This window comes from Lemur catta, chromosome 10, assembly GCF_020740605.2.
Source record: "Lemur catta isolate mLemCat1 chromosome 10, mLemCat1.pri, whole genome shotgun sequence".
Taxonomy (NCBI): domain Eukaryota; kingdom Metazoa; phylum Chordata; class Mammalia; order Primates; family Lemuridae; genus Lemur; species Lemur catta.
Genome location: NC_059137.1, coordinates 83,205,917 through 83,350,095, shown reverse-complemented (window position 1 = coordinate 83,350,095; position 144,179 = coordinate 83,205,917). Strand labels below are relative to the sequence as shown.

General features: G+C 43.4%; 4 protein-coding genes, 2 non-coding genes and 2 pseudogenes across 6 annotated transcripts; 3 read left to right on the top strand and 5 right to left on the bottom strand.

Annotated features, from left to right (window-relative positions):
- Positions 1-10,344: 10,344 nt before the first annotated feature.
- Positions 10,345-10,742, bottom strand: LOC123645720 (annotated as a pseudogene).
- Positions 10,743-49,630: 38,888 nt separating this feature from the next.
- On the bottom strand, positions 49,631-78,563 carry LOC123645719. The gene is made up of 3 exons (XM_045562150.1): positions 77,926-78,563; positions 76,965-77,049; positions 49,631-50,342 (listed from the first exon to the last, which is right to left on the bottom strand). The coding sequence occupies exons 1-3, from the start codon at positions 78,561-78,563 to the stop codon at positions 50,328-50,330; spliced, it is 738 nt and encodes a 245-aa protein (XP_045418106.1). The 3' UTR covers positions 49,631-50,327.
- A 2,450-nt stretch (positions 78,564-81,013) lies between these two features.
- LOC123645718 (terminal uridylyltransferase 7-like) lies at positions 81,014-95,629 on the top strand. The gene is given in 15 exon segments (XM_045562149.1): positions 81,014-81,275; positions 81,781-82,112; positions 82,242-82,503; positions 82,506-82,896; positions 82,898-82,979; positions 83,385-83,535; positions 84,569-84,655; positions 85,609-85,709; positions 87,366-87,423; positions 92,904-93,007; positions 94,028-94,117; positions 94,500-94,613; positions 94,788-94,846; positions 94,848-94,863; positions 95,461-95,629. Coding segments are annotated over 15 exon segments (2,274 nt in total). The 3' UTR covers positions 95,626-95,629.
- A 4,308-nt stretch (positions 95,630-99,937) lies between these two features.
- Positions 99,938-100,529, bottom strand: LOC123646252 (annotated as a pseudogene).
- Positions 100,530-112,745: 12,216 nt separating this feature from the next.
- On the top strand, positions 112,746-127,997 carry LOC123646697 (iron-sulfur cluster assembly 1 homolog, mitochondrial). Its single transcript, XM_045563962.1, has 4 exons — positions 112,746-112,929; positions 120,313-120,366; positions 124,114-124,219; positions 127,710-127,997. Exons 1-4 carry the CDS (start codon positions 112,849-112,851, stop codon positions 127,856-127,858), a joined length of 390 nt encoding a protein of 129 aa, XP_045419918.1. The 5' UTR covers positions 112,746-112,848; the 3' UTR covers positions 127,859-127,997.
- LOC123646696 (protein CUSTOS-like) lies at positions 120,731-123,054 on the top strand. The gene has a single exon (XM_045563961.1). The coding sequence runs from the start codon at positions 121,418-121,420 to the stop codon at positions 122,309-122,311; it is 894 nt and encodes a 297-aa protein (XP_045419917.1). The 5' UTR covers positions 120,731-121,417; the 3' UTR covers positions 122,312-123,054.
- A 5,259-nt stretch (positions 127,998-133,256) lies between the features above and the next one.
- LOC123646739 lies at positions 133,257-133,366 on the bottom strand. The gene has a single exon (XR_006737999.1). It is a non-coding gene; the product is annotated as a U6 spliceosomal RNA (small nuclear RNA).
- Positions 133,367-135,539: 2,173 nt separating this feature from the next.
- Positions 135,540-135,645, bottom strand: LOC123646732. Its single transcript, XR_006737993.1, has one exon. It is a non-coding gene; the product is annotated as a U6 spliceosomal RNA (small nuclear RNA).
- Between the last annotated feature and the right edge of the window lie 8,534 nt (positions 135,646-144,179).

Sequence of the window (144,179 nt, the reverse complement as noted above, 5' to 3'; positions counted from 1 at the left end):
TGCACGGAGGAGGTGAGCATCAGGTGAACGAGCGAAGCCTCATCTGTATTTACAGCCGCTCCCCATCACTCACATCACTGTATGAGCTCTGCCTGCTGTCAGATCAACAGTGGCATTAGATTCTCAGAGGAGCGCAAATCCTACTGTGAACTGTACATGCCAGGGATCTACGTTGCACACTCCCTATGAGAATCTAATGCCTGATAACCTGAGGTAGAGCTGAGGCGGTGATGTTAGCACTGGGGAGTGGCTTTAAATACAGATTATCATTAGCAGAGAGGTTTGACTGCACGATAAATGTAATGCACTTGAATCATCTGAAATCTCCCCCCGACACTTCCATGGAAAAATTGTCTTCCATGATACCAGTCCCTGGTGCCAGAAAGGTTAGGGATCACTGCTATAGCTTGTTTGGGGCAGTGGTTATGCAGGTGTATATAATTTTAAAACCCATAGGACTAAAATACCGAAGATCTTTGCTTTTATTATATGTTAAATATACCTTGATTTTTTTAAAAGTCCACTGGAAGTAGACACAGCAGGAAATTTCCCTAGCTGAAATCATGATTTTTTTTTTTAAGTCTAGTCAAGTGAAGTCGTGAGAAGGTAGTAGAACAAGAAAAGCTTGACATGTGACCAACTGTGGACAATTAATTGAGATAACGCACCACATTCAGGCCAGCCTGAAATCACAATCATAAAGTGCTCCCAGGGTTTACTCTGAACAGGAAGTTAATAAATTCTCATAAGGCCCCCTTTACACTTACAAAACTGAGGTGTTGACAGACTGCACAGCCCAGGAATTCAGACAAAAATAAAGAAGATATTTTAATTTCAAAGTTCTTTTGGGCCTTGGTATAAATAAAAGTACCCCAGATGTAGCTGATTCTGCTTCTTGGTCACACTACAAGAGGTCTGATTTCTTTTGCAAAATTAGGCCTCTAGGTATTGTGAGATGCCAGAAGAAGGAACTGAAATTATTGTGCACAATAATTTAAAATTCTCTTTGTGAACGAAAGAAGCTGAGAAGTTTGTGCTTAATGAAAAAAAAAAAGTTTGCATTCCTTAATATAGATATGGGCTGTACCTTCCAGTAACAATGGTAGGGCACAAGAACAGTACACAAAATCAATAACTTCCTATCCACCAGCAATGACCAGGTAGAACTGTACTTGGGGGAAAGGCCCATTCACAGTTGCAGCCAAAATTATGCAATGCCTCTTGATAAACTTGTGATGGTTTACTTACTGAAAGACATAAAATTATGAGGACATAAATTAATAGAAAGACATACTTTTTCCCTAAAGAAATTCAGTATTTAAAGAAATCCCTATTAAAGAAATTCAATCTTGTAAATATTATCAATTTTCCCAGGTTTATCTAGAAATTGAGTGCTACTCCAAGCAAACTCACAGGGAGAATTTTAAAATATGTAAGAATATAGAAAAAAGTTTACTTTGATTATGAAAATTTCCAAACAGAAAAGTAGAAAAACAATGAAAGAACAAGTAGCCATTACTTGGATTCAACAGTTGATGCTTTGCAATAGTTGCTTCGTAGATAGGTAGGGAGGTAGGTAGATAGAGAGATAGGATAAGATGCAGGGTATGTATTTACCGAACCATTTCATAGCGTTCCACACTAATACTTTAACTTATGCATCTTCCTAGATGTATTAATCTGCTCAGGTTGCTATAACAAAATAGTATACAATGAGTGGGTTAAATAACAGACATTTATTTCTCAGTTCATTTACTTCACTTATTTCTGTTCTCCAAACAGTTTTGGAGGCTGGGAATTCCAAGATCGAGGTGCCACCTGATTCAGTTCCTGGGGTGGGCCCTCATCCTGGTTTATAGATGGTCACCTTCTTGCTGTGTCCTCACACGGCAGAGAGAGAGAATGTGATGTCTCTCTGTTCTTCTTACAAGGACACTAATCCCATCATGAGGGCCCCACCTTCATGACTGAATGTAATCATCTAATTACCTCCCAAAGACCCCATCTCCAAATACCATCACAATGAGGTTAGGGCTTCAACATAGGAATTTGGGGAGGACACAATTCAGCCCATAGCACTAGAATAGATCATTCACCTACATAACTACACCGAAAACACTTAACAATAGTTCCCTAATATCACCACCAAATGCCTAGTCCATGTTCACATGTCTCCAGTCAGCCAAAACATGTGTTTTACAGCTGGTTTGTTCAGACCTGGACCTTTTATAGCTTTTATAGACCGATTAGGGACTATGTTTTGCAGTTGGTTGTTACACCTCTTTTAATCTACCACAAATCACTCCCCACCACCCAGCCCCACCTGCCCACTTGACCTGTTTTTTTTTTCATAACATTTACTTGCTGAAGGGAGAGTTTGTAGAAAGTCCTACATCCAAGATTTGTCAGATTGTTTCCTTATGAGTCATTTAACTTGTTCCTCTACCCATCTGTGTTTCTTATAAAACTAAAATTAGATCTCAAGGCTTGATTAGATCTAGGGTAAACATGTTTGGCTACAATACTTTGTAGGTAATCCTGGGTCTATCATGTTGTATCACATCAGGAAGCACATAATATCCTCTTGGCTCACTCATTAATGAGGCAAAGTTTGATGTCTAGTTCAAGGTGGTGATAGCCATATTATAAGAATATTGTTGAAAAACTAAGGAGGAACTTATCCCACTGGACACCGAACCATATTATAAAGTTACTGTAATTTAAATAGTGTGCACAGACACAGGCATAGACAAAGAAAGTTCAATAAAAAAGAACAGAGACTAGAATCAGGCCACAGTACATATGAGAACTGTACATATAAAAGAGTACCATTACAAATTAATGTGGAAGGCCATGCATGATGGCTCATGCCTGTAATCCCAGCACTCTGGGAGGCCAAGGAGGGAGGATTGCTTGAGGCTAGGAGTTCAAGACCAGCCTAAGCAACATAGTGAGACTCCATCTCTACCAAAAAAAAAAAATTAAAAAATTAAACAATTTTTAAAATAACAAATTAATGGGGAAAATATATAATAAAGAGTACTGGGGTAAAAATAGATCCCTATCTTATCCTATATCCCAAAAATAAATTCAAGGTAGATTAAAGAGACAAATATAATAACAACCCTAAAAAAAAAAAGAGAGTAAATACCTTAAAAATATTGGGATGGGAAGAATAAGACACATTGCCTGAAAGCCTTAAAAAAAGATTGGTAAACTTTATTTAACATTAAAATACTTAAAACTTCTGCAAAGCAACATGAATAGAGTAGGCATCATCTGCAGGCATCATGATAATAGGCATCATCTGCAGAGGTTGGAGGGTTATATACTATGGATATCAATCCGTAATACATAAAAAGCTGCCACAAATCTAAATGAAAATGAAAATAATCAAATAGGAAAATAGGCAAAGGATATGAATAAGAAATACTTAGGAAAAATACTGCAAACATCTCATGAGACCTCAGCTTTACTAGTGATCAGGGAAATACAATGAAAATAACATTAAGATATTTTTTATTGTTGAACTTAAAAAGTACTGATATCCAGTGATTCTGAGGGTGTGGAGAAACAGGTACTCTTAAATATTGTTAGTATCAATGAAACTTTAAAAAGTGAATACCTATTCACTAAAGCTGCCTTGGAGCATGAATAGAATGTCATCCTTATGTCTCCTCTGATCCATTTTCTTTTAGAATTATGCCTTAAGAAAGACGACAACATCCGGAGACAACAGTATATGGGCGGGGGGTACATAGAATGGAAAAACAAACACGACATGTACTCACCATGAAATTGGTACTAATTGACCAAGACTTATGTGCACATACCAAAGTCATATTCATCAGGTGCCAGGTAGGTGGGAGGGGAAAGAAGGGAATGGGTAAAGTCACACCTAACGGGTGTGGTGCGGCTGTCTGGGGGATGGGCATGCTTGTAGCTCTGACTTGGGTGGTGTAAAGGCAATTTCTGTAACCAAAGCATTTGTACTCCCATAATATTCTGAAATAAAAACATTATAATACAAAACTCAAAAAACATCCAGAGAACTTCCAAAAAGAATCAAGTGGTCAGCATTTTTATTGAAAGGAAGTTACTTTTGCGTTTTCCCTTGTGTATATAAAAAAGTTTTAACACATCACATGGAGTGCCTATTATCTGTGCAGTATTTTGCATAGAGAATGCCTCCCACTTCTTAATGAGCATCTCATCTCTCTTTTTCCCTCTCCACCCGATATTATTGAGAACACTGACTGATAAAGCTTTGCTGTATTCATTGAGACAACTAAAGTGTTAATGCAAGTTTTACAGCCAGAATTTCGCTTTTCAGTTTTATCTACATTGCCAACATGCTCCAATCAAGAGAATTCTTTTCTGATTTATTTGCTTACATTTGTAAAAAGGATTCTTAATTTTTTTAGAAAAATTTACACGGTGGATTAAAAAATGATCACAAACTAAAGTGCTTCCAGACCACCCTGGGCAACATAGTGAGACCCTATTTCTACAAAAAAATAAAATAATTAGCTGGGCATGGTGGCATGGGCCTGTACTCCTAGCTACTTGGGAGGCAAAGGCAGGAGGATCCCTTGAGCCCAGGAGTTTGAGAATACAGTGAGCTATCATCAGGCCACTGTACTCCAGCCTGGGCAACAGAGTGAGATCCTATCTCAAAAAATATATAATAATAATAATAATAATAATAAACCAACAGTGGTTATCTATGAGGGTAAGTAGATAGCCATGTGAAAGTAAAGGAAAACTTTATATATTTTTTCTTCATTGCTTAAATTTAAAAAAAAATAATCATGTTTCATGTTTTATTTTGTCATTTGGGATAAGACTGAAGAGGAAAAAAGTTCCTTACTCAAAAATCTTTGAGGTAAAAAGATGCTATCAGAAAAGAAGACCTAGATTTGAGAAGCTGACAGTGAGGAGGCCGGCCAGTGAGGAGATGGCATTCAGTGTTGGTAGACATGTTCACTCCAGGAGAGCATGAATGTGCAGATCTTCATGGATCATTTTCCATTTCTCCCATATTATTAAATTCCACTCTATGGACATACTGACAGATAGGATGGCCTTGTTACTAAACTAATAAGGAAAAATAAATTATCTAACCTGCAGTCTCTAAGTAACAGCATGTACCTTAACTCCTGTCTTTAAGATTAATCACATGAGCTCTCTTGCTAATTGATCACCTGCAGAGATGTTTTTTATAGCAATTATAAGGAGCTGAGCAGACAAAAAGAAAGTGTAAATTCTCCTTTACATTCACCAGGCCCATCCCACAAGACTATGTTCCAAAGAAGTTGATAAGTAAGTCTCCAAAAGAAGGGGGGGAAAAAAAAGAGAAAAGGCTGCCAGCTGCCTCCAGTTACCAGTCTACAGCCAAGAAAAAACAAGAGAAATGGATGTCCTGACATCTTACAGCTGCCTCCTACTAATTAGTCCATAGCAATAAATTCTCTTTACCCCTTTACAAACCCCCAAATAAAAGCCCCAAGCTGCGTGGCTTCAGGGCCAGCACTCCCTCCTTTCTTTCTTGTGTTGTGCCCTTTTTCCCGTCTCTGGGAAAAAGTAAAATAAACCTTTACTTCTTTCTATCCTAATCTTTGTGTGAGAATTCTTTCTCCACCCTTGCCATGAGCTCCTACTGAGTTCCCCATCCTGACACGGATTACCTGACAGTATGTAGAATGCATGCCAGCATTTTTCAAAAGATAATGTGAGAGAAAGATTTGGTGTCACTCAGTCCCTTGAGGCCTTTCTGGCTTTTGGGGGAAGGCATCTTCAGTCACACTCTGATCACAAGCCTTAAAATAACCACAGTTCTCACCATTTTCTACTCCTGTCCCCTGGAATTTCATTATCATTATTTTTATTTTATTTACAGTCATGCATCCCATAAAGTTTCAGTCAATGATGGACCACATATACAAAGGTGGTCCCATAAGTTTATAATACTGTATTTTTACTATACCTTTTCTATATTTAGATATCTTTAGATTTACAAATACTTAACATTGTTACAACTGCCTACAGTATTCAGTGCAGTCACATACTGTACAGGTTTCTAGCCTAGGAGCAATAGGCTATACCATAGAACCTAGGTGTGTAGTACGCTATATCATCTAGGTTTTTGTAAGTCACTCTATGATGTTTATACAATGACAAAATCACATAAGGACAAATTTCTCAGAAATATCCCTGTTGTTAAAAGATACATGACTGTATTTATTTTTAGCAGGAGTGTATAACCAAAAAATAAGCTAACAGCAGAAATATTGTTTTAAAAATACATAATTTCAGGGTCTGATCTGAGGTCCCAAGAAGTTAATCCAAATCTCTGACATTTATACAACTATAGAGGTTCTTCAATTTCAGAAGCCCACCTGTAAGGTAAGATCCCTTCAGATTGCTCTCACCTGTGAAGGATGGTGCCAGCCCCTCCATACTCTGGAGCCACGTGTGTTTCTGTACCCCAGATTTCCAAACCAAACTCATTCAGTGACCTGGAACAACTGTTGTGACCTCTCAATGTGAGATTCCTCACTTATGAAATGAGAACAGTATCATCTCACAGGGCATTTGTGTGAAATCCCTAGCACAATGTCCTGCACGTGGTGGTAGCTCAACAAATATTCATTCCTTCCCTTTTTACAGTTCTAAAAGATTTTCAGACCCAGAGACAAGAACATGGGGAACTTCAGATGAAAGCTAGGATTACCAGAACACCAATGAAACAAAACCAACCCTTCTTAAATATGGTAGTGAAGATTTCAGTGTGTGCCCATTTTCCCATATGCTTGCCACATAAATCCTATAGATTTTATGAAAATTTCACCTTACCTAAATTATTTCTCTTCACATAATTAAAGCTGTAATTCACTGATCCTGAAATTTATTATTATTTGAAACGAACATCACATACCTCTCAACCAGTTGCTACTGATTTTAGTGTAAGATTTCAAATTTTGAGAATATGACTTATTTTAAATTCACATATAGGAAAATGTTCCATAATTGTTTTCCTTTGAGGGTGAATTTACCTAGGAAAGATAGGAATATTTTAGGGAACCTCTGCTTCCTTCATTTTGCTTTTCACTGTGCTGCCCGTAATGTTGAGAGCCACAACCAGATGCATCTGTTCTTTCAACTCAGACAGTTTGGGAAAAGACAATGCAGGGTCTGGAGAGAGTGCTTAGGTTCTCACCCTAGCTTGGCCCCTGCACCTTATTTGGGTCCTCAAGTCCTCACTCTGAAAGGATAGCCTTGGACCAAATATTGTCTAAAGTGCTTTCAAGCTCTAAAATTCCCTGATCAGTGGTGAAACAATGAGCACCAAACCAACTCACCAAGCAAGAAAACTAAAGTACATTTCTGTGGCCAAATTCTCAGAGCCTAGAGAGCAACTTATTGAAAAGGAGTGTTAGGTAGACAGCTAGGGACCTCCAGCCCTTCTTGGGGACAAGGAGGGTGACTGCCATACCTGGGGGAGTAAGGAACACCCTATGAATCTGCCAATCAGAACTTAGCACACCAACTGCAAAAGAATGCAGAGGACTCTCTAGCTCACGGGAAAAGCAGCATAGGTACAATAGAGTCTGGAAAGTGACCTAGAACAGCTGGCTTTCAGAGAGGCTCATGGGAGATCTGCACGCACAGTAAGACTCAGGTCATATAACTCCCAACTGTCCCATTAAAGAGGTTCCATGGTGACATCTGAGCCACCGGGAGGTCCCTATGCAGACACTATAATACAAGACCCAGACCATAACCAAGGCCTTTTTCTCACGACAAGGAATCCGCTCGTCGTCTGTGGTGACTATATCTTGCTCTCACTCTATAAACCTGTATCTTCCCTCTTGCTCTATAATCCTATCTTTCAGGGCTTTTATTTGGGGGTTGTAAAGAGGTAAGGAGAATTTATTGGTGTGCTCTCTAAGAGCCCACCAAGAACCGACATTTCAGACCCATAGAAGGAGTCTAACTGTTCAAGAGACTTGCCACACACACACAAAACAAGTATCAGCTAAGAAATAGCACTTTTCTGCCACTATCTAAACTTGACCCCAAAACAAAATATAAATAAGGTTTAAAACTTTAATGTATATACTTAGTACACAGGCTTCCCATTCCCAAGAATGGAAGATACTTCTGCATAATTACAAGATGTATTCCTATACTTAATGATATTATACAAACCATAAACTTATATATTTGCAAAACATGAAAACATTTAAATCGTATAATTGTCTGTATTTATGACACCTTTTTCTTTAAGTCATGTGAATTTTGTTAGCATTTCTAACCCAAACACTATTTGAAAGTGAGAGAAAACGAACTGATATAAGTGAACTTGGCAATTTAGTTTTAGTTAGACATTTAAATAAATTACTCTCAAAAAAACATGTCATGGGGTACTCGTGTATCTGTAATTCTAGGGAGCCAGGGGACAACTCCCTTGTAATAGCTATTCAAAACAAGACCTATTCTTGTAAAATCCCTGATAGTCGGGGAAACTGGGTGGCCTTTTTAACTTTGAGTCCCTAGGCCAGTCTGAAAGGCCTTCTCCCAGTCAAAACAGAGGACTATGACCACACAGTTTCTGCTTTCCAAGACTCATTAGCACAGCACTTCACAGCCTCCCAAGTCTCTTGCTTGTGCCCCTAGAGACAAACACATAAGATTTTTTAAAATTTTTATTTTAATTTTTTTTGAGACAGAGCCTTGCTCTGTCACCTTGGCTAGAATGCAGTGGCGTGATCATGACTCACTGCAACCTCAAACTCTTGGGCTCAAGAGATCCTGCTGCCTCAGCCTCCTGAGTAGCTGGGACTATAGGTGCCCACCATGATGCCCAGCTAATTTTTTCTACTTTTAGCAGAGACTGGGTCTCACTCGTGCTGGAATTCCTGAGCTTAAGCAATCCTCCCGCCTCGGCTTCCCAGAGTGGTAGGATTACTGGCGTGAGCCACCACACCCAGCCTCACATAGATCATTTTTAACTTAAAGCCTTCACTGATTTCCTGTGGGAAACAGGATAAGAATGAACATGAGTATTAACCTTTTACTTACAGAGATACTGATCTCTAGCTCCAGAGGGAGACCACCACACAGCCCCTTCCTTCTTTATTTAGGGGTGCTTAAGGTAAAAGTCCACAACAACATAAGTCAAGTAACCCCTCCCTGATGTTCTCCACGAAAATTTGCATTTCTGAGAGGCTTCCAGGGCGACTGACTCAAATTCATCTTTCTCTTCCCCAGGCTGGTGGTAAGTGCAGAACTGCTGGACGAAATATTAAAATGCTGGTGAAAAACAGGAGTAACTGCTTGCAGACCTTGTAGAATTTTGGGCCATGAACTGCAAAGACTGCTTTCTAATCTTCTCACTCTTTTAGATGCTACCATGGGCATTTATTTAAAGGCCCTCCAAAATGACAGTTTTAGTTGAGTTCCAGAAAAATCAGCAAATTATTTTAACCCAGTAGAAAAAGAAGGGGATGTGCCCCTACAGTTTGCAAGTTAAAAGTTCAAGAACTAAATTTGCCCCTTGCTTCCATACTCATAATACAATCGGATCTGTGGATGCCTCAGCTGCACACAGCAATGGGTGCATTCCGAGATGAAAAACTTGAGGTGCAAACCGTTATGCTATATAGTTTCCACTGCAGTTTTATCAACTCCTTAAGAAATCCTTGCCTGGTCTTTTTGAATGCTGGGCATAAGTCGGTAAATAGAGAGTAGATGATTTAAATAGTTCCTCTGTAGTTCTGAAATCAACTCTACCTTAAATCTACAGAGCTGTGGATAATATAATCACTCCTGTACTGTTTTCCTGGCCGGCAGCCATGGCAAGAGTCCCTTTCACTTGGCGCCAATTACAAAGAAAAGCAAGAAATACTTTAAAAAACATACATGCCAAAGACCTGGAGTTAAGTTACTAGAGTAGGGCTGTGTAAAGGTTTGGTGGCTCACTAAAAGAACTTGGGAACTGGGCTGTTGGCACTCAGAGGACACAGAAGCAGCAAAAGTTGCGGGGTGGCAGAGGGTCGTGAGCACACCTTACCCCTGATTCCGGAACCGCTCAGACTTTTCTTTACCGCGGGCCTTTTTTGTGAACAAAGCTCCACGGAACAGCCCTCCGGGGTCCCCGGGAGCCGCGGTCCGCGGTGCTCGGACGCCTCCACAGCAACGTCCGCGGCCGCAGTGGGCGCGCGCGGTTACCCCGGACAGCCCCAGCCGCCGGCGGGGGGCACCGTCGCCTCGGCCGCGCCACTGGGCTGCGGGCACCCGGGGGCGGGCTGGGGGCGCGGGCAGCGGCAGGAGGCGCTGTAGCTAGAGCTGCGGCGCGGGTCCCGTGGCGGCGGCGGCGGGAGGGAGCGCGGCAGGCGCCGTGGGCCGGGCCCCTCCTGCGCGGCCGCCTCCCGCCGGGCTCGGCCGGCGCCCGCCATCCCCGCAGCGCCGCTCTGCGTCCGCTGCCCCGAGCGCCCGCCCGCGGGGCTGGCGGAGGCCTCGGCGGGCGAGCGGGCGCGCGGGGCCATGGTCGTGGCCCCCTGACGGGCCGCCGCCGCCGCCTCCATGAAGCGGAAGAGCGAGCGGCGGCCGTGCTGGGCCGCCGCGCCCCCCTGCCCGCGGCGCTGCTCGTCGACCTCGGCGGGCGTGAAGAAGAGCCGCAGCTCCACGCCGCAGGAACCGCACTGCCCGGACCGGCAGGACGACCTGTACCTGGACATCACCGGTGAGCCGGCGAGCGAGCGCGTGCCGGGGCACCCCGCACAGCCGCACCCCGCGCCGGGGTCCTAGCCCACCCACCCAGGCTGCCCGGGCGCCTCCACCCCCACCCCCATAAAAGCCCCAGCCGCCACACCCCCTTTAGGATCCAGCCTCCCTGGGGGCGCCTCCCTACCCCGAGTTCCTAGCTGCGTTTGCTGCCAGCTGTAACTTTATCCGCTGTGCACTCTGCTCCGGGAAAATGGACCGAGGGTCACCTTTCTAAATTGCGGGCGTCAGCTGGGCGCCTGGAATGTACAGTTCCTCCCCTCGGGCTCCTTCTGAGTTCTTGTAGATACATCCTCCTGGGGTTGCGAGCTCGCTTGGCCCTCACGTGAGTCCGAACCTCTCAATCAGCCCCAGAGGATTCCCCGAGCGCGCCTGGCGCGGGAGCTGCCCCTTTTTGGCGTTGGCCAAATCCCTTCTGCTGTGTAGAGATGGAGACCCGCCTGGGGCAGCGTTCCCGGCCAGCCAGGCACCGAAGCCAGAGCCACTTTTCCTGGTTCTCACTGCGCTCTCCCTTCCCCAGCGCGCTCATACCCCAGCACACCTCGAGCCTCCTGGGGTTCATTGTCCTGGATGCATCAGGAAGGAAGGTGTCACGTTGATGGCATGTGAGCCAGTCTGCATGCTGAATGTCCAGAGTTGTCACTCTTGAGAACTCCCAGTCATCAGAGCAGGTAGAAAAGCAGCCCTTCGATAGCTATTTTATCAGTGCTGATTCTACCATTCTTGGAGACTAATAAATCCAATTTGGCAGCTGTTAGGTTTGCCGGGATTGACAGTGAAGCCGTGTGAAGGCACTAAATGTGATGACGTCTGTGGAAACGCTTTGTAAACAGCGTGTCTGTTACCATTTTAGGGAATTTGCAGTGCGTTTCCTGGGGTGGGGAATGTGTCAACCTCTGTGTGCGGTGTTTTTGGAAAACTTTCCCACCCTTATAACCTTTGATAAGCCAGGTAAGCTGGAGTGGCAGGAACATTAATTTAGAAGTGTTTATACAAACAGAAATTTAGGAGAAATTATATTCTAGGTTGATAGACAATCTGGAAACTAAGGTTCATTTTAAAGGAAGCTGAGAGTAGAGCAGGTGTCTCACCGCTGGAAGGGTGGTCTTAGGGAACCTAATTACTTGGGCATTCCAGCACCACACGTGGGCAAAAATTTAACAGTTTCAAATGTCACTCCTGAAATGGACATACAGTGTGGTTGGGCATAGAGATGAAGGGATCGTAGAATAATTGGGCTACAGAAATGGTACTGATGCCAGGGAGTTGCCCATCACTGCAAATTGTAATTGCTGTGTGCCTTTGAATGAGAATGAATTTTCCTAATTCCTGTTGGGGTTAGGGAGAGCTGGACTGAAACCACATTGTGGATTTTTAGGATGGAAGGAGGACAATGGTGCATGTAAATGATGCTTCTTGGAAAGTTTTGAGATAGTCTTTGGGAATCAGTAAATTGGTAGGACAGGTGTTTTGTTGTCTTTTGGAAAGAATTTCAGATGATGTAGAAATAACAGAACCCTCTAACTTCCCCCCAAAGAAGCCAAGGGCCAGAGATAAGTGATCTGGCCACATTGATGCAGTTTCTTTTTGGATCTCACTTTTGTAGGCTCCTCCCAAAAGGATACTTAGAATGAGTTGTTATAACTGTAACAGCTATTCTTGTTTTTTTTCCTAAGTTATTTAGTTCTTTCTAGGCATTTCTTTGCCTAATGGACAGATTTATATCTTACTTACTGAGTTTAACAAGTGGGAAATCTCATGAAATGGTAACTTGAACTTGGGGAACAGGGAAGTCCTTTTATATTCTTTTTTTTTAATTTAAAAAGTATTCTGATTTACTTAGATTTTCAAGTTCCTCAAATAACGGCAGTAAGTAAAAGAAAAAATCTGAGTGGCCTCATATATATCTTTATCCAATTAAAAAATTCTAACTTTATTCTTGGTCTTTTATACAGCTCTTTTAATTCTTAGTATCATCTACATTCTAGAGGAGCAATCCTCTTAGAGAATGCTTTATTCATCAGTCAGTTAAAAATTTGGTCCCATTGTCTTTGAGTCTGAAAAGCTGGATAAATTAATTCTAGTTGCATAATCTTGACTTCATTTCTCAGGTAGTTCACTTTTATAGCATTAAAATTTGGTTGGCAGTGTACTTTTTACAAAAGAAAAACATCTTATTCCCGATGTTGATGATATTTGTTGTTCCTTCAGGTTCTCATTTGAAAGTAAAATTACTTTCTTGGCACTGCTGTGCAATTTATGACATTGATCTTTTTATACCCAGTCCATAATGCTATAACATCATTACAGATTCTGAATTCTGCAAAGCCCTCTCTCTATTTTAGGACCATCTCAGCCAAATCATTCTCTGCATTTTGCTCATTTATAACTCATTTGTATTTGTATGAATAGTGCTATGGAATGAATTCATGTGTCCATTCAACAAGTATTTATTGTGCAACTGCTTTGAACAAGGAATTGAGCCAAGTGTTATAAAACAAGGGGGGAAGAAACGTGACTTTTGCCCCTTTTCTCTGAAGATTAAGAAGGAAAACACTCTTAAGTCATCATCTCAATGAAGACAGGTAATGAAGGAATCATTCATTACATAGTTTTGCTCCCTTCATTTAAACAGTGTCAGTTTGAGAGAATTTTGTGCTGGAAATGTCACTTGATAATTCTTATACAAAGTGAATCATTTTTCCAATATCTGGTGAAAATGATCTGTCTAATGGTGTCTCTTTTCTTGTGTGTAAGTGTGTGTGCATGTCTGTGTGTGCATGTTTTAACCTTTCAAAGAAATGAAGGAAAAGCTTCATTTTGGTATATAACTAATCATATGTATTATATATATGAATATTTATAGTTAATAACTTACTGAAAACCCTATCTCTACTAAAACAGATCCAAAGTAAAAGGTCTACATTTCAATTAATTCTTTATCTCTAATTTGAGTCTTGAACTATCCCAGAGGATATCATTTAAAGTGAGATTTTTTGTTTATTCTTGGTAAGATATAATTACAGACCACCTTTTAGGCTGAATGTTGCTTCTTAAATTGAAGGCACTAAAGGTAAAGATTCCTAAATATTTCAGGAACTAAATTTAGTTGTGTAACTGAAAAGCTTAGTTTGTGAGCTGAAAAGCATTCTGATTTTCACATTCTTTTATGGGTGCTGAGGAAGAAATGCTTTGACATAAATGTATAACAGAATTCAAATTACAGTCTTAAATTTTTGGGAACTTGTTCTCAATTTGCTCTTGGAATTTATTATTGTAATACTGTCATTAGGTAGCTTGTTGGCAGCACCTAATACATGAAACTGAAGCATGTTAATATGCATTTCTTTCCTTTTTGACAATGAACTGTCACAAATCCTTTGAATTTAGCTAGCAAACGTAACTGAGGCTCATATTTAACTCCACTATTACTAATAATATAGTCTACTTTTAAACCACTGTGACTAAAAGGCTTAATGCACAAATTCAATCAAGATACATTTGAGTGCACTTTATAGTCTCATCCTTGCAGTTGCTGCTGCAAGAGCTGCAATAGAGATTTCAGACCTGACCACTGATCTCTGAGGAGTGACACTAGCACACAAAACTGGGCAAGACAAGGTATAACCTGGTGTTGCCAACTGTATTGCATGGAGGAGCTTCTGTAAATGGCAGGGCTAGTTAAATAAGATGAATGCCTCTGAATGAATGGGATCCTTGGAAAGGAGGATTGAGCTGGGTTTTAAAGATTTTTCTTATTATCCCCTCCAGAACTATCAGGAACTGTTCTTAATCACAGTAATACCTGAGTCTGCTTTCTCCTCCTGAGTGATTGCTGGGTGGGGATGGACTCTACCCCAGCATGCGGGTAATATCCTCTTCCTACCTCCCCAGACCTGTCCCGCATTGCTCTTTTATTCTGCCATTAACAAGCATTGAGACATGACATTTAGCCTGAATTAAATAACACCTTTGCACCAAAATGAAAAAATGAAATCTCTCTCACTGGGGAGGGCAGACGTACCTCAACGTACCCTTTATCCATTTGGACCTATCTATTTAGGTTGTTTTGATCAAATAAATTTTTATAGCTTAAATCTGTGGATTCAGAAGATAACCATTTCCAGCCACAGTACTACAGGAAGTTTTTCATAATGTTACAGTTTGGGGAATTTCCAAACTAAAGATGGGGTATATTCTGAAAGCTAACCAATAAAATCGGACCTTTTTCCCAAAGCTTTGTGTTAAGAACGCCTATTTTAAAATTATTTCAGAGAACAAATATTATTCTAATATAGAGATTTATGAATAGAAATATTAAATTTCATTATTTTATGCTATAAAAGCATTAATGCCAATTTTGTGTGTACCTGTTACACACCCCATTTAACATAACCCTATGCAATAGTGTTTTGTTGTAATTATATTGTTTTTGAAATATTTTACTGAAACTAAGTAGGCATATATAAAACTGCAGTCAGTGTCTTGTTTTGTGTTCCCCCAGAACAGATACTGAGTCAAGGATTCCAGTGCAAGTACTTCCTTTGGGAATGGTCCCAGCCAGGAAGCACTGGAAGGGGAGTGGGGAGGTGAGCTGGTGAGGAAAGGCAGGCAACCCAAGGAAGTTACCACTGTGGTAGCTGGAGCTGGATCCCACAGGGGAAACCTGGGATCCAGCAGAGGACACATGCTTCAGAGTTAACCTAACAGGCTTGAGGGGGCTGGGTTATTTATACCCCAGTCACTGCTTGACGGCTGCTGGGGTGGGGCGAGTGATGATTTTCAAGTGCTGTGAGGGTGGACAGAAATGGATCTATAGGCCAGAGGTGCAATTGGAAACCGTGCTGAAAGCGGGGAAGGGACATGAGTGGTTCTTAAAGTACCTGCTGCATTCTAGTATGTTATTGTTAATTTTTTCCTTAGTGCTGTTATTGTAAGTTCTTAGCTAGTTAGCGCTCAACCACTACCCCAAGTTGAGTGTGTTATTGTCACTATGTTGTGTCCTGGTGGGGCATTTTTGACAGCTAGTGTTGAGAAAAGGTGTGCATGTGACTGCAGGTTTGTTAGAACCAATGGAAGAGTAGGTGCTAAGCTGGATGGTTCTCAGGAGAGCTGAATGAGTCCCTTTCAAGGAAATGTTTAAGGAAGCCAGGCGAAGATCAGTGTGCAATTAAGGACTGTTGGCACTTGTTTGATTTTCATGAAAGGCTTTATAAACATCACTGTAGCTTGGAGATTTGACTAATAATTGTGTGATTAGAACAATTATGGCCAGTGACAGGTCCTGACTTCAGTGAATGTGAAGTGATTGGAAGAGCTGAGCCATTGCCAATGTAGAATGCCAGGAATGGATCTCCATGGAGACTTTGCAGATTCAGTTCAAGTTCCATTTCCAGGAACAACTGTGTCCTCAGCTAAATGGAGTCTGTGCCTGTGAAGTCAACCAGCTTAAGTCATTTCTTTCTAACAAGGCCAGACAACAAGTAAATAGGTACTCTTGGTAATGTTTCAAAGTAAATAAATCTACTGGTTTAACTGCTCAAGAGTTTATAATCTGTGTATCGTATACTTGTAGGAAGCATTATACAGATGGGCAGTGAGGAAGTCCCAGGTTATCACACGTGGCGTAATTCTGTGCTGTTTTCCATAGGTACCTTTTTGGATGCTTTCCTCACTTTTATTAAAACCTTTTTACTTGTTCTTTGGAAATAATAATTCAGTCTGTTGTTCTTAGTGGAGGGGAAAAGTAAGTCATACTGCTAACTTTGTAAAAGGTGGAATTTAACAATGCCCAAGTTTTCAGATGGGATCAAGATTCAATAATAAAAGCCTTGACTCTGAAAGCATAATAATTTTAGAAATATTTTTTTCTGTTTTTTGAATATCAGTTGGCAGCTCTTAGAACTTATTTGAATTAGTGCTGGTGATCTTCCCCCCCGAAAGCCTGTTCCACACACTTGAGGTGCAGTCACAATTCTGGGTTCATGACATCTTCATCATCGGTCCACGCATGGCCCTTTGTGAGACATCCTCTGTTTTTCAAACATGGCTCACTAGACAGAACTAATACCCATTCACCTAGAGCTGCATCTTTTTAGTTTTTTATTTATTATTTGAATAGGAAATACATGTACCTGGTTCAAAATTCAACATACAAAGCACAGACTAAGACATTTTCTTATTTTCCTTCTTCAGAATCAGTCAACATTACCCTCTCATATCTTGTAAGATGCTCTATGCATTTATAAATATATGTGTGTATGTATTTATGTGTTCATATGCCCTCGTACAAATTACAGCACATCATTCCCACTGTCCTGCACTTTTGCTTTCTCGCTGCTCTTAGGTTGCTCAGTGAGCATGAAACTGGAGCAAAGGGAGATGGAGGATCTCAGTGGATGGTTAAGCTGCTGGTTTCCATGCAGCAGCTGGTTGGAAGCTGATGGTTTCAAGCTGCTCTAGGTTGAGATGTGATAATAGCCTCTGTGTAGTCAGTGTCTGTTCCATGCTATTAAATAAGATGTATGTGTCTTTCCCAGTGCCAAATAAGGTTTCTATGATACCTCATTGTTTTTTTTAAAAAAAAAAAAAAAACAGAGAAGAAAAAAATCATCAATGATCCTAATAACAGCAGGAGTCCTTATTAGGTTAGACTTTGTTTTGTTGTAATAATAAACAAACCCCCCAAATCTCAGCAACTTAAAATAAAGTTAATTCTTGTTTCTGTTTCAGATCTGCTGGGTCAGCAGGGGGTCTGTTTGTTGAGACTGCTTGGGGACCTAGGCTGAGGAGCAGCAGTCTTCTCAGTATTGCTGGTCCCTGTGCCAGAGGTAAAAGAGTGGTGGAGGGTCTTGAATCAACAATTAAATGCTTTTTTCCACTCACAACTCACTGGCCAGAATTCATCAAATGGTCCCACCCAACAAAGAAGGGGCTAGAATGTGCCTGTTAAGCAGGGAGCCAGAAATATTTAGTGAACAGCATTAGTGACTACCACATTTAGCCTTTTAGATTATTCAGTGCATGTTTAGATACACAGATATGACTATAGAGAAGTGTGTTTTCATATCAACAAAAAATAAATACTACAAATATTATTATATCATTACTTTTTTCCATTTCATATATTGTAGTAGAATCTTTCATTGTCATAAATAAACACATATGTAAACATGGGGTTTTTTTTGTTTGTTTGTTTTTTTAAGAGACAGGGGCCTCATTACGTTGCCCAGCTGCTCTCGAAATCCTGGCCTGGCCTCAGGTGATCCTCCCACTTCAGTCTCCCGAGTAGCTGGGACTTGTAAGTGTGCACCACCATTTCCATCTTGAACATGGATATCTTTTTTAGTGGATATACATTGTTCCATTATATGGTAGTATAATAATCTATTTCCTTGTGGGTCTTCTGCTGAGAAAAATGTACATGAATCCATTTGCATAAAATTGGGTAGAGAATTGGGTTGTGGACTTGCCCACCAAGCCATGGATTCCTGTTACAGTTTCTAGGTTGTAAATACAATCTCTATGTAGAATACCCTTTCTCTATCCCATTCATCCGTCTCATAAGGTACCTTTTTATAATTTTTTACACTTGCTATTTTGGGTAGGTAAATAAATTCACATAGTTCTAAGAACAAGTATTAATATAAAGTGAACAGTCTCTTCTGGCCCCTCCCTGCCCCCATCTGTCCAGTTATCCCCACCCTTCTATCCTTCACAGATTTCAGTTTCTCATGTTTCCATCTAGAATTTTATTAAAAACACATTTGCAAAAAACGGAGATTATTTTAAAAATTGCAACACTTTTATTTTGGAATAATTTTAGATCTACAGCAAAGTTAGACATAATACAGAGAGCTCACCCAGTTTCCCCTAATGTTAACATCTTATATTACCATAGCACATTTGTCACATCTGAGAAACACATTGATGTGAACTATTAACTAAACTCCAGACTTTATTTGGATTTCCCCAGGTTTCTCATAAATATATTTTTTCTGTCCCAGGATAAAGTCCAGGATACTACATTACATTAGATAGATTCTTTTTGAACCGAAAGATACCATATTCTAAACATGCTTTTGTACCTTTCTGTTCAATAAACCATATTTCATTGATTCTAAAATATAATAGAATGTAATGATTATTTGAAGTATTTCTAAGAAAGGGAAAATGCTGCCAATTGTAATTGTGTTACTGATTGTAAGATACAGCATAATTTCAGAGATGTTCTAATGTGAAAAAGTGTACATTTTAAAACTGATGGAATATAATAAATACACCTCGAAGAGTTTTCAACTTTGTTTCATATAAAGTTTTTTCATTCGTTTTTATACCTTCATAGAATCACTTTGTAATGTACATAAGATCTTTAATCAAGTTCTTACTTATATTCATTTGGATTGTTTTCAGTCTTTAGCTATCAAAATGCTTTATTTAATAACTTGGTACATGTCATTTCACATATGTACAGATATATACAGGGAGTGACTTTTCAAAAGTGAATGGCTGAGTTAGAGGTATATATATTTGTAATTTTGATGGAAGTTATACCAATTTACAATTCTACTAGCAATGTATGAGAGTACTTTTTTTTTTAATAACTTCACAAATGGAGAGGGTCACCAAACTTTAATATTTTTACCAATCTGATAAGTGGAAAATTATAGTCTCAATGTAGTTTTCATTTGTATTTCTCTTTTGAGTATAGGTTGAGGTTCTGAAAACTGGCTATAAATATTCTTTGCTCATTTTTTGTTTCTTTTCTTTCTTTCTTTTTTTTTTTCTAAGCCAGTATCTTGCTCTGTCACCCAGGCTAGAGTGCAGTTGCATCATCATAGCTCACTACAACCTTAAACTCCTGGGCTACAGAGATCCTCCTCCCTCAGCCTCACAAGTAGTTGGGACTACAAGCATGTGCCACCATGCCTGGCTAATTTTTTTTAAAGACGGGGTCTTGTTCTTGCTCAGGCTGGTCTCACACTCCTGGCCTCAAGCCACCCTCCCGCCTCAGCCTCCCTGGCATGAGCCACTGCATCCAGCCCCTTTACGCATTTTCCTACTGGGCTACTGACTGTTTTCAAGCTTTATTCATTAGGCTCTTTAAAATTTAGGGAAATTATTATCTGCGATGAATTACAAATATATTTTCTATTTGTCATTTGCCTTTTAATTTACTTATACTTGTAGTAGTGATGTTTGTTTGTCATGCAAAGTTTACTATCTCTTCTAAAAATAGAAAAAATCAGCCAGGGGCTGTGGTACATGTAGTCCCAGCTACTCGGGAGGCTGAAGTAGGAGGATCACTTGAGCCCAGGAGTTTGAGGTTGCTGTGAGTTAGGCTGACACCATGCCCACTCTAGCCTGGGCAACGGAGTGAGACTCTATCTCAAAGAAAAAAAATCATCCTATATATGAGCCTGGCTAATGGCAATAAGGCTAGTTTTCTTCTTTCCTTCCCTGCAGAAATTGCCTTGCATGTTCTATCTATGTTCTTGGAATTTTCAGGGTCATTCAATGTTTTCTCTATGTGTCTCTCCACTTGCAAGCTATCTCCTTGTAGCTCAGACCCACTCTCTTACCTTTCTTGCACCAAGTTCTTTGATCAAATGTGAAGAAGAATTTCTGCTGATTATTTTTAAAAATTGCATTGCATTTAGAAGGAAAGTGTGTCAAAACCTATGACTAATTCAACATTATCAGAAAAGGTCACTTTCTGCCCCTCTGCCACAATGTTCTTTCTCCAAGTTCTTCTCCATGCATTACTTTGTCTTATTCCAATGTGTGTGTTCATTGTGCACCCTCCTTCTCTGGCGATCTTTGATGATCTTACATGTGAGGAACGAATCTGGTCCGGCTGAATCCACAAGGATCACTGGACGTGCAGGTGGGAAGCCGTCTCCTCTGCGCACTCCAGCTCCCTCCCCTCCCTGACTACTCAGCACTAGTTTCTCAGCCATTCAAGGACAGACCAATAATACTGTCCTCAGGCCATCCTCACTCCAACTGTTTCCTACCTCCCCTGATGGACAGAAATCCACCCACTGGCAGCAGGTGGAGGGGAGAGGCCGTGGTCAGTGCAGGAGCATGTTCTTGGCAGAGCAGGTTTCAGCTCACAAATGCCCCGACTATGCTGAGGGCTACCCAGCACGGCCACACCAGTTTGACCCAAACTCAACTTTTCACATCCAGGTGACACTGAAAGGTGACAAAATTATTTGCTCTTATGAAAAGCACATTCTCAAAGTCTAGAAGTCACACTTCAGAGCTATTGCTGCTTCTGCAGGGGAGCTGGAGAAGCTCACCATGGGCTTTTTAAGAGGGCCTTTGGGCCTCAGGGAGGGAGCAGGGCTGTTGTGTGCATCTCAACTTCTATAGATGTATTTAAGTTGCCACCCAGCCCTGCAGCCTCAGGAATTCAGGAAAGCATTGTGTGATTTCAGACTTAAATTGGTAAAGTGAAGTTGGATATGAAAATCTTCCTATTCTGGAACAGAGAATGAGTCAGCGTGGAAAGGAGAGGAACCCTAAGGCAGGACAAGGTGCACAGCACATATTTAAATGAATGCTTTGCTGGCTGGTGGCCTGCAATGATGGAGACAAAGGATTGTCTAAAAGTGCTGAAAACCCAGCTTTCGCCCTGTGCTGCCTGGAGGGACACTGGGAGGAGGTGACAAGGTCCAGGCAGAGCTCACAGGAGCCCTGGACTGGGAGAGGCCATGAGAGCGGCATGAGGGTGGCCTTTCCACCCGCCTCGTCCTGCAGGAGCAGCAGCTGCAAACCAGCCACAGCCCTGGGAGAGTCCACGCTGGCGACTCCCTCAAGGGAGAGAACCAGAGGAAACGAAGGAAGGACCTGCTTGTCTTGAGCAATGAATAGAAATTCAGGCCAGTAGATTGTAGGTAGGTGACACACAAGAATACCTCAGAAAGGCCTTGTGGAGTCCCCACAGGGGCCCAGTCCCCTTCCACTGAGCCCGTTTCTGCTTCCAGGAGGGGCAAGAGCTGCGGGGTGGGAGGGGTGAGGGCAAGGACCAGCCCCCTCAGTCAGAGGGAGGCTGTGGGTACAGGCCCCTAACCAGGACGTAGGACACAACCCCGAGAAGGTGCAAGGCTACATCCGGTTCATAGTCACGGGTGGGCCGCAGGACACTCCCTTGACTTCAAGATACTCAAGAGGACTGCAGAGCAGAAGGCTGCGTCTGGGACGGCCCATCATGCTGCCCGCAGTCCCCTCTGAGCCCTGTCCCTCCCTGCGTGGAACCTCAGGCCCTGAGCGTGCAGTCACCGCAGTGCTGTGTGGGGAAGTGAGGCCGCTCCACGCTGCATGAGGAGGATCCACTACACAGAAATGTTAGCACAAATGGAAGCTCTGGGCAGAGCCGTCCACTTTCAACACAATGAGATTTATGCAGCAATCACTACCTAGGGGAGAAGGGGGAGGAAAGGGGAGATAGGAGACCCGCCAAAGGGAAGGAAAGAGGGGAATTGGGATGCAAAAGAAAGAGGAAGAAAAAAAGTCTTAATTGAAGGAAATGAAAAGTTACTAGTACTTTACCTTACGTAGAAGAATATATGAATATTGAGTTCATTTTTAAAGGAGCTCAAACGTGGTATTAAAATAATCATAGCTAAAGATAGAGATTGTAGAGAGTAGAAAATTACAAATAAACTCGATATACTACTGAATAAAAAGAAAAAATAGAAACGGCAAAGGAAAAAGGATAATAACTTAAAACTAAATTACAGATATGGGGAAAAAAGGTTTTAACTAACTACCCTGAATACAGAGTAAGAAACAAGTTTATTAAAATAATTAAAGGAGAGATAATACATTATGGACAACACATGGGTAATCTAACACTAAGATAATGTCTTTGTAATAAAGAATTCTGAAAAGGGAAGCAAAATTTTATTCAAAGATACAATGAAAGAGAATTTTACAGAAATAAAAGGATAACTGCTTGTACAGATCACAAAGGCATACTGAGTTCAGGAAAATGCATAGAAAAAGCCCAACACTGAGGCATACACTATTTGTTAGTGAATTTTAATGAAAAAGAAAATTTTTTAGACCACAAGCAGACAAACCAAGTTACTTAAAAAGAGGAAAACTAAATTGGCCTCAGATTTCCCCAGAGCAGCATCTAATGGCAGAGAAGACCATTCTGGGGGGAAGATGGTGGAGACCAAGATGCTCCTCCTCAACACGTGTGATTTGAGGGGGAGGGAGCAGCAGACCCTCCCCAGCTGGAGACACTCCAGGAGCATGGCCCCCAGGGACACCTCCTGGAAAAGATCCAGCCAGCAGATGTGGCCAAGTGGCAACGGAGAAGAAGCCAGACTCTGTGAAATAATTTAAAGTGGTTTATTCTGAGCCAAATTGGGGGACCATGGTCTGGAGCCAGGCCCAAGAAGCCTTGAGCAAGTGGACTCATTGTAGCTGGGTTACAGTTTGATTTTATACATTTTAGGGAGACAGGGATTACAAGTAAAATCATAAATCAATACATGCAAGGTGTACATTGGTTGGGTCCGAAAAGGTAGGCCATCTCAGAGCGGGGGCTTACAAGTTACAGGTGGATTTAGAGATTCTTTAGTTGACGATAGGCTGAAAGAGTTTGGCTTTGTCCAAAAGACCAGGAATCAGTGGCAAGGAATGCTTGAGTGAAGAAAAGGGTCTCCTTTGTTTTATGTGCTGCTATACTGGAACCAGGTTGGGAAGTAAACCACATCATAAAAACCTGTTTACTGAGATTTTATCATTTTTAGGTGTGACTCACCAGGCCCCCTTAGAAAGGAATTTTTTGGAGAAAAGAAAAGATCAGCGTTCAGTCTTCACAAGCAAGTGTTCAAATTGGAAGCCTGGAAAACATACTGGTGTAAGTCCCTAAACACTTTTCCATGTAGAAAAATGAACTGTGGGAAACATGATGCAAAAGGTAATTGTTATAAATCTCAGCATTGTGTGAAAGGATATTTTTTTAAAAAAGGAAACAACTATCACACAAATACAAATTGAACATATGTCAGATATTTAACTTAAAAAAATTGAGAGAACTTATAAGATGTTCCAACCAATTCAAAAGAGAATGCAGGCCAGGCGCGGTGGCTCATGTCTGTAATCCTAGCACTCTGGGAGGCTGAGGCGGGAGGATCATTTGAGCTCAGGGGTTTGAGACCAGCCTGAGGAAGAGCGAGACCCCGTCTCTACTAAAAATAGAAAGAAATTAGCTGAACAACTAAAAATATATAGAAAAAATTAGCCAGGCATGGTGGCGCATGCCTGTAGTGCCAGCTACTCGGGAGGCTGAGGCAGAAGGATCTCTTGAGCCCAGGAGTTTGAGGTTGCTGTGAGCTAGGCTGACGCCACGGCACTCTAGCCTGGGCAACAGAGTGAGACTCTGGAAAAAAAAAAATTTCAATAATTACTTTTGAAAATGTCATGTATTTAATTAATCCATACTTACAACAAATTAACCAGTATTTTTGGCTCCTGTTGAAACCTTATTTTTTCCTGATTCTCTGTCCCATGAGTTTTCAGAGGGTGTCCCCGCTGACAGGACGCTTGCTGACGCGTGGACTCTCTGAGCACAGATGGATGTGCATCCTCTACATAACACTGCTGTGTGTCCTCCCCACCAAAGAGCAGAGGATCTTGGTCCTTACACACTTTTTAGTAAATTCCAACATCCATATTTCCAGTCAGACCAATGTGAAAATTGTGAAATCTACTTTCTTGGTGTTTTGAAGATATTTCTACAACCTTGATAATGAAGTGGTACACAATATTGTTGTCCTTAGACTCAAACTAGGTGTTTTTTCTACAGCATAAATATTTAATAAGATAATCAAATTATGGTTTCATAAAAGTCTTTTATTAAGATGCTGCTATGCAAAATAATGATTATGAAAGATTTTAAAAGAGATATGACACATTACTGGAATAATCATTTTCAAAAGATGAAAATCTATCAACCAATAATTTTCTTTCATTTCTCTCCTACTTTCCTCTCTTTCTGTTCTTTCCTTTGAATTCTTCACCCTTTGTTTTCCTGTTGTGTTTATATTATTCATTTTAGAACTGTGTAACTTTAGGGTTCAGTCACTGCATTACCATTACCAAATGTTTTAAGAAAAAGTTGCCACTTTAGAAAAGTAACCTGTCACAATATTAATTTAACTTTTTAAGTGAGGCAGGAGGGAACACAGGTGGGCAGAATGATAGGAACAAAGTTAGGGTTATGTATCAATGAAAACAATAGCTGTGGTCGAGCCGTGACTGTAACCCTTACAGAAACACCCTGTTTGCTCCAGTTTGGGGAAACCCCACACTGACACCTGTGCAGACGGGGGACCAAAGTGTCCTCAGGTAACTCTGACTTCCTTCTACCAATGTTACCATCAATTATTGCCCCCCACCAAGGGGCTTTGGAAGCCATGATACATGCAGGCCTGAACCAAATGAAATAAAAACTCCCCTGCCTGATGGATGGGAAGAGATGACATTTTCATTGGCCAGAGGGATGGCAACACAAGAATGAGGAAGTCAGAAGAAAGAAAAGGGAAACAAAAGAGACCCAAGGGCCACTGTTGGCTTGGATATGTGCCCGCTCCTGCCCCCTTCTGGAGTGTACTATTGCTGGCTAATTTTTCTTGACACCCCCTCCATGTCTGGAGGTATACTTGCTTAGTGAACCTTTTCACTCTGCTCTGCTGCTTTGGTGTTTGGTTTCAATTCTTTGTCTCCAAATACAAGGACCAAGGACAATCACTCACCAGTAACATAAGTACCAAGAATGTATTCAATATTATTTTTCTAGAAAAGGTAGCATTCTCAAAATTCAAACATATTAAGAAAATATTTTTAAACTTCTAATTTATGGAAAAGTTTAAACATACACAAAGCAGATACTGTTATAATAATCCTCTTGTATCTATTATCCATCTTCAACAATGATCAGCTCATAATGGTTTGGTTTCCCTCATGTCCCCAGTTCTATTGTGGGCCTTTCAGAGTATTTCAGAGCAAATCCCAAGCATCATGCCATTTCTTTGGGGGCACTACCTCAGAACCTACTTCTGTCTTGCCTCATGTGGAACAGGTGGGGAATTGGCATGGCTAGACCACCTGGGGACAGCTAGAAATGGGGAAAAGGGACAGGGGCTCACAGTGACTGGTGTGCAGATCTTAGCAGTAGCCCCACACCTTCATCAGTGGTCTCACCAAACAAAGACCCTCTCTAAGGGCCTTGTTAGATGGAGGAAACAATAAACCAACCTTTCTTGACCATGGAGCTCCTCCAAATGGCCCCATCCAACTGCAGAATCCAATAAGTGGCCCCATCCAGCCAGAGTGTCCAGCCAGCATCCCTTGGAAAAACTGCAGAGCCCAGCCACAAATCCTGCCCTGCTCAGGAGCCTGAACAGCAGCTCCACCAAAGCTCAGAGCACCAGCAGCATGCCCCACCCACCCACAGACGCTGCCATCTGACTTTCACAGAACAAAGGCTGGACTAATTGGTGAAGGCTTTTCCCTGCTGAAGCCAATCTTTAAACACTGGAATAAGTGACTGCTTTCTGAAATATGAGACACCAATGAAAGGATACAAAGGTCAGGAAGAATAAAGGAAACTTAAGACCACCCAAAGAAACTAATAAACTTCCATTATGAATTGAAGAACTATAAGCTGCCTCAGCAAGAATTCAAAATACTTATTTTAAATAAGCTCAGTGAACTTCAAGAGATCACAGACACAAAACCAAACAAAAATCAGGAAAACAACACATGAACAAAACTGGATGTTCAACAGTAAACAATAAACTACTAAAAACAGATATCCTAGATCTTCAACAGCAGACTCAATCAAACAAAAGGAACACTTAGTGAATTTAAAGACAAGTCATTTGAAATTATCCAATCAAAGAAGCACAGAGAATCAAAGAATAAAACTAAAGAATGCCTACGTGAATATGGGACACCATCAAGTGAAACCACATGACACCAATACATATTATGACATTTGCAGACGACAAAGGGAAGAATAAAGAGGCAGAGAGTCTATTTAAGGAAATAATGAATCAAAAGTTCCCAAAACTTCCCAAAACTGGAGATGGAAATGGAAATCCAGATTCATGAAACCAAAAACCATCTACACACGTGAAACCTGAATAGGTCCACAACAAAACCCATTATAACTAATTTGTCAAAAGTCCAAGACAAAGAGAAATTTTGAAAGCAGCAAGAGAAAAGCAACTTGCCATATACAAGAGAACTTTCATAAAACTAGCTATGGGTCTCTCAGCACAAACCTTGCAAGCCAGGAGAGAGTGGGATAATAAGTTCAAGTATTCAATTTATTGTGGCAACCAAGGATACTATACCTGTCAAAATAATCCTTCAAAAATAAAGGAGTGATAAAATCTGTGCCAGATAAACAAACACTTAGGGAATTGGTTACCACTAGACCTGCTTTCCAAAAAGTGCTGACGGGAGGTCTTCTAGTTGAAATTTTAAAAAAGGTATTAAATAACAACACAAAAGATTATTAAGGTACAAATTTCACTGATAAAGACAAATATGTGGGCTGGGCTCAGTGGCTCATGCCTGTAATCCTAGCAGTCTGAAAGGCCAAGGCGGGAGGATTGTTTGAGCTCAGGAGTTCGAGACTAGCCTGAGCAACAGCAAGACCCTGTCTCTACTAAAAAAATAGAAAAGAATTATATGGACAACTAAAATATATATATAGAAAAAATCAGCCAGGCATGGTGGCACATGCCTGTAGTCCCAGCTACTCGGGAGGCTGAGGCAGAAGGATTGCTTGAGCCCAGGAGTTTGAGGTTGCTGTGAGCTAGGCTGACGCCACAGCACTCTAGCCTGGGCAGCAGAGTGAGACTCTGTCTCAAAAAAAGACAAAAAATCAGTTCCATTTCTTCACACCAACAATGAACTATCGTCCCCCAAAATTAAGAAAGCAATCTGGCTTACAATAGCACACACACAAAACAGTATTTAGGAAGAAACCTAACCAAGGAGATGAGAGGCCTATATATGAAAACTATAAAACACTAATGAAAGAAATTAAAGCCAACACAAACAAATGGAAAGGCATTCTGTATTCACAGATTGCAAGAATTAATATTGTTAAAATGTCTAAACAACCCAAAGCCACCTACAGATTCAACGCATTTCCTATTAAAATCCAAAGACTTTTTCTTTTTTAACAGAAATAGAAAAAACTATCTTAAAATTTGTATGGAACCACAAAAGACTCTGAATAGCCAAAGCAATCTTGAATAAAAAGAGAACAAAGCTGTAGGCATCATGTTGCCTGATTTCAAAATATATTACACAGCTACAGTAATTAAAACAGTATGGTACTGGCATAAAAACAGGCATATAGACCAATGGAACAGAATAGAAGGCCCCAAAATAAATCTACTTATCTATAGACAACTGGTGTACACCAAGGGTGACAAGAACACACAATGGGGGAGATGGAGGAAACTCAGATCCAAGGCAGGAGTTGAGGTCTCCACCATGTCTTCCATTCGCTTCCTTCGCCAGCATTGTAGCCCGCCCCTGAAACTGAGCCCGATGGCAGAGACCGCGGAGGCCCCAGCGCAGGGGGAGCGGGAAGACAGCCAGGAGAACAGGGCTATCTCCTGGGAGTGGACAGAGAGTGAAAGGCTACAGGACGGCGCCCCCAGCACACCCCTTCCTTCCTGCAGATGGCGGGATGTCCAAGGACACCGCCAACCATTTCACCCTGCTTGGGAAAATTGATCCCATGCGAACTCTCGGTACCATCCAGAAGGCCGCTGGGGACATTTGTGACAGCCTCTCTGGCCACAAAGTTACGGACCACCCCCTGTGCGAGGGGTGCACGCACAGACTTCTAGAGCAGCTGGACACCCAGCTCTTTCTCACTGACCTTGGCTGTCTGGAGAGCGGGGAGCTGGCGGGCGAGGACGAGAGGGACGCGCTGCGGACGGCGCTGCGGGGCCTGGAGCAGGAGGAGGCCAGGCCGGCCCGGGAGCTGGAGGACGCGGACAGGGACCGGGCGAAGGCGGCGGCGAGTCTCAGGCAGCCCAGGCCGAGACCGCGGAGCTGGAGCAGCAGGAGCGGCAGCACCACAGGGACTACAGTGCGCTCAACTGGCACCAGCTGGAGCTGCTTGATGAGCTGGGGAGCTTGGAGAACCGGCTGCGGCGCGCCCGGGCCCAGCTGCACCGGCTGAAGGAAATCCAACGTCTTCAGCGCCCCGTTGGAGATCCGGGCCGAGGGCGGCCTGGGCGTCACCAGCAACTTCAGGCTGGGCTGCCTCCCCGCCGTCCCCGCGAGCTGGAGTGAGATCACCGCTGCCTGGGGACAGAAGGCTTTGCTGCTCCGGGCCCTGGCCAACAAGCCTGGGCGGGAGTTTGCGAGGTCCCGCCTAGGCCGCTGCACATAGCGCTCCTATCTCAAATCTTTAGCCTTTGACTAGGCTGAGCTGCCCTTGTATTGTCACGCGGGGCAGAATGCTTTACTGGATGACAGATTTGATGGCCGCCCTGCGGGTCTGCATGCAGCACTTCGCGGAAGAAGCTGGGGAGGGCGCGCGGATCCACGTGCAGCGAGGCCTGTTGGAGGACTCCAGGGCGGCAGGAACCTGTTCAGTCAGGCCTCCTTTGAACACCCAGGAGCAGTGGACCAGGGCGCTCAAGTTCATGCTTGTGAATTTCAAGAGGAGTCTCCCTTGGGCCTCCTTAAGTTATCGTGGAAAGTAACTTTTGGCGGGGCACGGTGGCTTGTGCCTCTAATCCCAGCACTTTGGGAGGCTGAGGTGGGAGGATCCCTTGAGGCCAGGAGTTGGAGGTTGCGGTGACTTATGATCCAGCCTGAGCAATATAGTGAGACCTTGTCTCAAAAAAAGAAAAAAAAGAAACTTTTTTTCTAAAATATTGTTCAAATATTATCATATAAATCTTCCTCAATGCATCTTTGTCCTCCCTTCCTTGTGCCTTTCTCTCCCTCATCCACCCAAACATTGAGAATGACAGGAAAACTCAATTACAGGACAAGATTACTCCTACATAATGGGATAAACGGACGCAGATGGCAAGAACTGAGGCCGAGGGGGAGAGGAGAGAGGTGGTTACAGGAAAGGTAGAGGTTTTCACTTTTTTTATTAAAAAGGTTTTGGGGCCACTATATATAAGTAGAATCTTGGGGTGAGAGGAGAATATCCAAAAATTAAGTTTTTGTTGGGATGCAATATTTATCCCCTCCTTTTCATCCCTAAGAAACTTTCAACAAATTTCTATACACTCCTTTTTTTTTTGAGACAGAGTGTCGCTTTGTTGCCCTGGCTAGAGTGAGTGCCCTGGCGTCTGCCTAGCTCACAGCAACTTCAAACTCCTGGGCTAAAGCAATCCTACTGCCTCAGCCTCCCGAGTAGCTGGGACTACAGGCATGCGCCACCATGCCCGGCTAATTTTTTCTATATATATTTTAGTTGGCCAGATAATTTCTTTCTATTTTTAGTAGAGACAGGGTCTCGCTCTTGCTCAGGCTGGTCTCAAACTCCTGACCTGGAGCGATCCACCTGCCTCGGCCTCCCAGAGTGCTAGGATTACAGGCGTGAGCCACCGCACCCAGCCTCTACACACTCTTTAATGTTAAAAATAACCCACACACAATGGGAGAAATAGAGAAGTGGAATTGCATTAACCTATAAAGCTTTTACACAGCGAAGAAAATGATCAACAAAGTAAAATGGCAACCTACAGAATGGGAGAAAAGATATGCAAATTCCATCTCTGACAAGGGGTTAATTTCCAAAATAAATGAGGAACTCCTAAAATTTATATATAGTCCTTGTATGTGGACTTTACTCAAGCAATGTAGAAGGTGAGGAGCCCTGAAGACCTCACTGCTTACTTGGCGGATAATCGCAAAGGGGCCTCGGTTCCTCTGTCAGTTTCTTAGATAAAATTAAACAGCATCAGCACAAAACAAACAAAACCCTCTTTTCTCTCTTTCCTAGGCAGCAGGCCTTATTCTGTGTACTTTGACCTATTCTGCACACAACACAGTATTGCCAGCAATGACTTTCTAGGCCATGTTCCCATACTGACCAGTGTGGGTGTCTCCTGGGGCGTCGGAGCTTCTTTAAAATTAAGGATTTGTGACCAACTGGGACTCAAGCTCACTGCTGTCACAAAGGTCCAGGCTCCTGGTCTCACATGCTTCTGACCACCGCTATTCAGAGCAAAGGGCACCTTCCTCCTGGGGCTGCCCAGAAGCCCGTGAGCTTGGCTATTTGCAGGTGCGCATCTCAGGGGAATATTTCACAAGCTAGTGAAGTGCCTGACGGACATTACTGTTGCCATAAAATGAGTTTCGATGCTGAAGATGCCAATTATTAATCAGAAATTTAGCCGGGACAAAAGTTCCCGTTTATTCAAACCCCATAAGAGTGTAGCACAGAGGGAGGCAATTTCCAAGGTGGCTGCTCCCCACTCTGCCCCTACTTTCCAGAACATTCCCTCCAGGGAAAGCAGCTGAGACAACTCCATGGGCTGCCCACAGTGGGGCCTCAGCCCAGCCATCCTCCTTACCCAGCAACCTATGGGCCGTCGCGGGATCCTGCGCGCAGCGGTCAGGGCACCCCAGCTGGCCTGCGTGGGTGCTGCCCTGAGCCTGGCACAGCAGCCTCCTTGGCCCAGCACCCGGGAGGGGCCCACACCCACCCCTGACCCTGCCTGTGCCAGCCCTCTGAGCTTGAACGCTCCTTGTAAATGGAGGTGCCCACCGACCTGTGCAGTCCTTATGCCTAGAGACTGTGCCCCAAATCCCCCAGGGCCAAGTGGCAGTATTCCCATGTTTGGTATCTCTTCCCTCCAAATTCTCAAGAGGCCCACAAAATACTCTTTTAACTGCCGAGATGTTTGAGGTGCAGCACCTCGTCCTTTACCTGAGAAGAAATGTCCTGATATGCACTAGACCTTCCCACTGCATGGCTGGCCGGCAAATGGCCATAGGTTCCCTTGAGAAAGGATGGGGGGGATATTTACTGCATATATTTGTGATGCAGTTGTAGGATCTTACTCAAGGGGAACTGGCCTTCCTTTCCATCAGATCGGTGTACTCTGGGTCTGTAAATTTAGATCTGCGAACTGGGTATAGGGCCTTAAATTTCCATAGAGGTGGAAGTCATTTAGTTAACCAGTTCTCTGGGTTTTTTTCTATTTATAAAAACAAATTAATATCCTAATTGGCTCTCCATTTATTTCACCCCTAGGGAATATCTTAACCAACTCAGATCCCTAAAGCATCTTGACTGCCCCGTCCACCCTGCTGGTCCTTTGAGTTTGCTGGAATGGCCTCAGGTGTTCTATCCCAAGTAATAATCCTGAATCAAAGGTGGATGCTCCAAGTCAATAAATTATCTCCTCTCCAGTCTTAAATTCTACCTTTTTTTCTATTTGACACCCCCAAGATCCACATTTACACATGCACCCCCAGTCCTATTATTAGTTAGGTCCTATAATTCTTTTGTTACATAAGCATTTCTTCCCAGGGCAGGTTTGTATTTTCCCATCCAGGCTCCACTGGTACTTGACTTTGGCTATTAGCCTGGTGGCAGTGAGGAACAAATGGTAGGTCCTGTGAAGAACGAACATCACCCACCTCATGTGAGGCTAATTTCCCCTGGCAACAGGGAGGAGCTGATCCTGCCTTCGGGAGGCCTCAGGGAAACCTGGAGTAGGGGAGGTCAAAATTCTCAGATTGTCCACTCAGAGGTCCCAATCTCCAATCTCAGGGTCTCGCTCTTTCCCTATCTGGGCCTCCCTTTCCCATAGACTGCTGAGTCTGTACAGTTGGTCTCCTTTGCAGCTCTGCCACCCTTATAATCAGATTCGCAGCCGGACTTTCAGCAGTCTGCCCTCTGGCTGCCCTATGGTTCTCTAGCTTTCAGAATATACTTTAATTTCGGGGTTGACTGCCATTTTCTTTTTTTGTAAAGTGATGTGCTATTGTATTTCATCCAAGTACCAGAGGGGAAATTAGCCTCAGATGGGTCACTGACCAAAAGAGAAAGGAACAGGAGTCACAGAGAATCTAAGCAAGTGCACAAAATTTTTATCCCAACATAGACATTCTACCTACAACTACAGAATGCATGTTGTTTGCAAGAACACACAGAACATTTAGAAAAAATGAAATATACTGGGAAATCAAGTCTCAATAATGTTAACAAATTAATATTATACAGAATATGCTCTCTGATCACAACAAAATATTTTAGAAATAAATGACAAAAATATCAAATTTCCATGTGTTGAAATTAAGACATATACTACAAAATAATCACACATCAAAGAATATATTGAAAGAGAACTCTGTTATTTTTTAACCAAATGAAAAAATATTATGAATCAAAACCTGTGGAATGCAGCTCAGTCATTATTAGGTGAAATTTCATAACCTTTAGGTAGTTATATCAGAAAAGAAAAACAAAGGCTGAAAATTAATAAGCCTCCATCCATCTCAAAATTTAGAAAAAAAGAACAAGAAAATAAATTTACAAATTGAAATGAAATAATAAAAAGGATAAGTTAATAAAAATGAAACAAATAATAAGGTTAAAAGGTGTTTTTTTGAAAAGATAATAAAACTAACAACTCCTTAGGAAGATAAATGAACATAAAAAAAGAGACAGCACAAAAGCCAACATTAGGAACATCAAAGTGGACATTATTAAAAATCCACAGTAAGTAAGAAAAAAATCAGAATTTTATGAATAATTTTATGCCAATACATTTTCAATTTGGATGACATGGAAAAAAATTTCTAGAAAAGGATTATCTACCAGAAGGAATAGAAAAACTGAATAGTCCTAAAATGATTAAAAATAAAACTAAATACAGAGTTGAGAGTTTCCCCCCAAATTAACAGAGAAGGTGTGTGGATGGCAAATAAAGACATGAAAAATGCTCAGGATCATCAGTCACTGGAGAAATGTAAATTAAAACCACAAGTACTAGTACAGGTAAAGTTTTAAAGGAAAAAACAAAAAATAACAAATGCTGGCAAGGATGTGGGGCAACTGGGACTCTGGCTGGAGGGAATGCAGAATAGTACAGCCACTTCGGAAAACAGTTTGGCTGTACCTTACAAGTTATACACGCTCTTACCATACAAACCAGCAATCCCATTCCTATGTATTCACACAAGAGTAATAAACATATATGTGCACTGTAAGAAAGAACCTAGCTCCATTTTTTGGATGTTTGCTGCTGACAGCTTTTGAGCCTCACCAGTCCCTTCCCCTTCTGCCACACTCCTGGGCAAGCTGATAAGATGTAAGCCCAGTACTCCCTTCCTCTGGTGGCAGTGGAAGGTTCAAAGCCCCTGCCCCTGCCTGGGAGCCCTCACCCTGGCCCCCACTCTTCACCACCATGAAAACTCCAAGCCAGTCTCCATTTAGGACATATTTGGGCCTGCTCAGCAGCCACCCTGCTCCCCATGGAAAGTTGCATTATGTGAGGAACGAGTCTTCTCATCCCCTTTTGGTGGATGGGTGGCACCCTCACCCTCTACATCCAAACCAAACTTGGCAAATTTGCCTCTGCAGGGTGGCCACAATATCCACATAAAGGCTTGTGCATGAATATTTATATGAAATTTACCAATAACAGCCAGAAGCTGGGAACCCAAATGTCCATCAGCCGGTGAGTGGATAAACAAAGTGTGGCTTATCGACACAGCTGAATCCTACTCAGCAGTGACAAGGAACAAGATCCTAACACATGCAAAGCATGGGCACATCTCAGAAGTTTCACGCTAAGTGAAAGAAGCCCGTCCTAAAGGCCACATACTCTGAGATTCCACTCATAGGATGTCCTTGAAAAGGAAAAACTATAGAAACAGAAAGCAAATCAGTGGTTTCCTGGGTCCGGGGCTAAGGAGAGGGTATTGAACACAAAGGGCCATGAGAGAACTTCTGAGGTTGACAGACATGTTCTATATTTCATGGTGGTGGTAAACGACTGTATGCATTTGTCAAAATCCATTGAACTATACACTTATAAAGGGTGGATTTTATCAAAAGGTATATCCCAATAAACCCATTTTTTGCCAAAAGAAAACTCTAGGACCATGTGGCTTCACTGGTATGTTCTGCTAAATAATTAATGAAAAAGTAATTCTAAATCTTATACAACTTCCAGAGAACAGAAATAAGTGGACATATTTAATATGTCCCACATATTTTATGAGGCTTGCATAAATTTATAATAAAACTTGACATTAAGAGAAAGGAAAATCATAGGCCAATGTCAATGATGAACATAGGTGCAAAAATTCAAAAGAAAATGTTCGTAAAACAAATCCAATATTATATTTTAAAAAGATACTATATCATAGTCAAGATAAGTTTATCCTAGAAATGCAAGGTTGGTAAAAGATTAGAAGAATCAATCAATGAAATTCCCCACATTAACAGCGTAAAGGATAAAAATCATACGATCATCTCAAAAGATGCAGAAAAATAATTTACTAGACTCAATATCCATTTATGTTGACAAAAATCTTAGCAAACTAGGAATAAAGAACAACTGTTAGTTTGAGAATGCCTTCTGTAAAAAAGCTATGGCAAACACAATCCTCACTGGTACTACACTGAAATCTTTCCCTTTGTAATTAGGATCAAAATAACCCACTATTACTTCTGCTATTTAAAATTTTTACAGTACCCTAAGCATGGAAATAAAAATAAATAAAACTTTAGTGATTAAAAGGATGAAACAACAGTCTGTCCTTTTAGGAAATAAGATGATATATGTAACAAATCCAAAATAATGTTTAGTTAAACTATTAGCATTGATAGACATTTTAGCATATTTGCTGGATATAAAATGAACAAATTAAAATCTTCATTTCCACACACCACCAATTTATAAAATTAAATAAAAGAGATATTAATCACAATAGAATGAAAAGTTACAAGTACCTAGGAATAGATGTAACAATTTGTGTACAATCTTTTTAGGTGAACTTATAAATCTTTAATTAGATCTATTAAAGAAGTACTAAGCAAATAATGAATGTCATGTTCCTGGATTGGAAGATTCAGTGGTAAAGATATGTCAGTATCTCAGGTAGATATATACTTTTTTTTCTTTTTTTTTTTTGCATTCAAAATGCCTGAGCGAAAGATATATATTTTTAATGGTATTCCATCAAAGTTTCAACACATTGTTTTTTTTCCTGGAAGTTGACAAGCTGATTTTACAATTTACAAATGTGAAGAGCTAAAAGTCAAAAAATTAAATTAAGATGTGATATTAACACTTATTTTAAAGCAAATTAAGACTGCAGTATTGGTGGTAAGATTAAAAAAAAAAGGAGATTGAGGTAAAAAAAATAGAGAACACAGAAACAGACTAATGCATATATAGACACGATACAACAGAAAAGTGGTGCTGAAGAACAATGAGAGAAAAAGACAATCTTGTAAATTAATAAATAGTACTGGGACAATTGGGTATCCATATCAGAAAAAAACTGAAATCCTTCCTCAAACCATATGCAAGTATAAATTCCATGACATGTGCAAAGTAAACTATAAAGCATTTAGAAGAGTGAGCATATAGAACAAACATTTTCTTGACTTTGTGGTATGTCAGGATACTTAAACCAGTCATAAAAGAACTACCCACTAAGGAACAGATTTATAATTTAACCACACTAAAATTTAAGATTGCTGCAATCTCACGATAAAACTTAAACAGATGAGGAGTTGCTTCTTATGAATGAGCAAAGAAATTGGTTTCTTTCTTTTCCTTTTCTTTCTTTCTTTTTTTTTTTTGAGAAAGAATCTCATTCTGTTGCCCCACCTAGAGTGCAGTGGCATCATCATAGCTCACTGCAACCTCAAACTCCTGGGCTCAAGTGATCCTCCTCCCTCAGACTCCTGAGTAGCTGGGACTAGAAGTGTGCACCACGACACCCGGCTAATTTTTCTATTTTTAGTAGAGATGAGGTCTTGCTCTTCCTCAGGCTGGTGTCAAACTCCTGAGCTCAAGCTATCCTCTCGCATCAGCTTCCCAGAGCACTAGGATTACCGGCATGAGCCACCTCACCTGGCCAAAGGTGGTTTGTTGAGATGGAATCTGTTCTTAGTGAAAATGCTGTGAACATTGTTGAAATGACAACATATTATTTAGAATATTGTATAAACTACTTGATAAAGCAGTGACAGAGTTTGAGAGGACTACAATTTTGAAAGAAGTTCTACTGTGGGTATAATGCTATCAAACAACACTGCATGACACAGAGAAATCTTGAGAGGAAGGGTCAATAAATGAAGCAAACTTCATTGTTGTCTTATTTTAAGAAATGGCCACAGCCATTCCCAACCTTCAGTAACCACCAGCCTGACCAGTCAGCACCATCCCATGGAGGCAAGACCCTTCACCAGCAAAAAGATTACAACTCACCGAAGGCTCAGATGATTGTTAGCATTTTTTAGAAATAAAGTATTTTGAAATTAAGGTATGTCCATTCTTGTTTTAGATATAATATTAATGCTATTGCACACTTAACAGACTACAGTATTGTATAAACATAACTTATATGGGAAAACCAAAAGTTTTGTGTGATTTGCTTTGGTTGCCATATTTGCTTTGTTGCAAGTGGTCTGGAACCAACCCAAAAATATCTCCAAGGTATACCTGTATAGCAGTCCCAAAGTCTTTGTGTAGTTTAAGCTTTGCTAAGTCCAAAATTATAAACGCTACACACTTACAGAAATATCATTTGGTTTAACTACCTATAATTCTTTCATAATTAGAATTGTGAATTTTAAATAATTATTTTAATTTTATGTGTGTAGGTCCCTCTGATTGAAAGTGGGACAGAAATAAAAAACTTACTATTAAAAATTTACAAAACTAAATACGTGTAAAAAAAATTTAAGTTCTGTCCCTGCATGGATGTTAAGACAAAAACACTGTGTGGGAAAGCTGGAGTTGAGGACAAAGGAGATTCTGAGAGTAAGAACCCCTGGGCCGTAGCCAAAATTCCAGGGTCAACTTCAGATTTTCAAGGGCTGTAAAATAGGTGGACCTCAAGCCAAGGTCTCAGATGGATAAAAGGAACCAGATAATATCTGGTCCCAGGGGGAAGGACTAGAAAATTGACCAAGGTCTATATCTGACAGGATGAGAGGGTGGAATCCAAAGGAGGGATCTGGAGGGCCCAGGGGGTGGAGGGATGAGCAGGGCTGAGGGGGAGGGGCTGTGGTTCAGCCTCCTCCCCACATCATCAACCCCACCCTCAGGAGCCCTTTGTGATGAGGGGCCACAGCTCTGTGATGCAGGCCTGGGCCCCGGTCAAAAGGCCCAAAGGCAACGCCCAGGGCTCAGTTGCTTTAGGGCGACAGTGCGATTCACATGGAGAATTATCCATTTCCTCTGAATACCCAAAGCCCCACATGGCTAAACCCCAGCTCCACCTCCTGGATGAGGGATATCATCCTGGGCATCCTGTGTGGACTGGGGCTCTTCCTCCTGTTACTCCCCTGCCTTGTGAGAGATCCATCCTCACCGCCGACTGGGCAGAAAAGCACCATCAGGAAGGTAAGGAACCCTCAGCCCAGACCCAACAGAGAATGATTCTCTCTGTTTTTTCTATTGTTATTTCCACTTTTCCAAATTAAATAGAGAGACTCCGGGGTGGGACATTGGCTCACCCTTCTAGGCACAGGCGGGGCAGGCTGAGGAAGAGCAGCACAGGGTTTGTATGGGAAGCTCTCAGGCCACCAGTGTGGGTGCACAGGGGGCGGCACTAACGCGGGGCCTCAGGGGCCAGGGCGGGGTTATGAGAGAGAGAGAGAGAGAGAGAGAGAGAGAGAAATCTCCATGGGAGGACGGCCCTGGGCCCTAGTCACCTCCCTGTGGCTGGTGCCTGGACCCGGCTTTTCCTCCGTGTGGGGTGATCCGAGGGCTGTGCTGAGCCCCTGAGAGCCTCCCATCAGGGGCTGGAGCGGCCTCTGGCCTCCTCAGGAAGCAGAATCCTGCCTGACAGCTCAGAGGGTGAGTTTCTCAAGCAGAGGAACAGTGACAGAAGACACCCGAGGTAATTTCATGCAGAAAATCCCTCCTGTGTTCTTCAAAGAAGGAGAACAAAATATTTTTCATTCACTTTACAAATGAGTAAAAGCAAAGTAAAAACAAACGCAAAGCTCCGTTAATTCGGTGCAGAAGGTCGCGACCTCCGTGAGCGCGGAACGTCTGCAGCTGGGGAGAGGCGGGTGAGGACTGGTCCCAGCCCCTCAATCTTTCCTGTCTCTCAGCGTCAGGTGGAGAGGAGGGAGTGGCCCAGGAGCAGGAAGAAGAGCTCTGTACTGAAAGGTGAGGCTCTGCTGCTCCACCCCAAACCCCCGGGGACTTGATCTCACCTTTCCCTGAGGGACCAGCCCCATGTCTTAGCCGTGAGAGGGAGGCTGGGGCAGGACATCTGAACCCGGTCCCGCTCACATTCCGCGCTGGGAATGAAGCCAGGGTCCGGGAATGGGGCTGCCCAGTAGCGGCGGTGTGGGGGGCAGCGGGCCCATAACCGCCTCCATGTGGTGGTGGGGGGGGTGCTCCAGGCCCACCTGTGGACAAGCTGTTTAACTTTGCTAATTCTAGTCCTTGTGGCGCCGACCCCTGTCCTCCTCCCCATCTCCCCACAGGGCAGGTGTGAGGACCTGGGCAGGGATGGATGTGCACTTTGTAAATTTCATCCCCCACGGGCTGCCCTAGAGGGACATCCCCTCAGCGTCTAGTAAAATCCACAGGCCCCTTCCTTCCCCACCTTAACGGGCTCCTAATTTCCAGTTTGTAGAGAGAGCCTGAGGGATCTGAAGGAGGCTGGGGACATGATTTCCCTTCTACAGAGGTAAAGAACTTTCCCCTTCTCCGCTACCCTTCCTACCAGACTAGGGTGTTACCCCAGGAGACCTGGGGATGGGAGAGAGGATTGTGAGGTCCTCCGGTGGCGTTGTGGCAGGGCGTGGCCGGCTTGTGCCCCCGCCCCTCCCCTGGAGCCCCACCCTGGCCCCTCCCCCTTCCCCTCCCACCCCCTCCCCCCACCCCCACCCTGTCTGCTCCTGGGCTGTAGCTTGTACCTCCTGTCTCCTGCAGCCACCTGGAGAGAGTCCCTGACACCCCTGGTAAGGTGCACAAAAGCGCATCTGCTAGAGTCCCCCAGCCACAGGAGTGTGTGGAAGATACTGCTCCCGCCAAGGCCCGGTTCGCTCCCCCAGAGCGCGTGGAGGACGTTGGTCCCACTAAACCCCCGTTGGCTTCCCCGCCTCCTCTGATCGAGTGTCCTCTGCCTCTGGCCTCCACCCTGTCACCAGGCCCGGCAACCTCCTCAGGTACTGTTTGTTCGCACTCATCCCTGAGTGCCTCCGGACCACCACAGCCTCCGCTCTCCCTTTTTGGCCCTTCACCCAGGCCCCTTGCACTCCCCCTTCCTCCGCCACGGCTCCCTCACCCTGCGGCCTACTGCCAGCCTCCCAGAGGCTTCTCTGCTCCTCCGGTGCCGGACTCCAGTCTGACCTTTTCTCACTGTGACTCAATGGTACTTGCATTGCGCACCATCCGACGGAGCTCAGCTCCACGCAGGTGTTTGTCAGCTTCTCCCATCCTGGCCATCGCAAGCCTTGGTCACTCAAGCTGTCCCATTTCAGCCATCTCCTGGTGGCAGGCGCCTGCCAAAGCCTGGAGCCTCTCCACCGTGTCAGAGGGCAAGTCCCAGCAAGGGCACCTTTTCCACCACCCACCAGAGACCTCGCTCTGGAGAGACCCCACAAACAGGCAGATGGAGGCTGGTAGCCCCTTTTTGCCCAGCTCTGATAACGAGAAGCTCCTGGAGATACAAGTCACAAACAGAGTCAAGATCAACATTTGGGATGAAAAAGAAAAAGATGCATCATTTCCAGAACAAATGAGCCCAGAATACCACTTGAATTCTTTGGGGAATACGTTAAAGTCACTGAATGCTGAGCAGGACACCACTACCTCCCAACCCTTATGGAGCATGGAGGACAAACGAGAACAGCTGCCAGGTCCTCAGAAGTTCTCACATCCCAGTATCTTGAAGGACCATTTTCAGCAGAAATATAGCCAGCTTTTCTGGGGTCTTCCCTCTCTGCACAGTGAATCCCTAGTGGCTACTGCCTGGATCTCTGAGAGCTCTTCCACACTAGGGCTTCCCTTCCTCTTATTCAATGGAATCACAAATCTCTACCCAGTTCAAATGCAGGCTAAAATGTCTCCACTGCTTTCCCAGGCCCAGCCCCTGTCCCATCTGGAGCTCCAATCCCAACCCTTGATTCCATCTCCACGCCAGCTCCAGCCTCCACCTCTGGCTCAGGCCCAGGCCCAACTCCAGACCTCTTTCCCAATCCTCCTACCTTCTTCTACACCCTACATTAAGGACTATGGAGTATCTTTCCCTACATCCCACAATAAGCCACAATCTCTCATCCCAGCAGAAACTCAGCACCCAGAATGGAACCCTAGTAAACAACTAGAGAGTGGGTGGACTTTACCCTCTGAGGTCCGAAGACCTCAGGAAGTCTTTAGTCCTTCCTCTCCTAGCCTTTCCCAGGAATGTTCGACTTCCATTCTTCCGGAGAATTTTCCAATAAACCCTGAGCTCCGGAAGCAACTGGAGCAACACATTCAAAAGTGGCTCATTCAACACCAGTGTGACCTGGGAAGAACCCAAGAATTTCTGGAACTGATACAGCTTCAGGAAAAATTACCAGAGACGTGTCAGGCAAAGGGAAAACATGGACCCTTACAGTCTTTTCTGTCCACCAGTGGAAGCAGCAAGGATGTACACAAGGTGACATTCCAGCTAGGGAAGGCCCCAGGCACAAAGCTGGGGCAAGTTCTGGGGAAAGCTCCGAACCATCTGTCCAGGGCCATGACATGCCCCCAAGTGAAGGTTCTGAAGGTAAACTCTGAAGAGTCAGAAAGGGACTTGATGAGGCCCTCACGGAGTGACTCAGGAAATAATTTACTGTCGAGTGTATATAAGAATCCTCTAGAAAACATCCTGAACACCCGTTTGGGCATGACGTCGAGGCAGATGAGCGAGAATCTGACCTCCATGAGTGTGGGTCGGTCCTGGCATGATGTTGGCCATGGTTTTTCCGTGTCTGACACCCACATGGAAACCAGAAATTTAGCAGTCTCGAAAAGTTTAGAAACCTATGTGAACACTTCCCAGGATCTTTCCTTCCTCAGTCCACGCGTGCAACAGGATCTTGGAATGCATGTTGCAAAGTTTTGGGTGAAGCACAGGTGGGGCTTACCCCTCAAGGTCCTCAAGCCCATAAATGTCCTTAAGTTGAAAAAGGCTCGATCCTCACCCCTTCCACAGAGTGCCTTTCACCCTTCAGCCACGTATGAATCTGAGGCCAAATTTCTGGAACAACATCAGGCAGGTCTGAGAAAGAAGGTGACAAAAGAAGAGTCATTCTCCACACTGACCAGTCATCTTGCTGCTTCCTCTGCACATAAGAAAATCCAGAAAACCATGCGAAGGGCCCCATCTAATAATGACCGTGGGCCCTCAGCAGCCCCTCTGCCTGGACAGGAGGGCAGGTGGCCTTCTACGCCCCTCACATACAGCCTCATGGGAAGAACCCAACAGAACAAGAACTTAGGATCTCAGTCTTCCAGGGCTGAGGAGACCAGGGCAGCAGTGACACAACACAGAGTCATCCTGGGATCCAGTATGCAGGCAAGCCTCCAAGCCACAAATGAGCATGTGAGTGGTTTAGAGGCTCCAGGAGCCAGTAAAAGTCCTGCACCCCCTAGAATGTCTGTTGCCCAAGATCCAGAAGAGCTCTGCCTTCTGGGTAGTGAATTTGAGCCCAGAGTGGCAGCAAAGTCAGCAGCCAATAAGCCTCACGTCTGTGGTGCTGCTGTACTCCTTCCAGACAGTGTCACTGATATACTCCCTGATGCAAACAGCTTGGGTTCTCAGGTGCCCCAGAGCTACCTCCAGAGTGCACCTGTTGGGGACAGGCCAGCGTTCCAGGTGCTAGGTGACCTCATGGCAGCCAGAGGGAGCAGCCTGGGGCTGCAGGAGCCCAAGATCCCCAAATATCAGGACTCATGCAAGACTCAAAGGGAGATGTTTGCCCTTGCTTATAAGAGTGAGAGCGGTAGGAAGCTCAACTCAGAAAAGCACAAAGAAAGATTTGAAGAATTGGGAACCTGCCAGGTCACCCTGGTCAGGGGAACAGAAGACACCCTTCACAAGATCCCCAGATATCAGGACTCATTCAAGACTGAAAGCGAGTTGTTTTCCCTTGCTTATAAGAAGAGTGAGAGCAGTAGGAAGCTCAACTCAGAAAAGCACAAAGAGAGATTTGAAGAATTGGGAACCTCCCAATTTACCCCAGTCAGGGGAACAGAAGATGCCCTTCACAAGATCCCCAAATGTCAGGACTCATGCAAGACTGAAAGCGAGTTGCTTGCCCTTGCTTACAAGAGTGAGAGCAGTAGAAAGCTCAACTCAGAAAAGCACAAAGAAAGGTTTGAAGAATTGGGAACCTCCCAGATCACCCGGGTCAGGAGAACAGAGGACACCCTTCAGGGTGAACGACACCAGCCCTTGCCAACAAAGAAACAGGCTCCTCCAGAAAACCACTTCAGAAAAACCCTCAGACAATTTCTTCAATGGATTAGTCCCGAGACAAAATGCAAGCCGCCATTAACCGCTGCCCAGAGGCAAGGAAGACAGAGAAACAGATCATGTGTGGACAGCAACACTGCAGAAACTCAGGGGCTCACGACAGCTGTCGGACAGATGCTGGAGGAGAAAATAATGATTCTCCACAACCTTCATGCCTTGAACATAAACCAGTGCAAACAGGAGCTCCACACCCCTGTCTGTCAGTGTCCCGGCTACCACATGCCAGCCTGCCACCCAGGGCTGAGCAGAATGCAGAGCCATGCAGCCAGCCATCAACCAGCCACCCCCAAGGCCCAGAGTCACCCCATCAGGGAAAGGCCAGTCAAAGATGAACAGTCCTTGAAAAATGTCCGATTCGGCAATGAGCCGTGTGGCCTAAAGCGTCCCCAACTCGTGCTCTCCAGGAAGGCTGGGTCCCCAGCCAGTCCCTGCCAGCACAGGCGACCTGTGTCCCTAGCCAGTCCCTGCCACCACAGGCTGCCTGTGTCCCCAGCCAGTCCCTGCCACCACGGGCCAAGTCCAGCTGGTGCATCCAGCCATTATCACCACTGCCCAAAGCACTGTCTTCATCGAGGATGTGTCTTTTCGGGCCAATAAGAAAATTCTTCTCCAGTCCTTCATAGTAGAAAAACATGTCTTCAAGAAAAAAAAATCAATCCATGTAGAGGAAAATTACTTTTTCTCATGTTAATACATCCAAAATATATAATAATGTTCTCCAGTGTGTGTTTTTCTCATAAGAGGGTAATGGCTTCTGTCTATGCCATGCTTTGTGTGGGCTTTGGCTTCTAGAAGGGATGGGGCCTGGAGGGAAGTTGACAGTGGCGCTGTGAACCCGCTCTCATCCTGATTTCCTTCGTTGACCCTTATGTATCCATAATACCACTGTTACACAAACCAACCAACCAAAACTACTCCAAAAACAAGATGAGAAAAATCCATGAAGCGCCCACCCCGGGAGCTGATTCAACCCGCCTTTCCACTGCTTTCTTTCTACCTCAAATGTTATGCAGCTGTAGGGCCCAGGTTTATGGAGGCTCCATATGGCTGAACCCTCCCATGCAGGCTCTGGGAAGTGTCACAGCGTCATGGCCTCATGTCTCACAAGATGACAGAAGTTTGGAGGCGAGGGAGCTGGGCCTTAACCTGCTTTCAGCATAGCTGAGTGCCCTGGGACCCCTGTGTGGGGATTAGACAATGCCTGCCCCTAGGAAGCCCCTTCTCTCCCTGATAAAAGCTGGGATGGAGATGGGCTCTCTTAGTTCGGCCTTCATGGAAAGTACAAAGTCACCATCCCACTGCCTGCCTCCTCCTTTCCCACACTCAGAGTGACAGCAGGGACAGATCTTCCAGCTCTGTGCATGTGTAGGTCGTAGGTGAGGGTGCTCTGGGGAGGGTGCTGAGGGTCGTGAACACCACTGCCCCACACGAGTGCAGGGCCCTGTCGTGGGCCACCTGCCTTCATTTGTCTCACCAATGTCTTACCTCCAGAGAGGGAGCTCTGGGTGAATTGAACAGGGCACAATTGTGTGTGCAGCCACCTTCTGATGGTTGGACGCTGTGGACCTACTGTGGGATGCAAGAGAATTGAAAAGGTTGGAGCCAAAGAAGGAGGCAAACACCATAAGGATGCCATGAATGGTGCAGCGAACTGGCAGTCCCTGCCATCCCACTGCCATCGACAGGCTTAGAGGGGAGGAGACTTCAGGAGCCGAGTGGCCCATCCTGGTCCCACCCCGGGGTTCCACCCTGCCCTAGCTCCTAGATCATAAACCTAGAGAAACTGCTGACACAGAGGGCTAGACTAGAAGGGACACAAAGCAAATTAGGGAAGATGAATTTCTTAGTATGTTTGATAAGCTTGTGCACATTCATCTCTTGGATTCTACAAAGGATGCAGTGACAATTGGTAGAAAAGCCAAGACTAGGGAATTTAGGGCCTCACTCAAAGTCTGGTGATCTTTACATATGCACATGGCCCCAGGACTCCTCCCAGGAGAGCAGTGGGGACTTAGAAGGGCTGGGAGGCTGGCCTAGGGTCACATAGCAAGTCTCCCTGGCTTCCAGGCCTTGCTGGCTCCAGAGGCTGGCAGGGGAAGAGACAGTCAGACTGGATTTGAGCATACAGGGGGCGTGGAAGTGACCTGTCCAAAATGGGTTGGGAGTGGACAGTAAGGAGTGGTCCCTGCTCTGCTCTCACTCTGCTTTTAGCATAGATTTCCTCTTCTCTGGGGCCCCACAGAGCAGGGAGAGGAGGAGCCATTTCTCCAGAGAGAGTTTTCCATGCCCCGTGCCACATGGAGGCCATGCAGCAGTCACAGTTCCAGGGGCTTCATTTCTGCAGTGGAAAGCCCTGTGCCAGGAGGTGCTGCCACTCTACATGACAACGGGACCAGGCTGGCCCCTGGGGTGGAGGGCAGAGTGGGCACAGTCTCCGGCACCCTGCTGCTGGTGCTGCAGGCTTCTGCTGGAGCCAGGGCTTGTCTCTCGGGCCTGCACAACTGAGGCAGCCTCCAGGGTGGGCCCAGCAGTGACAGTGGAGCCAGGACTGGCAGGAGGGGCTGAGACCTGGAGTAGAGAGAGGCTCTGGTCCCTCAGGGGCTCAGGAGAAGGTCACAGAGTAAGACACTGACCTCTGAGGAGGGGCCATGCCTGGCTTCTGCTGGCTCTCTCAGGACACCGAGAGGTGAGTTCTGGGATGGAGAAGAGCTGGACACGGACCCCAGGGCTCCTGCCAGGAGAAATGCCACACACGGGCAATGCTGACGGACCAGCAAGAAAACAGGACAGAGCAGGGCCTTCAGCCTGTCTACTGCTCTGTCTTTCGCGAGCTGCAATAAGGCCAGCAATGAAGAGACCCACAGAGACACCCCTGCACAAGAAACTCAGAGAGATCTCACACAGAGACAGCACACAGAGACCTCTCACTGACACACAGACACACTGAGACCCCCCGCAGAGATTCCCCCACAGGAACGTCAGAGCTCTCAGATGCTTCATGTAGCCCCACAGGGACCTTGAACAGAGACACCCAAGGAGCTTCACACAGAGACCCCTACGGAGAACTCCGCAGAGATCACTCTAAGAGACCTCTCCCTCAGTCCCACAAAGAGACTTTCAGTAGTTCTGACACAGAGACCTCCCAGAGATCTCACACTTAGATCCCCACGAAAACCTTAGATAGAGACCTCACACAGAGTCATCAGAGAGGGACCTTATACAGAGATCTCACAGAAAAAACACACAGAGACCTCCCACTGCCTTGTGGAGACCTCTCGCAGAGTCCTCCCACAGAGACCTTGCATTGAGAATTCACAGAGACTCACACAGAGACACACAGGCCCCGCGCAGAGATCCACACAGAGACTGCACGGGGCCTTCATACAGCGTCTCCCATGGTCACCGCACCAGTACGCTAAGAGAATCACACAGAGACCTCCCACAGGGACTTCATGTGGCCCCACAGTCTCTTGCACAGAAACCCAGCACAGAGACTTCCCACAGAGGCCAGAGAGAGACCTCTCACAGGGACCCACACAGAGACCTCCCAAAGATACCTCCCGCCCGGACCTCCCACGGAGACCACACACAGAGGTCTCCCACTGCCCCACACGGTGCTCCCGTGGATTCCTCACGCCGCCTCAGAGGCCGAACACAGAACCCTCACAGAAACCTCTCTCAGAGACTTCACAGAGCCTTTCCACACAGAACTCACACAGAAACCTCACGCTGAGATTCCACAGAGACCTCACGCAGAATCCTCACCAAAAACCTGGCTTAGAGACCTCCCACCCAGAACTGACACAGGGTCCTCACCAGGGACCGCACGCAGATACCCCGGAGATGTGGCACCCAGAGTTCACAGAGAGACCTCACATCCATTCTTCAGGCGCCCGAGTAGCCACACCATGACAAGTTCTTTGTGGTTATGAAATCACTTAGTGAACTGGACCACAGGAGAGATATCACAACCTGTGCCCCCTCAAGAACCCTGAGACACCCAGATATTGTCAGCATTGCATTAAAGGGGATTCTCTGCCTGGGGAAATGCTCACGCATTGGTTTTTCTTTCGTGACTTCATTGCCTCTGAACGAGAGCATTATGGATTCCACATGTAGACCAACCTGCACAATTCTTTCTTCCACAGTTTTCATTAGCTTGAACTCTGACACACAGTTTAGAGATTTACAAATTTTAAACATGAGTAAAACATTGCCAACCTCCAATAAAAGAAAATATTGTATTTGTTCGTTTTTATCATCCAGCCAAATATCTTTTTTATTTCATTGGGAATAAGACTTTGAAAATATGAATGCCAAATGATCCCTAGAAAGGAAATAAACCAGCAAAGGGCACTGTGCAACTGGAATAGGTCAAATCTATGGCAATATTCCTATTATATCACCTGACAAAATTATACTTTTTAATAATATTATTTTATTCCTTTAAATGTGGTAACGCCTTCAAATGACATTGTTACACATTTCCAGCATATGACAAAGTCCTAACGTTCGGCTAACACAGCTTAAACAGATGGGCTATTTTAAATGATTTATTTTTCAAATAATTCTATGGAAGGCACATTTTCTAAAATAGGCTGTAGGGATCCATTTTATATTCATTACTGGGCTAAAAAAGGACACACTGCTTAAAACAGTTTTAAAATCTTACAAAATATATTACTTAATCTATGCTTTAGACATACAAATGGCCCAACAAAATTACTGAGGAAGGGACATGTTAACATCTGAATTGAAGAATATACACATTTAATCAACATTTATGTAATAATAATGAATAATGAAAAGCCTCACTCGTTATATATCCAGCATTTTCCAAAGAATGCACTTTGGTGAGACTACATGTTTCTCGCTGCTCATAAGCAAACTGTTGTCCTTATTTTGGTAAAATCTATTTTAATGACAGTTGTTAAATGTGTTTCACTAGATTATCTAGTGGGATGAAAGCATCACACTCCTTTCTCTCAGAAGGGCAGAGGTGATACTAGGGCTCTTTTAGCCTATGTCTTTCAACAAGAAATTCTCTTTTTCTATTCTCCATAGTTCATATATATATATATATTTATATATGTATATATATATATATACACATATATATATGCATTTTTTTTTTTTTTTTGAGATGGAGTCTCGCTTTGTTGCCCGGGCTAGAGTGAGTGCCGTGGCATCAGCCTAGCTCACATCAACCTCAAACTCCTGGGCTTCAGCGATCCTACTGCCTCAGCCTCCCGAGTAACTGGGACTATAGGCACGCGCCACCATGCCCGGCTAATTTTTTTTTTTATATATATATATATTTTTAGCTGTCCAAATCATTTCTTTCTATTTTTGGTAGAGACGGGGTCTCACTCTTGCTCAGGCTGGTCTCAAACTCCTGACCTCGACCGATCCACCCGCCTCGGCCTCCCAGAGTGTTATCCATAGTTTATATTTTTTTAACTATTAATTTTCTATCTTATAATGCCATTGAGCCATAAAATGAAGGAATATCATAATGGATGTCCTCTAATATTTTATCAGATCATATGTATTTTTAATAGTGCAACTTATGTGGGGAAGTTTTGTGATTGGAATAAAATGCAATCAATTAGAAATTTCATACAGGAAAATATCCTTTTCAAGTTGACTATTTTAACAAGGTTAAAATAAATGATGATTCTTCAGTCTTTTGAATTACAGAAAATGTCCACAATAAATAGTTTATTGGTATGACATGTTGGATGTGTTGTTTCTCACTAGTAATTAATAGTTCAATAATCTGTGAAAACTGCAATGAATAATGTGCATTGAAGTAATGCTGCCATCAGTCATGCATTCATCTGCCATTCATTGCCTCTGGTGATTTGTGTGTCTAATTTCACAGAATAAGCTTGAGGCTTTACCCCAGAAGAAATAATCAAGGGGCTTCAATCTATCAAAAAGACATTATCAACATTTCTAGACTCTATTACCATCTATATATTATTTTTAATAAGAGTCGTCCAGTGTAAATATTATAAACATTTTTACCACTTACATGTGCCCACATGAAATGGCTATCAATAACTATTAACAGGTAAGGGAGAAAACAACAACAAAAACAGATCTTTGTTTTCAAAATATTTTACATCAAAACATTTTGCTGGAAATAAACTGGTTTTTAATCTCCAGACAAAAGACTCTCTAAATGACATTCAGGATATATTACAAATTTGAATCCAGAATACATTTATGTTTGAAACAGGTCTCACACTGGTTTCGATAAAGGAGGCACTACAGAACCCAGCGTGGAGGATGGCAATTATGCGATGACTTCTTCTTAATACTCCAGGGGGTAAAGATCTTTCCCACATAAGCAAAAAAAGTAGTCTTTCTACAACGTCGACTCCTAAGAGCGATTCCCCTTGTTGGACTGCAATATAATTGTCCATTTCATACACTATTACTTCATAAAGAAATCCCAGAGAAAAAAATTTCTGGAGGCTTTCCCTGATTGCACAGCTAGGCTTTCTGCCGAGCTTGCACCGTTGGCAAAGAACAGCGCATCTAGATCCAGATAACCAAGGGGCTTCATAATTGCCTCCTCCACATACTTTGTGAGGCTCATCAGATTCACAACTATTCCTGTAACACGATCAATCTTTATAATTGTGTCCGTGGCCCTGTGGCTGTTGCATTTTCCCAACAGGCGCAAGTCTTCTCGGTTGCTGGCAGGTTTGCTGCGGTGCCCTTCCCTCATTCCCTGCTCTCCACAGCCACTCACACCGCAGTTATGCAAGTGATGTTGACTAAAGTCCGGAAGGCTGCAAAATAGTGGTGTGCCAAGCACAGTAGATGCGGATTTAGAAAATGCTGACGTCCCTCATAAGAAATGTGTGTGACCCTACACTTGGGCCATAGGTATTTCTGTGCTTCAGCTGGCCCCCTGGATCAGGTGCTTCTGTGGAAATGCAGCTAATTTTAAGATTTTCTTCCCCTCCTTCACTCCCCTTCACTGTAATGACATCTGTCACTCTTCCTTCCCCCTCTGTCCAAAAGCTGGAATCTGCCACCACCCATTCCCCGTGGTTTCACAATCTCCGTCGTTTTTCTCCAATGACCCCTTCAACTCAAACAGCTGTCCCTCACTTCAGGTATTACCCTTCAATTCCATGAGCGAGACCACTGCCCTTTTTTTTCTGCTACAATTTTATGCTGGTAACACTTTGCATACATATTTGCAATGTCAATGAATTTATTTTGTAGAACGTGGTCCCTGGAGTCAGATAAACTCCCCACTTACTTGATCTGCTATTTGGGCTGGTCATTTGTTGCCTTGATTTACCAATTTTATAGCATTGTATTAGTTTATTTCAAAAGATTTTATTTCATGAAATGCTAGCATTTTTCCTATTTTTTTAAAAATTGTAAATCTATGGATTTAGGCTCAGTTATTTTTTTAAAAAAATATCAGTACTTGTCTAAGTATTTGACAGTTTTTCTTTCCTTACATACATCAGAAATATGTTAAGAACTTAGCTAAGAAGATACCAATATTTTTGTCACTTTCTGTCATTTTGTGTACTTATTTTATCTTAAAACCTCTACTATTGTGCAGCAAAGAGTTGGTTCCTTGGGAGGAAAACAAAAAACAGCCTTAAGAACTTACTAGGTTAAAGCTTAGCATCTTAGATCTGTGGCTCACCTTACTGTTTTAAAGATATTTTCATAAGTTGGTAAAAAGCCCTAAAATCCTAGGAAGAGAAACAAATTGAGAATTACAAGTCAGATCACTGAAATGGAGTCAACTGACAGTTTGTGTGCTCTGCTATACCAGCAGTAAGTGGGAACAGCTCCTGCGTGGAGAGGGCAGCTTTTAGGCACTTCAAGGAAATCGGAAGGAGGGCAGAGCATCCCTGAACTGAGACTAGCCAGCACCTCGCTGGGCTTCACACAGGAGAGGCTTTAAGTCTGAGAGGTGACCAGATTCCACAGGAGACCACAGAGAGGACACCAAGAACTCACAGTGGCTGCCACTGCTGCGCGGGGCTGCTTTCCTCCAGATATAAATGCGATCAATTTTAGTTATACAGGTGTTAAATCACACTCAAGCACCTATTTTCCTTGTGATGAGTTCCTTTAGATTGTGGGTCAAACGTCGTCTCAGGGGACACTGGCCCAAGGAGGTGTTGGAGGGATGAACTGACTTGACTTTGCAACCATGAAAACTCATCCAACAGAGACACTAACAATACAAACTTCCTACTAACTTTCTAGTCAGAAAGCGTCCAACACTGTATTTATTTTGGGACAAAAATATGTATTTAGAAGATTTTTCACAAAAGAGCAGCGATGGGAGGAAACGTTGCATCTGGGCCTGGCTAGTAAGATTTTTCCTTCACAGTTTTGCTTTGGGCTACCCAGGCCGCGTGCAGCTGCGGTGGTCACCGTCCCCAGCTCAGGGCAACCCAGGAAACTGGTCTCCTGAAGGCAGGTGGTCCTGTCCACTCCAGGCCCTCCGCTGTCCAGAAGACATAGCATCGCATGCAGCGGGAGGCGTTACCTTTATTAATCAACTCTGCTTCATACACTCCATAGGAACGTTTCTCACTGCCTTCTTTTACAATCTCAAGATAGTAGAAGATAACAAATGTTGAAATCATCCCACTAGGATAACAAAGCACATGGCTTTTTGTCCCTAGAAATATTTGTATTAGTTTACTAGAGCTGCCATAACAAAATACCATACTCTGAGGGGCTTAAACAACATAAACTTATTTCCCCACAGTTCTGGAGGCTGGAAGTCCGAGGTCAAGGCGTCAGCACACTTGACTCGCAGATGGCCACCTTCTTGCTGTTCTTTTCACTATCTCCGTAGCTTCACTTTTTCCAGAATGCCAAATATTTGCAATCATAATGTATTTAGTCTTTTAAGACTGGCTTCTTTCATTTAGAAATATGCATTTAAGGTTCCTCCATGTCTTTTTGTGACTGGATCATATGATAGGACTATGTCTAGTTTTGTAAGTAACTGCCAAATTGCCTTCCAAAGTGGCTGTACCATTTTTGCTTTTCCACCAACAATGAATGAGAGTTCCTAATACTCTACAACATCATCAGCATTTGGTGTTGTCAGCATTCTGGATTTTGAATATCTTAACAGTTGTATAGTGGTATCCCATTGTTGTTTTAATTTGAAATTCCCTAATGACGTATGATGTTGAACATCTTTTCATATGTTTATTTGCCATCTGTATATCTTCTTTGGTCAGGTGTCTGTTCAGACTTTTTTCCACTTTTTAATTGGATTGTTTGTTTTCTTATTGCAGAGTTTTAAGAGTTCTCTGTATATTTTGAAACTAGTCCTTTATCAGATATATCTTGGCAAATATTTTCTCTCAGTCTGTGGCTCATCTTCTCATTCTTTTAACAGTGTCATTTATGCAGAAGTTCTTAATTTTAATAAAGTTCCACTCAGCAAATTTTTCTTTTGTGGGTCATACTTTTAATGTATTTAAAAACTCATAGTCAAACCCCAAATTGCCTAGATTTTCTCCTGTTATCTATCTCTTAGAAGTTTTATAGTTTTGCACTTCAAATTTACATCCATGATCTGTTTTGAGATAATTTTTATAAAAGGTGTAATATCAATATCTAGATTCAATTTTTGCATGCAATAGTTTGGTAGTTCCAATAGCATTTGTTTAAAAGACTATCTTTTCTCCATTGAATTGCCTTTGCTCATATGTCAAAGATCTTTTGACTATATTTGCATACGTCTATTTCTGTGCTCTCTATTCTGTTCCATTGACCTAGTTGTCTATTCTTTTACCAGTGCCACACTGTCTTGATTACTGCAGCTTTATAGTGTAAGTCTTGAAGCTAATTAGTGTCAGTTTTCTGATTTTGTTCTTTCATATCATGTTCACTATTCTAGGTCTTTTGCCTTTCCTTATAAATTTTGAATCAGCTTGTCCATATCCATGAAGTATGGATATCACACCTTGCTTGCATTTTGATAAAATTATTACATTGAATTTATATATCAAGTTGGAAGAACTGATAACTTAACAATATTGAGTGTTACTATCCATGAACATGCAATAACTCTATTTAGATCTTCTTTGGTGACTTTCAATCATCAGATTTTTGTAGTTTTCCTCATATACTCCTTGTACATATTTTGTTAGACTTATACCTAAGTATTTCATTTTCTGGTGCTAATGTAAATGGTGCACTATGTTTTTAATTTTTTTTTTTTTTTTTTTTGAGACAGTCTCACTTTGTTGCCTGGGCTAGAGTGAGTGCCGTGGTGTCAGCCTAGCTCACAGCAACCTCAAATTCCTGGGCTTAAGCAATCCTACTGCCTCAGCCTCCCGAGTAGCTGGGACTACAGGCATGTGCCGCCATGCCCAGCTAATTTTTTCTATATATATTTTTGGTTGTCCAGATAATTTTTATTTCTATTTTTTTTTTTTTTAGTAGAGACGGGGTCTCGCTCAGGCTGGTCTCGAACTCCTGACCTCAAGCGATCCACCTGCCTCGGCCTCCCAGAGGGCTAGGATTACAGGCGTGAGCCACCGTGCCTGGCATATGTTTTTAATTTTAAATTACAATTGTTCATTGCTGATATGTAGGAAAATAATTAACTTTTGTATATTAATCTTGTATTCTGCATACTTGCTTCAATCACTTATAACAAGGTTATTATACACACAGAATTAGTTCTAAGAGGTTTTTTGCTCATTTTGAGATTTTCTTTTTATTTATTTATTTATTTATTTATTTATTTATTTATTTATTTACTCAGGGTGGTCTCAAACTCCTGACCTCAAGCGATCCTCCTGCCTCATCCTTCCAAGTGGTAGGATTACAAGTGTGAACCACCATGCTCAGCCCTCCTTTGGAGATTTTCTGTATATGTAATCATGGCATCTATGAACAAAGACAGATTTATAGCTTTCTTTCCTATCTGTATTCCTTGCATTTCTTTTTTTGTCTTATTACATTAGTAAGGATTTTCACAAAGTTAATAAGAGTGGTAGAAGAAGACATCCTTGCCATATTCCTGATCTTAGTGGGAAAGTACCTAGTTTCTCATGTTTAAATATCATGTTAATTGTAGGTTTTTTGTAGATTTTTTTTATCTAATTAGGGAAGTTTCCCTCTATTGCTAGTTTGCTGTGAGTTTTTATCATGAATGGTTGTTAGATTTTTGTCAAATTCTATTTATGCATGTATTGGTAAGATCATATGGTTTTTCTTCTTTAGCCATGGATATGATGGAATACATGAATTGTTTTTTAAGTGTTGAACTAGCTTTGTAAATCTGGGATAAATCCTATTCAGTTATGGTGCATAAAGTTCTTTCCTTGTTTCTTTTTTAAACTCAGGTATTTATTAGTTGTTGGATATTTTTTCACAACTTCAACAAAAAAATCAAATAAGCCACCTCTTGTGTTGTGTTCTCCTGTACTAGTTGAAGCTGCACGGGCACACTTCTGGGTTCCACACAGCTTCTCCCCTTTGACATACATGCTAGAGAATTCAACATATGCCAACTCTTGGTGTTGTTACCATCTGAAAACCCTCAACGACTGCTTTTGGTGGTAATGTGATCAGAAGGGACATGACTTGAGTCACAACTTGTAACTGCATGAATTATTTACAGACCTTTGAAAAAAGGTTAGTTTTATGCATTAAAGAATGGACAGGGAGATGATGATGAAGTGGCTAACCCACTCCTGTCCCAGCCACCATCATTGCTCCAACCCCACCATGCACCTTGCACACACATCCCTATCCCAGTGGCACACTGCCCGTCATCAGCCACGGGTTTGGCAAAGAAGTAGGAAAGAGAGGAATTTGAATTATTCAGCTCTTACCACGACCAGGATGAGGATTGAAATGAAATTCTCAGCTAACTCAGAACTGGAAGGAACAGTCTATGTAAGATGAAGAGGTAAAACCTAAAATTACCTTAACAGAGAGGAACAAAGCACTCCTCTAAACAAGTAAGATGGCAATAAATATAGCCTGACACTTTAGTTTTAAAACATACAAATTTAGAATAAAGCTTTTCAACTAAAGTGACTTGAGCTTATGCCCCTCTTGCCTGGATAGAAGCCTGTGGTCTGATGAGGTCACTTCTTGTCTTAGTGAGTTTGAGGGGACTGAGCACGTCCCTGGCCCCAGTGTTGTGCAGGACCACACTGAGAACCTTGAGCTTAGTTCCAGCTGTCATAAATTCAGTAAGATATCAACAAACTGGAATCTGTCAAGAGAAGGAGGATAAAGGGCCTTAGACCCTGGTCATGCCAGGAATCAACATGGGAAAAAAAAGATTCCTTTCAAAATATTACTTGTCATTGACAATGCACCTGTTCACCCAAGAGCTGTGATGGAGAACTACAAGGAGATTAATATTGTTTCCATGCCTGCTAACATCCATGCTGCAGTGCATCAAGCAAAGAGCATTTTAGACTTTCAAGACTTATTATATAAGAAACACATTTCATAAAGCTATAGCTGCCATAAATAGTGATTCCTTTGATGGATCTGAACAAAAATAAATTGAAAACCTCTGGAAAGAATTTGCCATTCTAGATGCTACTAAGAACATTCATAATTCATGGAAGGAGGTCAAAATATCAACGTTAACAGGAATTTGGAAGAAGTTAATTCCAACCCTCATGAATGATTTTGAGAGGTTCAAGACTTCAGTGGAAGATGTAACTGCAGATGTGGTGGAAATAGCAAGAGAATTAGAAGTAGAGCATGAACATATGACTGAATTGCTGCAATCTCATTACAATTTACTTCAATTTTGTAAGTTCTACTGTGGTTATAATGATATCAAACAACATTGCATGCTACAGAGAAATCTAGAGGGGAAGAGTCAATCAATTAAGCAAACTCGGTGGCTCACGCCTGTAATCCTAGCACTCTGGGAGGCCGAGGCGGGCGGATCGTTTGAGCTCAGGAGTTCTAGACCAGCCTGAGCAAGAGCGAGACCCCGTCTCTACTAAAAATAGAAAGAAATTATCTGGACAACTGAAAATATATATAGAAAAAATTAGCCGGGCATGGTGGCACTTGCCTGTAGTCCCAGCTACCCGGGAGGTTGAGGCAGTAGGATCGCTTAAGCCCAGGAGTTTGAGGTTGCTGTGAGCTAGGCGGATGCCACGGCACTCACTCTAGCCCGGGCAACAAAGTGAGACTCTGTCTCAAAAAAAAAAAAAAAAAATGAAGCAAACTCCACTGTTGTCTTATTTTTAAAAATGGCCACAGCCATTCCCAACCTTCAGCAACCACCACTCCGATCAGTCAGCAGCCATCCATATGGAGGCAAGACCCTTCACCAGCAAAAAGATTATGACTCGCTGAAGGCTCAGATGATTGTTAGAATTTTTAGCAATAAAGTATTTTTAAGTTAAGGTATGTACATTGTTCTTTTAGACATAATACTATTGCACGCTAAATAGACTACATTACAGTGTAAATGTAACTATTATATACCCTGGGAAACCAAAAGTTTTGTGTGATTTGCTTTGTTGCAGTGGTCTGGAATCAACCCCGTAATCTCTCTGAGGTATCCCTGTACAGCAGTCCCAAAATCTTTGTGCAGTTTAAGCTTTACTAAGTCCAAAACTGTAAATGCTACACACTTACAGAAATACCATTTGAAGGTTTAACTACCTATAATTCTTTTGTAATTAGAATAATGAATTTTGAATAATTATTTTAATTTTATGTGTGTCAGTCCCTCTGATTGAAAGTGGGACAGAAATAAAAAAAGTTACTATTCAAAATTTACAAAACTAAATAAGTGTAAAAGAAATTTAAGCTCTTTCCCTGCATGGACGTTAAGACAAAAACACTGTGTGGGAAAGCTGGAGTTGAGGACAAAGGAGATTCTGAGAGTAAGAACCCCTGGGCCGTAGCCAAAATTCCAGGGTCAACTTCAGATTTTCAAGGGCTGTAAAATAGGTGGACCTCAAGCCAAGGTCTCAGATGGATAAAAGGAACCAGATAATATCTGGTCCCAGGGGGAAGGACTAGAAAATTGACCAAGGTCTATATCTGACAGGATGAGAGGGTGGAATCCAAAGGAGGGATCTGGAGGGCCCAGGGGGTGGAGGGATGAGCAGGGCTGAGGGGGAGGGGCTGTGGTTCAGCCTCCTCCCCACATCATCAACCCCACCCTCAGGAGCCCTTTGTGATGAGGGGCCACAGCTCTGTGATGCAGGCCTGGGCCCCGGTCAAAAGGCCCAAAGGCAACGCCCAGGGCTCAGTTGCTTTAGGGCGACAGTGCGATTCACATGGAGAATTATCCATTTCCTCTGAATACCCAAAGCCCCACATGGCTAAACCCCAGCTCCACCTCCTGGATGAGGGATATCATCCTGGGCATCCTGTGTGGACTGGGGCTCTTCCTCCTGTTACTCCCCTGCCTTGTGAGAGATCCATCCTCACCGCCGACTGGGCAGAAAAGCACCATCAGGAAGGTAAGGAACCCTCAGCCCAGACCCAACAGAGAATGATTCTCTCTGTTTTTTCTATTGTTATTTCCACTTTTCCAAATTAAATAGAGAGACTCCGGGGTGGGACATTGGCTCACCCTTCTAGGCACAGGCGGGGCAGGCTGAGGAAGAGCAGCACAGGGTTTGTATGGGAAGCTCTCAGGCCACCAGTGTGGGTGCACAGGGGGCGGCACTAACGCGGGGCCTCAGGGGCCAGGGCGGGGTTATGAGAGAGAGAGAGAGAGAGAGAGAGAGAGAAATCTCCATGGGAGGACGGCCCTGGGCCCTAGTCACCTTCCTGTGGCTGGTGCCTGGACCCCGCTTTTCCTCCGTGTGGGGTGATCCGAGGGCTGTGCTGAGCCCCTGAGAGCCTCCCATCAGGGGCTGGAGCGGCCTCTGGCCTCCTCAGGAAGCAGAATCCTGCCTGACAGCTCAGAGGGTGAGTTTCTCAAGCAGAGGAACAGTGACAGAAGACACCCGAGGTAATTTCACGCAGAAAATCCCTCCTGTGTTCTTCAAAGAAGGAGAACAAAATATTTTTCATTCACTTTACAAATGAGTAAAAGCAAAGTAAAAACAAACGCAAAGCTCCGTTAATTTGGTGCAGAAGGTCACAACCTCTGTGAGCGCGGAACGTCTGCAGCTGGGGAGAGGCCGGTGAGGACTGGTCCCAGCCCCTCAATCTTTCCTGTCTCTCAGCGTCAGGTGGAGAGGAGGGAGTGGCCCAGGAGCAGGAAGAAGAGCTACCCTCTAAAAGGTAAGGTTCTGCTGCTCCACCTGGAACCCCCAGGGCGGGGACTTAGCCTCACTATCTCTGAAGGATGCTCTCAGGAAGTCAGCTGCAGAGGCCTGTAGGGGCGTCCAGGGAAGGAAATCGGAACCCAGGATTCTTCCCAGATCCCAGGCTGGGCATGAAGCCAGGTGGGCGGGGAATGGGTCCTGCCCAGTACGGGCCTGGATGAGGAGGTGGGGTCTCCAGGCCCAACTGTGGACAGCTGCTCAGCCTGGTTAAGGCTGGTTCCTCTTTGAGGTGACCCCTGTCTTCTCCGTGGGAACACTATGTACATGATAAAGCACTGACGACCACGCTTCTTGCTGCCATTCCCGGTGTCACGTGGCCTTGGACACTGAGGCATGGGCTGCAGGGTCTAACCCCTCACAGTCTGCCCTAGAGGGGCACTCAGCCTCTTGTAAGATCCCCAGGCCCGTCCCTTCCCACCTAACTCAACTCCTGATTTCCAGCTCATAGAGACCCGCCAGAGGGAACTGGAGTTGGCTCAGGATCTGACTTTGCTTCTGCAGTGGTGAGAAATTCTCCCCTTCTCTCCCGGTCCTCCTTTCTTTCAGGGCCTGGGATGCCACCCCAGGGCCTGGGACTGACTTGGGAGGGGAAGATCAGGGAACCCGGTGGGATGTGACTAGAGCCCTGGGGCTGGGGAGAGGTGGAGCTTTGTGATGTCACTGTGGGAGCAAAGGAGGGGCTGTGGGGTATAGGTGCCCACCCCTGCCTGGCCCCCCTGGCCCCATCCACCCCTGCTATAGCTTGTGCCTCCTGTCTCCTGTAGCTTTCAGGTGAAGCTCCCTGACAAGGGGGGCTTTCATCAGCTCTAATGTTCAGACCCCCCAGGGGAGGTGTGCAAACCAGCCCCTGCCAGAACCCTCCGGCCATGTCGGGAGCATGTGGAAGATACTTCTCCTGCCACCTCGTCCCCATTGGCATCCCCAGCTCTCCTGGCCAAGAGCCCTCCACCTCTGGCCTCCACCGTGTCACCAGCTCCGACAGCCACCCCAGTTTGTGCTGGATCACACTCATCCCCGAGTGCTGCCCAGCCGCCAGAGCCTCTGCTGCCCCTAGAATGCCCTTCACCCCAGCCACAGGCGTTTTCACCTCCCACACCTCGGTCCCCTGCTTCTGTGGCCTGCCCTCTGCCTCCTCCTGACTCCAGGCTGGCTGAGCCTCCATGTGATTCAATGGCACCCCCACTGGGCACTGTCCCACAGAGTTGTTCTCCACAAAGTAACAACTGTTGGTTGCTTCCTCCCATCTCAATGAACTTGGACCTTGGTCGCACAAGCAGTGCTGTCTCAGCCCTCTCCAGGTGGCAGGTGGCTGCCACAACTGGCAGAGGCTGGAGCCTCTCCACCTCACCCGAAAGCAAATCCCAGCAGGGTCATCTTTCCAACTACCCACCAGAGGCTGCCTTCGGGGGAGCCGCCACACACACACACAGGCAGCTGGAGGCTCATGGCCCCTCTTTCGTCAACCCTGATGACCAGAACCTGCTGGAGACACTAATGGATAAGAGGCAGGAGAAAGAAAAGGAGGTGTCACCTCTGAAACAAGTGAGCCCAGACTACTCCCAGGGTTGTCTGGGGAATATGGTAAAGTCACAGAGCGGAGATCAGGACACCACAACCCCACACTGCTTCTGGAACATAACGGACAAACCAGAGCAGCTGCCGGGTCCTCAGCAGCTCTCCCACCCCAAGGCAGTGGGGGACCATTTATAGCAGAAATGCAGCCAGCTCTTTTGGGGCCTCCCCTCTCTGCATAGCGAGTCCCTGGTGGCTGCTGTCAGGGTCTCGGGTCCCCCATGAGAGTTTCCATTTTATTCAATGGACTCTCTAACTCCTTTATGGTACAAATTCAGACTAAGCTACCTCCGCAACTTTTTCTGCCCCAGCCCTGGCCCCACCACATGGCCGCACCCCAGCCCCAGCCCCCACCTCTGGCTGGGATCCATCCCCACGCCTGTCTCCCACCCTCTCGCTCAACCCCCACCATACTATTCGCCTCAGATAACTTTCTGTGGAGTGTCTTGCCCAACAGCCTATACGAAGGCCCAATTTCCTATCCCAACTGCTGTTCAACAACTAGAATGTCACCTTCTGAAGAAGCAAGAAGAAAGCAGGAGGGCCTTACCCACTATAGTGAAAAACATCTCAGGAAGTCTTTAGCCAGCTCACTCCCGACAGCTGGGCCTCCCAGACCCACAAGTCAGTCTCCAGCGGCCCAGGAGATATTATCAACCTTGAGCTCTGGGAGCAACATCTATGAACAAGCTTCACACAACACGGGGGCACAACTGCCCTCCGTGAACCAGCCGTCTCTGGGCAGGGTGCAGCCTCAGGGCAAATTTCCAGGGGCAGGTCGGGCAAAGGAGGAGCAAGGGTCCTCCCGGCCCTCAGCCTTTGCAGGTGGAAGCAGCCAGGATATACAGGACATGGAGTCCGAAGGCCCAGAAGTATTTCAGATAAGGAAGTCCCCAAGCCTGGATCTGGGGTACTGTCCGGGGAGTGATTCAGATCTATCTTGCGATTCAGATCTATCTTTGAATTCACACAGCTCCTTAGTGGTGCTCCCAGGGGCCAGCTCTGAGGAGGAGGCAGAAAGCGACTGGATGAAGCCCTCAAGTGACACAAGAAATGACTTACCAGGGAGCCCAGACACAGAGCATGAACAAGACATCCTGAAAGTCCACTTGAGCAGGAAGTTGGGGCAGATTAAGGAAGGCAGGATCCCTGTAAGCGTTCGTCATTCCAGGCTTGCTACTGACCAAGCCTTGGCCCCTTCTGAAAATTCAAACACGCACATAGAAACTAGAACTCTCACATCTTCAGACGGTTGGGAATCCTATGAAGACACCTCACGGGAACTTCTCCTTGATCCAGGCAATAAGCATGTGCTGGAAGCACATGTTAGAAGGTTGTGGGCGAGGCACAGGTGGGGCCTACTCAAGATCCTCAAGATGAAAAATCTCTTTATGTTGAGAAAGGCTCAACCCCCACCTCTTCCACTCTCCATCTTTCCCTCCTGGGCCACCTGTGAATTTGGGGACAACTCCACAGCTGAGTTTGTCAATTTCCTGGGAGAAGATCCTTGGGAAGGTCCAGGAGGGGAGATAACAGAAGAGTCAGTCCTCATCCTGACTGGTCCTCTCCCTGCCCCCTTACCTGTGGGTGAGAATGTTCAGATGGTCCTGAGAGGGACCCAGCCTGGTGACAACCATGGGCACTCAGAGGCTCCTTCCACTGGACAGGAGGGCAGATGGCTTTCTCAGCCCCTCACATGCAGAACCTGGCACAGTGAGACGGTCCTGGGGGCCAGGAGAGGCAGCCTACAGCTGAGTCCAAGTCCAGCAATGGCCAGGAATGAGCCAGGGGAGAAGAGCATGGCCTCAGGAGTCCTCCCCTATAGCGAATCCATGCTGCAGCTCACCGTAGGGTCCCAGGCTTCAGGGGCCGAGGAGACTAAGGAGCCAGTGGAGGCTGAGGAAGAGAAGCCCCCTGCTTGGAAAGCCACCTTGGGAGCCAGTGTGAGGGCAGACTTCCATACCCTTAATGTCAACCTGAGCTCAGGGCCTCTGAGGAACAGCAAAAGCTCCCAACCCTCTATAATTTCTGTCACCCAAGACCCAGAAGAGGTATGCCTTAATGCAACAATTGTCAGTGAGTGTGAGCTTGCAGTGGAGGTGGAGCCAGAGAAGCAGCCTCAAGGCCCTGCCCCAGATGTCCTCCTCCAAGACCGCACCACTGGTGTCATACTTGAAGACTGTGACCCTGACATTCTCCTGGCTGCAGACATGTGGGCTTTTCAGGCCACTCTGTCCAGCTCCCACAGCAAGTCCAGTGCTGGCACCAGGGGGCCATATGAGAGTCAGAGCAAGCAGTCTGGCCCTACCAACGAGAGAGAGCACTGTAAGAGGCCCAAACCAGGGGGGCACAAACAAAGGTCTGCAAGACCAAGGACCTCCCAAACCAGTGGTATAAGCCAGCCTTCCCAGGATAGGGTATTAGCAGAGTCACTAAGAACAAAGTCCTCCCAGCTCCTGCCAAATGAAGGACAGGCTCCTACAGGGAGCCGCTTTAGGAACAAGACGAGGCAGTTTCTGCAGTGGATTTTCCCCAAGAAAAACACAGGGCAGGAAGAGCCCCGGCAAAACTGCAAGCCTGCATCAGCCACTGCCCAGTGCTCGGGACCAGTCACAGGCAGATCATTTACGGACACCAAAACGGATGAAGTGCAGGAGCTTGTGACCAATGTCGGACAGATCCTAGAGGAGGAAATTGGACCTAACCATGAACTTCTTGCCTCAAAAGGAAATTGGTACAAAGAAGAACTCCAGGCCACAGGGGGTGGGCATTGCAGCTACCACAGAGGTCCCTCCCACCCAGAGCAAAGGAGGGTGATGAGTGATCCTGCCTGCAGTCACCAAGCCACCCCCATGGGCCGTAGCTCTTCTGTTAAGAACAGGTGTGTATAAGACAAGAACAACAACCAGGGCCCCCCAGCCAGGCCCTGCCAGCATCAGCCAAGGGTGGCAAGAGCCTCCAGCCACCCTGTCCACTGCCCCAGGCACTGTTGTCTACGTAGAGGTGTCTTGCCTGGTCAACCAGATCATACTTCTCCCACCTTTCCTGGTCAGCAAACTTTTTTCTCAGAAGAAGTCCAGTTCAGGCAGAGAAAACGAGTTCTGTCCTTTGTCAGCACATCCCCAATATGCTAATGGCTTCCTTCTACTGAGATGCATAACCCTTCCAAATAAATTGTGTTTTCTCATCAGAGGTGGTGGCTTCTGTCTCTGGGGAGCTGGGGCACAAGGAAGGGGTCGTTGTCCGCTCTGCCTGTGTGTGGCTTCTAGAAGGGATGGGCATAGAGGCTGACAGAGCCTTGCACACCCACCCTCATCCCGGGGTCCCTCATTGCACCTTGTTTTCACAGCTCGGTCATTACAGAGCCTTCAAGACAGTCAGGACAGGCAAACCCTGTGGAGACCCCACCCTGGGATCTGGCTCACCCCATCTTTCCTGTTTTCCCTCTGCTATGAACTTTGTGCAGTGGTGGGGGATGGGTTTACAGAGTCCTCTTAGGGTGGAAATTCCCCTTGGGCTCCAGGAATGTGGGAGCCAAGCAGCCTCCACCCCCAAAATGGGCTGGGAAGTTTTGGGGGTGGGTGTGCTGGCCCTGGGTGCAGGTGCAGCGAGATCTGGCCCCCCTGACTCTCATGGTGGTGACCAGACAACCACCACCATGCCCGCTGAAGGCTGGAGTAAAAATGGGCCCTGCTGGCCCCTCTGGGCTCAGCTTTGGTGACAGGAGTGCTCCCCTCCTGGCCTCTGCCTTCCCCTCTGGCATGATTGTGTGCACAGGAGCCATGTGAGGGTGGCACATGGAGGACAAGGCTGGGGTGTGGGAGAAGAAAACTCTGAGAGGTGGGAGCCAGGAAGGCAGCAGAGCTCATGAGGCCCCTATGTGGTGGCCACCCCATGCCCAGAGCCCTCACTGGCCAAGGTGGTCGGGCTGCAACCCCAGTGTGGAGGGCAGGACCAGGGGACAAAAGGCCCTCATGCAAGAAGGTAGCTTTTCCCATGGCATATGTGACCAGCGTGTCTGCCATCCCCTCTGGAATTTCAGAAAGGACCAATGGATGTCAGGCAGGATCCCAGTCTGGTGACCATTACAGACACTTGGCACCGGGGTAGCTCCCCAGGCAGGGAACTTGGAGGGCTAGGGCTGGCCATGGTCCACAGCGAGTCTCGGGGCCTCACCTGCCCTGAGGACTTCAGGGGACAAGGGGGCAGAGGAATGTGGACACACAGGGGCTGGAAAGGGTGGGGGTAGGGGCAGGCACAGATCCAGCTGCTGCTGGGTGCAGGAGCACCCAGGCTGCTCCTTGGCACAGAGATTCCCCCGAGGCCTGCCTTCCAGGAGACCTGGAGACTAGCGCCGGGGCGCTCCCACAGAGTCTACGCACAGTTCTGAGGGGCCATCACAGGGCCCCTAGACCCACAGAAAGCTCACAGCCTCCCACACAGACCCCCCACAGAGACTGCACAGAGACACCAGCCGGGATCTCCCACAGGACCACCCAGTCCCCAGGTGATGGGACAGTGACCTCGCATGGAGCCCTCTGCACCACCTCGTGTTGCCCAGACCCTGCTGCACAAGCCTGGCACAGAGGTTCGCACAGTCCCCACACCGCCCTCCCCCACAGGACAGACCCCGGGACCACGCGCCGCCTCCCGCGCCCCACAGAAGACCTCACAGAAACCCCCACTGCCTCACAGAGTCCTCGCCGCCCTCACTGGGCCTCCCACAGCGCCTCCCGGACCTCAGAGACCTCCCCCCACAGGGACCACCCAGAGAGACAACACAGAGAAGTCTCACTGCCACACAGAGACCTCATCTTGCTCCATGGAGACCTTCTATGCAGACCTCACACAGATTTCACAGACACTTCACACAGAGAAGTCACACTCTCACGTCACCCAGAGCTTGCAGAAACCTCCTGCTGACACATGACACTGAGCCACCTCTGACAGAGGACTTACCAAGAGACAACGCAGAGACTGCCCACTGCCCACAGAAATCTCCACAGACGCATCCCACAGAGCCCTCACATGCATTCTTCCTTAGTCGTGGATCTGAATCCACTTAGCAAAGTGCCAACACAGGAGGGACAACATCAGCTGCACCCCAACCTGAAAACTGAGACATTCAGACATTGTCAACATTGCCCCCCAAAATGGGGTTTTCTGCTTGGGGAATTGCTCAAGAATTGGGGTTCTTTTGTAATGCTATTGTCTCTGAACAGAAGAATTACAGATTCCATGTGCAGACCTGCAAAATTCTTTCCCCCACGGGTTTTCATTAGCTTTAGTTCTAACCCACAATTTAGAGAATCACAAATTTTAAACACAAATAAAATGCTGCCAACCTCCAATGAGAGAAAAATATCTTATTTGTCTGGCTTTAGTTATCACTAGTGCAATAGTATCTGTGTCACTTTATTTATTTCACTGGGGACAAGACCTGAACATGAGATGGCTGACAAACATTTGGAAGCATGACAAAGATTTGCAGCAAATGGACCCTAGAAAATGAAATAAACCAGCAAAGAAGCACCTGGACTCACACTGGTCTCGGGGAGGGGGGGGGGGGGGCGGACCGTGCCATTAGCACATTATTTTGTGCATGACAACTTGTATCAAGCTTGTGGGGTTTTATTAATATTTTTAAATGAAACAAGCTAACAATCATGTAAAGATTTTACAGAAAGAGTCAGATTTCTGGGATTATTCCTATTTTTCCTCTGGTAAAATTGTACTTATTTCTTAAATAGTAATATTTTGTTTCTTAAAATGTGGTGATGCCCTCAAATGATGATATGTATGTTTCCAGGATATGACAGAGTCCTATGTTCAGCCAACATAGCTAAATGGAAGAACTATTTAGAAGGATACATTTTTTAAAATAATTCTAAGAAATGTACATTTTCCAAGACTCAGGAGAGCAGGCCCACTTTTATCTTCATCACAGGGCTAAAAAGGGATGCACTGCTTCAAATAGTTTGGAATCTTACAAAATATATTACTGAACCTATGCTTGAGATATACACATAGCCCAATAAAACTACAGGGAAGGGACACCATAAGATCCAAATTGAAGAAAGTGTACATTTAGTCAACATTTGTATTAGAATAACGAAAGGCCTCACTTGTTATCTACCCCACACTTTCCAAAGGGTGCACTTCAGTGAAACTCCATATTTCTTGCTGCTCATAAGCAACCCATTGTCCTTGCCTTGTTAAATTCCATTTTAATAGCATCCATCAAGCAAGTGTCACTGGTTAAGTCTCTCAGATTATCCATCAGGATGAAAGCATCACTGTCCTTTCTCTAAAAGGAGCAAAGCTGACATGACGGCTCTGTAGGCCTAGTTGTTCCAACCAGAAGTTCCCTTCTACTCTCCATAATTATATATTTATACCTACTATTTTTTTACTTTACTCCCTTAAAATGTCACTGAATCACAAAATGCTGGAATGTGGTCGTAGATATTCTCTAGTGCTCTACTGGATTTTTTTTATAGTGCAGCTTACACAAGTTTAATCATCAGAACAAAATGGGACCAATTAGGGAAGATTTCATGTGGGAAATACTTTACAAAGAGTAGTGTTTTTTATCAAATTCATTTATTTAACAGGGTTAAACTAAGTCTTTTCAATTAAAATTGTTCAGGGTCCCATGAACTCTGAAAATATATAAATGCCCATAATAAATAGTTTACATGTTGAATGTGTTGTCCCTCAGTACCAACTCTCAGTTCAATAACCTGTGCAAAAGTGCAATGAACTATGTGAATGAAAGCAATATTCCCACCAGTCACTACTGCACATGCATCTGTCACATGCTGCCTCAAACGATTTGTGTGTACAACTATCAAGGCATAACTATGGGAGGCCAAGATGGGCGGATTGTTTGAGCTCAGGAGTTTGAGACCACCCTGAGCAAGAGCGAGACCCCACCTCTACTGAAAAAAAAAAAAAAAAAAAATAGAAAGAAATTAGTGGGACAGCTAAAAATATATATAGAAAAAATTAGCCAGGCATGGTGGCACATGCCTATAGTCCCAGCTACTCAGGAGGCTGAGGCAGTAGGATTGCTTGAGCCCAGGAGTTTGAGGTTGCTGTGAGCCAGGCTGACGCTATGGTCCTCACTCTAGCCCAGACAACAGAGTGAGACTCTGTCTCAAAAAAAAAAACAAAAAATCAGTTGCATTTCTTCACACCAACAATGAACTATCCTCCCCCAAAATTAAGAAAGCAATCTGGCTTACAATAGCACACACACAAAACAATATTTAGGAAGAAACCTAACCAAGGAGATGAAAGGCCTATATACTGAAAACTATAAAACACTAATGAAAGAAATTAAAGTCAACACAAACAAATGGAAAGGCATTCTGTATTCACAGATTGCAAGAATTAAAATTGTTAAAATGTCTAAACAACCCAAAGCCACCTACAGATTCAATGCATTTCCTATACAAAAAGAGAACAAAGCTGTAGGCATCATGCTGCCTGATTTCAAAATATATTACACTGCTACAGTAATTAAAACAGTATGGTGCTGGCATAAAAACAGGCATATAGACCAATGGAACAGAATAGAAGGCCCCAAAATAAATCTACTTATCTATAGACAACTGGTGTTCAACAAGGGTGACAAGAACACACAATGGGGGGGGAGATGGAGGAAACTCAGATCCAAGGCAGGAGTTGAGATCTCCACCATGTCTTCCATTCGCTTCCTTCGCCAGCATTGTAGCCCGCCCCTGAAACTGAGCCCGATGGCAGAGACCGCGGAGGCCCCAGCGCAGGGGGAGCGGGAAGACAGCCAGGAGAACAGGGCTATCTCCTGGGAGTGGACAGAGAGTGAAAGGCTACAGGACGGCGCCCCCAGCACACCCCTTCCTTCCTGCAGATGGCGGGATGTCCAAGGACACCGCCAACCATTTCACCCTGCTTGGGAAAACTGACCCCATGCGAACTCTCGGTACCATCCAGAAGGCCGCTGGGGACATTTGTGACAGCCTCTCTGGCCACAAAGTTACGGACCACCCCCTGTGCGAGGGGTGCACGCACAGACTTCTAGAGCAGCTGGACACCCAGCTCTTTCTCACTGACCTTGGCTGTCTGGAGAGCGGGGAGCTGGCGGGCGAGGACGAGAGGGACGCGCTGCGGACGGCGCTGCGGGGCCTGGAGCAGGAGGAGGCCAGGCCGGCCCGGGAGCTGGAGGATGCGGACAGGGACCGGGCGAAGGCGGTGGCCAGTCTCAGGCAGCCCAGGCCGAGACCGCGGAGCTGGAGCAGCAGGAGCGGCAGCACCACAGGGACTACAGTGCGCTCAAGTGGCACCAGCTGGAGCTGCTTGATGAGCTGGGGAGCTTGGAGAACCCGCTGCGGCGCGCCCGGGCCCAGCTGCACCGGCTGAAGGAAATCCACGTCTTCAGCGCCCCGTTCGAGATCCGGGCCGAGGGCGGCCTGGGCGTCACCAGCAACCTCAGGATGGGCTGCCTCCGCGCCGTCCCCGCGGGCTGGAGTGAGATCACCGCTGCCTGGGGACAGAAGGCTTTGCTGCTCCGGGCCCGGCCAACACGCCTGGGCGGGAGTTTGCGAGGTCCCGCCTAGGCCGCTGCGCAAAGCGCTCCTATCTCAAATCTTTAGTCGTTGACTAAGCTGAGCTGCCGTTGTATTGTCACGCGGGGCAGAATGCTTTACTGGATGACAGATTTGATGGCCGCCCTGCGGGTCTGCATGCAGCACTTCACGGAAGAAGCTGGAGAGGGCGCGCGGATCCACGTGCAGCGAGGCCTGTTGGAGGACTCCAGGGCGGCAGGAACCTGTTCAGTCAGGCCTCCTTTGAACACCCAGGAGCAGTGGACCAGGGCGCTCAAGTTCATGCTTGTGAATTTCAAGAGGAGTCTCGCTTGGGCCTCCTTAAGTTATCGTGGAAAGTAACTTTAGGCGGGGCGCGGTGGCTTGTGCCTGTAATCTCAGCACTTTGGGAGGCTGAGGCAGGAGGATCCCTTGAGGCCAGGAGTTGGAGGTTGCAGTGACTTAGGATCCAGCCTGAGCAAGAGAGCGAGAGCTTCTCTCAAAAAAAAGCAACCTTTTTTCTAAAATATTATTCAAATATTATCATATAAATCTTCCTCAATGCATCTTTCTTCTGCCTTCCTTGTGCCTTCCTCTCCCTCATCCACCCAAACATTGAGAATGACAGGAAAACTCAATTACAGGACAAGATTACTCCTACAAAGGGGATAAAGGGACACAGACGGCAAGAACTGAGGCCAAGGAGGAGAGGAGAGAAGTGGTTAGGGGAAAGATAGAGGTTTTCAATTTTTTTATTAAAAAAGATTTGGGGCCACTATATATAAGTAGAATCTTGGGGGCAAGAGGAGAATATTCAAAAATTAAGTTTTTGCTATGATGCAATGTTTACTCCCTCCTTTTCATCCCTGAGAAACTTTCAATAAATTTCTATACATTCTTTAATGTTAAAAATAACCAACAGGCCGGGCACGGTGGCTCACGCCTGTAATCCTAGCACTCTGGAAGGCCGAGGCAGGTGGATCGCTCGAGGTCAGGAGTTCGAGACCAGCCTAAACAAGAGTGAGACCCCGTCTCTACTAAAAATAGAAATAAATTATCTGGCCAACTAAAAATATATATACAAAAAATTAGCCAGGCATGGTGGCGCATGCCTGTAGTCCCAGCTACTCGGGAGGCTGAGGCAGTAGGATCGCTTAAGCCCAGGAATTTGAGGTTGCTGTGAGCTAGGCTGACGCCTCGGCACTCACTCTAGCCCGGGCAACAGAGCGAGACTCTGTCTCAAAAAAAAACATAATAATAAAAATAACGCACACACAATGGGAGAAACAGAGAAGTGGAACTGCATTAACCTATAAAGCTTTTGCACAGCGAAGAAAATGATCAACAAAGTAAAATGGCAACCTACAGAATGGGAGAAAATATATGCAAATTCCATCTCTGACAAGGGGTTAATTTCCAAAATAAATGAGGAACTCCTAAAACTTATATATAGTCCTTGTATGTGGACTTTACTCAAGTCATGTAAAAGGTAAGGAGCCCTGAAGACCTCACTGCTTACTTGGTGGATAATCGCAAAGGGGCCTCGGTTCCTCTGTCAGTTTCTTAGATAAAATTAAACTAACAGCATCAGCACAAAACAAACAAAACCCTCTTTTCTCTCTTTCCTAGGCAGCAGGCCTTATTCTGTGTACTTTGACCTATTCTGCACACAACACAGTATTGCCAGCAATGACTTTCTAGGCCATGTTCCCATACTGACCAGTGTGGGTGTCTCCTGGGGCGTCGGAGCTTCTTTAAAATTAAGGATTTGTGACCAACTGGGACTCAAGCTCACTGCTGTCACAAAGGTCCAGGCTCCTGGTCTCACATGCTTCTGACCACCGCTATTCAGAGCAAAGGGCACCTTCCTCCTGGGGCTGCCCAGAAGCCCGTGAGCTTGGCTATTTGCAGGTGCGCATCTCAGGGGAATATTTCACAAGCTAGTGAAGTGCCTGACGGACATTACTGTTGCCATAAAATGAGTTTCGATGCTGAAGATGCCAATTATTAATCAGAAATTTAGCAGGGATAAAAGTTCCCATTCATTCAAACCCCATAAGAGTGTAGCACAGAGGGAGGCAATTTCCAAGGTGGCTGCTCCCCACTCTGCCCCTACTTTCCAGAACATTCCCTCCAGGGAAAGCAGCTGAGACAACTCCATGGGCTGCCCACAGTGGGGCCTCAGCCCAGCCATCCTCCTTACCCAGCAACCTATGGGCCGTCGCGGGATCCTGCGCGCAGCGGTCAGGGCACCCCAGCTGGCCTGCGTGGGTGCTGCCCTGAGCCTGGCACAGCAGCCTCCTTGGCCCAGCACCCGGGAGGGGCCCACACCCACCCCTGACCCTGCCTGTGCCAGCCCTCTGAGCTTGAACGCTCCTTGTAAATGGAGGTGCCCACCGACCTGTGCAGTCCTTATGCCTAGAGACTGTGCCCCAAATCCCCCAGGGCCAAGTGGCAGTATTCCCATGTTTGGTATCTCTTCCCTCCAAATTCTCAAGAGGCCCACAAAATACTCTTTTAACTGCCGAGATGTTTGAGGTGCAGCACCTCGTCCTTTACCTGAGAAGAAATGTCCTGATATGCACTAGACCTTCCCACTGCATGGCTGGCCGGCAAATGGCCATAGGTTCCCTTGAGAAAGGATGGGGGGGATATTTACTGCATATATTTGTGATGCAGTTGTAGGATCTTACTCAAGGGGAACTGGCCTTCCTTTCCATCAGATCGGTGTACTCTGGGTCTGTAAATTTAGATCTGCGAACTGGGTATAGGGCCTTAAATTTCCATAGAGGTGGAAGTCATTTAGTTAACCAGTTCTCTGGGTTTTTTTCTATTTATAAAAACAAATTAATATCCTAATTGGCTCTCCATTTATTTCACCCCTAGGGAATATCTTAACCAACTCAGATCCCTAAAGCATCTTGACTGCCCCGTCCACCCTGCTGGTCCTTTGAGTTTGCTGGAATGGCCTCAGGTGTTCTATCCCAAGTAATAATCCTGAATCAAAGGTGGATGCTCCAAGTCAATAAATTATCTCCTCTCCAGTCTTAAATTCTACCTTTTTTTCTATTTGACACCCCCAAGATCCACATTTACACATGCACCCCCAGTCCTATTATTAGTTAGGTCCTATAATTCTTTTGTTACATAAGCATTTCTTCCCAGGGCAGGTTTGTATTTTCCCATCCAGGCTCCACTGGTACTTGACTTTGGCTATTAGCCTGGTGGCAGTGAGGAACAAATGGTAGGTCCTGTGAAGAACGAACATCACCCACCTCAAGTGAGGCTAATTTCCCCTGGCAACAGGGAGGAGCTGATCCTGCCTTCGGGAGGCCTCAGGGAAACCTGGAGTAGGGGAGGTCAAAATTCTCAGATTGTCCACTCAGAGGTCCCAATCTCCAATCTCAGGGTCTCGCTCTTTCCCTATCTGGGCCTCCCTTTCCCATAGACTGCTGAGTCTGTACAGTTGGTCTCCTTTGCAGCTCTGCCACCCTTATAATCAGATTCGCAGCCGGACTTTCAGCAGTCTGCCCTCTGGCTGCCCTATGGTTCTCTAGCTTTCAGAATATACTTTAATTTCGGGGTTGACTGCCATTTTCTTTTTTTGTAAAGTGATGTGCTATTGTATTTCATCCAAGTACCAGAGGGGAAATTAGCCTCAGATGGGTCACTGACCAAAAGAAAAAGGAACAGGAGTCACAGAGAATCTAAGCAAGTGCACAAAATTTTTATCCCAACATAGACATTCTACCTACAACTACAGAATGCATGTTGTTTGCAAGAACACACAGAACATTTAGAAAAAATGAAATATACTGGGAAATCAAGTCTCAATAATGTTAACAAATTAATATTATACAGAATATGCTCTCTGATCACAACAAAATATTTTAGAAATAAATGACAAAAATATCAAATTTCCATGTGTTGAAATTAAGACATATACTACAAAATAATCACACATCAAAGAATATATTGAAAGAGAACTCTGTTATTTTTTAACCAAATGAAAAAATATTATGAATCAAAACCTGTGGAATGCAGCTCAGTCATTATTAGGTGAAATTTCATAACCTTTAGGTAGTTATATCAGAAAAGAAAAACCAAGGCTGAAAATTAATAAGCCTCCATCCATCTCAAAATTTAGAAAAAAAGAACAAGAAAATAAATTTACAAATTGAAATGAAATAATAAAAAGGATGAGTTAATAAAAATGAAACAAATAATAAGGTTAAAAGGTGTTTTTTTGAAAAGATAATAAAACTAACAACTCCTTAGGAAGACAAATGAACATAAAAAAAGAGCACAAAAAGCCAACATTAGGAACATCTAAGAGGAAGGACGTTATTAAAAATCCACAGTAATTAAGAAAAAAAATCAGAGAATATTATGAATAATTTTATGCCTATACATTTTCAATTTGGATGACATGGAAAAAAAAAAGCAGGAGGATCACTTGAGGCCAGGAGTCTGAGACCAGCCTGGGTAACCTAGTAAGATCCTGTCTCTAAAAACAAACAAACAAAGAGAATTAGCCGTGATGCCATGTGCCTGTAGTAAGAGCTACTCAGGCTAATCCTACTCAGGAGGCAGAGGCAGGAGGATCCTTTAAGTCCAGGAGTTCAAGATTGCAGTGAACTAAGATCACACCACTGTACCCTAGCCAGGGCAACAGAACAAGACATTGTCTCTTTAAAGAAAAAGATACCAAATTAATCAATGCATGCAATACACTACACTAACAGAATGATAGGGAAAAATCAGATCCTATCTGAATTGATGCAGAAAAGTATTTGCAAAATCTAATACCCTTTTGTCATAAAAACACTAAAGAAACTACCAAAGGAAGGGAACTTCCTCAGCATGATAAAGGCCATATATGAAAAGCCCACAGCTGACATCATACTCAACCAGGAAAGACTGCAAACTTTTCCCGTAGTATCAGCAACAAGATATGGATGTGTACTTTTGCCACTCCTGTACAACATAGTACTGGAAGTTCTAGACACAGAAGGAAGAAAGGGAATAAGGGAGGGAGGGGAAAGGGAGAGAAGGAAAGAGGGAGGAAGGAAGAAAGAAAGAGAAAAGGAAGGGAGAATGGGAAAGAAAGAGGGAGAGGGCAAGGGCAACCAAATTGGAAAGGAAGAAATTAAGTTATCTTTGTTTGCAGAGGCCATGCTCTTATACATACAAAATCCTAAAGAATCCAAACACACACACACACACACACGCACACACACACACAAAACCAATTAGAGCTAATACACAAATTAAGCAAAGGTGCAGAATACAAAATCAACACACAAAAATGAATTGTATTTCTATACACTAGCAATGAACAATCTGAAAAAGAAATTATGAAAACAATTCCATTTACAACAACATCAAAAACAATAAAATACTTAGGGATAAATTTAATCACGGAGGTGAAAGCCTTATACACTTAAAAACTACAAAACAAGCTGGGCACACCAGTCAGTGCCTGCAGTGTAGTGTTCCAGCTACTGGGGAGGCTGAGGCCAGAGTATTGCTTAAGCTCAGGTGTTCAAGACCAGCTTAGGCAACATAAAGAGACCCTGTCTCTACAACTGAAAAACTAAAATTTAAGGAAATAAAAAAATAAAAACCACAGTTGCAGGGGGAAGGGGAAAAATATTGCTGAAAAAAATTAAAGACCTACATAAATGGAAAGACATCTCTTGTTCATGGATTGGAAGACTTAATATCGTTAAGATGTCAATACTCCCCAAAGTAATCTACAGATTCAATGCAGTTCCCATCAAAATCGCAATGGGGTTTTCTTCAGAAATGGAAAAACCTATTCTAAAATTTATACACAATTTTGACAGACTCCAAATAGCTAAAACAATCTTGAAAACGATGAACAAAGTTGGAAGACTCACATTTCCTGATTTTAAAATTTAATACAAAGCCACAGCAATCAAAACAGTGCAGTTCTAGGATAAGGATATATAGACCAATGGAATAGAACAGAGGAACTTACATGGCCAATTGACTTTAGACGAACATGCTAAGACCATTCAATAGGGAAAGGAGAGTCTGGGAAAAATAGATATCTCTACGAAAAACAATGAAGTCAAACCATTGCCTCATATATAAAAATTAACTCAAAATGGATCAAAGACCTAAACCTATGCGCTTAAGCTATAAAGTCTTAGAACAAAGCATAGGGGAAAAAATCTTCATGGCACTGGATTTCGCATTTTCTTAAGTATGACACCAAAACACAGATGACCAAATAAGAAACAGACAAATCCAACTTCATCAAATTTAAAAACTTTTGTTCATCAAAGAACATTATCAAGAAAGGAAAAACACAACCCATAGAGTAAGAGAAAATACTTTCAAATCATATGTACGGTAAGGGTCTAGTATCCAAAATACACAAAGAACTCTTACAATGAGACAAACAACCCAATTTAAAAATGAGCAAAAAACTTAAGTAGAACTTTTTCAAAGAAAATATACAAATGGCCAAAAATCAAATGAAAAGATACTCAGCATGATCATTTATTAGGGAAATGCAAATCAAAACCACAATGAGATACCACTTCACGCCCACTAGGATGGACATTATTTAAAAAAAAACCAAAACAGAAAATAAGTGTTGACAAGGATATGCAGAAATTAGGACCTTCATTGCTGAGGGGGAAGATGCTATGGAAAACAGTTTGGTGGTCCTTCAAAATTTTAAACATCGAATTAACCAAACGACCCAGCAATTCCACTCCTAGGTATATACCCAAATAACTGAAAACGAAGACTCAGACAGATACTTGCACACCAATTTTAATAGCAGCATTATTCATGATAGCCAAAAGGTGGAAACTACCCAAATGTCCATCAATAGATCAATGAATAAACAAAATGTGCGATAGCCATACAATGGACTACTATTGAGCCATAAAAAGGAATGAAGTTCTAATGCTATAACATGGATGAACCTTTAAAACATTACACTAAGTAAAGCAAGCCATACACAAAAAGACAAATATTGTATGATTCCACTTCTATGAGGTACCTAGAATAAGCAAATCCAGAGACAGAAAGTAGAATAGAGGTTAGAGACTGCAGGAGAGGATACTGGTGATTTACTGCTTGATGGGTGGAGAATTTCTGTTTGAGAAGATTAAAAATTTCTGGAAATAGTGGTGACAGTTACAATGCATTGCGAATGTACTTAATGCCACTTAATTAAACACTTAAAAATAGTTAAAATGGTAAGTTTTATGTTACATAAACTTTACCACAATAAAAATAAAATCATCCTCTTAAACTTTTCTGAGGGTTTTACACAAGAGAGAATGCATTAGGATTAAGAATGTGGTTGGGCCAGGCGCGGTGGCTCACGCCTGTAATCTTAGCACTCTGGGAGGCCAAGGCAGGAGGATCACTTGAGGTCAGGAGTTCGAGACCAGCCTGAGCAAGAGCGAGACCCCGTCTCTACTAAAAATAGAAAGAAATTAGCTGGACAACTAAAAATATATAGAAAAAATTAGCCAGGCATGGTGGTGCCTACCTGTAGTCCCAGCTACTTGGGAGGCTGAGGCAGAAGGATTGCTTGAGCCCAGGAGTTTGAGGTTGCTGTGAGCTAAGCTGATGCCAGGGCACTCTAGCCTGGGCAACAGAGTGAGACTCTGTCTCAAAAAAAAAAAGAATGTGGTTGAACCAAAATCAGGAGCAGAACAAAAAGACCAGAAATATGGTGATGATACATCATAAATTTACCCTAATACTGAGAGAAGGACCAAACTAAATAAAGGCAGAGATCTGAAAGACCCAAATACGCACTCGAGTTCTGTGTGTCCTTTTCCCTCCCTAGCTCCCAGTCCCAGTGGAGTTTCTCTAGCTTGTTTCCAACTAAGCATATCCAACATCAAACTGCCATACAGTCAACACTAACACTCAGCCAATGACAGTGTACTGTTTCATGAAAAAACAGTGAAAAAGATGAGCATCTTACCATCTCAAAAGCAAATGTTTCTTGTCTGCAGACAGGATCTATCATAATGGTTTCTTCCCAATGTTCCAGGAACTTCCTTCTAACCCTGTTGTAAATTTAAGAAAAATCAAAGTTCAGCAGTCTTTATTGGGCTCCTTTAATATTTAACTTCTTATTTCGAACTCATTTGAGACTTAAAGTGGCAAAAATAGTACAAACAGTTCCTTCATTTCATATCTTATTCAGCTTTCAAGTTGACACCTTACATGATCATAGAAAAGTGATCAAGAACAGGAAATTAATACATACACAATATTATTAGCTACAGACGGTTTTTAAATTTCACACAATTTTTACCTGAATGCCTTTTTTCTCTGTTTCACATGCCTACTCAGTACCCTACATGGCATTGGTACTGGGAAATTTCCTTAGTCCACTCAAGTCTGTTAATAGTTCCTCATAGTCTCCCTTTCATGATTTTGACACGTTCAGGGATCACTAATCAGTTAGTTTGCACAATGTCTTTCAATTTGAGTTTGGTTCCTGTTTCCTAATAATCGGAATAAACTTAGCATTTTGGGCAAGAATACAAGAATGATGTCCTTCTCAGTACATCAAATCAAGAGGTTCATGATATTAATATGCCGTATTACTGCTGATGTTTACCTTGCTTAAGTTCCTGTCTGCCAGATTCCATTGCTTGTCTTTATGAACACGCACTTGTAAAATTAGCCAATAGAAAAACTAGCCTTTGATGAAGCTGTCTTGTTGCTTTACTCAAACTCGAAGAAATTGTGCATCAGGGTCCTGGGACTTCTCCCGGTGTTCCGGGAAGGCTCCAGCCGGTTGAAGGCTTCCAAAGCGCGGTCCTCCTACCTCAGCTCCTCCCCCACCCCCCAACAGCCGAATCCCAGAGGACATCAGGAGCAAGACTGAACCTCGGGTGGCCCCAAACTGCAAGAGCCCCTCGGCCCGCACTCACCCACACATCGCCCTGAGCCCGGCCGCCGCCTGCAGACTGCAGCCCGGATCCCGCGCCACCGCGGCATCCTCCCGGTCCGAGTCCGCGACCTCTCCACGCCCGGGCAGCGCGGGTGCTGGCGGCTCCCTCAGCGACAAGTCCCCGGCCCGCGCAGCCGGCCACGCCACAGCTCCCCAAAGGCGCCCACGTGGAAAGCGGGCATGTTTAGCTCCGGCAGCTGGTGTTCCGGAAAGTTGCAGCCGCCAGTGCTGGCGACCAGGTCCTGCCTGCCCGGAACCCCGCTGAACGTTCAGCCGCACCGGCCGCCTGCCGCCATGTTCGCGCCAACTCCCTCCCTTCCCTGCAACCCCGGCAGCAAGGCCTCGCGGGAGCTGATGGGACTTGTAGTCGCCTGCGGCGCCCAGCGAACCGCGAGACGTCGCGGACGGGGCTGCACGCACTACATTTCCCGGCAGTCCCTGCGCGGCTCCGCGAGGCTCCGCCCGCTGAGTTCCGCGCATAGTTCTCTGTGCCGGGCGCTGCGGCGAGCGGTGGTGGCTGTAGACCCCCGCAGCGGGTCCTCTTGGGTTCCTGACCCCTTGCGGTTTCCTAGCAAGGCCCCTCGCCTCCAAGGCAGCCTCGCCACGCCGTGACCTCATGGCCTTGGGTCTCTAGGGCCTGAGGATGCGGGACTTTTCTTTGAGTCCAGGGTCAGCAGGCTGATCTGCTACCTCCCTGCCCTACAGCCTGAGAGAAAAGGGGGCCCAGGGCCAACACCCTGGAACATGACCAGCCCTCTGGATCGGGACTTTCAGAACTTCCCCAAAGACCCCAATATCTGTTATGTTGCAATGGATTAATCAGAAATTGTGATAATTTGTTGTCGGAATTTTTTGAAAATGTAATTCCAAGGACTTTCGCTACAGACTGCACAAGCTGCCCAGAAACCAGAGGGCTGATGAGCGTCCACCGCATTCAACTCCAAGCACATCCAAGCAAACATAGACAGCAGAGGACCACTGTTTTCACCGAAAAACAATAGGAAGAAAAATTGGTGAAAGGAAAGAGTAGAAAGGAGGGAGAACGATTAGGTTTTATGCATTAATTACATTAACATAGTCAGGAAACCTAACCCTAGAATTTTCCATCATGCAAAACAAACTATTCCTATTAAACAGCAATTTCTCATCGCCCGTCCCCCTAACCCCTCGATTCTACTTTCTGTCTCTTCGTTTGACCACTCCTGGAGACCTCATATGAGTGGAGTCACTCGTTTTGCCTATTTGCCTATTTGTGACTGGCTTATTGCAGTGAGCATAACGTCCTCGAGGTCCATCCATGTTGTAGCCTGTGTCAGAATTCCCTTCCTTTTTAAGGCTGAGTAATATTCATGTGTGTATATACCACATTTTATTGACCTCATCTATTGATGGACACTGGGGTTGCTTCCATCTTTTCGCTGTTGTGTTAGTGCTGCCGTGAACATGGGTGTGCAAATACCTGTTAAAGTCCCTTCTTTCAGTTCTTTTGAGCATGTACTCAGAAGTGGGATTGCTGGATCGTATGGTAATTCTATGTTTGATATTTTGAGGAACAAGGTTAGGATGGATTTTAAGTGATCCTCCAACTTCTGGTTGGATTCTTCTCACTGTGTCCTTCCTGCAGTGTGTGTTCATTAGCATAACCATTAGTCCTTAGAGGAGCAAGGAGCATTTTGAATACCCTTTTTTATATTGAATAGAAAGTGTGCCAACAGCTAATGGGGTGGTAAGTAGCTGGGTGCCTGACATTCTCTCATTTTGCAACAGTAATGCATTAAGAAATTTTTTTTCTTTTGGGCTTAAGAAAACTTCAGATTGTCACAACTGTTCTCCACAGAGCTGTCCCACACAGCATGCACCAGGGAGTGGTCACACTTGGGCTCTGGCCTCAGCAGCTCTAAAAACATTTTAGGTCCTCGGGCTCAGTATGCAGTGAGTGTACCGGGTACCTTGCTATTTTATTAGGGAGATAGTTGTGAAAAGACTCGGATTATGTACGACACATTTCCCAGGGGTAGAAATTTGGCAGGATACTTAGGCACAAGTCCTCCAAAACTGAGGCTGGATGCGGGAGTTACAAGAGGAAGATGTCATTAAATCTCAAGCAGTCACCGTGATTCTAACCACAATGATTTCTTGAAATGTTCCAGTTCAGGAAGCAAAAGTGGCTGCTGGCATCCTTTTCTGCCCTGACGGTGGGGAAGTTGTGCAAGAAGAGATGCTCCTGGGGAAAGGGCACCAGCACGTGGGCTGTAGCTGTGGAAGGTAAGGGCGACCGACCCATGGTTGTCTAGCAATTGGCTGCACGTGCAGACGTGGACATCCTGCAGCGTGGCCAGAGCGTGGCATCCATTGGGACCATCTGCGTCCAGGGCTCCAAGGCAGAGAAGGCCACCTGTGTAGTGTTGAGGGCAGTGTTGCATGGTGTTGGCAGCCGTTCTCCTGGGTGGCTATGAGAATGCAGGGGGGTGAGGCCTGTAAAGTACCTGGCAAGGTGACTGGGGTAAAGCATCCTTTCCAGAAATGGCCACAGGCATGATTATCCTCCTGTGTGTGAAAATGTCCAGGCAGCTGAGCGTGATGGGGCTCAGTGGGAAGTGGCAGGAGGGGCCAGATGTCCTTTGCAATGGCCACTTGGCCTCTCCTATCTGATGGCGGGCAATTTGGAAGCCTTCTGCACGTCTAAATGGGACCGGTACTGTGGGCAAAGGGTATGTGCTGGGTTGTTTAGAGCAGGCCCGGCCTCTCTGTGGCTGGTTCAGGTGAGTGTGTGAGTGTGTATGTGTGTGTGTGCATGTGTGCATGCCTTCACATGTGTGGCACCTGCATGTTAGTGTGTCCATGTGTGTCCATGACATGCATCCATCTACCTCTGCATGTGTATTTGTGTATGTACATACATGAGTGTGTGTCTCAGCCACGGCTGGCCAGAGTAAAGGGGTTAGCACAGGCTGCAGCCCTGCCAGGTCCCTGGACACAGCAGCTGCAGTCCTGTTGGTGGGTTCCTGGGGTGAAGGCCAGGTGCAGGATGGGGGCAGGGCATGTGGAGGTCGGGCTGTGGGTGGAAGATGGAGCTGCACACTGGTGAGAGCTGGCGTGCAAGACTAGGCCTTGCTCCAGGGCCTGTCACTGTGGGGTCGGACTTGGGAGGACGCAGGGTGCCTGGGGGCCCGAGGGGACCCGAGTTGGGCCTGCAGCACTTTGTGGTGTCCATGGTGCTGTTGCACATGGCATCACCTGGGGAGTCAGGACCCATGTCTGAGGAGCCTGGATTTGACAGTCTGAGGGCTCCAGCCTCCACGTCGCACCTCTGTGGGAGGCTGTCCCAAGGTGCACCCTACCCTCTTTGGCAAACACAGAAATACACAGGGAGGATCATTGCAGCCTCAAGCACTGTGCATTCAAACAGCCCAGTGATCCCTTCCCCCAAATTCATCCACAGTGACTTCATTGTGTGCACTTTGTCAGAGACCCGAAAATCTTATTGAAACGCTAAAACCCTTACTGAACTGTGACATCAGAGATCCCTGCAACGTTTCCTAATTGTCTGCGACATTCAGGAACAAGAGTACCAAAGAGTTCTCGGGGGCATTGAATGGCCTGGGCCGTCTTGGAGTCTCATCTAACCTCAGCTGGGAGGTGAGGAAGGTGGCTGGTGACATGGGGACCTTTAAGAGGACTTAAAATGAATGGTCATGAGTTCACCACCCAGAGAGGCCCAGGTTCAGGTTACAGAGCCCAGACTCAGGTCATCAGGAAACGGGGCCATGACTCCCCTCCCCAGCCCCTTGCTAAGGGTGCCTGCTCTTCACCTGTTTCTTGTCATTTCTCCCAGGAAGTGCTTCTCCTTTTACTCCGCTCCTCACAGTGGTGACTCCCTCCTCCTTCCAAGCTGCTTTCCTGCTCCCAAGCCCTGCGCTGTCCTGTTCTCTTCATGCTCCCTGGAGCCACCTTCTGTCTCCTTTGCTAGGAGTCCTTCATCCCTTTGGTGCATCTGTGCCCAAAACAAATGTGGGGACGTTCCTCAGCAGAGGACTGGTCATGCCCAACCCTGGAGGAAGGCTCTGGGTTCTGGGTCCAGAGGCGCCAGTCTGCAGCTCGGGTACATTGTCCCGGGACGTGCCTGCAGCATCGGGCCTTGGCCCTGTGCCTGTGCTGCTGCAGCTGGTAAGTGGTGGACAGAGTCCATTTCCCCGCCCTTGAATCTGGACTGGCGTGTGACTGGCCCAGACCAAAACGTGCAGCGGAAGTGAGGTCGTGTGTCTTCTTAGGCCAGGCTTTATGAGGCCTTGGCAGCTCCTGCCTGTGCCCCTGGGGGGGGCGGGGCAGAAAACTCTGACTATCCAGGCAAAGGTCAATTGTGATGATCATGAGGATGTTAAAGTACACCATCAAGAAACAGGAAGTAAAAATGAGAAAGAGAAAATTTGGAAAAAGGGCAAGCATCCTTTGACTGTTGATCAAGGTTTAAGCAGTAGCGGATGTGGAGAGCTCATAATCTCTGGCAGCACTCTTAATGATGAGACAGACAGCACTTTGAATTTAGAAGACATCCAGAATCTACAGCTAAAGAATGTGATGGATTTGCTACTTTAGATGACAAGGCTGATGTTGATGAAGAAAGTATAGAAGATACTGATGAACTAGAAGACTCTCTAAACCACTCTGCCCCTTCAGTACAGGGCCAGACATCAAAAATCATTCAGGAGGAGGAGGCGGAGGGGGAGGGGGAGGGGGAACCCAGGCTCACCATTAGCCAAAGGGAAGATGAAGATGGCATTGCTAATGAAGATGAGTTAGACAACACCTACAATGGATCAGGGGATGAGGACGGCCTGTCTGAAGAAGATGATGAAGTAGGCAAGCCTGCTAAGTATGAAGACGTGAAGGAATGTGGAAAACATGTAGATGGAACTCTAGTAATGGAACTTAACAAAATAAGTCTTAAAGAAAAATATCTGTGAGGAAAATTCACCTGTGGATCTGTCCATTTTCTTCTATGAATTTAGTACACTTATCTTCACCAAAGGCAAAGTAATCGGTGCCAGTACTACACTTAGAACTAGGAGACCTTAAACAATTTTAATGCATGTAATTTCAGTTTTTATATTCTAGAGCAGAAGTCTCCCTGTTTTGGTTGTGGTTAATGAGTTGGTCTTTTGAATATGATCACTTGGTCCACTTCCCTCCTTAAGACTCATGGGAATTTGTGTAGAAGGAAGGGAATGCAGTTAGTAGTGAACATAAGTACCTTTTTCTCCTGAAGATACCACAGGGGGTCCCCTTCTCTCAGATCATTTGGAGTGGCTGCGTATTGTATTTTCATTTCTTTGGAAAGTGAAGAGTTGACTAGATACTTTACAAAAAGATTCCAGACCTCACTATTTGGCAACTAAAGTGTTATCTTAAGTTTTGTTTTGCTTTATCATGTTCCTGCAGTCTCCTACGGTAGTGTGCAGCTTATGCAAACGAGAGGGTCATCTAAAGAAGGATTGTCCAGATGACTTCAAAAGAATCCAGCTGGAACCCTTGCCACCGCTAACACCGAAGTTTTCAAATATCTTAGATCAAGTTTGCATCCAGTGTTACAGTAAGTTATTCACATTTCTTTTGATTTGTTGAAATATTAAATTGACATTTACTCAAGAGTCATCAGAATCACTATCCTGTTAGCTCTCTAAGCACTTACAGGGACTAAGTCTGTTCCATTCTCTGTGGTATCCACAGTGTTCTATGTCGTGCTTGTCCCTTTTAGGACATGCAATAAATATAAACGAAAGACAAGGAAAGAAGAAGGGAAGACATTTTAAGTCCTTTTGTTTTGTTTTGTTTTTTCTTTGTTTTGCTTTGCTTTACTTTGTTTTGTTTTGTTTTTTTGAGACAGGGTGTCACTCTGTTACCCAGGCTACAGTGCAGTGGCATCATCATAGTTCACTGCAACCTCAAACTCCTGGTCTCAGACAATCCTCCTGCCTCAGCCTGCCAAGTAGCTGGGACTACGGCCACATGCCACCATGCCCAGCTAGTTTTTTTTTTTTTTTTTTTAATATTTTTTGTAGAGACTGGATCTCACTATTTTGTTTAGGCTTCTCTTGAGCACCTGGCCTTAAACTCCCAAAGTACTAGTATTACAGGTGTGAGCCACTGTGCCCAGCCCCTTTTAAGTCTTAAGATTAGAGTGCTAGCATTTTTCAGCTGGTGTTTCTTGAAAAGTTTTTCTAGTTGCAGTTAATAATATTTCATGACCAGAAGTATTTCCAGGACAAGTAGGGAATACTCTATATACTGCCCTCTCACTTAGGGTAGTAAATCTCCCCTCACAAACATTGTATTCACACTCTGTGAAGTTCCCAAAAGTCCCTTTCTAGACCCCGTGAGTCTCTGAAACCCAGGTTCAGATCCCCAGTTCAAATTAGTTTCCATTTCAAAAGTAGCTCTTGGTGATAGGCTCTTTATAAAGGGGCATTTTTAATTTCACGTTATTAACACTATCTACTAAGAAGACACAAAAATTCAGGAGGTTTTTTTTAAACTTGTAAGTTTTATTTTATAAAAAATATAATTTTTTCAGCCTTTTCAAACTATGTCTACAGTCTTATTTTCTCCATGTCTATTTTAAACAGAGGATTTTTCTCCAACTATTTTAGAAGATCAGGCTCGTGAACATATTCGACAAAACCTAGGAAGTTTCGTAAGACAGGACTTTCCAGGTAAATGATTTTTTCATCTTTAAGAACAGTATTGTGACCTCCCTTCCGAATGAGTACATGGGTTACAAGCACATTGATTTTGAGAATCATAAAGTGATCTTGTGGTGGTGGCGGGTCAGGGTTTCAGTTGTTCTTCAGTATGCCTGGGATGTCTTTGGTCTGCCAAGTCCTAGTTTACCAATTAGAAAGAACAGTATTGGCCGGGTGTGGTGGCTCACGCCGGTAATCCTAGCACTCTGGGAGCCCAAGATGGGAGGATCTTTTGAGGTTAGGAGTTCGAGACCAGCCTGAACAAGAGAGAGACCCCCCTCTCTACTAAAAACCGAAAGAAATTAGCTAGACAACTAAAAATACATCGAAAAAATTAGCCAGGCATGGTGGCACATGCCTGTAGTCCCAGTTATTTGGAAGGCTGAGTGAGGAGGATCACTTGAGCCCAGGAGTCTGAGGTTGCTGTGAGCTAGGCTGACACCATGGCACTCTAGACCGGGCAACAGAGCGAGACTCTGTCTCAAAAAAAAAAAAAAAAAGAACCGTAGCAGTGTAGCATGTATCCTAGGAGATGCCACAAGTGAATTTCATTTAATATTATAACATGTTTAGAGTCAAAGTTCACACACCTCTAAAAAGTGCCTTTATTTAGGAAGTAGTAAGCTTACATTATTAAATATGATGAGGTGATTGAGCTAATATTTTCCTTAAAATGTCTTTGCATTTAAGAATAAAGTGGCACCTGATAATCTTTCTTGCCATGTACAGCTTATATTTCTTTAAAGGAAACTTCAAGAGGAAAAAATTTAGAATAAATGACTGATTAATAAGATCTGAACATAATTATGAGATTAATATAGGATAGTTAACAACTGGATATTTTTGATCATGAAAGGACCATTTTGATCACAAAGTTAAATATATCAGGTAATTAGTTATTAGTTTTCATATATCCCTAATAGGAACTAAATTGAGCTTGTTTGGCTCCTCCAAAAATGGATTTGGGTTCAAGCAGAGTGACCTTGACGTCTGTATGACAATTAACGGACTTGAAACTGCTGAGGTACAGTGACCACATGAAACTTCCATTTGCTCTAGCAATGTGATTTGACCAATCTTGACTGACATTACAGCTTGGTATTTTCCAAATATATCAAGGCATACCATAGGGTATGTGCCATTTGACACAATCTATCATCAAAGACATTAGGCAGCTTAGAGGTGAATGGGAGGAGTTACAAAGTGGATTGCAAAGTGACATCTAGGAATTCTACGAAGTTAAACTAGCTTCTCCTGGCCACTGCACCGACTTGGAAGCACATACCCACACAAGGTTATCTGTAAAGGTTTTTATCAGACAGGCAATGTGATAAATGATAAGAGCGCTAACCAATAGTCCAGAGACCTGGATTTGAGACAAACTTGGTTTCATCAGTACCAAGACATATGGTCTTTGGTAGATAATCTGTGAAACGGAAATAATTTCTATTCCCTTTTAGCTCAGGTGATTGTTGGACACATTAGTTTGAATCATGTATGTCAGGAGTCAGCAGACTATGGTCCCTGGGCTAAATTCAGCCCCAACTGCCTGTTTTTGTGAATGAAGTTTTATTGGAGCAGAGCCACACCCATTCACTGAAGTATTGTCTATAGCTGCTTTCACTCTGTAAGTGCAGGGTTTAGTACCTGTGACAGAGGCCATGTGGCCCGCAAAGCAGAACAAGTTTGCCAGCCCCTGATGTATTGGAAGACATTTATAAAATGTAAAATACTATATATATAAAGATACAAAGCCTGAGAAGTGCTGAGTCTCTATTCTTTTTTTTATTTTTAACAGCAGTTCAAATGCTGGTTATCCAAATGAGTGATGCTGCTGTTACTGAAGACCCTTTATTCCTTTTCTTAGTTTTAATCTTTGTATTTGGAGGATGTATCTGATTTGAAAAAACTGTCAAAAGTGATCTATCCTGGATTAGGTGAATAAAGTAGATAAGCTAGATTGGTTCAATATACAGAATGACTAAATTATACATCCTTAAGATTGAATTTGTTTTTTTTAAAACATGGCTTGTCAACTAGTTTTGAGGGCATTTCTGAAATAAAATTTCAAATATGTTCTGGGATGTATATAACCATCAAAAGGGCTTCTATTGATAGGGTCAACTTAAATGTTTTAAATTATGGTTTATTTGAAATACTATTTATTTTTGCTATATGACTTTACTTTGTACATTATTATTTTGGCTAGTCCTACGGGGAAATAATGTGAGCTTAATCACCCTCCACAGCAATTCAGTCAACTCTTAAACTCTAATGAACGTCTACCCAGAATAAATAAGAAGGGGCACAGAAGGCCTTCTTACATATTCTGCCACATGGGGTACTTCTGAGTGATATAAATATATACTGGGAACAAATGGAGGTCCTCGACCATGATTCAGAGACTTTTTTGGAAACCTTGGGTCTGCAGGCTTCCTGACTAATTTTAGCCCTTGTCACATGTCCAAAAGCAATTAGGAAGTATGGTATTTGGTGGTTTTTGTATCCACAGGATATTTCCTATGAATACTGACTATGATATTCAGCTAGAAGGGAAAATATATATAGACTAAATTGAAATTAATTTCCTTGTTTCTGAAGGTGATGGAAACTGTTTATAACCAGTTTAGGAACCTGTCTTCCAGTTTTGGTTCAATTGTTTGTGCCATCTTTGTTTCAGGGGTTGGACTGTGTAAGGACTATTGAAGAATTGGCAAGAGTGCTCAGAAAACATTCAGGTACCTCTATAAACTTTTTCTGAAAATATCTTTTTTTCTTTTTATTAGTATTTTACATAGTCTTCTCTCTATCTCAGGGGGTTTGGTTCCAGGATGCTCACACTTGCACACACACAACACATACACATGTGCATGCACACGCACACATAGATACCAAAATCCTCATATGCTCAAATCCCTTATATAAAATGGCATAGTATTTGCATATAACTTGTGCCTATTCTCCTGTATACATTAAATCATCTCTAGGTTACTTATGACACCTAATACGATGTAAATGCTATGTAAATAGTTGTTACACGGAATTGGTTTTTTTATTTGTATTATTTTTTATTGCTTTCTTTTTTTCTGTGAAATATTTTCAATCTGAAGTTGATTGAATCTGGGAGTGCAGAACCATGGCTATGGAGGGCCGACTGTACTTAGAATTTACTGATGCTGTGAAGCAGTGTGGTGGCTCATTTATAGGATATTTGCAATACCTAGTGCCTTTAAAAAATCTTGTGTGAATAAGTATGAAAGGCCGAGAAATTGGTGATAAATTATGTGCATATTGTTGCCTAGTTCAGTTTTTTTGAAAACAAAGCATACACCAGACAGGCAAGAAACTCTGGAAATCATTTTGCCTTATTGACATTGTGTGTAAGTCAGAATGCAGGAGTTGCTGAAGTATTTATAGCAGTAAAATGTATACTCTGTACATCTATAAATTATGCACACAATTGAAGTGCCATTAGCATTCTTTTGCTGCCGGGGTACCTATGGATTCTGTTAGCAGTCAAAATCTTCTTTTAAAATGTGGTTCAGCAAACTTCTGTGCTGAGAGCTGAGAATGAAGGTAAATATGGTCCCTGTCCTCAGGGAACTTAAAATCCATGATCTATCCACGAAAACCTTTTGTTTTGTTTTGTTTTGAGACAGGATCTTGCTCTGTTGCCAGGGCTAGAGTACAATGGCATCATCGTAGCTCACTACAACCTCAAACTCCTGGGGTCAAGTGATCCTCCTTTCTCAGCCTCCCAAGCAGCTGGCACTACAGGCAAGTGCCATCATGCCTGGCTAATTTTTCTATTTTTTGTAGAGATGGGATCTCTCCCTCTTACTCAGGCTGGTCTTGAACTCCAGGTCTCAAGCAATCCTCCCACCTTGGCCTCCCTAAGTGCTAGGTTTACAGGTGTGAACCACCGTGCCCAGCTGAAAAGCTTTCTTATATTTCAGTCGAGAATAGACTTTTACTCACAGCATGGACATGCACACACACCTAGGCACACACAAACATACACCTTGAGTGCCCCTTTTCTTTATAATTTTTATTTCCAGACCTTAAATAAAGTAGATATCATGTTGTTTAAATAAAAGGGAAAAAATATTAATTTGATTTATTTCCAGTGAAAATTAATCTAAGACATCAGGGTTTTTTGGTTTTGTTTTTTCAGATACATATCAGTATAGTTTTCATTGGTCATTGAAGTACATGTTTCCCTCACTTGGGAATTCTGCCTGTAAAGGTCATGTGTTTTTTGTTTTGTTTTGAAGATATGTAAAGAAAGTAAAGTACTAAGTTACCACCACTATTAAGCTTTTTAGTGCTGAGCTAGATTTTGATTTTTATTTTGAAATAATTTAAATAATTTAAATCTTAAGGGAGAGCAGCAAAAGTCGAAGAAAGAACTCTGTATAACCTTCATTCAAATCCACCAATTAACATTTTACCACCTTTGATTTATCATTTTATCTCTTGCTTGCTCTCAATTTCTTTCTGTACCGTTTGAGAGTAAGCTATGGACATTATGTCCCTTTCCTCCAGAAATATCTCAGTATATATATCCTAAGAAGGAACAATGTTAAAAACAGATCATTTTTAGACTAGAAATGACTTAGACACACAGATGATGATAATAATCAAATGCAGATTGCATGGAATAAGAATTTAATAACAGCTAGAGGGCCATGCCTAAAACTTGGTATGTTCGAAAGCAGTCTCCTCGGGTATTTTATTGTGTGTTTCCTCTGTGCTTATCACTGTGTTAGCACTTAGGGATAGTGGAAAAATAAAGAATCTGTGTCAGTCTTACAGTTCTTAAAATAAGTACGATAGTCTCAAACTGTAACAACGTAAGGTAATATTCAATTAACTTTTGAGGAGAGAGAGTATGTGAGAAAGAGTTGCATAGGGGAGGTTCTTGGAAGAGATGGACTTGTTATCTCAAATGTTGGTGACTACTACTTGAAAAAGATGGGAAAAGAAGTCATTCCTAAGTGCATAGACATGAGCATGAGAATCACTTTGGAATATTCTGGAAGACAGAAGATTGGTACATTTGGAGAGGATTTTCAAGTGAGAAATATTAGGAGATAAGATGAAGTGTACAGATATTTGGAAGCCACTGAAGTTTCTTCAGTAGGGGAGGGACCCAATAAAAGGAAAACAGAGGGTTTTTAGGCAGCTGGTGTTATCTCTTTTAGGAAAGGTACAATCTAGGTGACAGGGCAGCAGGACCTCAGCCAGGACGCCACTGTATTAAAAGGAAAAAAGATAAGAGAGATTCCAAATGGGAAAATTTGCTACCTATAAGTAGGAAAGTAAGGGTTAAGGCTGATGCCTGGGTACTTGAGAAATGAGGATGTTTGCAGAAAACACCTGTGTTGAGGTGTTTGGTTTGCTATGAAGGTATGATCTCTAAGAGTCAACAGTCCAGCAAGCAATTAGAAATAGGTGGTTGTCAGTCAGAATTGAAGATGAAAATAAAACAGTTTTGCATTGAAAGCCTCAAAGAGAAAGAGATGGAGAGAGAGAAAGAGATCAAGAATAAAACAGAATTCCAAGGAATCATTGGAGAGAAGTTGAGGACTGAGCCTTCATTTCAGTGGACAGAAATTAAGAGACTGAAAAGGGAGCCTTTGGAATTTTTTTTTTTGTATTTATTTGAAAAAAATTTTTAAACTAATAACCAGAGAGGTAGAATGGAATGGTTTATGAAAGGACGAGGATGGTATACTGTGAAGAAATGCTAGAGGACTGGCTTATGGGTGTTATAATGGTCAACAGTGTCAAATTCCAAATGTAAAGGACATGAGGAAGAAGCTATCTCATTTAGAAGCAGTATAGCAAAGTAGTTGGTGGAGGTTCTAGAATCAGACTCTGGTTTTAAATCCTGGCTCCCCACCTGCTGGGCTGTGTGATCCCAGAAAGTCACTCAGCCTCATTACAGGCACTCAGGTCCTTATCTGTAAAGTGGAAATAATAGAACTAGCATTTAAGATTAAGAAAGAAAATACAAGCCGGGCATGGTGGCACATGCCTGTAGTCCCAGCTACTCGGGAAGCTAAGGCAATAGGATTGCTTAAGCCCAGGAGTTTGAGGTTGCTGTGAGCTAGGCTGACGCCACAGCACTCACTCTAACCCGGGCAACAAAGTGAGACTCTGTCTCAAAAAAAAAAAAAAGAAAGAAAGAAAGAAAGAAATACATTAAAGTACAGGGCCTACCATATTCTAAGTATTCAGTGAATAGTTTCCTTGCCCCTTTTCCCAATCAGCGTGTTAGATTTCCTTTATCTGCCATACAGACCTTTCCTCCTGAAATTTCTGCTGTCATTTCTCTTGTAATATCATAACCTTCATGGCAAACTAAACACCTCCACACAGGTGTTCTCTGCAAACATTCCTGTTTCTCAATGATATTTTGTCCTGAGTTGGGCGATATGATCACTATGTATCTGTCCTAGATATCACCACCTCTCATAAGAAACTACATCTCAGAGTGAACTCTTCTTTCTCTTTACCGTGTGCCTTCCACTGCAGCCACCTCCACTACCTGCCCTTGCTTCTGAATCCTCTTTCTTGGTTGTTGACATTGGCATCCTTGGAATTACCAAAACAGGTGAAGTGATGATTAGCTTGACCTAGATTAGCCTGACTAGATGCAGTAGAAGTTTGGAGTCAGTCTTTCCTAGATTTACATCCTATCTCCACAATTTATCAGCTGCATATTCCTAAGCAAGTGACTTTTTCCAGGTCTCTGTTTCTTCTTCTGTTAGGTGAGAGTGGTAAGCCTTAGTGTTTGTAATGAAGTCTTCACATGCTACTGTCACACTTTAGGTGCTCAGGAAGTGCTAACTCTTACTGTCAGCACTCTTCCTCTTTTATCACCCCTCCCTTCCCATCCAGTTTATAACTCTCAAACATGACTTGCTTCTTCTTATTCCGATGCCACCCTGAGAGTTCAGGCCCAGATATTGTTCATAAGCAGTCATCCTTGCCTGACAAAGACAAGATAAGAAAAAGCAGCAGAAAGTAAGAATATTTATAGAAAAGAAATAAAAAGTTAAATAAAAATAAGTGGTCATCCTGCCTCTGTTATTCCAGGTGCCTCCAGTCTATCTATCGCCTGGGCATTGTATAATTAGATGTGGTCAGTGATTCCTACTTAGTTCATTGGCTTCTCTTTGCCTCTAAAGATATTTCTTAGCAGGATATATATGTTCTCTGTTTGGGCTCTTCTGATTTCTCCTCCCTTTCCTGTTCCTTGTATTCCTTTCCGCGAAGTTCATTCTGTAATCTGCACAGTTCCATGGAAGTTCCCTGAGCATGCCATTCTCTTTCAGGCTGTCTCTTTTTTCATGTGCAGTTTCCCTTGCCTGGTAAATCCCCTCAGCCACCACTATTTTTGCCTGTTGTTCTTCTTTTTCAAAGCCCAGCTCAGGCAATTTTCTCCTCTCCTATGGACGTTGATTCCTTTCTATTACCTTTGTAACTTCTAACTCCATGGTAAGTGACTCGTTTTGAGGATTCTTAACGATTGCCTCTAGGGTTTTCTCCAAATTAGATATAGTCATGTGGAGAGAATAGGTAGGACCCACATAATTCAAACTCTGTCATTTGAGGCCAGGAGTTTGAGACCAACTTAGGCAACCTAGTGAGACCCCATCTGTACAAAAAATTAAAAAATTAGCTGGGCATGGTGTTACACACCTGAAGTCCTAGCTATTTGAGAGCCTGAGGCAGGAGGATCCCTTGAGTTTGAGGCTGCAGTGAGCTATGATTGTGCCACTGCACTCCAGCCTAGGTGACAGAGCAAAACTTTTCCTCAAAAAAAAAAAAAAAAAAAAAGACTGTAGTAGTTTTCTCTATTTTGGTATTTGTCAGGCAAACCACACCCGCACAGATTCATACATGCATGCACGTGCACACACCTGTGCACACAAGTGAGTACATATGAACCATTAAATTCCTGGAAGGCAGTGGCTTGCCTTTTTGATTCTTGTAGTTCAAACATTAACGTGTTTAACAAATGTAAACTCTGCCAGAATAGTCTTCCCAGATATTTGTTAATAACAGAGAAGTCTTTAACTAGTCCTAGTGAATGCAGTGAAACAAGCCAAAGTTAGGCTTACATCATTTTATATTGGGACATTAACACAAGAACCACTTATATCCCTAGCTGCTGCATTTAATGGTACAATCTTTTTTCCCAAACTAGGTTTGAGAAACATCTTACCTATTACAACAGCAAAGGTGCCAGTTGTGAAGTTCTTCCATCTGAGAAGTGGTCTGGAAGTGGATATTAGTTTGTATAACACATTGGTGAGATTTTCTTCCAGCTTTTTCTTTAGGGAGGTTAGGGGAACAAATGTTTCAATTGACAAAATCTCGAGTGAACCATTTAGTTCATCTTAATTCTTTCAAGAGTTATACTTATAAGTGCTTGCTATGTACCTGGCAGTGTTCTGAAGCTAAGGATGTAACAGAGAATTCAGTTAATGTTAGTATTCATTTAAAATGCCGTCACAGTAGCAGGCTCTTGTATTTGGTTTGAACTTTGTTTGATTATTTATTTAACTTTTTTTTTTTTGAGACAGAGTCTTGCTCTGTCCCCCAGGTAGAGTGCAGTAGCACCGTCATAGCTCACTTCAACCTCAAACTGTTGGGCTCAAGCGATCTTCCTGCTTCAACCTCCCGAGTAGCTGGGACTACAGGCGCATGCCACCACCCATGCCCAGCTGATTTTTCTATTTTTTTGGTCGAGATGAGGTCTCGCTGTTGCTCAGGTTGCTCGAGTGCCTGAGCTCAACCAGTCCTCCTACCTCAGCCTCCCACAGTGCTAGGATTACAGGCCTGAGCCACCATGCCCAGCCTGAACTTTTATTTTAATTTGTGGTGAAGTGTGTCTTTGGAGACACTGGTACGCTTTCAGATGGGCACAGTGTGATCTAGATAGGCCCGAGTCTTTTTACTCTCACACCTGTTTTGTTTCAGGGCTTTATGGGATCTCTCTGGCCGCTGAGGACATTTAATTGAAATAATACCATGGGTGGAGGGATCTTACGTTTACTTAAAGGGAACAGAGCCTTTAGTTAATAGCCCTTATTTTGTAGATGTTCACACTAAAGACATTAACATAATGGAGGTCATGAAGTCAGATGTTACTTAAAATTCTTATCTAGTGAATTAATGAAGCTTGTCTTCAGAGAGAGGGGAAAGGTTAATTTCAGTCTAAATGTCTTCTCTGTGTAGTGAACCACAGTGTAAACTTATTTAGAATATTCCAACTTAAAGCCTTTTCATCTAATCGATAGCCTTATAGTGTAATTTCCCTTTTAACAGGCCCTTCATAACACAAGGCTTTTATCTGCTTATTCAGCCATTGATCCCAGAGTGAAATATTTGTGTTATACCATGAAAGTATTTACAAAGGTGAGTATGCTTCCTGTTGTGATTTATTATGAAATTTCATTTCATCTTCACACCTTGTTGAAAACATGAAATCTGTACTTGTTAATGAATTATAGTCATGTCACATGCTTCTTGTAACTATTTGGGAAGCCCTGTGGAGCAAGCTAAATTTTTTTTATCTGAAATTTTACACTGTGATATGATCTTGCTTGTGGCTAATTATCCAGTGCTTTGTTGGATTGGGTTGGGTTGGTTTTGTTGGCATATTTTAGCCATCGAAAATGTGATTTTTATAGTAGTCCCCAAAATAAACATCTCTTACTTTTATGGTAATCAAATGGCTACAAACTCAGCAATAAACATTGGTGATCTTTTCTTTGTTCTTTGTTTTCCTTCCCTCTAGATGTGTGATATCGGTGATGCATCTAGAGGCAGCTTATCATCATATGCATACACTCTTATGGTGCTATATTTTCTCCAGCAGAGGAATCCACCAGTCATTCCTGTCCTTCAAGAGGTATTAGTAAATAACATTGTAATTCTTACCTGTAAAACTGGGTGATCTCTGAGCCCTCCTCCTTCTCTATAATTCTGTGGTTCTGTAGTTAGATTTTTAACTATATTCCTAAAAGTTTTTGTATCAATGCATTAAGTTTGTAATCTCTACTAATAGTTTAAAATTTAATTTCAGATATACAAAGGTGAAAAGAAACCTGAAATATTTGTTGATGGCTGGAATATTTTCTTTTTATCAAATAGATGAACTGGTACGTATTTTAAGAGTAAAGAGTTTCCTATATCCTTGACTAAAAATCAGCTCTACTATGCTGTAGTGTAGCTTTTCAACATTTTTTTTTGCTTGTTATGCTTAATTATATCATAATAGTGAAAAACTAGCAATTTATAGATGTTTTCTTGGAAGTGAAACTATTTTATTAAGCCAGATGAGTGTCTAGAGACTATATACAGTATTTCTTTAATGCCTAATAATTCCAAATGGTTAAGTAACTTTATTCCAAGTAATGGAACATTTGCTTTGTGGGGGTCTTTGAGTTATAGAGAACTAATAACCTACACAGCACCAAAACTCTCAGAATTTATTTCGGGATTCTCCCGCTAACATGTTCTGAGGTTTAACACTAAAAACTCTGAGCATTCCCTATCTCCAAGTCATATAGTGGAGATTAATAAACTCATGTAAATGGTATTTTTAAATATGAAAGGAAAGTTATATAATTATATTTTTATCTATTTAAACTAGTTAATTAGAAATAAATCCAAATTTATTCCCTAAGATACAAATAAATATTGATATTAACACTTTACTATAGGATGTGATGTCCCTTGTTCCCTTCTGTTTCTAGCCTGCCTATTGGCCAGAATATGGAAAAAATACAGAATCTGTTGGGCAGCTGTGGCTGGGGTTTCTTCGTTTCTACACAGAGGAATTTGATTTTAAAGAACATGTTATTAGCATCAGGAGAAAAAGTCTGCTTACAACTTTTAAGAAACAGTGGACCTCAAAATAAGTTGTTATTGAAGGTACAAATAGAATTACAGTTGTTAGAGTATAGAGATTGAACTATGAAGGCATTGTTCTTCCTCCCTACAGAGCTTTTCCAGAGCAGCTAGGAGCTGCTGCTCCAGATAGGCAGTGCAGCAGTCCCATTGTTGCTCACACCAAACCAGCTTGTCTGTTCCTAGCCTAAAGGTTTATTTGTAAATGTCTAATGTCCTTTCACCATGACAAATCTTTTACTATTATTGGGCACATACTGAAGAATAAGGTAGCAGTACAGATAAGACATCTTCAAGACAATGGGACTTTTAAAACCTTCCTGTTAAAGGGTTTGAAGAGTGCCACTAGGTGAATTTTCATGATCTTTGTTTACTGTTGATGAAGTTTACCTGTAAGTAATTGTATGTAAATTTTGACATTTATTTCAACAGTGGACAAGCCTTTTCTTTTTCCATTGAGTGCAAGGATCCATTGAAGCTTGCCAATTATTAATGATTTGTTTTCAGTTTTTGAAGGTTTATCTTTTGCTTTTAATTTCTACATTACCTTCAGATGAACTCTTAGTAATAGGCTAAACTATAAAGAAGTCTTCATGATTATATAGCCAGCTATTCTAAAATTGGGAAACTTCAGTGGTGGTAGTTGTAGTGTTTTTAACTATACAGTAGCTAATATTGTAGTATCTCTACTATACCAAGCAAATAACCAAAAAACCTGCACACATAAAAATCACCAGAAGAAAGCATCACCAAACTAAGTAGATAAGCTTCTCATAGCAATTAAAATTATACTCCAAAACATATCAGGTAGACATGATATGCAGACATTTGAGATGTCTAAGACATTTGACATGCAGACATAAAGATCATATGAGAGTCTATATGAAGATTTTACTGGAAATTGTATCCTGAAATCCAAATAGCCGTTGGCATGACATTGGGAAAGGTGAATGTGTCTGTGTATATTTTAATTCATAGTGTGTTTTATGATCTCTATACTGAATTATTTTCTAAATTGATCTTTACGAAACTTGTTAGCTAGCAGGAAAATTCAGTGCTGAAGTGTTTTAAATTTTGTGATTTCTATATGCATCCAGAACTAGTGTCACTTCATATCAGGCTATTGTGTCTTCTCCAAACAGTATTTATTAAAAATTAGGCAACCAATCATAATATACAGGATTTTGTAAGGAGTTAAATATAAATAAACACCCTCTTTTCTGATGGACACTTCTGTGGAAAAACTTGCCTTATATTTAGGCAAGTTTTTCCACAAAAAACTAAAAATTAAAAAAATAATAAAATTTTAAATTTAAAAAATTTTAAAGCTGATTAAAAACTTTTAATTTTTTTAAAAAATAAAGCTATATTATTTAGCTTTATTACAGATTTTAAGCTCATTATAAGAAGGCAGTCATTTAATACTATTATTAATGATAAAGTAGATGATACTTTCTTTTCGTTATATGGGCTTCACGTATTAGATTAATATGGCATTTCCTGTTATCTTATTTACTCTCCTTAATTTTCTTTCCTTAGATCCTTTTGATTTGAATCATAACCTTGGAGCTGGATTATCAAGGAAAAATAAGTTATTTTGTTTGTAAATTTTAATGCAATCTCTTTTCTTTCTTTTTTTCTTTCTTTCTTTTTTTTTTTTTTGAGTACCAATATGTCTTTATTTATTCATTGTATTTTCCCAGGGAAAGTAGAAAGGAAGGGAAAAGAGTCAGCATATATGCTACAAAATGATTACAAAATGGGAAAGGAAGCACCCAGTACAGCAAAATCAACCATCAAATAAACATACCCCAGGATGGGGTCACCAAAGCCCAAGGGAGCTCAGTCTCCTGCAGTTCAGGAATGAGGGGAAGGGATCAGGAAAACAACAGACAAGCATAGACTTTCCTACCCTCCCTCCCTCCCCATAAATTCAAGATTTTACACAAAGCTTTGGTTTCTAGCAGTAAACATGGAGTTACATTCGTCCGTCTCCTATTAAACAATCTTGTGGCCACTTTGACATAAGTTTCTTGCACCTGTATAATAAAAGTTCCTGAGTGACTTGGATATACATTCATAATCCTTTTCTTGTTCTCCTGCCCCCACTTTCTACATGGAAGGCTCCCAATTGCATCTCTCTGCTTTCAGATTACAGATTAAGTAGGTTTGATCCATCCAAAATACAGCAGTGTTTCAAGTGTTTGGCATGAATCACCATCAAGAAATGGTCTTGACTTAAAAGGTTGGGAACAAGGATGGAGGGTTCCTAGCTTCTTAAGGATTTTTGCATAAATCATTGAAAAATTGTGAAGCTATCCCAAGAATTAAATGCATTATGTGTGTGGGTGTGTAGGTTTTCTTTTGGGGGGGATGGGAAAGAGGGTACGGTAGGAGACAAGTTTTTAGCACAGAAGATCTGGTGGAAAATAGGAAACGGGAAGGAGAACACAAAAGAAAAAGGTTGGTGTTCAAGATCCCCACTTCAAGAAGAGGGCCTCCCCAAGCTAATGTTCCAGATCCTTTTGCCTGGTGCAGAACCTTCTGTCAAAGATGCTTTGGCTATTTTTCTCTCAATACAAAAAGAAGTTTGTAAACAATAAAACCCCAAAAGAACATGAAAGCCAACACATTATATATTTACACAAACTAGGCCACCTAGCAATCACCAACTCAGTAAAGTCCTACAAAGCCCAGACAAATACAATAACTAGAGGGGGGGCAGCATTTAGGGGAGACAAGAACCCAGGATCAGACACACACCATCCAATGCATTCTATTGCATTTGTCTCATTTCAACACAGTGAGGTAGGTCTGCAGTGATCTCACAGCATGTAAACGAAACCCCCTTTTGCTCCGTCAACTACCATGACACTATTAATGACTACTGCAGCAGGGCAGGACACTGGCTCTGGGCACTACAAAAGGCCCTCCTTTATGGGTCTCCCTGGAATCTAAGAAATTTGGAAGGTTAAGGATTTTTGTCCTCAATTCATATATCCATCCCTGAACAGCACAGGATGAGTACAGGGGTATTGGTCTTAAAACTTATCCTTACTAACTCACAGTTTTTACAAAAACACACATACACCCTGTTGTGCATGAATAGGCCTAGCCTAATCCAGTGAAGGATGGACTGGGTATGTAAAGCATGTCCTGTGCCCTAGGATTAGAAAACCCTCCCCTAACCGTGGGTTCCTCTCTGGGCCTTTCACCTGGCCCAGCCTCTCCTAACCTCTCTGCAGCACCTTTTCCTGTTTAGACTAATTTCTAATCTTTCAGTAGAAGGCGATCAAGTCATGGGACAACCCAGTTAGAACCTAGTCTCCCATGAAACATATTCAAGGTGGAAGGGGTTTCAAGTAGACACTATGGCAGAAAAGACAGCTCTAATTGGCAAAAATGAGGTAGTTCAATAGGCTATGCACTCCAAATAGTTGCTCTCTGTGGTGATAAAAACAACAAAAACCATTCCTGCTGTGCAGACCTGGAGATGCTGCCAAACTTATCCCTGAGATTGCTCATGTACCTGAGAACACAGTGCAGGAATGAGAGCCTTAGATTAAACTATACCAAAATACAAAACCAGAATATTTATATTAAGAAAAAAAAGTTAAAATGCACAACATACGTCATTCGCACACAGCTAGTGCAGTTGGCATCCTGGAGAAAGTGGGACCCAAGGTGCAGTTATCCAAAGGAGCAAATAAATAAAATCACATTGGCCCAGAATGGGGTGGGAGTGAGCTTAGGAGCAGCAGGTCTGCAGCTGTTCCCCCAACCACCCTTTTTGCCTGTCATCACTACCCATTGCTTGGGACAGTTCCCAGCACCCTATCTCAGGAATGGGTGTGAGAATACAAGATGTGGGAAAAAACCCTGCCTTACTCCTGAGAGATTCCCTCCCACAGAATGTAGTGGCTTATGGGTGGGGTCCATTAATCTGGTCTTGTACTTAATTGTTTCACTCTGACATGGGCATTATATTATTACATATCGTTCTTTAAAAGGAAGACAACTTCCTATCCAGGCCACTTTCAAAAGCTAGAGATTCTGGGGATGGAGTCTCAGATAAAGCGTTCAGGTTCTAGGGTGATTTCCCCCTAAAGCCCTCCCTTGCATGTGGATAGAGCATGGATGGGTAGGGTTCCTTTGCTTTACCCTTTCCCCCCACCAAGAGGGAAGAAGGGGTGATGCCGTGGACCCGCCCTGAGATACATGGCAGTGCCAGCCACCCCCAACCCACCCTATCCCCTCTTTCTCCACTTTGCCTGCTCATTGAAACTTCCTGATAGCAAAAGAATAGCCCCCACCCACTGTGGCTCAATTCTGGGCCCCCGGGAGCAGGGCAGGGCTGTGGATGTCTTCTTCTTCCTCCCGAAAGTAGGCTGGCTTTCCCTGTGCGCTAGGGGCCTGCTGGGCCTTCAGTGGACATGAGGCTACCACGTGGCTGATGCTCTGGCAGCAGTGGCACTTCTTGGGCTGGGGTGGCAGCTTGCACGCCTTAGCATGATGGTCTAGACCTCCACAGTTGCAGCACCTGTCTCCTTTTGATCTGCGCTTCTGCATGTTCTTCGCCTTCGGCCGCCTCTCACTCCCAATGCAGAACACCCCACCAGGTCCGGCGACTCGGATAGAGTCCAGGCCCTTGGCAGACTTCTTACAGGTGAACTCAACTGCCTCACCCTCCTTCAGGCTCCGGAAGCCCTCCCTGTGCAGCTTACTCTGGTGCACAAAGACGTCCACAGGGGGGTCGAGTGCGACCCCGGCGCGGGCGGACATGGACAGGAAGCCGAACCCCACGCGCACCTCGAACCGCTTACAGGTGCCGGCACCGCGTAGCCGCTGCGGCTCGTCAGCAGCCCGGGCCGCGGCCTCCGCCGCCTGCAAACTGCCGGCTGGACACGGAGCCCATGGTCGTCGGCTGAGCCCGCGGCCCCTGGCCCCTGCCCAGGCGGCTGCTGGCCTCGAGAAGTCCGGAGGCAAAGGCCAATCTCTTTTCTTTTTAATCCATCTAATTGAGTTCTTACTCTTTTCTTCTTAGTGACAAATTTCATAATGAAAGCTTTCATCAGTGGTAGAAGAGTCTCTGGTATTCCTGTCAAAGGATTTCCAAAGGACTACCCCTCAAAAATGGTGTCTGTTGGACATGCCAAAAAATAATTTCAAAAGTGCCTAATTTGTACATAGTCCTTCAGTAATAACTATAATACTCTGAAAGTCTGGTGAATCTAGCCAAGATAAATAATTATTAATACAATGCAAAATAATTCCAAAAGCACCCCCACCACCACCACCATTTCTAAATGTCCCTGGGTGGAGGTTTTTTATCAGGAGAGCAGAGAGAGGTAGACAGACATACGGTGGGAAAATTAATTTTGCTGCTGTTTCTTTTCCTTGGGTAAAAAGGAAATTAATACCAGCACTGAAGCAACTTTGAAAATGAAAAAAAGAAAAACTACACCTTTAAGCCTTCGAATAGCTTCTTAATAGAGGTGAATTTAAATTTGTTAAATTTTTGGTTTTCCCTTTGATACCTTTTATTCTTGATTATCTGTGCCAGCCTTTGTAGGTAGCTTCGCTGTTCCGCTAGCATTCAGCTTTATTTGGGCCTCGGCCAAGCCCAGTTTGTACATATCTATGCACATCCTCCACTCTCCTGATGTGAATCTACATTTTCCATTCTGCTTGCAAGGGAGTAATAAATCCTCTTAACAGGACTAGGAGAATGGCAGTGCTGCCTGTGCTAGAGAACTGTCTGTTCTTATGTAACCTGATACTCAGGTTTCTAAGGAACCACAGTTACTGAAAACAAACCAAAATGTTATTTCATAGAAAATGTATTTCAGTGAGAGAAAAATAGTTAGAGACTAGATGATTTTGCTAAGACTAAAGTTATTTTTTCTGCATTAATTTCCTTAATAAACACTTTTTAATTAATATTATTTTAAATTGACACATAACAATTGTATGCATTTATGTGCCACAGTGTGTTGTATTTTTGTTTGTTTGGTTTTGTTTTTTTTTTTTGAGACAGGATCTCAGTCTGTTGCCTGGGCTAGAGTGCCATGGCAACAGCCTAGCTCATAGTAACCTGCATTATATAAAAGTTTATTCTTATTTCATTTTAGTACTCTGTTTTTTTACATGCAAATATTTTATATGATGTTCAGGAATAATAAAAAAAAGCTTTATTTTATTTTTATTTCAGGATATTATGAGGGTACAAACATTTTGGTTCCATTTTATGTCTTTACCTCACCCAAGCAGGGATTAGAGGCATGCCCTTCCCCTCTACAACGCTCACCACGTCCATTAGTTGTGAGTCTACCCCCCCAATCCCCTAACACCTGGAGAATATTACTACTGTGTGAGCACCATAGTGTTGATCAGTCAGTGCCAATTTGATGGCGAGTACATGTGGAGCCTATTCTTCCAATCTTGTGATACCTCACGTTGGATAATGGGCCAACGGAAGATATAAGAGGTTGCTAGATCCTTGTCGTTTCCTATAATTGAGTAATATTCCATTGCATACATACACCAAATTTTAATAATCCACTCATGAATCAACGGGCACTTGGGTTGTTTCCACATCCTCGCAATAGTGAATTGTGCTCCCAGAAACATTCGGGTGCAGATGTCTTTATTATAGAATGTCTTTTGCTCTTTGGGGTAGATGCCGAATAGTGCTATTGCTGGATCGTGTGGTATTTCTATTTTTAGCTCTTTGAGGTATCTCCAAATTCTTTTCCACAGAGGTTGCACTAATTTGCAGTCCTACCAGCGGTGTAAGAATGTTGCCGTCTGTCCACATCCTCGCCAGCATTTGTTGTTTTGGGATTTTTTGATAGAGGCCAATCTCACTGGGGCTAGGTGATATCTCATTGTGGTTTTCATTTGAATTTCTCTAATGATTAGAGATGTTGAGCATTTTTTTATATGTTTGCTGGCCATTATTCTGTCTTCTTAAAGTTTTAATGTACTAGATTACGTGTTTAAATGATATGGTAGTACAACTGTTAGTATTATTCTTAGAGTAACATTTTGGGGAAAACAAACAGGTACAAATAATGCTATAACAATAACTCATCTTCTAAAGAATTGGCTTTGTTTTTCAGTCTTTTTTAAAAAAGATCAATCACTAAGGTGATGGAAGTGCCCTTGACTACCATCCCCAGGCCCACTTCCTCTGTCATATCCCCCTTAGCCCTAGAAGCATCCATTATTATGAATTTAAGTATCCTTGCAGTCCTTTTTTTTTTTTTTACCCATCCCTCTTCCAGTTCTTTTTAAAATTCTTATATATGTATTCCTTAGCAAATGTATTCTTGGTAAATTTCTAAATTTAAATGGCATATCATAGTGCATAACAAAAATGTTCTATAAGCTGGGTGCAATGGTACATCCCTGTAGTCCCAGCCACTCAAGATGCTGAGGCAGGAGCATTGCTTTGAGCCAAGGAGTTCAAGGCTGTAGGACGCCATAATTGAGCCTGTGAGCCTGGGCAACATAGTGAGAACCCATCTCTTCTTTTAAAAAAAAAATCCTCGCTAGTATAGTGATAAAAAAGTAAAAAGATAAAAAATATATATATAAAATAAAACAAAAGAAAAATAGAAAAAAATATTCTGCAACCTTTTTCATATCTAGTTAACAAAATTATCTTAAAAATTTTATATGTTGCTATATGTAGATTTAGTTTTAGGTTTTTTTGGTTTTTTTTACAGTTTTACATCATATGAATACAGAGTATTTTATGTATCCATTACCCAGCTCATGAGCATTCAGGTTGTTTCTGATTTTTTACTGTTGTAAACAGTATTATAGGGAGTATCCTTGTGGGAGTGTTCTTGAGCATGTGTGAGAGATTCTATGAGGGTATGCGTATCTGCAAGTCAAATTGTTAGATCAGAGCTTATGTGCATTTCAGTTACATATTTATCAATATTACACACTTACTGGCTGAAACAATTGTAACTCCCACCAGCAGTATATGGAATATTAATATTTCTGCATATCCTTCCAAATACTTGATTCTTGTCAAAATTTTTATTTTTACAAATCCAATGGATCAAAACTACTTTGGTATTGTTCTCAGGTATATTTTCTTGACTCTGGTGATGCTAAGGACGTTTTTGTTGGCCATTTGGAGTTCCTCTTCTTTGAATTATCTATTCAAATCATTTGCCCATTTTCCTGTTAAATTATCATTTCCCTACTAATTTGAAAATATAAATTTTCTATTAATTTGTAAAGGTTCTTTATTTATTCCGAATACTGCTCTTTTATTGTTATATACATTCCAAATGTCTTCCTCCAGTATATCTTGTGTTTCAACTTTTTGTGTCTGTTGCCACTCCAAAGTTTTTAGTTTTCAGATAATCAGATTATTGGTTTTCCACAATTAGTTTCGTGGTCATGCAGCTCATGATTTAGAATCATCTTCAAGAAATTCTTCTCTAACCTGAGGTCATGAAGATACCCATCTCTGTTTTCTTCCAGCAGTTTTTAAACTTTGTTTTTTCAACTTAGACCTTTAATCCATCTGGAGTTTCTATGTGTGTAAAGTATAAGGTAGTGATCTAAACTTTTTTCCCTCTAATGAAAAGCCTAATCTCAATACTTAGTGCAGTTCAGAATATCAAAGATAGACCTATAAACCTCTAGACAGTGACACTCTGGGGTAGGAATAATAGAGTGGTTTGTTGCTTCTTGACTGGCACTACAAACTTCCCTGGCTGATATTTTTCACTGTGAGTTGATTGTTTAGATGCCTTGCTTTGAAAGTACGCTTTTGGGGAGGATGTTTTTATTTGCATACTTAATAAATTTGCTTTGGGCCTGGCGCGGTGGCTCACGCCTGTAATCCTAGCACTCTGGGAGGCCGAGGCAGGTGGATTGTTTGAGCTCAGGAGTTCGAGACCAGCCTGAGCAAGAGCGAGACCCTGTCTCCACTAAAAATAGAAAAGAAATTATACGGACAGCTAAAAACATACATATATATATATATATATATATAAAATTAGCTGGGCATGGTGGCGCATGCCTGTAGTCCCAGCTACTGGGGAGGCTGAGGCAGAAGGATCGGTTGAGCCCAGGAGTTTGAGGTTGCTGTGAGCTAGGCTGATGCCACGGCACTCACTCTAGCTCGGGCAACAGAATGAGACTCTGTCTCAAAAAAAAAAAAAAAAAATTTGCTTTGGACAATTTAGAAGGTATAGTTAAGCAAAATGAAGAAAATAAAAAAATGAAAACCATCTATACTCCCTCCATTCTATCATTAGCTACTGTTTCCTTTTTGGAGGCAACATTTTCCTGTCTTTTTTGCGTTAATGTAATAATATTTAACATTTATTGAGGATTTTCTATGTGCTAGGTACTGTTCCATTTGCTTTATGTGTAGTCATTTAATCTTCACAATAACAAGGGGAATAGGTATTATTGTCCTCATTTTACAGATAAGATAAATGAGGCAATAATATATAATTGGTGGGTTTTTTTGTTTGTTTTCAATTTTTGGTTTCTATGAAAATGATATTCAGGTAATTTTGTGACTTCATTTTTTCATATTAATTATCCTTTTGTGTATACCTAGTATTCTATTATATACATAGTTCATATATACCTAGTCATATCACAAGTTTGGGACATTTAAGTTGTTTATATTTTTAAATTATTAAAAGGTTTTTAGGAATATTTATTTAGCAAAATTTCTACCTGCCTTCCTGACTTCCTGATCATCTATTCCTCTAACAAATTTGATAATCAAAAATTGATATCTTGTTTTAATTTACATTTCTTTGATTACCCACTGATACTGAATATTTTTTCATATAGTCATGCCATTTTTTCTTCTTTTTCACATATTGCCTTTTCGTTACCTAGTTATTTATTGTTGTTTATCTTTTCTCTATTGACTTGTAAGTCCATTAGGGATGGTGGCTGGTGGTGTCCTTAGAAAGGTGTTCCTCACCCCATATTTATATAAATATTCACCTCTAGTTATACTGTGTGTGTGGGGGGGGTGTATAGACAGGGTCTCACTGTGTTGCTGAGGCTGGAGTGCAGTGGCAGCATTATAGCTCAATGCAACCTCAAACTCCTGGGCTCAAGGATCTTCCTGCCTCAGCCTCCAAAGTAGCTGGGCCTATAGACATGAAACACCATACCTGGCTGATTTTTTTTTTTTTTTTGACCAGTCTCTTCACTATGTTGCTCAAGCTGGTCTCAAACTCCTGGCCTCAAGCAATCCTCCCACCTCAGCCTCCCAAACTTCTAGGATTATAAGCATTAGCCACCACGCCCAGCCTGACTTTCTTATACATACATTAATTATGTAATTCACTTGGAATGGCTAGAGATTAAGGTTATGGTGTGAGGAAGGAAAGCAACCCGCTTCTCGCCCCCCAAATTTACTTATTTGATATAATACCAGTTATTGAGTAATCCATACTTTCCCCTGTTGGGTTGAAATGCACCCTTCATCATATACTACTTTATTTTATTTTATTTTTTTTTGAGACAGAGCCTCACTGTGTTGCCCGGGCTAGAGTGAGTGCCGTGGCATCAGCCTGGCTCACAGCAACCTCAAACTCCTGGGCTTAAGCGATCCTACTGCCTCAGCCTACCCAGTAGCTGGGACTACAGGCATGCACCACCATGCCCGGCTAATTTTTTTTTTTTATATATATATTTTTTAGTTGGCCAGATAATTTCTTTCTATTTTTAGTAGAGACGGGGTTTCGCTCTTGCTGAGGCTGATCTTGAACTCCTGACCTCGAGCAATCCACCCGCCTCGGCCTCCCAGAGTCCTAGGATTACAGGCGTGAGCCACCACGCCTGGCCTATACTACTTTATTATACATAATCACTTAAGAATTTCTCAACTCTCTTCTGTTTCATTGATCTATTTGTTCATACTCCAGAACAAAATTTAGTAACTGTTCTATGGTATGGTTTTAATTAGTAATCCTCATTCCTGTTCTTCACCTGTGAATATAATAAAATTCCATTTTTCCTTTAATATCAATAAGTTATTAATACAATATCACCATGTACAGCTTCATATTTGCAAAGTAATGATCCAGGTATTTATTTCTGGCTAGAGAATCCTTTGCAATCTATTCTGTTTGGTTGCAAGTGAAAATACTGATCTATGCCAAGAAGAAGCTTTGAAAAGTTTGGTTCATCTGGCCCTCCACACCAACATGGAAATAGTGAACATGCAAATATATTAAAATGGTATCACTCTAGAAACTTGTCTGTATTTAGAAAGAATTTTGACTAAGCTTATGTTTAATAGATCATGTTCATATATACTTTTTTTATATCTAGTCTAATTACTCGATTCAAAACAAATGACCAATTCCAGTGTGAAAACTTTCTGTGACTAACAATATAAGTAATTTTGTGGCTTTTGTGATAAAGTGAGGCTTGTTTCATTTATGTTGGGTTTTGTTTCTTCCCCTCCTCCAGGTAGCCTTTCCAGTAAATACATGACTCAGGGAAAAGCCCCAACGAAGAGGACCCAGCAGGAACCATGAGGGAAGGAAAACGCAGCACTCTAAATGGCCGCTCAGGTGTTCCTTTGGACTTGGAAAATTAGGTTCATTTCACAGGACACAGCAGCATAGATCAGGTTTCAACTTAACGTTTAAGGGAAATGTCAGATTTTTTTTTAATTTAATGAAATTGTTAATGAAAAAAATTTTAATATAGTCTTATCTATCACAAATTACCATAGATTTAAGGATTTTAATAGAAAGCCATGATGTATGTATTTAAGGCAGGTTAAAAGTAAAGATATAACTATGGACCGGTATTCAGTGAATACAGCTTCATGGTTTTTAATTCTTTCAAAGCACATTAACAATGGTGTGCTGATAAACCCAAGTAAATTAACCCCTTTTTCCCTACAAATCCCTTTTTTGTTTTGAAGAGGGGAAATTATATTTATTGTTGTTTACAAAATCCTTGTGTGAAAGCATATCAAATATGTGTGAACTGCTACTACTGTACTTCTGATTTACAAACATCATTTTATTGCTCTTTGTAGAAATGATAACATGAACGTGAGTACCTATTTATGTGGGCCTTCAGTGGGTGAGCAGTGCCACTCAGAGGTCTCTGGATTTTTCCCTTTCTAATTTTAAATAAGTTGACATATAACTACTATGCTCATAAAAATGAAGTAGTGCTGTTTGCCACTAAAAACATTTTCAAAGAAAACTGACAAAATGAAAGTGCTTTTTACTTTTTATGATAGTCAGAAATTAGGATGAAGAACTTTTAAAAATCCCTGAAGATCAAAGAGGCTATCTCTGCCAGTCACAAGTGTGATTGGTGACATTCTGGGTCTGACTGGAGTCCCCATGGAACTGTTTCTCTAACTTCACAAGCCCTGCAGAAGTAGTACATGGTCAGAACTACGCCTCGGTTCATTTATCATTTTGAAATAAAATCAAAATTTCAACCTATAATCTTATCCACATTATTGTCTAGTGAAAGAGCCCTAAATTTCATAAGGAAAATAGATAAAGGAGGAAGGACGGTGTAGATCTGCCACTCTACTAGAGCGTACACAGAGTTCCCTTTGACTTGTGCCCTCACGATCATCGGTGTTTGTTGACACCTGCTTCATGCCAGGCTCTGGGAACGCACAAGTAAAAGGCACAGGTTGCAGGGGAGGGATACATCATTAAAGTCGGCTGGCCTTACAGTTCTTGTCACGCTTCCTTTGAAAAGCCTGTTGAAAAGCTGTTGAAAAGCTGTTGTGTTATCTTCTGGGAGAAGTCTAACCAGGCTAATTTTTGTTCCCTTGTAGGTTTTGTTTTTCTGCCTGGGTGCTTCTATTTTTTTTTTAAATTTATCCCTATAATTAAGAAAGAAAAGTACCTCAATCTGGAAACATGTCTCTCCAGTGACTTTTGTCTGAAACGAAAGTAAATCCAGTGTATCTCCCTACTCAGTTTTTTGGGTTTTTTTGTTTTTTGTTTGTTTTGTTTTGTTTTGTTTTGTTTTTGAGACAGAGTCTCGCTTTGTTGCCTGGGCTAGAGTGCCGTGGCGTCAGCCTAGCTCACAGCAACCTCCAACTCCTGGGCTTAAACGATCCTCCTGCCTCAGCCTCCCGAGTAGGTAGCTGGGACTACAGGCATGCGCCACCATGCCCGGCTAATTTTTTTCTATACATTTGTAGTTGTCCAGATAATTTCTTTCTATTTTTTAGTAGAGACGGGGTCTCACTCTTGCTCAGGCTAGTCTCGAACTCCTGACCTCGAGCGATCCTCCCGCCTCGGCCTCCTAGAGTGCTAGGATTATAGGCGCCCGGCCAGGTTTTTTGTTTTGTTTTTTGCTTTTTGTTTTTCACTTTAAGAGAGTATCTTACATTCTTAATTTTTTTCTCAGACACTTTCCTACCTCTATCGTCTCCCCTTTTCTTCATGCTAGAAAACTCCAAGTTTAATCTCCACATGACTGGCTTGACTTTTAGTGCTATTTTTCTGCTTTGTGTTTCTAATGTGAGAGTTTTTGTCATTGCATTTCTAATTTTCTTGAACTTACCTCACCCACCTTCCTTTTCCTCTCATTCCTAAACCAGCTATTTTTTTAAATTTTTTGTAGAGACAGACTCTCACTAAGTTGCCTGGGCTGGTCTCAAACTGCTGGCCTCAAGCAATCCTCCCACCTCTGCCTCCCAAAGTGCTGGGATTACAGGCATGAGCCACCACACTCAGCCACCCTTCATTCTTTACTTGGACGTTGCTCATGTCCCCATCTCAGTGCCTCAGCTAGGGGCCTGGTGCATCTGCTACATGCCAAGTCTATTTCCCTAGCTATCTTTTTTTTTTAATAAGAGAGAATTATCAAATTTATTTTAATATGTATACACGAGAACCCCCAGAGAATGAGTTGAGGATTGCTCCCTAGCTATCTTTTGAATGCAGCTGGCATATCTGTTTTCACAGGCTCCACAAGTACCCCACTACCAGAGTTCTCCTTGTGACCTTCTCTCAGGAGCAAACAAATATATGAAATCCATTTTTTATAGCAGTGGTGCAATGGCCCCAATGTATGATTTTCAAAACTCTTGCTCAATGTGTACAGTATCAGCATGCAGATTTAAAAAAATATTCTTGGATAATTTCAATTTATTTTTCATCTTGTTATATGTTTAGAAATGGCTTCTGTTTTTGAAAAATATATATTTCCTGGAAAAGATCCTGGATAGATAGGTCAGTAGGGCTCACAATGTTACAGATCCAATATTTTAAAACTGCTGAAAACACAGAATTTAACAAACCCTTATTAAACTGTAAAGATGTGCTCAGTAATTTTTTCTTTGGAAGCAGGTGTGTTTGGACAGCAGCAGTCAGGAACTTCACACACTTTCACTGACTTGGGCAAGTCGGCCTGGCTGGTTTTCCAGCTTAAGCTCTGGCAGTTTGCTTACCATTCCTATGAAATGGAAATCATTCCTGCATCTCCACAGAGTTGTGAGGGTCAAATGAGGTCTGACCAGGAAAACACTTTTTAAAACGCCTACAACTGTGAAAGTAATCCCTGAAGAAGTGTTGAACATTTCCTTATTGTAAATTCCATCGCATATTAGTGGAAATGTAAAGTGGTTACACCTTCCTAACTCCTTCGATGCTTCCCACACCCACCTCATTTTGACACCACAGGACAGCTGCTGCTCTGAGATAAAGGAGCTCACATACTATTAATACTTACATAATCATGAAAACTCTTCCAGTGTACCAACTTACTGCAGGGGCTTGGCCAGTTTCGAATGACATTATAGGTATGCCTGATCCACTGACAAGTAGATTATGTGACATGATGCTTAATGCAAAACAACTAACCAAGTTAAAAACTGAATAGTGGGTATTAAATAGACAGAAAAAGGGTGTTATACATCAGATCCAGAATCAAAAAACTTACCACTAGATTTTTTAAATATGTCTAATGCACTCTACTAGAAGACTTCAGTTTAAGCATCAAATGTAAAATAGCGACACCAGTGCTTTTGCCCTACTCAGTTCAAAGTTGTGAGACCAGTATGAATGTTCTCAGGGTTCCTTTGAAAACTGTAAAATGCTACACAACTATGTAACATTTCAATAACTGGAAAAAACTGATTCATGGAATTCTTTTTTCTAATGTATTTTTAGAGCAGCTTTAGGTTCACAGCAAAATTGAGCACGAGTATGGAGTGCTCCATATATCCCCGGCCACCACACAGGCCCACCTCCCCCACGATCATTCCTCACCGCAAAGGACACATCGTTATCACACAAATTCCATAGTTTACATTAGGGTTTACTCTTGGTGTCGTACATTGTATGGTTTTTGACAAATGCATAATGACATGTATCCACCAGTACAGTATCATACAGGAGTAGCTTCGGAGTACATGGCATCTTTAAATATCCATTAACAATTAGAAATTGTGTGCTTTGTGCCATGCACTCTTCTAGGGACTTTTCGTATATTTACTCATTTAATCTTCACAGTATCTGTAGTGGGAAGGGCATGAGAAGTAAAATGCCTTATCCCAAATTATCCAGCTAGTCAAAGATGTACCCAAGGAACAAACCTATCACACTACTGCGTCTCTATTCCTTTCTTTCTTTCTTTTTTTTTTTTTTTTTGAGACAGAGTCTCACCCTGTTGCTCGGGCTAGAGTGTGGTGGCATCATCATAACTCACTGCAACCTGAATCTCCTGGGCTCAAGCGATCCTGCTTCAACCACTGGAGTAGCTGGGACTATGGGACTACTCACCACCACGCCTAGCTAATTTTTCTTTCCTTCCTCCTTTTCTTTTCTTTTCTTTCTTTTTTTTTTTTATGGTAGAGATCAATCTTGATCTTGCTCAGGCTGGTCTTGAACTCCTGGCCTCAAGCAATTTTGCCCTGGCCTCCAAAGGTGCTAGGATTACAGGCATGAGCCACTGCGCCCCCAGCGTCAGGCACCCATAGTCTTTTGTATGCTGCTGAGGCTTAGAAGAAAAACATCCTTGCAATTAAGTTTCTGTTGCAGACAGACCTACTTGTGATTTTGAACTATCCCTTTGGACCCTGTAGCCTCTAGGGATCAAAGATAGATTGCACTAAAAAAATGCTACCCTGATTAGTTTTTTCCACATCAAAACACTGCGAAAGAATCTATCCTCCCCAGCAGTGCTCCGTAGAACCCCTCCTGCCTTCTTCCGTTCTCTAGCATTTCGTGAGAAATGCCACCTGTCGTGATGTCCTCCTTTTCTCATCTGCTAACCCTGCTGCACTTCTGTCCTACTAGGATCTCTCATTCTTCCCTGGCCCCTCTTTATCCGGCTTCCTGTGTGTGCCCAGGTACGGTGCCTGGTGCTTAGGAATCCTGCCCGGTCAAAAGCGGAATTAAGCCCCTTGAGCGGACAGGACATGGTCTGACAACAGGTGTTCAGTTAAGTTTATTAACTGGTACTCGCTATAAATGTGACTGTTCACAGTGCTGCCCAGTCATTTCTTAGAGTAGGATCAGGTTCCAAATTCAGCACCAGGACGAAAATTGCATTACTCACCACCCTTCAGCATCCCCAGCAGTGTGGAGGGGGCGGGAAGTGGACATTTGTTTATTATACGACTCGTTGGAAGTCCTATGCTCTTAACCGTCTAGCCAGAGGAAAAAAGAATGCAAACGGTTGTAGATGTCTGGGCACGGGAACTATTCTGCCTTGGAGAACATAAGCTCCGCATGCTGTCTTGACTGCTGCGTTCTTGAGCCGCAGCAGCCTGTCTGCAGTGTTCATTTCAGTGAGCATTAAAGGAGTAGGTGCCACCGCACCTTGCCCCGGGGGCAGGTGGTGAAGCGACGACGCACCTCCGGAGACGGCAAGGGCACAAGCTATGGCCGGTCCTCCAGCCCCACGCGCCTACGACGCGCCGACGCCTTAGCAGTGACGACACTCCCCCCGGGCTCCTGCTCCCCCGGCGCCTCGGGCCCTCACACGCGACCGCACGCAGCCCAGCGGGCAGCCTGACCCCGCTGCGCCGCGAGACCCCGCCCCCAGCAGCCTCCCGCCCCCTAGCCCGTCAATCACGCGGCTCTCCCAATGGTGGCGGCGGGGCGGGGCCGCGGGTGCCGTGCGCCGTGCGCCGGGGCTTGTGGCGTCAATGCGTCCGCCGTGTCCATGGAGAGAGGCTGAGGCTGCTTAGCTCCGGCCCGAGGCACCGGGGCGCCGGGGTGGCGAAGATGTCGGCTTCCTTAGTCCGGGCCACCGTCCGGGCTGTGAGCAAGAGGAAGCTGCAGCCCACCCGAGCCGCCCTCACCCTAGTAAGTGCCTGCGGCGCGCGGTCAGGCCCTTGACATTGGCGCATGTTCGCCCGCGGCGATGGGAGGTCACGGCGGCGGGGAGCGGGGCGGCGGGGACCGAGCGCGTCCGAGCGCTGGGGTCGCATCGCCGCGCCACCTCTTTCCTTTCTGGTCCGCAGCCCGAGCGATAAATAAGCCCCGGGCGCGGCCGCTGCAGGGACCCTGGCGCCCCGGAACTACGTTTCCCGACAGGCCGTGCGGTGGCCGCGTGCGGGGGAGGGGCGGGCCAGGGAAGCTGGGCGGTGGGTGTCAGCGCGGCGGCCACCCCGGGGCCGGGCGCCTCGAGCCTCCTGCCGGCAGCTGCCATGGGACGTCTGTTGCTCATAGATGAGCTTGGTCAGGCCGGGAACATCTGGATGAGGACCCGGGAGCCCTACCCCGAAGGTGCGTGAGGAGGGGCGAAGCTCCTCGAAGGACACGGCGGTGTCAGTGCGGTGAGCGTCAGCGGAAAGGGGAGCGCAGCCCTAACAAAGCACCCTGGCCCTCGCCCGGGTCCAGTCTGCGGCGCACAAAGGGTTACTTCCTTGTGTCCTGGCTGGCGGAGGCTTTTGAAACACCCTTCGTGCCTCCAGCAATCCTAGGGTCTTACTGAGGACAAAAGATGAAGATTTCCACCCTGAGCCAGTTGACAGTGTTTTCTGGGTGAAAGGTCAAACGCACTGGAAGGGCACCACAAAACAAACCACAGGTGTTTGAATTCACCGTGCTTACCGCAGTTTTTTTAGTTAAGGGACATCTACATAATATAAAATTGGCCCGTCCTGGAGGGTATGATTCAGTGGCATTTAGGACATTTACAATGTTGTGCAACCGTCACCTCTGTCTAGTTCCAAAAGACTTTCACCTCAGCAGGAAAGCTTGTGATCAGTTCATCATTCTTCTCACATACACCCTACTCTTAGTTAAGGAGAAGCCTTTGTGCAAGCATTCACCTAGAGACTGGGAAAAAATGATTTAAATTGATTCATGGGTTCTAGTCTATCTAATGCCATTAGAATCTATAGCCAGAAATTAGTTATAGCAAAATAGAAGAAAATCGTGATTAGGTGGGAGAATTAATTTTTAAAATTAATGTTTTAGGCCCTTGAGATTATCCTGATTATATATTGTACTAATCAGTACTAGCATTCTGATTATGTATCACTACTGTATCACTTTCTTCTGTACTTGCAAGCCCATTTTCATGTCTCGAAAACACACCATGGAATCAGAATTATCCAAGGTCTTAAGAATTAGAGGGCATAACTCATGCTTTGTGTCTCCTTTCAATCACAGTGAAAATTATTCAGAATTCGAAAGAAGTTTTCCAGTGGTAATGGTAGATCCAGAAAGAGTCATAAGGTGTGGGGACTGTTTATTGTCTTCTCTTTCTTCATCACCCTTTGGCTTGTTACCTGTTCCTTCAGAATTTCTGTGTCACTCCTTCCTTTTCATTCCTCCTCATTCACCAGATGTTTATCAAGACCTCCTGTGTCTCAGGACAAGAAATGAGTTGTACAGTTCTCCGCCTCCAGGAACACAGATGCAGGCCAAGCCTCAGGCTTGGTCTCTTTCCACACTTGCTCCCGTCTACTTCAGTACCTCTTACAGCAGTTTGCAGGGCTCCGTGTTGCCTGGTTCAACTGTTCTGATTAACATGGAGGAGTCTATTTTCTGAACTCATCCTACTTACTGTTACTATGGCTGACTTTAGAAGGTCCGTTCCTTGTGATCTTTCTTAGAAGCTGGTACCAGAGGAAAAACACATCAGTGCTGCTTTCCACCACAGCCGATAGTAGTGGGCTTGCAGTCATTTGAGTCCTGGCATTTGTACCCTAGTCTCAAGATACTATAGCATGAATATATTGCTGTTTGTGCTTAGTTTCACCTCAACATGTACTGTCAAGTGCAAAAGCAGTAAGGTAATCAAAGACCTATTGAATGGAGACAGATAAGAGCAAACAAAAGTAGAGATAATACAGTAAAACAGGTAAGAGATAAATATTACTTGGAGATATAAATTTTGTATATGTCTTATAAGACATATTGCAACATTTGGAAAGTATTGTACCTGTAGAGTGTACCAGAGGTCAGCAAGAAGCTAGGAAAAGTAATAGATGACATGAAAACATGATTCAGTGTTGTCAGCACCAAATTATCTGCATTAACTGATGTTAATCCTGGAGACGATTGCTGATTTGCTGGAGAGAGGGGCTTAGACTGATGATGGGCTGCCTCGAAACTTTTATGCAAACCAGTGATGGATTCTTGACTGAATGCTTTAAGCTGCAGTCCCCAGCCCCCTGGCCGGGCTGTGGCCTTTTAGGAACCAGGATGCATCACCACCTGAGCTCCGCCTGCCCTCTACCCGACCCCCTCCCAAAAAACGTTGGGGACTGCTGGCTTTAAGGTTCCAACCCACCACATGAATGTGAGTATCCTTGGACACCTCCAGATAACATCCAAGGATGCCTGCCCACCCCCAATTTCCTTACATATCTAGGAATTGACAAATATATTTGAATTTATGGGAGCCAGAATAAAATATGATTTTAAAACCTGAAGAGTAAACACTGCCCTTCTGCCTGGCAGAAATGTTTATTTCCATCATTTTACAAGTTAGGATTAGTGCAATCCTAATTTAGAATTAAGGATGGCCCACGGCTGTTGATAAAACTCAACCATCATTCTGTGAGAGAATGATGGTACACAGCCACTATCAGTTTTTTTGGGTTTTGTTTTTTTGTTTTTTTTTTTTGAGACAGAGTCTCACTCTGTTGCCCAGGCTAGAGTGCCGTGGCATCAGCCTAGCTCACAGCAACCTCAAACTCCTGGGCTCAAGCAATCCTTCTGCCTCAGCCTCCTGAGTAGCTGGGACCACGGGCATGCGCCACCATGCCTGGCTAATTTTTTCTATATATTTTTAGTTGTCCAGCTAATTTGTTTGTATTTTTTGTAGAGATGGGCTCTCACTCTTGCTCAGGCTGGTCTCAAACTCATGAGCTCAAACAATCCACCTGTCTTCGCCTCCTAGAGTGCTAGGATTACAGGTGTGAGCCACTGTGCCCGGCCCAGCCACTATCATTCTTGAATTCATTGTGTACCAAGGATGCCTTGGCTTAGCTTTTTTTTTTTTTTTTTTTTTTGAGATAGGGTCCTTCTCTGTCTTCCACACTAGAGCACAGTGGTGTCATCATAGCTCACTGCAACCTCAAACTCCTGGGCTTGAGCAATCCTTCTGCGTCACCCTCTCAAGTAGGTAGGACTATAGGGGCATGTCACCACACCAGGCTAGTTTTTCTATTTTTTGTACGTCTCACTCTTGATCAGGCTGGTCTCAGACTCCAAAGTGCTAGGATTACAGGCATGAGCTGCTGCCCGCTGTCCTGAATGGCTTAACTTTCTAGTGGAACCTGGGTTAGAAGGTCTGGCTAACCCTTAATGCTCAATAAGGAGCTGTGTGTTAAGTCATTGGAGTAGGATCAGAAGTCCTTTAAAATAGTGACCAAGCACTAAGATTTGTATGTGAAGGCAATTTAGGAGATACATAATATTACACAGGAAGCATTGGAAGTAGCCTGTCTAACAGTGAGAGAGTGGTTAAGTACATTGGAGTAGATCCTTATTGGTGAAGTATTATGTATTTAAATAATGATTTTTTAAAAAAGAAAATTTGAGTCATAACTCTTCACTCGTTGACTTTCTAGCCCTATGCAAATTGTTTAATCTTTAATGCCCCAATCACAGAATTCTAAGAATAAAAAGATGATACATACAAACCATTAAACACTTAGAAGATACTCAGTAAATGGTGAGTGCATATTTATTACTATGTATCAAATGAGAAAAATGCATGTTAAATTTTTTAAATGGAGGTTCTGAGATTGTGAGTTAATGTAAGTATATGTGCGTATACACACACATATATGTACATAAATACGAAAAACCACCATAATGCCACCCCTAGCTGTTAAAGAATGAGTTTAACAGAATATACTAAAGCTCGTTCAGTGGCTGGTATTTCTTTTTTTTTTTTTTTTGCGACAGAGTCTCACTGTTTTGCCCAGGCTAGAGTACAGTGGTGCTGTCATATAGCTCACTGCAACCTCAAAGTCCTAGGCTTAAGTGATCCTCCTGCCTCAGCCTCCTCCCAAGTAGCTGGGACTATAGGCATGCACCAATTGGCTATTTGTTTACCATCTTTCTTTTCCCCAAAATTTCATGTGTTGAATATTTAGTTTTTTTAGACAGATAAAAATGAAAATTGCCTGGGGAATTACTTAAGGAAATACAGTATTGAGGATGAGAAGTTTCTCCTGCAAGGAATAGAAAGTGGCATTGGATGAAATACAGGTGTGTTGCTGTGAAGTAGCGATAAGACATGCTCATCTACAGCACCTTTTCCCGTAATTTTAACAACAAAATCATCCTGGAAATACGTTTTTTTAAAAACTGAGCCAGAATATCTTAAAGACATTAATATTTTCTTACTTTAATGAGTTATGTTTCCATGGTTCACTGAGTAGATTAAAAACCATCATATTTCTGTGGGCTTCAAGAATCCCTTAAATTTTAAAACATAGGACAAATTTCAGGCGAGCTATGGTCATTAATTGTAGTTAAATTTCTTGAGAAAGTTTGGGTTTTTTAGTTGTTCCAGGGAGTGTATTGATATTGGAAGGCTGCCATGCCCTGCGGCAAGCTGTTTAGTTGAAGATTTTATGCTGTTTCCCAGACCAGTTTTACCTAAGGACACAAAGTCGTCAAAGTATATAAATAGAGCAAAGTAGGATTCTTCTGCCTGGTACTAAGATACAAAAAGTATTTATTATAGCTAGAATATAAAAAAAAGATCCCAAGAATTCCCTGTTTAGTAATTCTGACTAGTTCTGAAAATCAGATCAGTCACTTTGAAAGTTGGAAGAACCTTCTTTTTCCCCATGGTTGAGCACTCAGCTGGGTCATCTATCATTAGTAACACTTCCCCAGTGGAATATACTTGATTTTCTCCTGACACAAAAATTAAGGTACTTTTTTGGTTCCTATAACAGCCTCATAGGCACACAGATTCCTATTTAATGTTACTTTTCCCTTAAGAGCCTTTCAGTATAAGATGTGAAGTTTGTGATAAGCAGACTATTCTCCGTGAATTCCTTTCATTTACTGTGTTTAAGTGTTTTCTACTAAGAGTTGAAAAAACAGGGAAATGTATTGTTTTGTAAAACCAAATTAGGTAATTTAGAAAACCATTTGGAGATAAAAATTCTTAGGGCTGGTAAACTAGTAGTATGAGAGCCTCATTTGTTTAGATCATGCCATGGTGCACTGGTCTGCACCTTTGACCTGCCCAAGTTAAACCAAGACTAAGAGTCAGATATTAGTTCTGACAAATATTTTTCCATGGCTTTGCCGCCGACTTTTTTGTTTTTAGTGTGGTTTTTTTGGAGACAGGGTCTCACTCTTGATTGAGGTGGTCTCGAACTCCTGGTCTCAAGCAGTCGTCCTGTCTTGGCCTCCCAAAGTGCTAGGATTACAGGCATGCATCACCAGGCCAGCCTGCTTTGCCTTTTTTAAAAACTTATCAGAACTCTCTTTTTATTTGACAGTAGATTAATTTCTTCAGCACTCAAATAGGAAAATATGACCATGGAAATTTACCAGTGGCAGTTAAGAAAGCTAACTCTACTGGCAATCATTTAGAAGTCTAAAGGAGCACTTTTCCTTAAAAATAACTTTTTAAATAAATATTCCTGTCACTATTTGAGGTTGATATTCTGTGATTAAAAAAAAAAAAGCACCATAGTTCTGCACTTCAGCATTTCCCTCTTCTGCCCCCCGCACACTATTCCCAGTGTTGGGCTGCCTGGCTTCTCTTCTGATGGAACCGTCGGAAGAGGCCATTAGAGACCACTTACTGGTAGTGATTTTTTTTTTACAGATATATATAAACACACACACACATCATATATTAATAACTAAAATAAAAGTTTAAAACAACATTCATTTAAGTGCAGTACATTGGTTTTTATTTTTTGAAAATGCTGTTCTCAACTTTCTAAATGGGTTTCATGACCCTTCAAAATTGGCCCCAGACTGTGTTTAAACATCCTCCCCTGGCAGACCCCCACCCAGACAGAACAGGAGAGTGCATTCTAGGGCCATCTATTGGGTCTGCTCCCCCTGCACAGGCTTGAGTTCTGGCTACAGTTTACTGCCAATTCATAGGTCATAATATCCAGGCTTTGGGACCTCACAAACCAATATAATGTCAGTACAAAAAAATGGTGAGGGGGGTTAGCACAGCATTACCAGCAACAGGAGCTAATACAACGAAGCAGGAAGGACATAATCCATTCTCTCATGACTGTAATAACAGCTGGCTTGTATGGAGCTCTTTGTGCCTGGCCCTGTCCTGAATGATTTTTGGGGATTTGAATATTTAATCCTCACAAGAATCCTGAGGAGGGACTATTATCTCCATTTCCCCAGTAAGGGACTAGAAGTCAAGACAAGCCACTTAACGTGACTGCCCTTGGGGCATAGCTAGGAAGTGGACCAGGAATGTCCTGGAGCAGACTGTTTCCAGCAGCCTCTTTCCCAGGAAAGTGGGGTTGGTAACCCTGACCTACATACATACAAAATGTTGTGGCCTTTGTCATTCTGAGGCCCCCTGGGCTAGGTTAAACAGCATTCTTCTTGAAAAACAGCTCCTTCCTGTTATTTCAGTGGTTGACTAACTTAGTCCTGTTCTTATGTTTGTCCTGACATGTTGGTTTAATCCACATTGAAAAATCTATGGGAGCATTTGGTGGGACTGGTACGAGTAGCCCACCCTGGGTTATTTTATGCTAGTAACATTCTTTCTGGAACTATGCATTTTGGTGGATTTGAAATAGATTGTGAGTAAGCAAAAAAAACAACAATAGGGTTAATAATCAACAGGAAAAACAACAGAAGAAGGTTGGCCTTCTCCACGAGGTACTTGATTCATTCATTGCCTTCTGGGTGTCAGGCGGTGTGCTTACTGCTGGGCATACAGTAGGGGCACCAAGTAGATGCCCAGAAAAATTACGTTTGTGATATAAGTCAGTAATACCATGGACAGTACGGCAGGGAGCTAACCTGGACCAGGAAGCAAGATTCAAAGGATGTTGCTAGCAGATATTTTAAAAATAAAAACAAGTTACTTTGGATTGAGTAGAATTCATGTGTTTGTGTATAAAACAGGTACTCTGGTGAGAATAGAACATAAATTTGTCTCATGATTTTTTAAAGATACTCTTGAATAGTCATAAAGACTAGTAAATATAAGGCTTTGAAGAATGCAGGTTTTGTAGCTAAAAATTTAATATTTTCTTTTTTCAGACACCTTCAGCAGTAAACAAGATAAAGCAGCTTCTTAAAGATAAGCCTGAGCACGTAAGTAAAACTAGTGAAAGACTGAGTAAAATGTTGAAGTTATATTTTCAGAGTGAATTTATCTTGTGATAAGCAGTATGCTTTCATTAGTTAGGGGGAAATTATTTAAAAAGTAAATTATGCTCATGGTTTTAAAAAATTCAAATAACACAGAAGGGTATTTAATGAAAAGGAAGTCACTGTCTCAACCCCAGATCCTTTGTCATCATTCCTCCTTTCAAGAAGTAACCTCATCAGGGTCCTTCCAGAGACGGTCTGCATTTGATGTAGGTAGACCAGGGTTTCCATCTTCCATGCTGTTGACGCTTTAGGCTGGATTGTAGGAGGTTTGGTGGCATCTCTAGCCTCTACCCACTAGGTGCCAGTAGCAGCTCCTCTCCCCCTGATGTGACAACCAAAAATGTCTTGCGGGGGTGGGGGGAATATTGGCCTATACTGTGCTTGTTGTTCTGGTGTGTATTTCTACTTTCATAAATAGATGAGAGCATACCATATGTGCTGTGGTACATTTTGCTCTTTTTCCCTAATGAGCTTTAAGATCTTTCCATATCATTATATAAAGATCTGCTTCCTCCTTTTTTGTGGCTGTATATATAGTATATTCCATTGAACAGGTTTGATTTCTTTAACCAGTCCACCAGATTAGAGGTCAGTTGGGTTGTTTCATTCACCATTGCCACAGACATCATTCAGCATCTGTTTAGTGGATGTAGGTGCCAGTCCCATTGTTCCAGACCTGTAAGCTTGGCTTACTGCACCTACATGGGATCCATTCCTAGGTGAAGAATTGTTGAGTTAGGGCTGTATGTATCATCTTTATCGTAGTACACTGTTAATTGCTGCTGGAATTCTGTAAATCCCTTCAAGTAATGGCCAGTCATTATTTAATAATTAGACTATGGAGTGGTTTCTGGGTTCCATTGTACAATCTATGTTAAAATGTAATGGAAGTTCTCAAACCTGCCTTCCAAGAACTATTAAATGCTAAAGGATATCATTGTTCCAACTCAATTTGAATAGACTAACGACTAGAGTATAAATTGGCAAATGGATGGAGGCACACAGTCCTTTGCGGTGGCTCAAGATGGCAGTGCGCAACGGCGCCATGAGCAATTCAGATAACAGCAGCAGCGGTGGCCCCAACAATGCGGAGGGGTTGGCTGGGTGCCTCGAGGCGGCAATGCCAGCTTGGGGTTGGGAGCAGTGCCCGAGTGGGCCGGAGAAACCAAGAGCTGGTGCTGCAAATAACCAGTTGCCAACCTCGCACCTCAGCCTGAGGCATAAGGTGGATGAGCATGAACCAGATGGCAATGAGCTTCAGACCACCCCTGAATTCCGAACCCACGTGGCCAAGAAATGGAGAGTTCTACTGGGCAGAGTCATTACCATCTCACAAGTAGTGAAGGAGCCAAGAAAAGCTGAGGTACAGAAAGTCGCCTCGGAGGATGATTGTTTCTGCCTTGTCTTCACATCCATCCTGGAAAGCGCTGAAAAGGAAGCTTCTCCCAAACCCCACCGAAAGTGGCAGCCCTCCATCTCCAGCAAGGACAGCGACCAGGAGTGGCAGTGGTACAGGGAGGCAGTGGTGTCGGCATCCGACATCCTTCAGGAGTCAGCCCTCCACGGCCCTGTCAGGGTGGAGAAGGAGCCAGGAAAGAAAAGGAAGTTGAAAAAGAAAGCCAAGAAGGTGGCTGGTGTCGACTCTGCTGTAGCCGCCTCCACCAGCACCCCCACCAGCACCACCAGAGAGGCCATGGTCCAGAAGCAGGAAAAGGAGCCAGGTGAGTTCACCAGGGAGCATGTGCCACTTGGGACCGAAAAGAAGAAAAGGAAGAAAAAGGCAAAGGAGGCCTGTGAGCCTTCTCCACTCCCACCAGCAAAAAGTGCTGCAGCAGAGCCTACAGACTGCCGTTCTCCCCCGTCTGTGGGCAGAGGGCCCAGCTAGCTCCACGGACAAGGTGCCCACGGAGGGTAAGGCATTTCCAAGCCCCGCCTCTCTCTCTCCAAGTTCAAGGGCTTGGCTGGCAAGTCCAGACTCTGCCCGTGAGATGCTGGTCGTGATGGGGGCTTGCCCAAAAGTTGGGACAAAGATGTGGCTATAGGGTCAGAAGCCTAAGCAAGGCCTGCCTCTCTGTGCTCCCACAGGGCCTGGGGCAGACCTATTATACCAGAACATTCCTTCCAGTTATTCAAGACTACTGGCCAAGTGGTACAGCTCCCATCTCCCCAGAAGTGTCTGAGGTGGGCCAGTAAGGGGACACCTTTCTCCTCCACCCACCTTATCAGCCTGGTGTGAGAAACCATCTGCAGAAAATGAGGGAAGGAGTCCCCAGGATGCCACGGCCCAGAGAAACTTTTGTTTCCTCTCCTCAACCCACATAGACTTGGTAGAATTTCCTGAAAAGGAAGAGAGATATTCCCACCCACCCCACCCCCCTGTTTTCCAGAATTTTCTCTCTCTACATTTGTGAATTTACCAGGCACAGCGATATCTCTGAGGCATCCAGATTATCGAAAATAAATTGTCAAGAGACCCCCCCCAAAAATAAAATAAATTGACAGATGAAACAGGAACTTAGCTTTGTAGATCTGAGGGATAATGGCTCATGTTGACATGGAAAGGTGTAATTTATAGCACAAGCAATCTCTTTTCCAAACTCCATTTACCTAAACCTGTAATTTCACATGCTTTTAAAAGTGTCTGTATCCATTCCTAATTGGAATTCTGCTTACTTAAGTCTTCTGTTTACAAACATAAAAATGTATGTTAAGTACTTATGACATGTGCTTCAGAATTTTAACTATCATTTATCCTTCTGAATACATGAAACTTCCTCACACATTCTCTAAGCTGTCACTCCGAAGGTGAATGAAGCTGTAGTTCTGTCTCCTTGTTGTTCAGGGACGGGAGAGACTACCCTGTGAATGCTTTGCCTTATCACAATGCCCAGGCATCTTAACATTCTGACTCATGCCGTTCACCGAATTTCTTCCCACATCATGATTGCTTTCCTGAAGCAGGCACACACTGCTGCTGAGAATCAAAAATATTTGGGGGAAAAAATGGATGGTTGCATCTGTACTGAACATGTACAGACTTTTCTTCTTGTCATTATTCCCTATACAATACGGTATAACAACTGTTTGTAGTTATATGGCATTTATTTACATTGTAATAGGTATTATAAGTAATCTAGAGATGACTGAAAGTATACAGGAGGATGTGCATAGGTTATATATTACACAAATACTAAGCCATTTTATATAAAGGACTTGAGCATCTGCAGATTTTAATATCCAAGAGGAGTCCTGGAACCCTCAGATACTAAGGGACAACTGTACTTAAATGAAAAAGCATATAGGTTCCAAGATAGAGAACCTAGGTAGATATTGTTAGAAAATTGCATTAATGCAAGCACTGGTATTTTAATAGTACTGTTTGGTCACTTTTTTAACTTTTTACATCTGTATTGACTGCAGTCTTTTGCTTTCTGGTATTTGAGAATATTTGTGCAAGTCCACCCTAGAATTAAGGCCCCCTTGTAGAGGTAAAGTTGCCAGGTGATGGCCTAAGAACGCTGGTGAACCCTAACCATAAGGAAACATCTCAGAATGCGGTGAAGCAAAAACATTTTAAAGAAAGTCCATTTTTAGGGAGAGGCACCTCTGCTATCAGGTACTTTCTTAGTATAATTGTTTGATCTGTATTACTTTAAAACTAAGTTTATATTTTCAAATCTTTTTCAGGTAGGTGTGAAAGTTGGTGTCCGAACCAGAGGCTGTAATGGCCTTTCTTACACTCTAGAATATACAAAAACAAAAGGAGATTCTGATGAAGAAGTTGTTCAAGATGGTGAGTTTTTTTTCTATTCTTTGGTTTGGGGTTTATGGTTTGGTTTGGTTGTTTAATAGCCACCATGGATGGGTAGGAAGGATGGTGAGTTTTTAACAGACTTTTTCTGGGCACTTTGTTTTGCCTAAAATTTTTAGTCTTGTACACCGTGGAGTAAAGAGCAATAATAACGGTAGGAATGATGTAAATAGTGTTCACTATGTGCTAGGCATTGTTTGATGGACTTTCGCTTTTTAACTGATTTATACATGTCAACTGAATGAGGGTGATACTATGTTTTATCCCTGTTTTTCTGATGAAGAAACTGAGGCACGGAGAGGTTAAATAGTTTGCTTGAGGTCACACAATAAGTGGCCGAGTAAAATTTGAACCCAGTCAATTCTCTCCAGAGGCTGCGCTCTTAGTAACTAAGGGATAAGTTATTGGATAAGCTTGTTTGTTTAATTCAACTATGACAGGTCATCATTGTGTCCAGAAAGGTTTTAAGATCACAAAGTGAACCAGCTGTTTTTATGTGAAGTAGCAGTTTTACATCTACGTCAAATACATACAGGTTGAGCATCCCAAATCTGAAAATCCAAAATCTGAAATGCTTAAAAATCTGAAACCACTTAAGCACCAACATGACACACAAAGGAAATGCTCTTTGGAGCATTTCACATTTTGTAATTTGGGATGCTCATCCTGTAAGTATAATGCAAACACACTGATGCATTGCCTAATTGTTCTAAGAAACGTGTCCTTAGGCGATTTCATTGTTGTACAACATCACAGAGTGCTTACCTAAATCTAGATGTTGCATCCTTTACACACCCAGGCTACAGCGGTGCAGCCTGTTGCTCCTGGACTCCAAACCTGTACAGCATGCGGCTGTATGAATACTGTAGGCAGTTGCAACACAATGCAACTGTATTTGTATATCTAAACATAGAAAAGGCACAGTAAAAATATGATATAAATAAAAAATGGGGCCGGGCGCGGTGGCTCACGCCTGTAATCCTAGCACTCTGGGAGGCCGAGGTGGGTGGATCGCTCGAGGTCAGGAATTCAAGACCAGCCTGAGCGAGACCCCGTCTCTACTAAAAATAGAAATAAATTATCTGGACAACTAAAAATATATATAGAAAAAATTAGCCGGGCATGGTGGCGCATGCCTGTAGTAGTCCCAGCTACTCGGGAGGCTGAGGCAGTAGGATCGCTTAAGCCCAGGAGTTTGAGGTTGCTGTGAGCTAGGCTGATGCCAGGGCACGTACTCTAGCCAGGGCAACAGAGCGACACTCTGTCTCAAAAAAATAAATAAATAAATAAATAAATAAATAAAGGTACACTTCTATAGGGCACTTACAAATGGAATGGAATTTGCAGGACTTGAAGTTGCTCTGGGTAAGCCAGTGAGTACTGAGTGAATGTGAAGGCCTAGGACATTACTGTATACTACTGTAGACTATAACACTGTACACTTAGGCTACACTACGTTAATTTTATTTTATTTTATTTTATCTTTTTTTAAGACAGAGTCTTGCTCTTTTGCCCTGGCTAGAGTGCCATGGCATCAGCCTAGCTCACAGCAACCTCAAACTCCTGGGCTCAAGCAATCCTTCTGCCTCAGACTCCCAAGTAGCTGGGACTACAGGCATGCGCCATCATGCCCAGCTAATTTTTTCTATATATTTTTAGTTGTCCAGATAATCTCTTTCTATTTTTTTAGTAGAGATGGGGTCTTGCTCTTGCTCAGGCTGGTCTTGAACTCTTGACCTCAAGCAATCCTCCCTCCTCGGCCTCCCAGAGTGCTAGGATTATAGGCGTGAGCCACCGCGCCCAGCCTAAATTAATTTTAAAATGTTGCTTTTTTCACTAATAAATTAACTTTGGCTTACTGTAACTTCATAAACTTTTAAATTTTTTTAGCTTTTTAACTCTTGTAATAAACTATTTTATTATTATTTTCTCATCCATATTCTCTAAGCTTTTTCCTATTTAAAATTTTTTTTTTCTTTTTAAACTTGCTGATTACCAGCTAACACACAAACACACATTAGCCTAGGCCTACACAAGGTCAGTATCATCAGTATCAGGTCTTCCACCTCCACATCTTGTCCCACAGGAAGGTCTTCAGGGACAGTAACGCACATGGAGCCGTCATCTCCTATGATGACAATGCCTTCTTCTGGATACCTCCTGAAGGACCTGCCTGAGGCTGTTTTGCAGTTATCTTTTATTTTTATAAGTAGGGAGGAGTACACTCTAAACCGTAAAAGTATATTATAGTAAATACATAAACCAGTAACATAGTCATTTGTTATTGTTATCAAGTATTTTGTACTGTATATAATTGTATGTGCTAGACTTTTGTATGGCAGCACCGTAGGTTTGTTTACACCAGCATCACCGTAAACATATATTGCATTGTGTTACAGTGTTACCAGAGCTACATCACTAGATGGGTAGGAATTTTTTAGCTCCATTATAATCTTGTGAAACTACTGTTGTATATGTGGTCCATCATTGATCAAAACGTCATCATGCAACACATGACTGTATTACAAAATCTGAAATCCAAAACACTTCTGGTCCCAAAGTGCAGTATCAATTCATGCTTTTGAGGAATTTGGTATTTCTAATTTTTATTAAAAATATCAATTTGTTAATTATATTTGCCATTACCCCCTACTGCCACCCAATAATCTGATAAAACCTGTGTAAAACAACATAGATAATGCTAGAGTGTTGGGAGAACTTGAATGTCCGTGGGTTTTGCCGTGGTGGTTTAGTGCATTGGAAGTATGCTCTTTGCTAGCTTGCAGTCCATATTAATTTAAAAATCAACTCATAAACCTTATGATTTTCATCTTAAAGAAAAGGAGACTTAATAACTATGTATAGTTTATATTTGGGTAATGAGTTAATTTCTTATAAGGAAGAAAGATTTCTTAACTGATTGTATTTATAAAGCTTCCAACCTCTACCTACATAATTACAAGGAAATACTACCTGTTTTCTGGCTCATAACCCGAACAGAACTATTGTTGTACTGATTGATCTCATTAAAATAACTCCATTCTATCACGGTCCTTTATATCTTTAGGTTTACCAATGTATCGAATGTATAGATGTCATTGTAGGTTTGCATAAATTGTATTGACTCTGTCTTAACAAAACTGTCACTGAGAATATGTACCTTTTCTTCATTTTGTAAGTTAGAAAAATGAGGGAAGTATAATGAAAGGCAAATTTTAGTTTTACACAGAATTGTTACGGAATTTACTTGTGTAAACTGTCTACCGTAATATAACTGTTTTTGACATAGTGTGGGAAAGAGAAGGCAGACAGGAAACTGAATGCTTAATCCCTTAAAGAAATAATGCGACATATTCACAAGCTTCCTATTTGACTTTTGTTGGCAGTTACTATTTAAAGTTTACTTGTGCTTTGAATCAGCAGGTTCCAGAGGATGCAGGCTTTATATGACTCATGTTTTCTTTTCCCCAAGGAGTCAGAGTGTTCATTGAAAAGAAAGCACAGCTAACACTTTTAGGAACTGAAATGGACTATGTTGAAGACAAATTATCCAGTGAGTTTGTGTTCAATAACCCAAACATCAAAGGAACTTGTGGCTGTGGGGAAAGCTTTAATATCTGAAACTTCAGGACTCCTCTGGCGATGAGCTCCAGGAACACTCATGGATGCCTTGGAGCTTACTGAAGAAATCATGTGACTGTCACCTGTTTAATGTGTGGCTGCCTTGTAAGAAAATAAAGTGATGCATTTTGAAAATGAAGCCAGTGTGTTAGATTCAGGAAGAAGTGATATTTGAATTCTCTGTAGGGGACAGAAAATGAAGTACCATCACCCTCTTTGGATATTTTTCTTTTCTTGCAAAGAAAAAAATCCTACCCTTCGCTTAACTCTCTTGTACCCTTTCTTTTAAAACCAGTTTCATTAAAGTTGCCTTCCTGGGCACCTGTCAGTCCATTCAGGAAATGGATTGGATCTCTATTGAATGACTTGAATGTGCATCTTACCCTGCATTTTTCCCAGATCGGTGACTCCTAAAATTCAAAGGCATGAAGTCCTGACTGCTGGTAGTAACATGGTGGTACATATTTTTCCACCCAAACTTGGCATAGCCTTTTTACATTTTTATCAAAAATTTCATTGTCATGCCTCATTTGCATACCCCTTAACAGAACTGAGCAAAAATTTTCTTCAACTATAGTGATCGTAGCAAAAGGGAAGAAATAGTTATCCACCTGTTTTTAAATCCATTTCATTTGCCACCCTAGATGTCTGCTCAAAGATGGGGTCTCTTTCTTTTAGTTGAAAGATCTCTTAACAGCCATCTAGCCCACCCCACTCAATTCTGTATGTGAGAAGGCCAAACTCTAGGGAGGCCAAAGGGCTTTTGTCACCCTCGGGAGTGAGCAGGAACTGCACCCCCATTGCCCCTTCCTAGTAGGTGACAGTGCTCTCCCCTCTGAGGCAATCCGTCAAGGTTAATGGCGATCTGGCTTCTTTGGTCAACATATTGATAGAATTTCTTTTTAATTTGATGGAGATCATATTAGTTTTGAGTAAGAAGAATCTTATTTAAAACTCTTTTATGTGAATTACCATCTTGTTTCTTTAAACTTTGAAACAGTGGTTTATACTACCAGAGAAGACATTGTAGCAACCCAGAATTACTGGGAATGTAGTCATAATTGTGAAGGAGAACATGGGGGTCTTAAAATTCCCAATATGCGCACACTTTCTGGTTCCTAAGTCCAATTGCTGAAGTTTGTTTTGTTTGTTTGTTTTTTAATATGAAAGGGGGGAAGTTTTTTTTTTTTTTTTTTTTTGAGACAGAGTCTTACTCTGTTGCCCTGGGTAGAATGCAGTGGTGTCATCGTAGCTTTCTCCAACCTCAAACTCCTGGCCTCAAGGGATCCTCCTGCCTCAGCCTCCTGAGTAGTTGGGACTATAGGCGTACACCATGACACCTGGCTAATTTTTTCTATTTTTGGTAGAGACGGGGTCTCGCTCTTGCTCAGGTTGGTCTTGAGCTCCTGAGCTCAAGCTATCCCGCCTTGGCCTCCCAGGGTACTAGGGTTATAGGCGTGAGCCACTGCACCCGGCCAAGTTGCTAAAGTTTTTAAACAATATTTTAACCTAACATTTTTATTACCAACTTTTCTTTTAAAGGTTTCCTTTTGTCACTTAGTTACTGATTTTCCTGGGTTTGACATATTAAGTATTCTATGCGATGATGTGTATGCTTTTTTTGAAAGCTGATTCTCATGAATTTGAGTAGCTGAGTTCTATGTTTGTTTTATTTACTGAAGTACCTGGCACAAAGAGCATCAAAACCTAGAGCGGTAGTTTGTGTAAATGCTCATGAATTTGTATCATTAATATAATTGTTGATCCACTTATAATTTGTGCAATACTGTATGTATGTAGAGAGTGAGTTATCGATTAAAAAATGTGGCCTCTTTGTGATTATAAAATTGCCTTTTCTTGTTGAGGGAGGGTTTGGGGCGGTAGCTGCCAAAGCTACTGATGAATAATTGCCATACTTTCTGCCCAGGCTTCCTGCTGCCAGGCGTTTTCCCCACCTGACCCTGCTTTGGCCAGAGTCTTAGCTGCTGCTTCTCACGCAGCCCTGGAGAGACGACGTCCGGTGGCTCTTGTCTCTCTGGTCTTGTTAGCCTTGCTTTTTCTTCCCTGTCCCACTGTGAGGGAAGCACCCACCCAGCCTGCTTCCTCATGACCTCCCTCACAAAGAGAGAACATTATTCCCACCCAAAATGATTTTCCCTTTGTCACCAAGCTTTATTGTCACCTCTCCCAAGAAGGTTCCTAACAGTTCACTTCAGGCCGAGCAGTGAGCGCCTGCCCTCCACTGGCCCCGGGGCCTCACAGATAATTGGGGATCTCGGAGTTGACAAGGAGACACACCAATGCCAGCGTGGCAAGTGCCAGCGCTTACTCCATGCCGAGAACTGTTGTAAGTAACGTCATCTTCGCAACAATCCAGGAAAGTAAGTCTGACAGCTGTCTTTTTCTTAGATGAGAAACCAAAGCACAGCTTGAATAAGACATTTTACCTGAGGTGACACCGAGTGGCCGAGTCGAGCCGCACCCCGTGGCCTGGCTCCAGAGGCTGTGCTCCGAGCGGTTACGCCGCACTCCCTGCCTGTCATTTTGAGAACCAATGGGGTGTGCTTCTAAAAAGGTGACCTAGAGGCTGCGACCCTGAGCCCAGTCTTGAAAGATGAGATTTGGGGAAGAGAATGAACAATAGAGTTTCGAAAAACTGTTGAGGTGGGCTAAGCACTCAAGACTGAGGCCCAGAGGAGACATAGGCAAGGATGGAGGGCAAGGTAGAGGCCCGGGGCATCTGGGCTTCCCAGAGGTCCTGTGGGCATAGGGGCCACTGAAAGCCTTTACAAGGGAGTCCCTAGAAAACAATCACATTTGGAAGGGTCATCGTGGCACTAGGGTGTGCACTGGGGGGATGATGAGGGTGGGAGGAAGCTGCCGCAAAGCCCCAAATAGGACCTGAGGATGCCCTGGGTGAGGAAGGCTGAGGAGGCAGCATGAGCGGACGTCATTAACAGTCCTACCGTTACTTAGTGGCTCTCGGCTTATATTTGTATGGGTCATATTTATATTATTCTTTGGTTTTGGTCTGGTTTCTGTCTCTTGCACACTGTTGAAAGATTCTTGAAGACAGGAACACAGTTGCTTCTTTACTGTTCATTTAGCACCGGGCGCATCAGAACTATTCTTGTCAAAAGGGCTCCATCCCACAGCACCATAGCGCCATGTCGTGCAAGCCTTAGCCCTGACCAGGACGGTTCTGTCTGTTCTGCCTCACATTCACCCACACTCCACTAACCCCGCGTCTCGCATGACATCATTTGGCAGTGCCCCTGGGCGGCATGTAGGCCCACAGATGTGGTAGGAGCCCCCCGAGTGGCCAGTCTCTTACTGTATATGATCACAGAAGCCCACTCTTCCACATCAGGATGCTACATTGAATGGCTCAGCCCCCTGTGTGGTTAAAAATACTCCTTAAAGATTCCAGAAGACAGAGGCCCGCTGTGCTTCATTGTTACAGAGCATGTTGCCGCCCTCTGTCTCCAGGCCCACAAGAATGATTTTTTTTTTTCAAACAGGAAAGGGGGTAGGGGGTTGGAAAAAAACCTGCAAGACCAGATGTCCCTGAGATTTCCAGTGCTTCCTAGGTTTCGTTCAGCAGGAAATACCTCAAAAAATAGCCTTTCTTGTCATGTTTTGATACCTGAGAGATCAGGAAGTAGAAAAGCCTGTGATATTACGCCGAGCTGTGAGCACCATCAGGGTCTCGTCTGAGCCTCAGAGTAGATGTGACCTGGGCCAGAGACAGCATCAGCCCAGAGTAAACCCCAGGGCAGCTCACCTGAGGTCAGTGCAGTCTGGGGGGCTGGAAAGCTGTAGGTTTGGGGGTGCGATATGCCTGGATTCAAATGATGATTTCTGTCGTTCTGTAGCCACGTGACCTGGCACAGGTTAGGTTATTTCTCTGAACTCGTTTCACCTTCTGTAGAACAATCTCAGAATTTGGGGTGATGTGGGGAGCTAACCACATATCAACAGCATCCCACTAACAGTAGCCCTTCAATAACGTTGCAGTTCTTGTTCCTTCTACCTGGCTGCCAAAAGGGATGATGGACTAGCGGATTTTCAATCAAAGCCAGAGCTTAGGAAAAGGAGAGTTTCAACACAATTAGGGAGTCATTGTCCCATAGTCAAATCTGGGGGAGATGCATTGTATTTCCTTCAAATAAATGACTATAGTGACTTGGTTGAAAAGAACCATAAATTATTTGTAAATATAATCATACTGAAAAGTTTTATTCCCTTAGTGGCTGGTTGGCTATAGAGAAACCTGCCTTAACGGAGGAGCTCTTTGGACAGGGCCACTCCCCAGTAGAAGCTGAGTGTCCTGGGCCTGGCTGGGCCTCACCAGCCTGGAGGGGAGGGAGCCCACCCTACCCTCAACCCCTGTCGAGATTCTGACCATGCGGGTGTTTAAGTCGCTTTGGACAGGCTTCCTCCCTCACTCCCCCTACAAAGTCCTTGGTGAAGACTTCAGATCTGATCAATTCAGCCTTCAGCTAGGCAAGGGCTCTTGACCAGAGATGCTCCCTCAGCGTAAAACCAGCCGATAGGTTCCTGCTCTTGCTGAGTTGCTGCTCGCTCTTCCACTGACTAGTAACTCCCAGACTTTTCGTTGTAAACTACCTGCTCGTGGCTGTCTGTGGATTCCACGTCGCGAAGCAGTCCTTCTAAAACTTGAAGGTACAAATAAATTACCCAGGGATCTTGTTAAAAAGCAGATTCTGGTAACAAAGTTCCAGGGTGGGGCCTGGGATTCTGCATTTCTAGCAAAGGCCTGAGAGAAGCCAACGCTTTTGCTCTGCAGACCACCTTTGAACAGCAAGGGTTTCAAATGTTTCCTCTCCTGAAGAACCTGGTTGTATTAAGTGGTAATTGGTACCTACATTTGTTTTTACAAGCACCCACCGTGGCATTCAGGGTTTCTGATCAACATGGGATAGATACCAGTTTGCTTGGCAGTAAGTGCTGTGTATGATTCCTTTGGATATTTGAAATACTGAAAATATCTCAATGACCACCCCCCCCCAGCCTCGTTCCATGCTGTGGCTTTCTTGGGAGCTGTAGTTGCCAAGTTGGCCACCTGTACAACTGGGGGGTCCACAAGTCATTCTTATCCTAACACTTAAGGGGTTTGTTTGTTTTGGGGAGTTGTTTATTAAACCAAGCTTTTAAACTATATACCCACCTACAGTCTGTAAAGAAATACTGTACACAGGTAAGGAAAAGGCTAGCAGATAAGAACTCATGGAAAAACTAAAGTTCCCTTTGTATACCGGCACCTCACCACACACCCTCCTCGGGTCCATGCCATGGGACCACGTTATAGTTAAGAGTTAAATGAAAAGCCAGACGTTTAGCTCAACTCCATCTCCTGGGGTGGATTTTTTTTTTTTTTAATATGGAACGTTTCACGAATTTACATGTCATCCTTGCGCGAGGGGGGGCGTGCTAATCTTTTCTGTATCGTTCCAATTTTAGCATATATGCTGCCGAAGCGAGCACTGGGGTAGATTTCAAGATAGTTACTTGTTCTACGTTATAGGAGGGTGAATTGTAGCAAGGCAACTGTGTAGTTTTTACATTCACAGATTGGCTGAAATAGTACAAATTAAACTTCTAATCTAGGTATCTCCCTCCCTATTACCATAGTTAATATGTGAATTAAAATAAATGATGGACCACAGATGATTACAAAAATAGATAACTCACAGAATAATAAATATCTACAGTTAGCAAAGCATAAACTTATAAATTTGCCTTTTTCCATAATGTGCAGAATATTAGAAGTATGTTCAAGAGGTACAGTGCAGACTTCAGAGTAGTAACCGTGAAGGCATTTGTTTACAGAAAAACACTCAATCAAGTACAAAACCCAGAGTAGGAAGCTAACTGCAAATGAGAATACACAAAACACACAAAATCCTAACTCCTCACCCCTTATCATTGTTCTTAGCAGATGCCACAATTAGCTTACAGCCTTTTATGGATCTTAAAAAGTAACTCTGTTACCTAGGTACAAACTTTAAAAAAGATTTATCACGAGACAGGCAAAAATGATTAACTTAACAGTGGCACTAAAACCATTGAAACTTGTAGCATTTTGTGTGCTTTCATATATTTCTGTGTATGGGGCTTTAAAATGCCCTCCAAAATGTTTTACACAGAGTTTTTAAAATTTCAATGAAAATCTATTCTATAATCATTTTAAGTACAGAAAGAAAAAATCCCAAACCAAGGGACAAGGCAAGGACAAGCCCAAATCTTACAAAGTAACTGAAATTTCATGAGAATATAAATTATATTCATATGTTCCTTTAACACTTATCAAGTGGTATATAAGGTAACTAACTGTATAATGCTACTCTGAAACCAATCTCATCTAAAAGGTACAGTAATTCCCATTCTCATTCTAGAATTAAAAGCATTTATTTCACATAATGTGCATTTCAGCGACATTGACATCTACTTTGTTGGATGATGGTGTCACTATAAAGCTTCACCAAAGATTCATGGCAGACCTGAACTGTACAAGTTCAGAACCAGCAATACCACAGGTAGTTACTCATCCTAATTTCTTGCAGGGGGTGAAGGGTCTACTTGAGTTGTCCTAAGATCATCTCAGCCTGGAACAGTGTTCCCCAGAAACTTGCCAAAGTTTCCTTGCCATAAAATGTCCATAGTCTCATGTGTTTGGGACTTGCTGGGTTAAGTAAACAGGCTCCACTGATATATTAACATACATTCTACACCTTCAAGAGGGGTGTATGGATGCAGCTTTTCCCAAACTCGCTTGACCTTTCCGGGGAGCACCTGGAACAACCACTGGCTCCCAGGACACTTGTTTCCTATAGAACATGGTTTGAGGAAGGCCAGGCTAAAGTAAAGTCTCTAAAGTTGTGGTTCTCAAATTGTAGTGAGCATCAGAAACGTATGGAAGACGTGCTGAAGCCCAGGTACCATACCACTTCAGGGGTCTGGGAGGGGACCCAGAAACCTGCATTTATAAGAGCCTTGAGTGAAGCTGGTGCTGCTGGACTGAAGGCCACACTTGGAGTGGCATCCGTCCAGATGGTGACCTGAACGAACCTCAGCTGCCAGAAGCCCTCCTGTGGCCTCAGGAAAGGCTGTACACAGTGTGTGCCACAGCCAGTGAGCTGGAGGTCAGATCAACCCAGTGACTCCTTAGAAGGTCTTGCACTTCGGTGCTACACTTGACTACTGGCTCTGTCCCTGCTCACCAGGTGATCAGGTGGCTGCATCTTACAAGAGGATATAATAGCAGCCTCTCTCAGAGGATCTGGGAGGCTTAAGAGAAATGTGTGCGAAAAAGCACTAACTAACCAAAAGCCTCATACAAGTGTCTGTCGTTAATCAGAAGAATGTGCAGTCACAGCAGGAAAATCCCAGATGAGCTTTCTGTCTTTTGCCACTGCTGAGCCTTTACAGAAACACATTCTGGCAGCTAACAAAGAGAAAAAAAAAGGATAAAAATGCAGAAAACGGCAGTGAGAGGAAAACATATTAGTGGATTATCAAATTTAAAATATCTAATTCTTAAAAAAAAAAATCAGCCCACAATCAAAGTAGTTAATTATGCTGGCTTTGAGATAGTGTTTAAAAGTTAAATCTGTTGATCTTTGAACACATTCACCCCTGCACTCTAACTACCATGTTAAAAAATATGGGATGTTTCACGAATTTGCGTCTCGTCATTTTGCAGGGGCCATGCTAATCTTCTGTTATCGTTCCAATTTTAGTATGTGTGCTGCCGAAGCGAGCACTTTATCCTTTTTGAACCAGAGTTTTCTCAATTCAAAAGACATCTCAGGAAGACATGAAAGGACGGACTTCCTTTGAGCTGCACTTCAGGTGGCACAGGGCCTTGCCTTTCTCAGGAGATACGATGTGTTTCTTTTTTTTTATTGTGGCTGTGGAAAAATATACACAACATAAAATTTATCATTTTAACCCTTGATTTTTTTTCTTGAGACAGGGTCTCAATGTGCTGCCCCGGCTGGAATGCAGTGGCTAATCACAAGTGTGATCATAGTACACTGTGGCCTCAAACTCCTGGGCTCAAGCCATCCTCCTGCCTCAGCCTCCCGTGTAGCTGGGACTACAAGTGCCACCACATCAGGTTAGCTATTTTTTTAGTTTATAGTTTGGTGGCATTAACTACATTCACATTGTTGTGCAACCATCACCACCATCCATCTCCAGAACTTTCTCATCTTCCCAAACTGAAACTCTGACCTCATTAAACAAAGACTCCCCATTCCCCCTCCCTCAGCCCCCTGACAGCCACCATTCTGCTTCCTGTCTCTATGAATTTCACTACTCTGAGTACCTCATATAAGTGGAATCAGACATTATTTGTCTTTGTGTGTTTAGGAGATAATATTTTAAATCTTTTTTTCTTTATCAACATGAGTCTGCAGCCTAAATACTGACCAGTTATTACCATTGTTCTTTAAGCCTCACTGATGGAGTCTTTAATTATTCAGCTGTGAAACTGTCCTTTGATGACAGTTACTTATAGACAATTGGGGGCATTTCTAAGAAAGCCTCAAAAGATTGCACACTCCTAGATGAAGTTCTTCATGAGCACCCTGCAGCAGGCACGTCAGGTATAATAAGTCAAATACGCAGGACTTCCCTCACTCTTGTCAGAAAATTAAGTCAATCTGACCTATTTGGTGCTGCCACAGACCTTTTCTTATTCCTTATTTCCTTATTTTCTAGTATTCAGTCCACTCATTCATTCATTCTATCAATCAACAAAAACTTTTTCCATGCCTACAGCTGTGCTGGAACCTTTCAAGTTCGATCCTCCTGCATCGGCCTTTCAAGTAGCTGGGTCTACATGTACACCACCGCATCCGGCTAATTTTTCCTTTTTTTTTTTTTTTTTTGTAGAGACAGGTTCTTGCTATATTGCTCAGGCTGGTCTTGAATGCCTAACCTCAAGCAATCCTCCTGCTTCGGCCTCCCAAAGTGCTGGGATTACCACCGCACGCCCAGCCCATCCGTGTTTATTATTAACCACACCAAAATGCTTCCATCACATCCCCAAAGATGAGGATGAGCCTGCAGCCTAGTTTGCCCCAGACAGTCCTAGTATATGCCTGTTGTCACAGCAGTGGTCCCATTCGCTCTCAGAAATGACCACATTTGGCTGGTAAATTATATGGTCGCCCTACTGAAGATTCCATAATATCAAACATATCTAACGATTTCTATATTTATTAATTTCTGCTTAACAAGGTTAACTTTCTTGTACATCCAAGTTCATAGCAGTGTTATTCACAATAGCCAAAAGGTTGAAGCAACCCAAATATTCATCAGCTGGGGAGAAGGGGTCTGGGAAGTTAGTTTAATGGGCACACAGCTGGGAAGATGAAAAAGTTCTGGAGACGGGAGGAGGTGACGGTTGCACAACAGTGTAAATGTACTTAATGCCACTGAACTGTATACTTAAAAAAGGTTAAAATGGTAAGTTTTATGTTATGGATATGTTACCACAATTCTCATAAGTTCATAGCCCTCAATCAGACTATTTGCTCAGTAGACTCCATTCTGGGGACATGGTTGTTTCAGAAAAATTTTCGGTGATTGCTGCAAGAACCCCCCAAGGGTGGTGACGGAGTTTGAAGCACAGCTGCATGGGTCAGATAGAGGATTTGCACAGCCAGGCAGCCCCCAGCCCACTTCTCCCCATGTCTGGGCGGTGTAGGGAGCATGGGTCTGCCTCCCATCTATTCAGCTGCCTCAGTTTGTCCTTCACACTTTGCCCATATCTATAAAAGGAAAAACTTGACGGATTAGAAATTATATTCACCCAGGTACTTGGGAGACTGAGGCAGGAGGATCGCCTGAGGCTGGGAGTTTGAGACCAGCCTATGCAACATAGTGAGACTCTGTCTCAGAGAGAGAGAGGGAGAGGGAGAGAGAGAGCGAGAGAGGAAGAGAGAAATTTTATGCACAATTCATCTACTCAATGTTCACTGATCCCTCTCCATCCTCCACCGTCCTCTCACCCATTACTCTCATGCAGGAAGATTATCCCCTGCCCCTCAGTGTCACATAGCTTTTTATGTGACCTTGAGAATATCCAGATGTCACAATGGACAGTCACTCAACACTTACTAAGCATTGGCACATGCCAGGTAGGGGCTAGGCCGTGGGGCTCCCAGATGAGTGAGACCCCGCTCCTGCCTGAGGAATGTGGAGACTCACCACGGAGATGGACGCGTGCACAGTCATAGGACAAGTGGTAAGTGCGGCCACACGTATAGTCACGGGGCGTTGCAGGAACATAGAAAAGTGAAAGTTCAGCCAGTCTGGGCTTGACAATGAGAGGTGAGGTGACGCGGTGGTGGGGAGAGAGATGGAAAGACCAGAGCGGAGAGATGAGGTGGTGTTTGTCTACCAGTAAGGGTTGGGAGGCTCCTTCAGCTCCTTCCAAGAGGGTCACAGGAAGCCGGGTCCCAGCTGGTCACCGAGCCTGCAGTCTCCCTCCTCCCTTGGTCCTTCACCACGGACGGCCCTGCCTTGCTCCGGCTCTCTGTGCCTGCAGCCTCCCGACCACGTTCCCATGGCACTCAGCCCTGACTTTGCGCTGCCCCCTCGCCCGGTGTCCTTTCTCCTCCCTCTCCCATGTCCAGCCTTGAGGGGGCACAGCCTCGCAGAGATGGGGCTCTGAAAGGAGAGGGAGTCCATGGCAGGGAGCATCCTCTCCCCAGGTGAATGGTGGAGACAAATGAACTGGTCATCCATCCACAGGCGCGAGGCGCTGGCTCCACTCCCTGTCCCCTGTCCCCACAGGCCTGTCAGTCCTCAAGGCCACCCCTAAGGCCACAGCCCATGCAACTGATGATGTCCCCTGGGGACTGTCTGCGATGCTTGGGACCCCAACATTAGGCACAGGCCGCTTTCCATGCGATTCTATTGGATGGACTTTTACTGTTTCTGATCTGCCCCCCGCCTCCCACCCTTTCTGCCACCTGCCCAGCATCTTCCGTCTTTCCTTCCTGTGTGCCCCCTGACATTTCAGGCTTCCAGGAGGCCCAGAGGCACACCACGGCATTGAGGATGGCACACGAGACTGAGGTGGGGACCCCCGGGCAGGGTTTCCAGACTGGCTACATCTCACTCCATGCATTGGCCAGCTCCCTCCAGAGCTTTTCTTGGGTATCAAAGGAAGGACGTAGAAACGATTGTTGGTACAGAGATGGGTGGGCACAGTTGGAGTGACTCATGGGAAACACGAAGGAAATCTGTCCCTCCTTCAGCCGGCTGCGCACTAACAGCACCTCTTCTGGGTTCCCACCGCCGGGGCCGCTCCTTCCTTCTGAGATCCCAGCCCACAGGCCAAGTGCCGCTGCCTCCACCAAGCGACAGCGGCAAGTGCTGGTCTTCCCTGGAGCCTACACCAGGTACCAATGCTCTTCCATTTCTGTACAGACTAGCGTCTTCCACTGCCCTCTCCTGAGGCACCTGGGCTGTCCCCACTGAGCCATTGCCTGAGACCTGTGACTCAGCCAACTCTGAACTGCTGGCGTCACAACAAAATGCTCATTACTGTGTGCCTTCCGGAGGGCCGGGAGGAGAGATGGGGCTGCTTCATGTGGAGACTGCTCCGAGAAATGCCCCTGCTACTGCTCACGGGTTTGTCCTGTTGGCTGTAGGCTTGCGTTTTGGCAGGGCCACAGGACTTCAGCTATTTTATCACTAAAGGTGTGTTGAGCCCTTGCTGTGAGCATCGTGCCTTGCATTATGGAGGACATGAAGATGAGTGTGACGGACCCTGCTCCCCAAGAGCTTACGTCTAAAAAGAGGGGCAGTGGGAGTAAGAGGAAAACCGTGGCAGCAGCAATCAGCAGTGGTGGTGGTGGTGCTGGTGGCAATCAAAGAGCCAAAACACACAAGAACACTTCCTAGGGGCCAGGCAGTCTCTGAATGAATTAGCTCACGCAGTCGTCACATACCGCTGGTGGCGGATGCCATACTTACCATCCTCACTCTACAAATGTGTGTACCAAATACTGAGGTCAAAGGCTAGCAAGAAAGGCTTTGATTCCAGAGCGCGTGCTCTTCCCTGTGGTGCTCAACTGGGGAAAATAAGACAAGAACAACTAAACAAGGTGGAAACTAGTAAGTGCCACTGAGAAGACACAGGGACACTATGTGAGAGGCCCAGAGAAGGGGGGACGTCCTGGGAACAGCTCTGGAGACAGGCTTTGCCGAGTAGACTGCAGCAATGAGGAGAAGGGCGCGAGGGTCTTCTCCCGGAGAGAATGACTTAAACAGGCACAGAAGAGTGAGGGCACATGCGGGGAATGTCAAAAAATACCATAGGCAGGGGCAGAACCGCCTGGAAGGGCAGTGGCGGTAGGCACGGGTGGAGTTAGCGCTTGGGGCTGGGGGATGAAGAACCCTGCGCTCCGGGCTAGTGAGTCTGCACACCGTGGGCCAGGGAAGCCACGGAGGTTTTGAGCAAGTGCGGATCCGATCAGAACTCTTTTGGAGGAGGGGTAACCCAGAGCAGCTTATAGAATGTAAAAAGCTGGAGCACGGTGGATTTTTAGCACACTAAAACTGTTCTGTACGAGACTATAATGTGGATGTGTGTCATTATACATCTGTCAAAACTTGTAGAATGTACCACACCAAGAGTGAACTCCAGCGTAAACTCTGGGCTGCAGTTAGTAATCATGGATCCATCTGGGCTTTCAGTTGTGACAGCAGGGGGAGCTGCGTGCAGGGGAGGCGCATGCGGGAACTCGGTATTTTCTGAACAATTTTTCTGTTCACCTAAAACTGTTCTAAAAAAATAAAGTCTATTAATTATTTTAGAAAGAAGTACTTTATTAAATCAGCAATGTAATAGAGTAGTTGCTTACGCAAGAAAATTCAGGCTTTCCAATATTGCAATTGAGAAGCAATTATTTCAAAGGTGGGATTGAGAGTTTTACACTCTGACCAAGTTAATTTTTCCTACAAAATTTCAGTAATAAAGGTTGCTCTTAACAGTGGAATGTGTGCAGCTGTAAAACCCACACAGGAGGAAGCAATCAGGCCTTTGCATCTAACATCTGCTCAGGATGGATGCCTCCCACCGCCCTTTCCCTGAGGCCATCGTGACACAGCACCATCACCTTCCTCAGCCATTGTGTTGGTAAAAAAGCCACCCAGCTGCTCTGCTCCTGGCCAGTGCTAGACTTTCCCCCCTTTCTGAGGTGGTAAGTCTGATTGCTCCATATTTTCAATTCTGATTGTTACAATCAATAGTAGCAAACCCTATTCCCTAATGAACCGTGTTATATTCGACTCACCCTCTTGACAGCTGGAGCAGAAGGCCTGTACTCACTGAGTGCCTGTCTGTGCCAGCTGCTGTGCAGGCGCGTGGCTGCCCTGGGAAGACAGACAGACAGACCTCAGGCTAAGGAATCAGGGAAGAGCCCAAGGGGCATCTTGGGGAGAGACCAGGCAAAAGCTAATGAGTCCAGATGAAGGGTGACAGCTGGGAAAATGGGGCACGTGTGGTCTCGTTGAGCTCGATGGAGCCTCACTGATTAAAAATGAAAGCCACAGGGAGGAGTTAAAAAGACCTGCCGGGAATCCTCAGGTCCCCGTGGGCTCTCTCCTTCCCAAAGAGTCTTGTCACTTAGACGAGCATCCCCAAAACATGAAACCCAGTGATCTCTCCAGTGGGCCACAGGCACTTTGTGGGTTTCAGAGGGAAAAACAATGTGCTGACCTAAAAGAATTAATGTAAGTGAAAAGTTTATTTGAGCCAAATTTGAGGACTGAACTCTGGAGACACAGATTCAAGCCGCCCTGCGTGTATCCTCCGATTATCAGCAGTTACAAGGGGGTTTTATTTTTATTTATTTATTTATTTATTTATTTTGAGAATTTCACATTCTCACATTCTTCAGACTGCCCTGGGCTGCTTTTCTTTCTCAGATGTAACAGTTGTAGTCACAATTCATAATTTGGAAATGTAAGATTGTAATATTTCACAGAAATCCCGCTTTGCTGTTAACGGCCCTTGCATTTGAGTGTTTTCCAACATATTAGTCCGATTAATCAGGACTATGTTAATCAGATTGTCTTAAATAACATTTAGTTAACGGGATACAGTTCACCCGTACATTGAAACTATCATTGTCAAAAATGCATTTAATACACCTAAATTGCTGAACATCATAGCTTAGCCTAGCCTACTTTACATTAGCCTATAGTTTGGCAAAATCATCTAATGGGAAGCCCACTTTATAAAAATGTGTTGCGTATCGCCTGTAATTTATTGAACACGGTGCACTGTAGGGTGGAGTACCATTTGTTTACCTTGGTGATCACGTGGCTGACCAGGAGCTGCGGCTCACTGCTGCTGCCCAGCGTCACAGGAGAGCATCATACCACGTAGCACTGCCTGGGAAACGACCAAAATTCAAAATCCAAAGTATGGTTTCTACTGAATGCGTTTCGCTTTCGCACCATTGTAAAGTTGAAAAGTCAAACCATCATAAGTCAGGGACATCTGTATAAGCACGTGCAAAACAATTAGCTTCATTATATGATTACCTGATGAAGGGGCTGGTAAGGGAAGGCAGAGGTGAGGAGGAAGGGACAAAAAGGACAAGCAAATTAAATTGCAATGAAATCGCTTGAGTGACACAGTTCATATTTCTGTACTATAGCGAAATATACAAAACTATGGGTTCTGAAGTCAGACTACCTGCTTTCCTCCCAGATTTACTACTTACTAGCTCTGTTATACTGGGTGAGGTGCTTACCCTCTCTGTGCCTCAATTTCCTCATCTGTAAAATGGAGATTATAATTATATCCATGTCAGAGAGTTGTTGAGTAGATCAAATAGGATAATACCTTTAGGTTCTTAGAACCACATACGGCACATAGTAAATGTTCACAAAATATTAGTCAGTTCTCATAGCCATTACTGATGGTCATTGTCATCCAATTTGCACGCTCTGCTACGACAGTTATCTATAAGGCACATCTGCTGAGAGAACTGAACTACTCCACTATCAGGCGCATCTTTCCCTGAACAATGCAGGGTTCGTCCTGCAAAATTCTAATGGCCCAGATTCCTTTTTATACATGCCAGGCAGGCCCTTCTGTCAACACAGTTTTCCCTCAAGCAGATCACGGTACCATTGATTATTTTTTTCTGTTTTGACTTTAAAATTTTGTTTCCTTTTATAAAAAAACAGCTTTATTAAGGTATAATTTACATAAGATCAAATTCATTCCTTTTAGCATACTATCCAGTGATTTTTAGTAAATAAGTTTACAGAGTTGGTTCAACCAACATCACAATCTAATTTTAGCACTTTTCTGTCACCAAAAGAAATCGGAGCCCATCTGCATTCACTCCTGCTCCCCTCCAACCCCAGGCAAGCACTCACAGTTTGCTGCGGAGCTCTAGCTCCAGCCGGCCAGCTGGGCCCCTTGGAGAGTTCAACCAGACACCTGGTGTGGATTCCCTAAACCAACTCCTTGGTGAAAGCTTGTAAGCAATCTTCCACAATGTGCAATTTCTACAGCCAGTGGAAATTCATCTGTTTCTTTTTCTTTCTTTCTGCTAATTTTAAAATATATTTTTTTAATTGCAAAAGTAACAAATGCTCATTGTAAAATACATAAAAGCACAAAGAATCATAAGGAAGAAAATATAAATTACCCATAATCAAGCCTACCACTAGATGGAACTGTTAATATTTTTAAGTGACTCATATATGCTTTAAAAAAATAAAATAGGATTATATTATAGACACCTTTTTAGAATGTTTAGCATAAATACTGTTTTAAAATTTTCCTGTCATTAAACATTTTTGTATAATTTTGTGATTTTCCCCAATTTGTTCAATTATGAGCTCATCATTGGATATCTTTTCCCATTTTTTTCTATTACATATAATACTTCTTGAACATCAATTTCAGCACACATCATCTGTCACACCACACTCTCTCAGGCTAATTTTTCTAGTTTGAGTAAAGATAGAGTCTCACTCTTGCTTCGGCTGATCTCAAACTTCTGAGCTCAAGCGATCCTCCTGCCTTGGCTTCCCAGAGTGAAAGTCTGTTTCTTGTAGTCAACATAGAGTTAGTTGTGTCTTCTTTTTTGATTTACTCTGACAATCTCTGTTTTTAGTTGGTGCATTTAGGCCATTGACATTAAAAGTGATTATGATATAGTTGTATTAATATATACCACATTTTTACTGTGTTTTTTTTTTTTGTTATCCTTGTTCTTTGTTTCTATGTTTGTGTTCCACACTTTCTACC

Excerpts from the sequence above, each read along its gene's own strand:
- LOC123646696 (XM_045563961.1), top strand. The coding sequence starts at position 121,418 with ATGGAGGCACACAGTCCTTTGCGGTGGCTCAAGATGGCAGTGCGCAAC.
- LOC123646697 (XM_045563962.1), top strand. The coding sequence starts at position 112,849 with ATGTCGGCTTCCTTAGTCCGGGCCACCGTCCGGGCTGTGAGCAAGAGG. Across the intron at positions 112,930-120,312 it reads CCCGAGCCGCCCTCACCCTA|ACACCTTCAGCAGTAAACAA; the intron begins GTAAGTGCCTGC and ends TTCTTTTTTCAG. Across the intron at positions 124,220-127,709 it reads TGAAGAAGTTGTTCAAGATG|GAGTCAGAGTGTTCATTGAA; the intron begins GTGAGTTTTTTT and ends CTTTTCCCCAAG.
- LOC123645719 (XM_045562150.1), bottom strand. The coding sequence starts at position 78,563 with ATGAGGTCACGGCGTGGCGAGGCTGCCTTGGAGGCGAGGGGCCTTGCT. Across the intron at positions 77,050-77,925 it reads GGGCTCAGGGCGATGTGTGG|GGTTAGAAGGAAGTTCCTGG; the intron begins GTGAGTGCGGGC and ends AATTTACAACAG.